This window comes from Chionomys nivalis, chromosome 7 (genome assembly GCF_950005125.1).
Source record: "Chionomys nivalis chromosome 7, mChiNiv1.1, whole genome shotgun sequence".
Classification (NCBI taxonomy): domain Eukaryota; kingdom Metazoa; phylum Chordata; class Mammalia; order Rodentia; family Cricetidae; genus Chionomys; species Chionomys nivalis.
Window position 1 is genome coordinate 48,706,797 of NC_080092.1, and position 143,294 is coordinate 48,850,090.

Sequence of the window (143,294 nt, forward strand, 5' to 3'; positions counted from 1 at the left end):
GTCTGAGGGAAGGGGACTGTGAGCTCAAGGTCAGGCCCATACCAAGACTCATTCTCAAAACAGCAAGTGAAGCAACCAATCATGAAACAAGCGGAAGGTTTGTGGTCAGGGAAGGGAGGTCAATGGTCTGAGGACAAAGGCAAAAAGAAGACGTTCTGGTCAGCCTTGTGGAATTCTGGAACAGGACAATCATTCTCTTAATGAGTCAGTCAGAGCAGCGGCTTCTGACTCATCCCACCTGAGCCCGCGTCCCCAGACTCCTCCCTCACACAAGACTTTCCCAGACCGACTTAGAATTTTCCCTCTTCCTAACTTCACTCTTTCTGCTTCCATTTTTGCATCAAGAATTTTTTCCCCCTGGACTTGCACCTGTCAAGTCCTATACATTCCTTCATAGACTCTCGGGGGGTATGGTTAAAATGCATTACATACATTTATGGAAATGCCATAACGAAACTCATTATGTAACAACAGCAGCAGCAGCAACAGCAACAACAGCAATAATATATGCTAACAAGCCTGCATAAAACCATAATAAAAGAATTCTGTTTTTACTGTCAGCGTGCTGAGTTTGAAGAGATTAAAGGAACAGAAGAGCGAAAATTTGGTGTGGGTGACTCTTTCGTCCCCTCTTCTCTGGGCTCTATATTTAAATTTCTTGCATTCTTAAATAACTATTGTTGTATTTTATTACTTTAGCTTCCTCACAATATTATATGGTGCCCGAATAAGGCTGCCAGTTTACTGATTTATATTCCATCTTCCTCACAACACTGCATGATGCCTGAGCAAGGCTAGCTGTTTAGTAATGTACACGCCGGTCAGCAGCTCAAGGGAGTTAGAACAGCCTGGAGGGAACTGCACTCAGGTGTGTGCATCGGGCATCAGAAGCAGTGAGTAGGGCAGGACATCTTGATCTGAGTTCCAGTGTGATTGCACGAGACACTTCACTCCCTTCTGGATCCTGGTTTCTCAGAGAACAAGTAAAGAGAGCTTCTCGGTCCCATCCATGCCCTGGATTAAAGAGAAAAGAGACCCTCAGAAGGTGTTCACAGCTTAAGAACACCACGTAAAATGTGGGATGACTGAAATCATGGGTGCTTACTACTTAGTCAGTCAAATAGAGTGCATCGACGCCTGTCACTATAGGGGTGGGGACCACAGAAGCCAGACAAGCACACTGATCATACTGTTCAGCTGCACAATGATATCAACTTGACACAAACTGATAACCAGATACTGGCATGTGAACAAGCGAACGCAGGCTTTTCTTATGTTCATCAAATCATTTTTCAAGATGGGTGTAGTGACACATGCCTATCATCCCAGCACTTGAGAAGGAGAAGTGTGTGTTTGGGGCTAGCCTGGGCTATGTGCAGAATGAGATCCTATCTCAAAACAAGCAAACAAAAAGATTTCTTCTTTTCATTCTTTTGGTGTACTTACCTCAAATTTCTGGCATGTTCATATACTTTTTTAATCAGGAGAAACAAATAATGTTTTAGTGTCTAGGGAGTTGGTCTCTTCTTCCAGAGTTTTCTGTTGTCACCTAGCTCCCTCCCAGCCAGATGCTGTGCTTTTTGCTGGGGGACTTCTGGGTGAGGGAGGTAAGGTGTGGCCCACCACCTCATAGAATTCTTTACATACAAACCTTGTGTGTTTGGTTGGATTTTAATATAGTACACTTTCAGTCATTTCCTGGACAATTCCATCTATGAGTAAAGGCAGATACAAACTTCTGTCTTTTATATGTATTTTAATAGAACACTAAATAATGTCACAGTCTTTTAAGAATAAATCTGGAACAACTGCCAAGTCACTTCATATACAGAAAATCAAGTTTAAAATGGTTTTTGAATGATCACATCATCTGTTTCAAAAATTTTAAGTCATGAAAATCCTTAGGCCTTTTACTGACTGTCATTTTATTCTTTTTGTTGTTGTTGTTATATTTATTTATATTCGGTCTCTCTCCTCTTTCTCTCTGACTGTCTTTGTCTCTCTGTTGTGGGAGTTGATTCTCTCCTTTCATCATGTGGGTCTTGGGATTGAACTCAGGTCATTGGGCCTGGAGGTATGATTCTTTACCTGCTGAGCCATCTCAATGGCTCCATTTTTTTCTTTTATCTCTATAAAGTAATTCCTTAGAAAATGCTATATCTGGATATTCAGATATATTTTGTACAGGTGGATTGCTGGTGCATAATTACCAAGTTTGGACCAGCCAAACAGCAAATTCCTGGAAAACAGTATCAACAGCCATTGCTTGGAAGAGCCATAGACTGGGAGTTTGGTCAACCAAAGAGAGAGAAAGAGAGAGAACTGACCTTCTGAAAACCCACAGGTTCAGTCCTGTGTCCTCCAGACCCTTGTCTACTGTCTCCAATTCTTTGTTCTTCCTTTTTTTCAATTGCAATTGGTTCTTTTCTATTCATAAATGAGATAGTCTTTTGAGATACAATCAACTTTTATTTTAAAAGCAGTAGTAGAAACTAGTTCTTCTTCCTATGAGGACTTGAAGTCTTTCTTTCTCTCATTTCTGTTCTTTTTGGTTCCACAAAACTCAAAAGGTACAAAAAGGCCTAGGCTTCCACTGTCACCCAGCATCCAGCTCCTCCCCAGGGACCAGCAGTTAGCTCATTTCTCCATCTACTCCCACCAGATATCTAGACTAAGCTACCATTTCTTCACATGTATCATATGTGACAGATCAGGCCTCTTTATGAACCAAACTACAGTTCCTTAGTTCAATGAAAAACCAAGAAGAATATGTGGGTGAGATCTGAGCTTGACTGTGATGAACGTGGGGAGTGATGAGGAAGAGTGGATTACATTCCATGAGGGCAGTGGGGGCTTATAAGGGGCCTGGTGCATGCTGGGTAACTGAGATGACCCAGAAACAAGCCTTACTGTAACAGAAAGTTCACCACAAGCACTAACAAAACACGGGGGCCATTGTAATCACAATTGTTGGTATCAACTGAGTGAGCAAGGGAGTACTACACACTGTTCTAAGCCTCTAGACATTTTCTTACTTCATCCTTGAATCCTGCTATGTGGTAGCACTTCCTTGTCCTTTTATATAGCAGGAATTGGAGTCTTGGGAAGGCATTCTAAGCTTCCAAGGGCGTGCAGCTTACATGTAGTCAAAAAGTAACCCAGGTCAACTGTGAAGGACAAGAATGTTAAGACAAAGACATGTGGAACATCCTGAATGTGTCCCCTAGGGTTTGGGGGGTACTTTCTAAATGTTAGCTCCACCCTTGGTTTTAGCGAGGGCAAAACACAACACAACTCCTTCACTGCAAAGAACTTGGACTCTGTACTTGTAAATCTTACTGCCATATTGTTTTGAGGTGACTTGAACTACTTTGTGTCAGTCCTCCTGTAGACAAGGCCAGTGGCTGTTGTTCCCTTGGAACCTCCTTGAACAGCATAGACCAATGCTCACTCTTGAATTTCCCCTATTTCTGAAGTCATCAATGAGACTTGAGCATAACACATAGCCCAGGGGCGTAAGCCATGAAAAGCATAAGACCCTGACTCATCTGAGCAGTGTTGAACCCCAGGAGGCTGAGAGGGGGTGTTTATCTTAACTTGTTTTCAGAGAGGGAAGTATGCTACCATGACTAACTGACTTGTATCTAAGGTGCAGGTCAGGGAATATTGGAGAATATTTACCAGTCACAAGTCATGAACCAAAAGGCATAGGGAATATCTGAGGCTTGTCTCTCAAACCCTGAGAAATGAGGCTTTGCATTTTTTCTTTACACTAAAAAGTGCTACATCAGGTGGTTTCTTCCTGTGTAACACAGCATTGCACAACTTTTGAGGGGGAGCTCACAGGTGGAGGAAACAATTTATACGTTATGAGATGATAGAGCCAGTATGAAATGATTTGAAAGTGAAGATCAGTTCAGAACAACACAGAGCGAGAAATAATGCTTAAGGAAGATGTTTGTGGGGAGCAGAAGTGGAATAAAAGAATATCAAAATATCAGCGCGGACACTAATGATGGCTGTTTAATGGAAACTAGCAGCATAGCTCACCAAAGCAGAACTGCCCAGCCAGTGTGTCCCAGCCTCAAAAAAGTTACAGATGCACCATGGAATGTTGATCCACGCGGCCTTAAAGTAGCAGTTGGGATGTGACCTTGGGACTGCCTTTAGCTGTAAGATAACTGGACAAGGGTCCCTTGAGAGTAGCCTGGGCTGTGCTCGAGTTTGGCTGTATTTCCTCTATCCCCACTAGAGGCAAGCACAATAGTGTCTCCGCCCTTGTGTTCAGCGGAACCAGGAAGGACTTCAACAGCCAACTGAAAGTGTGATGGACTCTGCCGTTGTCAAGAGACCCCTGTCATTGTTGGAAAGCTGCTGTTCCAGGATTCCTGGGGCAGGGCACCATGCCCAGAAGACAACCAGCTGAAGACAAGGTGCTGGAAGGAAGAATTGTGATCCCGGGTGATAGCTCATCTTGACAGCTTCAAAGCTTGAGCTTTGACTGCATCAGGCCCTTCTCTCAGTTTGTGACTAATGTGCCCTTTGACCAACTTAACAACCGAGAACTATTTTAGCATGCAGATATTTTAAAAATCATGGCTTCATCAACTTTTGAAGTATATAGTGTGTAAAAGAGTTCAAATTGGTTAATATTCTACTTCCATTATCCCAGAAAATTCAACGTTCTATTTTGTTAGTGAAAGAAGACAAGGAGCCTGGGCCAAGTCTTCAGACATCATTTTAACAGATATTTTAAAAAGATCACCATAGTGCTAATTATTAAGAATGCAGAAACTGCATCACGTAAATCTTCTTCTTTATGCTGTTTTTGAGACAGGGTTTCTCTCTGTAGTCTTGTCTGCTCTGGAACTCACTCTGTAGACCAGGCTGGCCTCGAACTCAGAGATTTACCTGCCTCTGCTTTCCTCCTGGGTGCTGGGGCTACAGGTGTGTGCCACTACTGCCCCAATAAAAAGCTTTTGATTAGAAAAGTGTCATATTTTGAGCACAAAACAAGGTATGGATGTTTGCATGTGCATGTGGTATGTGTGTCTGTGTGTCTGTGTGGGTGTGTGTGTGTGTGTGTGTGAGAGAGAGAGAGAGAGAGAGAGATCTAGCTTCCTTTTCTTTAAAAGTTTTAAAAATATGTTATTTAGAAATTAAGACACATTCCGTATTCAATATTTTCCTTAATATGGTAGACATTACATTTGCTTTATTTTATTAAGAAAAGAAGGTAAAAAGATATAAATAAATAGCCTTTCTAAGTCATCTATATAGATACAGCCAAATCTCTCCCATGCTTCTCTAGGGTATTGTACTCAGATTGTCATTTTTCCTTGATGTGTGATGATAGAGAAAACCATTGGGAAGTGCTCTCAAAACCACCTTTTGCTACTAGGAAATTCTCAACTTTCTTTCTTGCATGCACTACAGTGAGGAGGGGGCAGGGAATGGCATGTTGCTATTTTTAACAAGAGTCAGGAAATTTCCAGAATGTTGGGAAAACTAAGAGAAATTTTTTTTTCCCTGTTTCAATTGTTGTAGGCATGCAACTTAATTTTTGTTGGGCTGGAGAGGAAGGATTAACAGGTGAAAATCAAGCCTTGTAAATTTAAAATAAATGTATTTTATTTATATCATTTAATATGTGAAATATGCAAAAGTGATGCAAGGTTATGAATGGCATGTCTGGTGAGGCCAAAAAGAAGTCGTGAGGACAGCCAGGTACCCTGCTGGCCACTGCCTTTATCCTCCAGCCTGAATCTTCTCAAATTATCCATAGGAGATTTATCCACATACTCAATAAGAAAAATATTTCTAATTATATCCAACCATTCTTAATATGAATGAGAATCATGCAGAGACGCTGGATTGCCAAGAGAGTTTTTGCCAGACAATTCCTTTTGACTTAAGAAAGAAGAGGCAGCTGCATTGTTTCCATAGCTATCCATATAAAAGAGTCCCGCACAAGGCTGACTCGTCCTGCTTTAAAAAGCTCCAAGGTAGGTGGGAGCAGGACACTGGCCACTGCCTGGGCTGCAGCTCCCAGTGTGGTGTTCTTACATCTGCGAATTCTGGTGCCTTCGGCTTCCCATAGCCAGTGGGATTTTATTGCTCAACTTATAAAGTGCCTTCCTTTTTTTCTCATACAGGACCCTCTCGTTTCCCAGCCACATCTTCTCGTTTACCAGTAAGGTAAGGAAGGCTTGGACTAACGGGTCCCTGGAGGTGTGATGGGGAGTCTCTGGTTTCCTGTCACTTAGCATCCTTTGAGAAAGCGCTTGTCTCAGGAAACACTAACAACTGCATCTAAGGAGAGGGACTGGGAAGGGAGGGAGGACTTTCATCCCTGCACTGGTGACTCTGGCACTTGTAGCAAAAGACAAGGGAGCAAAAAGAAATGCTAATATATTTCTTATATATATTTAGTCTCCACAAGAAACACAACAAACAATCAAAAAAAAAAACACTACTAAAATCCCCATTGGTAGAAAAACTCAGATTTATTTTGTAAAAGTCTGTCTTGCTGTTAGAATTCATTCAATAAACATGATTTCTAGTGAGGAAGAAAATACTTAGAACAATGGCTCTCTTAAACTTTTTATAGGCCTGCAGAAAAGTTACTATATGAAACCAGAACATAGTGAGATATTTTAATATGGGAACAAGGCATTCAGTAGCTCTGTTAGTACTGCATGCTGCTTCTCTGGAGAGGGAGACTGAGGGAGTGGATTTAAATGAGTGATGAGCATTTGATCCTGCAGTAAGGCAGCAGGATTTCATCCCCCACCCCACATTGTTCTGCTACCTGTACCTAGAAGTAGCCAAGGACAAGCTGCCAGGTCTCATGTTCTGTACACGGAAACTTAGAGCATGGGGAGCCTTGCCACGTGGAGCACAAGGATAAGGGTGGGTGTGGGTTGCCTCCTTCATGAGTTTGACTTGGTGTAGTGTACAAAAACATCATGCTGGAATAGGTCTACCCAGCATCCAACCAAAAGAGGGGGAGGGCAGGTGGAGTAGGAGGAAACAAAATTAAAATTCTTCCAAAACTACTTTGGAAAAATTTGGCTGAATATCTACAGGAAGAAATAAAGTTGCCTTACTTTACACGGCCAGAAAGATGTGTGACATTAGAGTAAATGACATTTTATATGCAAATAGTAGCCGGGACCCTTTCCAGTTACTTAGTTGTCCTTTTAACATGGTTTTCCCACATTATCACCCTCGGGGCTTCGGAGTGAAAAGATGCTGGGATTATAATCCCTGCCCTAAAGAGGGAATCACTGAGGCTCAAAATGATCAAGAGACTTACCCCTGGTCACACAGTCCTGGGCAACATCACTCTACCTGTAATCTGGTTTCGCAGCTAGGATGCCTGTCTCAAGATGGGAGATGCTGGATGTCAAGCCCTGAGCACGCATCCCTGCAACCTCATGTATTTTTGTTCTTGTGAGGCTTGCTTCAGGAACTGCAGCCTGGTAGCAGTAGAACTCCTTAGTGTAATTTACAGCTGGACCCCGAGACAGACTCTGTGAAGATAGGCAGCTTGGCTCGGCTTAACCACTTGGCTCAGTGTTCAAGAGTGAATGTTGCTCTTGTTGAGGACCCGAGTTCAGTTCCCAGCACCCATATGGTGCCTCACGGCCATCTGTAACTCCAGTGCCAGGAGGGTTCTGTCACTCTCCTGACTTCTGCAGGTACCAGGCATGCACATAGTGCATGTTACAATGACATGCATACATGCATATGTACATACACACATACAGGGAAAATGGTCATACAGCACAAATAATAATAACTTTTAAATCTGCTGGCATACTAGACAGTGCAGACTATGATTTTTTTTAAAATCTCCTTTAGGGTCAGTGAGTTCAGCAGCCATGAGTTCGGACGCGGAGATGGCCGTTTTCGGGGAGGCTGCTCCTTACCTCCGAAAGTCTGAGAAGGAGCGAATCGAGGCCCAGAATAGGCCCTTTGACGCCAAAACATCTGTCTTTGTGGCGGAGCCCAAGGAATCCTTCGTCAAAGGAACGATTCAGAGCAAAGATGCAGGGAAAGTGACCGTGAAAACCGAAGCGGGAGCGGTAAGTAGAGAGGCTGACGTGTTGCACGTGGGACATTGCGTTCCATTTTGAAGGTTTGGTCACTCACTTGACACTGATTGTTCCATTTCCTATTTACCAGACCCTGACGGTGAAGGAAGACCAAGTCTTCCCCATGAACCCTCCCAAGTATGACAAGATCGAGGACATGGCCATGATGACCCACCTGCACGAGCCCGCCGTGCTGTACAACCTCAAAGAGCGTTATGCAGCCTGGATGATCTACGTGAGTGTCCCTCCACGGTGTGTGGGTGGGAGAGTTTACTGCCACCACCATGTGCCCTAAAAGCCTAACACTCACACTGATGTACAATTGTGTCACAAGTATCTTCTAGTCACTTGAAGTCACCAGTAAAATTACTAGTTATTATTGAGAACGTAAGGCACATCCTGAAAGCGACACTTGATATTCTCTCCCAAGAGAAGACTTGGGAGAGCCTTGGCTGTCTGACTTGACCACAGATCTGTTGATCAAACATGCTCAGGCCTTCTTTTCCCTCTCCATTGCCAATGCCTAATCATCTCAAACCAAGGAAAAGATAAACACATTGCAATATTTCAAAATGGAATTCTTAGGGATCAATTTTAATTCATTTTTACTTTCTCCCCACGTAACAGTAATTTGTTTCTGGTCCTTTCATCCTTGAGCTCCTTCCGGTGTCCCCAGGCAGCCTTGAGTCCTCTGTCCTGCTATTTCTATCCCTGCTTTCACATTGACTGTGTTTTTCCTGGTCATTCATTAACTTCTCCATCTCCTGCATTGCCTGTGAATGTCTCAAGGAACACTGTCTTACTTATGTTTTAGTTTGACTGCCTTGCAGGGTCCTGGCACCACATACACACACACACATCCAATAAACATTTTGAATGGCATATATTACATATTCATATTTTTACACAGTTTAGCTGGCACTGGTATTCAGCTAGGTGACTTCCACATAGGTCAGATGCTTATACTCCTGGTTGGTGCCAGTCCTTAACCAGTTGACAGATATCTTTTAAATCCCTGCATTGCAATCATGATGCATTTATTTGCTCTCTGTCACTCTGTAACTCAAAATATTTTACAGTGCTTCCCCATGGTGCTACATCTACATACTGTCCCATTTATTTTTGAAGGGCTTTTATCATGTTGTCTTAAAATGTTCCAAAGTCCCCAATCACCCCTTATTGCTGAATACATTTATGTTCAAATTTATAGTCTTATACATTCAAATTATCTCAATTCTGCAGAGGAAATATATTTCCATCTCTTTCAAACAACAAAAATGTCTCATTTTTTAAAGTCCACACTTTAAATCAAATGGATAGACGTGACTTTGGTGTTCCTGCTGTGTGAAAACCCCAAGTCCCAGGGGAAGCAGTAGGAACTCTGAACTGGTTATCCCCTCAAAGATGTTGCTATGTGCCAGTCTTCAGTTTCTGTGCTGCTTCCAGAAAGAAATGTACCATGGAAAGTACTTCTTTTTCTTAAAACTCCACTGAGTAGAACAGACAAGCAGGGCTCTTGGGTAGTCATTTCCTCTTTGCGTAAACAGACCTACTCTGGCCTCTTCTGCGTCACTGTCAACCCCTACAAGTGGCTGCCGGTGTACAACCCCGAGGTGGTGGCGGCCTACCGAGGCAAAAAGCGCCAGGAGGCCCCACCCCACATCTTCTCCATCTCTGACAACGCCTACCAGTTCATGTTGACAGGTGAGTAACTTGGCTATTTTGTATGTGCCTAATCTTTTCCCGCAGACCCCTAAAGAGAGTCTCAAAGCAATTTTATCAAACCACTTGGGATGATCCCTTCTCACAGAGGCTTGTGTGACATAGCATAGAATGGCTTCTGAGCTCTTTGATGTGTAAAGATCAACAATAGAGGCTACCTACGGCGAGACTTAGGAACACAAAAATACAAGCATGCCTGTGCAGATGTGCACACATGCACACAAAAGACACAGCCCTGCATATAGACTGGTTCTCTATTACCAGAAAGCAAGAAGCAGGAAAACAAACTTTGCTTCTGTGGTTTTTCCTTGGTATCATGAATTGTGACCAACAGTACAAAGGGTACTGCCTTTGTCAGAACCAACCAGTCAGATTTTAAGGAGTATCTGGCGTTACGACCTTCCGTTGTGACTACCTCTCTGGTGACTGGCTCATCTAGGTTGACCTCAAGTACTTGTGGCCCCATTGGAAATGGCCTGGAGAATTCATTAGGCAGTGTAAAACATCCAAACAAATTCTTGCTTCCACTTAAAACTATTCTGAAACCATGATACTGTGAAGGCTTCTGCCTTTGCTCCCTGTTACTCCCCACACATCAAAACATTGCCAATGTCGGAGCCTCATCAATCCTGTGGTCCACCATGAATGAGTCTCTAACTTAATGTGTCACCAAAAGGGGATGAGAAAGCCATGTCTAGTCTAGATATGGATTTAGTGGTAGAATATTATGAAGAAAGCTTTGTGCTTCAGTAAAACGTAGCCTTGTCGCCACCCCTTCGACCAAGGTTTCTCAGCCTTTTTCTTCATTGGAGGATTTTTTCCTCTTTGAATAAAACATTTGGGAAGATGTCAGAGTGGTGGTTGTTGGTGTAAATGGGTGCACCTGTGCTAAGTAGGGAAGCAAAAGAGAGAGAAACTGTAAGATGTTAGGCCAGTGTGCACCAGGCCCTAAGGCAGCTCAACTGAGAAATAGAAATTTCATGCCCTTAGACTATTCTAGCCATTTACAATTGGGTTCGAAACGACGCTAAGTGCCTGCATTTTCTCTTGTAGACCGGGAGAATCAGTCAATCCTGATCACGTAAGTAGGTTTCCATGCTTCTTTTCATGGCTGTGGAAGTTGCTAGATGTGGCAACTCCTCTGATTGTTTTGATTTGACAGTGGAGAATCTGGTGCCGGGAAGACTGTGAACACGAAGCGTGTCATCCAGTACTTTGCAACAATTGCAGTCACTGGGGACAAGAAGAAGGAGGAGGCTCCCACTGGCAAAATGCAGGTGAGTCTGACTGTCCCAGAGTCCAGGCTCTTTTGGGGACACTCTCAGGCTAGAAGTTCCTGAGCCTGAGATGTAAGGACTGATCTTTCCCTTGCAGGGGACCCTGGAAGATCAAATCATCAGTGCCAACCCCCTGCTGGAGGCCTTTGGCAATGCCAAGACCGTGAGGAATGACAACTCTTCCCGCTTTGTGAGTCTCTTGTCCACTATTGATACTGTAAAATATTTTATTTTTAATTTTGACAATAACAGCATATATTTATGGAAAACAATGGGATGTCTTAATATATTTTATACATCATGGGCTAATTAATCCAAGAAATTAACACAGCATTGCCTCCTATATTATATTCATAAATTCTAAACTCAAAGATAAAAATCCTTCTACTTGTAAAATAGAAGATTTTATTCCTGTTGCAGGTAGTCTCTGGCATGGTTTAAAATTAAAACAGTATTGTCCCAAGTGTTTTGAACATTTTCAACCATTTGATGTTATTGTAAACAAAGTAGACATGTTAGTTTTCCTTTCAAGGGTAAATTCATCAGAATCCACTTTGGCACCACGGGGAAACTGGCATCAGCTGACATCGAGACTTGTGAGTGCTTGTCTGTAGCGCCATTCTGTTCTGAGGTCTGCTAACGTTGCTGACAGCCAAACCCGCAGCAGGTCAGCTTTTACAGTTTCCTGCTGGCTATCTGCTTTCTTCCAGATCTGCTAGAGAAGTCCCGGGTCACTTTCCAGCTCAAGGCGGAAAGGAGCTACCATATTTTCTATCAGATCACATCCAACAAGAAGCCAGAGCTGATTGGTAAGGAATGTCCATTCCTTTCTGAAGTCACTATACCACGCCTGCCAGCGCTCAGCCTGATACTCCGTGTTTGAATTTTGCTGAGTTATTTTTTTAAAATTTTCATTAAAAAATAGCTTTATAGGGTTGATTATATAACTCAGAGCTGAGCTCAAGTTCAGTCTCCAGTATCAAAAAAGGAGGAAGCTCTGTAACTTTGTTAAAATTTGTGTTTGCTTATCATAAAAATTCTTAAGGAAGCAAAGGAAAAGTGAAAAACTATCTCCAATTTCTGTGAAATAACCATATGAACACTTAGATAAACATCATCCTATTCACTTTCTATACTTATATCATTATATGTGGATAAATGAATAAAATGAACACAGTTGAAGTATACACACACACACACACACACACACACTGAGTGTGTCATGGTTTTCTTCATATTACTATTGTGCCACAGTATTGTGGAGGGTTGCAGAGTGCTACATACTAGAGATAGGCAAAATTTGCTTAATAATATGCTTTCTCTTTTAAGGCTTTAGTTTGCTTCCATTTCTGATTTTTAAATACTCACCATGAGAAAGACTATACTAGTTTGAGGTAATCTTTAGTCTTTGAAAATTTCACACATGCATACCATTTGTTATATTGTAGCAATGTTTAAAAACTAGTCATTGACAGGGAATACCATGACATCATCTTCAAGGTACTTAGTGCACATCCATCATCCTTCACCCTCTTATTATGAATCTGAAAATCTTCTGCTTTGATGAAGACAGTGGCTGTCCTCATCTTTGCTCTTTTCCATGTACATAGAAATGCTGCTGATTACCACGAACCCATACGATTACCCATTTGTCAGCCAAGGGGAGATCAGTGTGGCCAGCATTGATGACCAGGAAGAATTGATGGCCACAGATGTAAGTAGAACCCAAAACAATGCTTGGGATGACTGTGCAGGGTCAGCGATGTGGTTCACTCTGATAACTATTCAGAGTCTCTAGAAGAAACAGTAAAGAAAGAGTTGAGGGTGCTAAAGAAACACTGGACCTCCGGACCCTGGGGTTAGATGCTGTCCCTCACCAGGCTTTTATGATTCATCATCCCAGAGGTTGCCAAAGTCCTTGCTGATTTCGAGGTGTGACTTCTCAAAATAATAAGAGTCTGAGGTTGACCATGTTTTAGCCTAAGCTTCTTTTTGACTCATGTGGTGACACACACCTATAACCTCACTGCTCCAGGGAGCATCCTGTCCATGCCCTTCCCTCCGGAAGTGCTGGTGTAGTTTCCTCAGTGTAACCAGTTTGTCATGAGCGATGGGAACGTGAGCTCTAAATAGCAGATCATAACCTAACAGTTATCATCTTGATTTTGTTGGCAGAGTGCTATTGACATTTTGGGTTTCACTAATGAAGAAAAGGTCTCCATCTACAAGCTCACGGGAGCCGTGATGCATTATGGGAACATGAAGTTCAAGCAGAAGCAGCGCGAGGAGCAAGCTGAGCCAGACGGCACTGAAGGTACGGCTGCGTCTTCCACCTGATGTCATGCGTTTTCTGAAACTCACACTCTGAATGCGTTACCCTGAGTTTTCCTAGGAAGGCACACTTGCATTTTAGATCTGAGCATTACAGAGCACTTAAATGATACACTTTGTAAAGCAGAAACACTATTTGGGGCAGTGAAGGTCTTGAACTCAGTGAGATTTTTAAAAAGACTATCAAAAATATACTGAGAACACTGTACAACATGCCAGAAGATGATGATGATGATTATTTTAAGAAAACGGACTTCTTTGGGCCCTAATACCATTGTATCCACCCTTTCTTTTAGTTGCTGACAAGGCTGCCTATCTTCAGGGTCTGAACTCTGCTGACCTGCTCAAAGCCCTGTGCTACCCCAGGGTGAAGGTCGGCAATGAGTACGTCACCAAGGGCCAGACTGTAGAGCAGGTAAATGCCTAATTAAAAACCACCACAAGGGATGAGAGTATTGTATATTCCTCATGTAATTTCAAGAGTTCTATCTTCATCTTTCAAGGTGACCAACGCAGTGGGTGCCCTGGCCAAGGCCATGTACGAGAAGATGTTCCTGTGGATGGTCACCCGTATCAACCAGCAGCTGGACACCAAGCAGCCCAGGCAGTACTTCATCGGGGTCTTGGACATTGCTGGCTTTGAGATCTTTGATGTGAGTTGCTTGATTGATGGAGCAGCTTTATAGCAATGAATATATTACTAAGATTTTCTGAGTATCAGGACCCTTTCTTGCCTGCTTGTCGCCTACAATCATTTCCTGTAGCAAACAACAAACATCACATGTAATGAGGACCCTGCAGGATGGAAAGAGCTTGAATGTGGAAGGGGAGCAGCTCTAAGACTCCCAAGATGTAAAAGAAGCTGACATTAAATAGCACAGTGAAACTTAGTAACCCATAATACGCTCTGAGTATACAGTGCAGAAATCACTGAGAGACACTTAGAGAGATAATAAAGGCTGAGAAAGGCTTGATAATTTAGAATCATCATTAATTAAATGAAATTAAAATTTAATGCTTGTTAATGTAATATCACGAAATAAAAATTTCTATTTGATCATGAAATACATTTCCCTGCTCATAGCTTTTTAAAAGTTTATCTCTTTTCTAATTATTATAATAAAACTTGGCTTTAACAGAAAGTATAGAAAAGCAAGGAAAAGGGGTCTAATCTAAGTAGATCTAGTTCATTTGCTATTCAGTAGGGTTTTTAAAGATAAAAAGAAGTGTGCTGTTATATTATATGTGGTCTCTTGTGTCTTGTTTATTGTTTTCGTTTCACACTAGATAACAATTGCTAATCACTTGAAATTCTGACCATAGTGGTGTTCCTGCAATATAGGCTTGGAACCAGCTTTTTTAGGGATTGAGAGTTTGCCCTTAGATGAGGCCTCTGGAAGACATAGGGGGTACCTGGAATAAACCTAGGGAGATTAAGTAGAAACTCAGGAAAACTGTGTAAAGCTAAGAAATTAAAAAAAAATAGAATTAATTCCGACTTAAGACTTTCTATAAAACAGCAATGAACAGTGACTTCCACGTGCCTCAAACCTTCCATGCTTATTTTGCATTGCAAAAGAGACTCTCTTGACCAATGATGATAATACCTTCTAAAAAGTATGGTAAATAAAATGCCTACTTAATTTCAGAGACAAATACGCATATCTATTTATTTAGTTCAACAGCCTGGAGCAGCTGTGCATCAACTTCACCAACGAGAAACTGCAGCAGTTCTTCAACCACCACATGTTCGTGCTGGAGCAGGAGGAGTACAAGAAGGAAGGCATCGAGTGGACATTCATCGACTTCGGGATGGACCTGGCCGCCTGCATCGAGCTCATCGAGAAGGTAAACCCCCTTCGTCTGCTCTGAGCCCCCTTCCCATGTATCCTGCTGCTCGTGTATACATACTCAGATGCCCTTGCCTCACCTTCACTCCAGCCGATGGGCATCTTCTCCATCCTGGAAGAGGAGTGCATGTTCCCCAAGGCGACAGACACCTCCTTCAAGAACAAGCTGTATGAACAGCATCTTGGAAAGTCTGCCAACTTCCAGAAGCCTAAGGTGGTTAAAGGCAAGGCTGAAGCCCACTTCTCCCTGATTCACTATGCGGGCACCGTGGACTACAACATCACCGGCTGGCTGGACAAAAACAAGGACCCCCTGAATGAGACTGTGGTTGGGCTGTACCAGAAGTCTTCAGTGAAAACTCTGGCCTACCTCTTCTCTGGAACTCAAACTGCTGAAGCAGGTGAGGCCTCCAAGTCTTAACTTTCTGTTAATATTACAACCAAGCTATTAGTTTGAGGCTGGTGAGAGCACCCCAGCAGAAGGTGGCACGCCAAACCCCTCATTCCTTGAGGCTATATGGAGCTTATATATTTGGGGTCACCTCCCTACTGACAGAGACCTTATCACAATGGCAAGAAAAGAACTATCAGGCTCTCAACCAAGGAAAAGCTTCGGTTTCTGTAATTCTTTCCTCCTTCTCCCACTGTACTAAATGTGAAGCATCTGGGGATATTACAGAAAATATAGTGACCAAATCCTACCTTTCAATGCTAGCTTCTACTGAAGATTTTTAAGTCACTGTGTGCCAAGTATCAATATCAGAAAGTTCACCTCTTCATGGCTAGGTGACTACTGTTCACATTATCTCCAAACAGCGAATTACAGAAAGTGGGTGTGAACTTAGTCGATAAAACAAGATTTTAAGGGGGTCCATATGGTGGGAGGATGTTCCTGGGGTGAGAGGGTTCCCCTTGGGCATGGAATACACAGAAATCAGCAGGATGGAGCCCCCTGACTCAAGAGTGTATTTGAATGATGCTATCCTTTTCCTTCCTTAGAGGCCAGCAGCGGTGGGGCCGCCAAGAAAGGTGCTAAGAAGAAGGGGTCTTCTTTCCAGACCGTGTCTGCTCTGTTCAGAGTAAGAGCAAACTCTAGCACCTCCAATTACCTTAGGAGTTTGGCTTTAGAAGTACAAGATCACATTTTTCAGGAGACTCTAGAAAAGCGCTGATGTTTATGGCTTCCGTTAATATGAAATGGGAGAGATCAGTCAGACATTATCTTATCTCACCTTTCTGAGCCATCACAGAATGAGGGGGACCTCTTATGAACTCTAGTGGAACTTAGTGATTCATCATTCATAACCTAATTGGGTGACAAGTACCAAGGCCAAGTACAGAAAGAGAAAGAATATATTAGTAAGACTAAGGAAACCGTTCTTTGTGGTGTTGTACTCCTGTAATCCTGGACTTGGGAGGCAGAACCAGGAGGACTGAAAATTCGAAAACAGTCTGGGGTACACTGACTGTTATAATAACACTGACTGAATATAATAACAACAGCAAGGCCAAAACTAAACCGAACTAAACCAACATCAAAACAAGTAAGATTAATGCAACCTAGCAACCAACCGAGCTAATGCATTGTTGCTACTGATCTAATCAGTGGTCAATATTTTAAAGTTATTACCTTATCCATGGAGCTCTACAAAATGTCCAAGGTCCAAATATGGTGCAGGATTGTATTTCCTTAATGAAGAATCATCGAGTTTAGTAAAAGATACAGGTACCATTTAATAGGTAGATAGATGTTTGAGGGGTCGAAGGACAGGGAGGAAAGCAGGACAATGCTGGTTTAAAGTGAAAAGAAGTACACCCCAAGTGTTTTGACACACATCCCTCCTGCCAACAAGAATGCATCAGGATAGACTGAGGACCAACATCTCAACAGAAGCAATAGGGTCTTCTTTGGATGAAAGCTGGTCCTCTTGTGCCAATGGCAGGCAGCTTAGATGGTGACGTATTTGTCTTGTAGGTGTGGAGATCTGAGTTCAGATTCCCAAAAGCCACATAAAAAGAAGCAGTATGGTGGTGTGCGCTGACAATCCTACCAATATGAGAGGTAGAGGTGGAAGGATCCTTAGAAGATGCTGGGTCAGAGAACTCTGGCCAATGTGGCCAAGTTCTAATCCAATGAGAGACCCTGTCTCACTTACTAGGAAGAAGACACCTATGGGCTGACACCCAGTCTTAGCTCCACAAGAGTGGTATACATGCATGCATACACACATGTAATACACACATACACCTATTCAATAACAGAAAGAAAGAACACCGGTGATGCAGTCAATCAACCCAAGCCATGGGTTGATTTTATAGACATCACCAACTGCTCATCCTTCTGCTGATACTCTGACAATGGTTTTCTGGTCTTACAGGAAAATCTGAACAAGCTGATGACCAACCTTAGGAGCACCCACCCCCACTTCGTGAGGTGCATCATCCCCAATGAAACCAAGACTCCCGGTAAGAAACTCCCAAGTGAAAGCGCAAAGCATGGCTGCCACATCTTTGTTATGTTCTGCTGTGAAATAAACATGCATTTCCAGGGGCCATGGAGCACGAACTGGTCCTGCACCAGCTGAGGTGCAACGGTGTGCTGGAAGGCATCCGCATCTGCCGGAAGGGCTTCCCCAGCAGGATCCTCTATGCAGACTTCAAGCAGAGGTCAGGCGCTCCAAATTATGATGTGTCTTTGATGCTTAGTATAAACAAGTTTTGACGTAAGCAGAGCAATTTAATGAAAAGTATACCTCTAGTGTTTTTATTTTGCCACAAAAGAACTAAAGATACTGAGTCTTACAATACTTTGAAAAGATACTATTTGCTAGGTGGTAGTGGTGCACGCCTTTACTCCCAGCACTCAGGAGGTAGAGGCAGGTGGATCTCTGTGAGTTAATGAGTTAGAGGCCACTCTGGTCTACAGAGCAAGTTCCAGGATAAGCTCCAAAGTTACACAATAAAACCCTGTCTCAAAAACAAGAACAACAAAGAAAAAAAAAAGAAGAAAAAGATACTCTTTGAACTGGGCAGTAGTGGTTCATGCCTTTAATCCTAGCAATTGGAGGCAGAGGCAGGAAAATCTCCGAGTTTCAGGCCATTTTGTTCTACAGGGTTAGCTCCAGAACAGCCAGGGCTACGCAGAGAAACTCTACCTCGAAAAAATAAAATTAAAAAAAGAAGAAAAGAACACTATATGTTAAGCTCTGTGCAAAACACTCACTAGTTTTTTTCAGGCTCATAGATACACACTCCAGATTCAGGAGTTAGCAGAGCTGCCCTTTCACTGCTCTGACCCATTTAACCCTCACCACCACTCAGTCCAGATAAGAACTACTAGGACCGCATTTTCTGACTAAATGAGTAGGGTTCAAAGAGATCAAATTAATGTTTAAAGTCAAAACTAATAAGTCACCGGGTTGGGATGTTGCACGTAGAGCTAGCTTCAAATAGGTTACCGTCTTGATTTGTTTGATTTCAGTTCTCTCTCACAGATGAACTTCCCAGGATTCCCTAGAATAATAGGGGGCATGTCATGGTGACAGCTCTTAGTTAAATCTCTTTTCTCCTCCCTGATATGCTGATCTTGAGAATCAAGAAAAAGTTCTGAATGGCAGCTGCAGGGCACTGGTCTCTGAGTCTAGAGCTGGTTGATAAAGAATAGCAGTGCTCAAGATGAAGGGCATCCAAGGTTTGTTATTAGACTTATAGGATCATTTCTCAAACCCAAAACCTCATCTACTATATTCCTTATTATTTTTATTATTAAAATATAATCACATCACGTCCCCTTTCCCTTTCCTTCCTCCAACTCCTCCCATGTTTCCCCTCCCCTTTTTCTTCTCAAATTCATAGATTTTTTTCTTTAATTAATAGTGTTACTATATTCATTAATTAAAATAATCAGATTTCTTGGACTTATGATCTTCCATTGAAACACATTTACCAAACAAAAATAACACATTATATTACATAGGCTGTATACTCTTAAATGTGAACAAAATGACATAGTCCTTGAGGACAGAGTCTGATTTTTTTTTTTTTTTTAAAAAGCTAGGAACTGGATGGGTATGGTGGTACACACCTTTAATCCCAGCACCCAGGAGGCAGAAGTGGGTGTATTTCTGTGCCTTTGAAGCCAGTCTAGTCTACACAGTGAGTTCCAGGACAGCCATGGCTATATGTAGAGAGACTGGCTAAAATGAGAGAGAGAGACAGAGACAGAGACACAGAGAGAAGAACATTGGAACTATAAAGGAAGGCACAATGGATTAAAAATATATAATCAATAGGTTGAAAAAACAAGCAGATAATGTCTTTCAGTGAACAAAACAACAATTAGAAAAAGCTTTGAATTTTAAATAAATCATTTAGAATTTGGTTAATGTTTGTAAAACAGATCTTCACAAACTACACTTACTTTAACAGATACAAGGTGTTAAATGCAAGCGCCATCCCCGAGGGACAATTCATCGATAGCAAGAAGGCTTCTGAGAAACTCCTTGGCTCCATCGACATTGACCACACTCAGTATAAGTTTGGTCACACCAAGGTAATCCTCCCTAAATCCAGCCTCATGTCTTCCTGTCCCTTTGAACTCGGTGTGAAGTTTCTGATCTGCAACATTGCTTGCACACAGGTCTTCTTCAAAGCTGGTCTTCTGGGGCTCCTAGAGGAGATGAGAGACGACAAGTTGGCTCAGCTGATTACTCGCACCCAGGCCATGTGCAGAGGTTTCTTGGCAAGAGTGGAGTACCAGAAGATGGTGGAGAGAAGGTATAAAAATGTGTGGCTTATTCACCTCTTGTGTCTTCAAAAATACACTCAAGGTAGCTGACAGTTAGGACTTAGCTGTGGTAAGAAGACCAAAGTAAGAAGGAATAAATGAAACTTCTATGAGAAAGGGGCAGAGAACTTAAAGTCTGTCAGCACTGAACATCTCCTGAGTGCCTGGGTGTGGGTGAGGAGTTGAGGAGTATCAAGCGTAGATATTTTTTGATCAAACAGGAGAAAATATACCAATGAGTAGGTAGAGATGAATTTTTGCCCTTTTTTCTAGCTATGACATGGTTTTATTAAATATCATTAAATGGGAAGCCTTAAAATGTATAGTAGTATCAAAAATGGTTTTACATAATATCTAAAACTATTTCTTCAGTTGAATCATTTCTATTATTGAAATATCATAATTTAAAATAGGATATTTGTGAAGAACTTTTCACAGAAAGTTACTACAGTGTCATTAAAGGTGTTGACTTCCTGCTAGTCTGACTGATGGAGGGCAAGAACTAAAAGATGACAGAGTTTGATGTCTCAGGAGCAGTGATGAAGAACATTTCACATAGCCACGTATACACCCACACATATGAACAAATCTGTATACACACATAAACGAGTTACATGAGACAACCTTTATCACTTGCAGTTAGGCTTAATTTTTCTGACCACACTGCGATGTTGTACTTGGGGAGCTAACTACCTATATATGAAGGCTAATAATTTCTAAGTGGTCTAGATTAAGGTACCTTCATAGCATAGAATGCAAAATTGACACAACATTAAAATGTAAAACTAGAGACTGTCAAAGAAATCTGATTTTTAAAGTCACCTCTGTCAAGGACTATGGTATTTTGCCATTTTCACTGCCCTTTGCTATCTGAATGAGAGTATTTGAAGCACTGATGAATAGCAATGCCTCCCAAAGGGACCTTGATTTGTGACATTGGTATCTGTTGTGTCTTATTAAAAATGTGAAATTTCATGTCCATGTTAAATACTCTAAGTCTGAATTTCTGGAAGTGGAATTCAAGAGTCAGTTTTGTTTTTGTTTTGATAATCTCTTTGAGTGATTGTTAACCATGTCCAAGTTTGAGATGCAATGATGTAGAGAAACAGATGGTTACAAGTTCTTGACCATCACCATGAAATATAATTTTTCTCATCTTCAAGGTTGAATGCAAGTGAGGAGTGGGGTAGGATGGAGGGAGAAAGAACCTCCAACCCTCGCTCCTGAGATTTACTCTTGCTTTATAGTCTACAGAGCATCTAATTAGTAAACACTGCATTTCAGGGAGTCCATCTTCTGCATCCAATACAACATCCGCGCCTTCATGAATGTCAAGCACTGGCCCTGGATGAAGCTCTTCTTCAAGATCAAACCCCTGCTGAAGAGCGCAGAGACTGAAAAGGAGATGGCCAACATGAAGGAGGAGTTCCAGAAAACCAAAGACGAGCTCTCCAAGTCGGAGGCAAAGAGGAAGGAACTAGAAGAAAAGATGGTGTCACTGTTGAAAGAAAAAAATGACCTGCAACTCCAAGTACAGGCTGTAAGTTGGGGCTCTATCCTCGGGTATCCCTAATCAAGATGAAGTGCTGATGCTCTGACCACGATAAGGGAGATGTATAATTGGCAGGGAATCACTCATTGTAGAGAGATGGCTATCAGAGATGGCTAGAGACTCCAAATGGCCACATTTCTCTCGCTGCCCAATAAATACACCCAAACCAGTGCAATGACAATGAGGTAGAACTGTCTGTCTTCTTCCAGCCTACACCATTTTATCAATCTACAGGAATTGTGGCTTCTTTTCAGTTTGAAGAGAATTCTCAAAGATGATTAATACAAACCAAACCCAAAAAATAAAGGGAAGACAACATGGAGAGAGATTTTTTTTTTTCTTTAAAGCTTCCTTGAAGAACATCTTGACATCCCTTGGCCTCACATTACCGTATAGACAGCTGAAGGGTGATAGTGTTCTACAGCAGACTGTACTGAATTACTGCTTGCTACTGATCTCATGCCTGTTAATTCTTCCCTCTCCACGGGCAGAGGCCTATTAAGCCACACCCACAATTTTACCTTAGCTTCTAATCTGTTGTGCCTTTCTCCCCACCTTTATTCCACCAATTTATTAACTGTTCACTCATGAATCAGCTATTGTCAAGTTGTGGCAGTGCAATAACTCCCCCAGGCTTACAGAAGGCTCTTCTTTCTGCTTCCTTCAAATCTGTACCCAACTCCTTCCCATTCTCCATAGGGAGTTACTCAGATCCTGTCCACACAGCTGAGTTCATGACATGGAGCACATCACAGTCTTTTAGGCACTCAAAGGATGATGGCAGAGGACCATTAGCATGCACACACACACACACACACACACACACACACGTTTCTCATTTTCTGCCCTCCCAATTCTCCTTAATTCAAAAGAAAACAGGTTGCAAGAAATTTCATTTTAAGACTTTATGCCTCGGTTTGGATTCGGGGCATCTTAAATAGAACCATTCTCTAGTACCACATAGAAAAATATATCTGCATCTGCAATATCTTGCACTTTCCCTGCACAAATGTTTCCCTCCCCCACCTGCCTCCTTGCGTTTACGCCATAAACTGATTTCTACACATTCCACACCCACCCATCTCTCAAGGGACAACTTGAAAACTAATTTCATGAAAGCATCATGGAGCCAATGTGTTAGATGTCTAATATTATGAATTATGTTTTAGATTAGTGACAGCCTATGAGAAATGGGTGTTCTCGTCTATTATAAAGCATAAAGCATAGTGTCACAAGGAAAAGAAAACAACATAGTTTGTTTTTCCCACATATGCAAAATGCATTGCACACAGTAGGTGGTGTATGAGACAAAAATCCTTGAAAACTTAAATAAATGAACATAAGAAACCCAATAGACCAACTCAAGGAAGTTAAAGTCTTATCATAAAAATATATTTGATTCTTTCTTTCTAATGTTGATTGTATCGCCAATTCCAGGAAGCTGAAGGTTTGGCTGATGCAGAGGAAAGATGCGACCAGCTGATCAAAACCAAAATCCAGCTGGAGGCCAAAATCAAAGAGGTGACAGAGAGAGCTGAGGATGAGGAGGAGATCAATGCCGAGCTGACGGCCAAGAAGAGGAAGCTGGAGGACGAGTGCTCAGAGCTGAAGAAAGACATCGACGACCTTGAGCTGACCCTGGCCAAGGTGGAGAAGGAGAAGCACGCCACAGAGAACAAGGTGTGAGACAGATTCCTGGAAAGTTATGACTCTTAAATTATGAAGTAAAACATAGAACAAATATGTTCAAATATAACATGTAATGCAAAGCGCGTTTGCTTCCTAAGGTGAAAAACCTCACGGAGGAGATGGCGGGTCTGGACGAAACCATCGCTAAGCTGACCAAGGAGAAGAAGGCCCTCCAAGAGGCCCACCAGCAGACCCTGGATGACCTGCAGGCAGAGGAGGACAAAGTCAACACCCTGACCAAAGCCAAAATCAAGCTTGAACAGCAAGTGGATGATGTAAGTTGTGTATTAATAAGAATAATTTCCTTCTAAAGGAACTATACATTCCTTTTGACACGGCACTATATTCACTTAGCTTGAGGGGTCCTTGGAGCAAGAAAAGAAACTTCGCATGGACCTGGAAAGAGCCAAGAGGAAACTTGAGGGTGACTTGAAGCTGGCCCAAGAATCCATCATGGACATTGAAAACGAGAAACAGCAGCTTGATGAAAGGCTCAAAAAGTAGGCATGAAAAAACTGCTTAACGCTTTGCTTCCAGTGTTGGCAATGAACAGAATTTCTAACTTGTGTTTCTTCTTTAAGGAAAGAGTTTGAGATGAGCAATCTGCAAAGCAAGATTGAAGATGAGCAGGCAGTTGGCATTCAACTGCAGAAGAAGATCAAGGAGCTGCAGGTAAGTCAATGGCTTCCATCAGTCTAACTCATCAGGAAAAACATGACTGACTCAAGAAGCTGAGTCTGTACTTCCTGCCACCCCCAGGCCCGCATCGAGGAGCTGGAGGAGGAAATCGAGGCAGAGAGGGCCTCCAGGGCCAAAGCAGAGAAGCAGCGCTCTGACCTCTCCCGGGAACTGGAGGAGATCAGCGAGAGGCTGGAAGAAGCTGGCGGAGCCACTTCTGCCCAGATCGAGATGAACAAGAAGAGAGAGGCTGAGTTCCAGAAGATGCGCAGGGACCTGGAGGAGGCCACCCTGCAGCATGAAGCCACAGCGGCCACCCTGAGGAAGAAGCACGCGGACAGCGTGGCAGAGCTTGGGGAGCAGATCGACAACCTGCAGCGGGTCAAGCAGAAGCTGGAGAAGGAGAAGAGCGAGATGAAGATGGAGATCGATGACCTCGCTAGTAATGTAGAGACAGTGTCTAAGGCCAAGGTACATGGTTGGAAAATTGATACTCATGATTCTAATCCACATGGACACATCAGTTTGCCCAGGGCACTTCATATACATTAAGTCACTCATTATTTGCAGTAATACAGAAATGCGAGAAAAGGCAAGCACATCACACCATCCCACTGTTAGCAGGTGACTTGAGCACAGGTCATCTGTGTTCTTCAGGTTTCCAGCTGCATAGGACAGGTTGCTCATATTTTTTATTATATGACAATATTCTAGTACATATAAAAGCGGTGAAGTATTTTTAATATCCTCTTACAGAACAGACCATATAATTCTTACAGAATCATAAAATCAGAATTTAATCTTCAAACTTTTCTATTGCTATTGCACATAGCTTTATAATTTTACTTTAAGGGAAAGACATCGTCTAGATTACATAATTCATAGGATAATTTGATTTATTTGTTCAAGCCAATGTTTTCCCCTTTGTAGAAGAATTAGATACAACGATGGTTATTCTCCCTGAGTCTCATCATTCTTTCTTTCATTCCCTCTTTCAGGGAAACCTAGAGAAGATGTGCCGCACCCTGGAGGACCAGGTGAGTGAGCTCAAATCAAAGGAGGAGGAACAGCAGCGGCTGATCAATGACCTGACGAGCCAGAGGGGACGCTTGCAGACCGAATCTGGTAATTCTCTGTCTTCGACGGTGTCTGAGCATAGAGATGAGGGAGTTAAGAATAAATGACTTGGTGATATGAGCAGCTGAGAACGTGGCTGATTCACCAGAAGGCTCAGTCTCCGCCTGCATCCAAGGTCACGACTAGTTCAAGCTCTGATCCACAAAGGTCACGAGGATTTAGCTACAGAGCAGTTGCTGGGATCAGCAGTCACTCCAGCGGAAAGCAGGGCTTCTGTCTCAGCCTGTGTTGTTTGTTGTTGCCATTCCTATTTTGCAGTTCAGGGGATCAAACCCAGGGCCTGACACAGGCTAAGCAAATAGCCTGTCATGAAGTCATGTCCCCAGCCCTAGTTATCCTTTCATTTATTTCAGCATGAACGCAGTCTCTGAATGGGGCAATGCACATACATGTCCATCTCTCAATCACCTCTGGAAGTCCTCAGTGGACAATGCCTCACCAGCCTGGAGTACCGAGTTCAATTTCCAGATCCCAGATAAAGATAGGAGAAGAGAACTGATTCCACAAAATTGTCCTCTGAGTTTTCATATGTCTATTCTAGCAATCACACACACACACACACACACACACACACACACACACACACACACACATGCATATATGCCTGCATGTGCAAGTCTCTATAAGTAGATTTTGGATACTTGTTTGGACAGCCAGTACCAAATTTTGCATAACACTATATAAGAAAGATAACATGATGGAGCAGGAAAATGAATTTAAACTGTATTTATTCATCTGGATCACTAAGAACGTTTTATTAGATCACCCAAAGATTTTGCACAGAGCCTGAAAAGGTCAGCAGATAATTTAATCATCCGAACTCTCAATCTGGGGTGCTGAGTGTTAAATTTACTTCTCAAATGGGCTTCGGAACGTGTTCCTCCCTTAGAGAACATCAGTGCTGGTTCTTCTGTTTCCCAGGTGAATTTTCGCGGCAGCTTGATGAGAAGGAAGCGCTGGTGTCTCAGTTATCAAGAGGGAAGCAAGCCTTTACCCAACAGATTGAGGAGTTAAAGAGGCAGCTTGAGGAGGAAGTAAAGGTGATTATTGATCTAAAGCTGGTGATCGAAAGCATTTTGTTCTTAAGTATTGACCCTAAAAGGAACCAGTTCCATCAGCTCTGAGGAGAGGGAATACTTAAATATCTAGTACAATGAAGGTGTGACCATCTCCATAGGCCAAGAACGCGCTGGCCCACGCCCTGCAGTCCTCCCGCCACGACTGTGACCTGCTGCGGGAACAGTATGAGGAGGAGCAGGAATCTAAGGCTGAGCTGCAGAGGGCACTGTCCAAGGCCAACAGCGAGGTGGCCCAGTGGAGGACCAAATATGAGACGGACGCCATCCAGCGCACGGAGGAGCTGGAGGAGGCCAAGTATGTGCCTGTTTGGGAGAGAATGGTACAAAAAACTTTACACATCCATGCTGCAACATTGCAGACCAGCTTCTGTTTGCCGGACTGTCACAGTAATCCCTGAATAGAATGAGCACATCCCTGCTCCACTGACTTAAAATCCAGCGGAGGTAACAAATAATTACTAACCACAGAGCTTGCTGTTCTTTGTCGAGTGCCCCGGGTTCATTGATGCTACTTTACCAACTGGTTCCTCTGTAAGCCACAGTCTTTGTAGGTCTCCCACTAGTTCACTCTGGGTTCTTAGCAAGACCGTCCCTAGATACCTAGTGTTCTTGCCGAAGGAGTACCATGTTTTATGTCTCTTCATGGCCCTTACATCCTAAAGCTGTTACTAAGAAACTTCAGACTTGACTGCTGTTGATTGCTCTCACTTGTTTGTAAGCTTCCCAAAGCTGGTGACATTTGTCCACTGCTGTATAGTCATGTCTGGTTCTTAAGAGATCCCCAGTGACTTTTATCGAATTATTAATCTTTAATTAATATACTACATTAATACAATTAATATACAATATAGTTATACATTATACATTAATTGTATAAGATAATTATTAATATTTCATTTTTGATATTCTTCAATATGGTGATAGTTCATATTTTTAAATATGGTTTCTTCTTTCTAAAATTTATGTAATCTTCAAGGAAGAAGCTGGCTCAACGTCTGCAGGCGGCTGAGGAGCACGTGGAAGCCGTGAACGCCAAGTGTGCTTCCCTGGAGAAGACGAAGCAGAGGCTGCAGAATGAGGTGGAGGACCTCATGCTGGACGTGGAGAGGACCAACGCGGCCTGCGCTGCCCTGGACAAGAAGCAGAGGAACTTCGACAAGGTGACTCCCGAAGCATCCTCTCTCTGCCCTGCGTACCTTTCCCTCTCCATGGCAGCAGCTCACTGCTCTTGGTTTTCCAGATCCTGGCAGAGTGGAAGCAGAAATACGAGGAAACACATGCCGAGCTGGAGGCATCCCAGAAGGAGGCCCGTTCCCTTGGCACGGAGCTCTTCAAGATGAAGAATGCCTACGAGGAGTCTCTGGATCAGCTAGAAACCCTGAAGCGAGAGAATAAGAACTTACAGCGTGAGGCCCTTTCTCTCCCAACAGTACCCATGACTCGGAGGGGTCGCTCCTCTATGTCATGCTTTGACCACATCCTTACATGTCTCCCTCCCATTAACAGAGGAGATTTCTGATCTCACGGAGCAGATCGCAGAAGGAGGAAAGCGTATCCATGAACTGGAGAAAATAAAGAAACAAGTAGAGCAAGAGAAATGCGAACTTCAGGCTGCTCTAGAAGAAGCAGAGGTACAGGCTGCATGCTTGGTTAATCAACATTTTCAGGGAGAATTGAGTTCACCCACAGGGCGAGTAAATAGATGTGGGAAACACGGTTATCTGTGTGTGGCAAAACTCCAGCTTGCTTCTTTGTTGTTTGCTGATGTCGCCTCTCTCTGTCCTTAAGGCATCTCTGGAGCACGAAGAGGGAAAGATTCTGCGCATCCAGCTGGAGCTGAACCAAGTCAAGTCTGAGATCGACAGGAAGATTGCCGAGAAGGACGAGGAGATCGACCAGCTGAAGAGAAACCACATTAGAGTCGTGGAGTCCATGCAGAGCACGCTGGATGCGGAGATCAGGAGCAGGAACGACGCCATCAGGATCAAGAAGAAGATGGAGGGAGACCTCAATGAGATGGAAATCCAGCTGAACCACTCCAACCGCATGGCTGCCGAGGCCCTGAGAAACTACAGGAACACACAAGGCATCCTCAAGGTTGGTGGCACCAAGAGATGGTGCCAGACGAGGGGGTGACTTGGCCTGAGGACACAGTGTCTCATTGATTGTTTATTGCACAGGACACTCAGCTGCACCTGGATGATGCTCTCCGGGGCCAGGAGGACCTGAAGGAGCAGCTGGCCATGGTTGAGCGCAGAGCCAACCTGCTACAGGCTGAGATCGAGGAGCTGCGGGCCACGCTGGAGCAGACAGAGAGGAGCAGGAAGATTGCAGAGCAGGAGCTGCTGGATGCCAGTGAGCGCGTGCAGCTCCTCCACACCCAGGTGGGGTTTTGTACAAAGACTTCCCAGCAGTAAATGCTTAGGCTTAAGCATCTCGGAATGTAAAAGCCTGGACTTTTCATAAGGCTACCAGATTTTAACTTCTGCCAAACTTCACTGTTATTGAGAAGTTTTGCACTGTTTTATGTTACCAATCGTTATTGATTCTCTCTCTAGAACATTTTAAGGGTGCCCACACTCTACTATATCAGCATATCTATTCATGCTTACTAGCCACATTGACATTTTTATTGGGAAGGAATGGCATGTTACAAACATCTGTTGTAATGTTACTATGCACAAGGATGATAAATGACAACTATAAAATCATAAAGCTGTCTCATCCGCCTCCAATGCACGCAAAGATGCTGACTATTCTGCAGCCTTTTTATCTCTTTCTATGGACAACTGTGGTCTAGAACAGAATTCTTTAATGTTGAAGGGCATTTCTTTTACTTACAAATTTTTATCTTATAGTTTTCAAGAAGTAACTACCACTAAGTGTTTTGATAACATCAGAAAGTGTAACTCTTCTTTTTAACCAGAACACCAGCCTCATCAACACCAAGAAGAAGCTCGAGACAGACATTTCCCAAATGCAAGGAGAGATGGAGGACATCGTCCAGGAAGCCCGCAACGCAGAAGAGAAGGCCAAGAAAGCCATCACTGACGTGAGTAGAGTCACATTTATGCAGACTGAGCAGCGAGACTTCCTGATGCCGATAGCTTATCTTGATATTCTTATCAGGCTGCCATGATGGCAGAGGAGCTGAAGAAGGAGCAGGACACCAGCGCCCACCTGGAGCGGATGAAGAAGAACATGGAGCAGACGGTGAAGGACCTGCAGCTACGTCTAGACGAGGCTGAGCAGCTGGCGCTGAAGGGCGGCAAGAAGCAGATCCAGAAACTGGAGGCCAGGGTGGGTCCTTGTGTTCGTCCTTTCCCACGTGTTTCCAATGCCTCGTTGGAACAAAATTCTTCAGAGCCTTTCCTTTTGTAGGTGCGTGAACTGGAGGGCGAGGTTGAGAGTGAGCAGAAGCGGAATGTGGAGGCAGTCAAAGGTCTGCGCAAACACGAGAGGAGAGTTAAGGAGCTCACTTACCAGGTAGGCAGTGGTCCTTAGCAACTACTGCCCCTCCAGATGTGTGAGATACTCACAGTGGTAGCATGTGCTTTGGAAGTAATGCCCTGTGGTTCTTACAATCTTGCAGACAGAAGAAGACAGAAAAAATATTCTCAGGCTTCAGGATTTGGTGGATAAACTCCAGGCAAAAGTGAAATCTTACAAGAGACAAGCGGAGGAGGCTGTGAGTATCTTTAGGGGAAGGAAGAGCGAAGTCCTCGGATTGAGAAAAGTTACCAAATAATTTATTTGCTGCCTCATTTAGTATATACATCATTTTCTACATACAGACTCTGTACTTCAGGGCTGTGTACATCTTTGTACTTTTTGCTTATTGCTTCTAGTAATAATAGCTTGATTTTAAGGGAAAACCTCAGCGTCCAAAGGAAACCTGCAAAAAATTTAAAAGCAGAAATAATACAGGTTGTTCTCTGAAGTCGTGGTGGGACAAAACAATACAGAGATAAGAAATATACCAGAACTCCCCAGACTTCCAACCACTAACAAGCAAACTGAAAAATAATTCTTGGAGGCTGGAGAGATGGCTTAGCAGTTAAGAAGCCTGGTTGCTCTTCCAGGGACCTGTGCTCAGTTCCCAGCACCCATAACCATCTGGAACTCTAGTTCCAGGGGACTTGACACCCTCTTCTGGCCTCTGTAGGCCCCAGGCAAACAAGTAGTTCACAGATTTTTATGCAGGAAAAATATCTGCACACATAAAAAAATAAAAGTAAAAAATAACTCAGGATGAAATATACATTAGAAAAGCATGATTTCCAGATAATTATTTATTATAAATAAAATTACAAGTAAGGTGCAACTTTTAAAAATATTTATATTGGAATACTAAAATTACTTAGAGGACTAATCCATTGCTTTCTGAGTTTTTAGCATTAATCAAAAATAAAAATAAACAAATAAATTCATATCCAATCTAGAAGTTAATACTAACAACACAAATGGAAGCAAAAAGTTCTGATAAAATAAAGGTAGGAATTAACTGATTTGAGTGTGCTATTTCCTAATTTGGCATTTTAATAGTACCTAATAGCTTTGGAGAATTAATAAAACAAATACACTTATAGCTAGCTTAATGAAGAAAATTAGAGGAAATGCAAGTAGAACATCAGTAATAAGAAGGGAAACACACCTTGTCCATAGAGGAGTGCTTTTAGTGTAGTGTCTTTAGTTTTAGTGAGTGGAGATCAGAAAGAAACTGGCCATTTTTTTTTCTGAAGAACATGTGTTACCCTGCTACTGTTGAAAAGGACCCAGGTCCGGATAGGTCTTTCAAAATTTCAAGGGACAGATAATCCTCAGCTATGTGAACTGTTCAAGAGCAATGAGAAAAAGAGGCGAAGCTTTCCAATTCACATTACAAAGCTCGCATAACCCTCATACCAAAGCCCGTCCAAGGGAGGACGGGGGAAGAAATGAAGGCAGCCTTACTCCTGACTGACATCCCAGCATGGGTGCGTTACCCAATACTAAAACCCACTCAGCACTAAAAGCCGTACTTAACTGAAGGAATTGTCCATCAGTGGATAAATAGGCTTACGTCCTACAATGTAACCATCGGGAATCTGGCCAGACAATCGTGATATCAAAATCAGGAGGAAAACAACCACTTTGTGCCAAAATGATTGCAGTAAACGTCAATGGACATTTCAGTGTTTTAAATGACTATTAAATCATCCTTGATGTGATAAGGAATAACTAATTTCAGTTAACAGTTATCACCTAACAGCTAGCATTAATCAGCTGGCCTTTTCATGTTCTTGACTTCTCTGATCTCCCTTTCCCCTCTCCTTTATGACATATGTCAATTCAGATATTTTGGTCGTCAGGGCTGGAGAGGTGCTTCAGTCACTAAGCACTAGTTGCTCTCCCAGAGGATCTGAGTTTGGTTCCCAGCACCCATGTCAGACAGTTAACAACAAACAACCTGTAACTCCAGCTCCTGGAGATCCAAGCCCTTTTCTGGTCATCAAGAGTGTCTACATACACACACGAAAACAGACAGACAGACAAACACATACGCAAATAAGATCCTTACAAAAAGATATTTTGGTTGCAAAATGGAAATGAGATGATTTTGGGACACCAATCTTGAATGATAAAATTACTTTCAATGGTAAGCAAGATCTCGATCTTGGAGAGGGTACGATGTCAACTCCTGTTTCTGCCAGTCTACAGGGCTTAGAAAGATTACAGCATGGGTTTATTATGATTCTGTTTCTATTCTCAGGAGGAGCAGTCCAACACAAATCTGTCCAAATTCCGCAAGATCCAGCATGAACTGGAGGAAGCCGAGGAGCGGGCTGACATAGCAGAGTCTCAGGTCAACAAGCTGCGGGTGAAGAGCCGTGAAGTTCACACGAAAATCATAAGTGAAGAGTGAGCGAGTCTCAGTGCTGTGGGATGACTGAAGAGAGGCACAAAATGTGAAGCCTTTGGTCATGTCCACAGAGGATTCTGTTCCATCCTATTGAAAGGAAATAAAGAACACATTTGTTCTTTTGCAAACAGCATCCTTAGACTGGCCCTGTCTTTTGTCAGAGTCAGAGTTTGAAAACTCCCAGGCTGCTTAATAGTCACAGCCAACCTGCTACTAAAAAATATGCATGCATTCACATGTGTCTTTGGTTTAGCGAGGCATTTTAAGTTGATAAAGGTGTCACTTATCAAGAAAGCCTGTCCCAGTGAATAGAACTCTAGAAGTCATTCCTATTTCTTCTTAGTTGTCCCTGGTATCTTGGTATTGTCATATCCCAGGTAGTCTCTACATCTTTTAACACAAACCCAGTTTTCCAAATCTAGGAAAATAATGGTGCTAAGGCTATTTCTACAGAGATAATTCACATTAACCATGTCACTGATTCTCTTTGTTTAATAACTGCATAAAGAAAAAAACACCAACTATTCTCCAATATCTCATGAAAACTCTTTTCAACATTAATATTAATACTATGAATATATAATTAATACTACAGTATATGTATGGGTCTTCTGTATGATGATATCAGTTGGAAATAACTCTTTCTTATGGAAGCTGTAGGTGCCTATTAAATCTGGGCACATAGAAAACTTTGTTCTTTAAGTTATAATTTGGTATCGATAAGCTATGTGCCTATTTTTCGCATTCTTTATAGCCTCCTCTGGAATCATACGAAGAGCCTAATCAGTGGTTAAGAGACCAGAACAAAAGTCTCAAAGCAGTTTACTCAAATGCATATAAAAACAGACGCGATAGCTATCTAGATTATTGAGACATTTTCCTAGAAGATTAAAGTTTTAGAACTGGAGGCAGCTTTGATGCACGGCCAAAAACACAGCCTTCCTAGACAGCATCTGGTAAAAGCTAAATGCTAACTTCCCATCTGAGCCGAAAGCAGAAGTGTCTTGGCTTAAGTGGCAATTTCAATCAGGCACGTGGAGGTAGCTTAGCAGGGAAACCAGTTTGCACTGGTCTTAGGAAGAGCATAGGATTGCTCTCCTGGCTGTATTGGCCTATCTTTCATCCTCCCCACCCTCCACTTTACCCATCATTGTTTAAGTATCTTATAACAACAACAAACAAAACAAGGCCCTGCCTTCTCCTCCCTGGAAAAAATTTTCAGAGTAGATCCAAAGTCCATTTAAAATTCCTATCAAATCCTATTTGGAGGATTATGACAATATTCGCTCTGAGAACTGTTAGTCGCATTTCACAGGTACCCAATAAAGAGACAGATATATAAGAAGCAAAGTGATGTACCTGATGGAACAAAGCAGCTAATAGTTGGCCGGGAAAGTTCCTGGTGGATGGTTGCGCTGCCCTTCAAACCTCTTCTTGGTGCCTTCAATGAGTCCACTCTAGACAGAGGAGTGTCACCAGCGGGTGCGCTGAGCTCACATCAACTGCCCAAGTCTAAACTGCTGTAGGACCTGTGGGACTCTCGTCTTTTCTTTGAACTTGGTTGCTTTGTTTGAAAAATGAGAAATGCGGATCTCACAGTCCCTTGCAGTAATAAAATCATATGATCACCACAACCTGCATCTCTAGGTATCTACTTTCACGTGGCAGCTTGTTTTACCTCATCAGTGGAATAGAGCTGGGTGCCAAACAAGACCCTGGGGGCTTGGTATCAGTCACGCAATGTTAGCTATGAGAGAGATGCAAGGATACTCAGACAACAAAGCAAACAAGCGTTACAAAAGGGAACAATGTTCAGGTGTTGTTTGTAAAGATGCACCAAGGTGGCTGCTGGGGAAGGCAAACTCGTTGGCATATGTCGTCAAACATTTCTGGTTTTTAATATTTCCTCACATACATCCACTTCATAGAGGAAGCAGGGTTTCACAGGCAACTTGATTTCTCTTTTCTTAATGAGAGAATGGGTGTGTGGCTACGCGGCAGACTGGGGATCGGTCTCTCTCGAGTGGGAAGGGGATGATTGACAATGAGTCAGAGGTAGCTGACCGCAGGGAAACAAAAGCAGCTGTCTCTTTGGCTGTTCTTCATCAACCAGATTTTGAAATTAAGCTTTGAAGCATCCTTCAAAAAGGACAATGGATTGTAAAACAAATAAACAAACAAACAAAAAAATCCTGTCTTCTTCAAAGGAAGCAGCAGTGTTTCAGCGACACTCGGTAAGCTGCAGAAAGTTTCCTCTGTGGTATAGTATTGCAATTGTGCGGGCAGCTGAGAGCCTTCCCACAGGGCACTCAGTGAAACACAAGAGCTCCAGGCAACAAAGTCCAGGGATTCCAGAACTCAGCAGTCTTTAAAACAACACCTTACATTATTCCAAGGACGGATCATTTTCCTATCACCAACGACTCAAATTATTTATAGGAGATTGGTTCATATACTTAACCCAATGTGAGAGGAAATCTTTCTAATTATATCCAAACATCTTTAATATGAAGGGAATTAGGCTTGGAGACCTTCATTGCCAAAAACACGTTTTGCCAAATATGTTTTAAGAAAGAGGAGGAGGTTACGTGTTTTCCATATTTGATCCTATAAAAGTACCCTTGGTATGAGAATGACTTGTCTTTCCTCATAAAGCCTCAAGGTAAGAGTGTGTGAGGACAGGGCTCTGTGTGGACGGGAAGGGATGCCTGGCTGCTAGCGTGCATGCCACACATCCTGGCTCCCGCTGCCCCTGGCAGGCCTTCCAGAGAAGCACCAACTTACTCCGTAGCAATTGTAATTAGATGTTGTGGTCTTCCCAGTCATTTCCTGGGTTCCTCACATAAGAACTGTGCTCTGATTGGGAGTCACTAGCATTTACTCAGAAGGCATTTATTCATTTATTTATTTTTTTATTTACAGTCCTGACCTACTGTCGAGGTTGCATCACTCAAGGTAAGGCAATTTTATTTTTTTCTTTTAATTCCTTTTGGAACGCAAGGAATCTTCTTTAGCATTTGGAAAGTGTCTCTTGGGGTTGAAGAATGAAAAGCATTTCAATGTCATGGCTGACCATGCTTTCTACTGAAAATCTCTGAGGGGGTTTAGGAAACGAGGTCTCATTAATCCAGACCCTTTGCAGTGTCTGAGTGGCTTCCTCAGAGTCTTGGGAGTTTTGTGCATGAGGTTTTTCTCTGTCCAGTTCTGTAGTTTGTCTTGTAAGTGATGACAGCATGCGGTGCACCACAGTCTACTCATTTCAAAGGAGAAGTGTAAGCATCCTACGTTCCAGCTTTTAGCACTCATTAAATAAGAACTGTGAGATGGTGTTTAGATGGATAGGTAGGACATCTCAACCCTTGCCTCACCAAAGCATAAGTCTGCGTAATGCCTCATGACCTGTCAAGTAAAATGGAAGTGATGAGAAAAAGGCTTCAGCGAGACAAAGCACTTTAATTTTGCTATACCAGTTATTGAGGCTTAAGTGGAGAAATGGAGAAGAGTTTAGCCCAAGGAGCTTTCCCAGGAAAGGTGTGTTTTGAACTTAGAATACAGATTCTATATGAAGACTGTTGGCAGGGTCCATGAATGGCAAGAAGGAGGTTTGAAAGTAAAAAGTTGGGAGAAACATCTAAAGGAATATTAATAAAAGAGCGAGAAAGCATAGTCAAAATTCTGATACTGGGATAGGATTAAAGGCCTGCAAGGAAATGTGGGTTTTGACATAAACGATGTCAAAGCAGGCTCTTCACATCTCTACTTTCTCTTCTAGTGTGTAATGTTTGTCATGGCTGAGTCTGTAAGGGAAATAAAAACCAAGACTCTCCACATACAAGGGAGTTCCTAAAACTTTAGCCACAGATCCCGATTTTGCCAAGGCAGCCAGCTCGGAGCCCTTCTCAGCATCCAGCATGTGTTCGCAGAGGTGTGAAGGGTGCCAGAAAGAGGAGGACTCCCTGCTGCAAGGTGCTGAAATTCCAGAGGGGAAGAAAGAAAGTACAAGCAAGCAGCCAGAGAACATTTTAGCATCTTCTTTACTTGGTGTTTTGTAGGTGCCAATGGTAGGCAGCTTCTAAAGGTTAATATACATAACAAAGTAGACGCAGGAAACAGCCCTGCCATCTCTCACAGTAGGCGAGCAGCAACCAACCACCTCTAACTGCGTGATTAAGTACTTGTCAGCACTGGCAAGGACCAGGGAGCCTGACATTTCAACCACGTGGTAGCCAGGGAGGTGGTTAGATCTGGAGCAATGCATTCACCCAACTGTCAGGGAATAAAAAAAAAAAAAAAAAAAAAAAAAATGCATGTGATTCTAATAGCCCGGTTTTTAAATTTATACCATTTGTCCCTCTTCCAGGAAGGTTCTCTCACTGGGCTGCCCACCAATAGCCCGCAGCCATGAGTTCGGACGCCGAGATGGCCGTTTTCGGGGAGGCTGCTCCTTACCTCCGAAAGTCTGAAAAGGAGCGAATCGAGGCTCAGAACAAGCCTTTCGATGCCAAGTCATCCGTGTTCGTGGTGGACCCTAAGGAGTCTTTTGTGAAAGCAACGGTGCAGAGCAGGGAAGGGGGCAAGGTGACAGCTAAGACCGAAGCAGGAGCTGTGAGTAAAACATCTGGAGCTGGGGACACCACACGCTGGGCTAGTTTGATTGACACTTAGTTCCTAACCTAACATCTCTTATTTATGGACAGACTGTAACAGTAAAAGATGATCAAGTCTTCCCCATGAACCCTCCCAAGTACGACAAGATCGAGGACATGGCCATGATGACCCACCTGCACGAGCCCGCCGTGCTGTACAACCTCAAAGAGCGTTATGCAGCCTGGATGATCTACGTGAGTTCTCTCACGGCCTTTCGCTCCAGAGAGTAATTAGTATGGTTTTCAAGAAAAACAGTAGCTAATGAATGTCCCATCCAGTAATTATGTCCCTCTTTCTGATGCAGACCTACTCGGGCCTGTTCTGCGTCACTGTCAACCCCTACAAGTGGCTGCCGGTGTACAACGCAGAGGTGGTGGCGGCCTACCGAGGCAAAAAGCGCCAGGAGGCACCGCCCCACATCTTCTCCATCTCTGACAACGCCTACCAGTTCATGCTGACAGGTGAGTGGTTCACGTGGCTTTCATATCCATTTGTGATTTGAAATGCTATAGTCCAACGATATTAGAGCCCGAAGGACCTTTGGAAAGAATCAGTTGTTCGTGATTGTTCATGACATTCTCATTGCTCAAGGAAGGGGTTCTCGAAAGCAGAGAAGGGTAGACACTGTCAGCCAAGAGCTAAGCTCAGCTCAGTTGCTTCTCCCTCTCCCTCCATGACCCCAGCAGATCTTGCATCTTCCTCAGGCCACTCGGGGTCTTACAGTCTCCTTACTTGGGAACGTCTGCTTTATTTTGTGTTCAATTAATGAGAAAAAGATACCTGAGGAAAACGTTGCTTGAGGAGAAGTGCAAACCAAGTCACCCATTCCCTCATGGCCTCAGTTTCTTGCTGCTTGTACTGGACACTTTTGAAAGAACTGTCATTTTTTTTTTTAATTTTTTTTTATGGTTTATTTAACTTTATTTTATGTGCATTGGTGTGAAGGTGTCAGATCCCCTGGAACTGGATTTTCAGACAGTTGTGAGCTGCCATGTGGGTGCTGGGAATTGAACCCGGGTCCTTGAGAAGAGCAGTTAGTGCTCTTAACCGCTGAGCCATCTCTCCAGCCCAAGAACTGTCATTTTTAAAGTCATTTGAGTGTGTTCTTGTTGGTGGCTTCTTCTTAGTAAAGATGGTGTTTGGAGTACCTAGAAGTTTTACAACTAGAGGTATTCACCCCACAAAGGATTTCCCTTTGAGAATCACTTTGAGATGTCTACATGATCATTCCTTAACAATTTGAGAAAGGCCAATCAGAGGGTTGCAGTCTGAGCCCACAGGACAAGAAATTTTTTCTTTGTGAGGTTAATTCACCCATTTAGAAATGAAATCTTAACCTTGGCTGATTAGCACCATTCTAACTTGTAAAACCAGGACACAACATACATTTCTAGAAGTGGCTGTTTATCAGTGGGAAGTGTGCTGCTGAAATCTACAGACGGGGGTGGAGGCATGAGTCTGACTTTGGAGCTTGTTATCTTTTATATGAAGCCAATAGGGAGCTCTTCCTGCCGTGATGTAGCTATGACAGCCTCTTATGGGTTTCTTTCTTGACTTCAAAGACCAGAGAGTCAATCCCAATAATACAATCCCAATAATACAATACAGAAAAAAAAAAGCTTCCATGAAAAATGTGACACTTTGAGACTCACGAAAAATTTATGTGACTCATGTATGGCTGACTACATACTGTTTTTCTTCTAGATCGGGAGAATCAGTCTATTTTGATCACGTATGTATTTCTATTCTGAAACTTTCTGGTTTTTTTTTTCCTCACTGGGAAAATAAGAAAATCTAAAGAGAAAATTAGTGAATACTAAAGGAAATGACACAATCAGTGAGGAACTAGCACTGTTTCAGAGTCACCCTAGAAAGCAGATTGAGTCCAGATGTAAAACAGCAGCGTTGCAATTTATCTTGCTGGCTGGTATAACCTTGTGTCATGTGGCAATCCCAGATGTAGGGAATGCCAGATTTCCTCTTGGAGCTTGGCCAGAGCTCAGTCCAGTTCAGAGAGCAGCATACAGCCTAAAGAAGGTACAGCTTTTGGGGGTGAGCCCCAGCCATGTTATTTGAGGCGCCCCCCCTAGGGAACTTCCAACACCTGTGAGATCTAACTGGAGCCCGATCTCCAGTCTCAGGCAGCCAAGGAAAACACACATTACTGGGGCTTCTTATTCATCCCTCAGTTTGCTGCATGGCTGTTGAGGGGCTGCTGGGTGGACTCTTCAAGAACAGGTCTCAGCACCTCGCAAAGAACCTGGAACATTTTAAGTGAATGAACAAATAAATGAATAATAAATGAATTTCCCTTTTTGTCAGTGTAAGCTAAGGGAAGCAATATGAGTTATTTGTAGGAAGAAAAGACCTAACCTGGAGGACTATGACAGAGATGAAAAGTCAGACACATGAGGGAGCAAATACTGTCGGCAGGCATAGTTTCATCGGCCACAAAGCTTAATTTTCCATGTATTGGTCTTTATTAAACAGTGGAGAATCCGGGGCCGGGAAGACTGTGAACACGAAGCGTGTCATCCAGTACTTTGCAACAATTGCAGTCACTGGGGAGAAGAAGAAGGAGGAAGCGACTTCTGGCAAAATGCAGGTGGGTCTGACTGTCACAGTCAGAGTCCAGGCTCTTTTGTCTGTCTCAGGCAAGAAAGCCCTAAGATGTGAGAACTGATCTTTCCCTTGCAGGGGACCCTGGAAGATCAAATCATTAGCGCCAACCCCCTGCTGGAGGCCTTTGGCAATGCCAAGACCGTGAGGAACGACAACTCTTCCCGCTTTGTGAGTCTCTTAGTCTTCTCTGACTTCAGAAGAAACCGTATCGGAAGCACTGCGTCCAGTCCTCTTTAGTGCATCAGTCTTTGATGCTAACATCCTCTCTTTCCCTTCCAAGGGTAAATTCATCAGGATCCACTTCGGCACCACAGGGAAACTGGCTTCTGCTGATATTGAAACATGTGAGTAACTGGACCTTCTAACCAGAATCCAAGAATAACAAATGAGGAATTGGAGGGACACTCTGCAGCTCCTGCTTAGCAAGGAGCCCAGAAAACACCTCCGCTGCCAAATAGGCTTGCAGTGAGTGCCAGCCTTGGGCAAAGCCCGCAGTGTGCCTTTACCCACCCAGGCATGAGCTAACGAATGAGTCTGTAGGAACTGTCAGGCCTTCTTGGACTCGTTTGAAATACCCTGGCTCAGAACACTTTCAAAATACTCAAAGAACAAAGTAACCCAGGGGTGTTTGAGTTGCCCATGGGTTGAATGTATGTGACTCTTCCATTCCTGAGCCTCACTGACTATTTTCCTTAGTAGCTCCTATAGTAGAATGCCAGTATTAAATCATATTCCAAATGTCAAGGTTCTTCTCTATGAGAAGTGAGCATTCCTTTAGGCAAGTACATTTTACCTTCATTCTAGAGGGGTTGAAAGAAAACTCAGTGTTTATAGAGATGTAACATGAGGGACCTCATGACCACCTAGCTATAATCTCCAGGGGTCCTAAGACTTAGCTGATGGCCTCAGGTTCTACAACCACCCTAAGACACTTGATAACCCCCTTCTTATCTGTGTTGATTCTCCATGACAGATCTTCTGGAGAAGTCTAGAGTCACTTTCCAGCTAAAAGCTGAAAGGAGCTACCATATCTTCTATCAGATCATGTCTAACAAGAAGCCAGATCTAATTGGTAAGAACCTTAAATTCATAAACAGAAGTTAGTGTTTTTATTAACATTTTCTAATACTAAACATGTACCCTGAATCCTGCGTACCCAGAAATGCTCCTGATCACCACCAACCCATACGACTACGCCTTTGTCAGTCAGGGGGAGATCACAGTGCCCAGCATTGATGACCAAGAAGAGTTGATGGCCACAGATGTAAGTCACATATCATGTATGAACATAGCAGCAATAGCCTAGTTAGGATAAACTACAAATTCTGCCAAGTAAGTAGTGTCTTCTGCCCTTACATTTGTCCTCTCTTGGCTCCTCTTAGAGTGCCATTGACATTCTGGGCTTCACTTCTGATGAAAGAGTCTCCATCTATAAGCTCACAGGGGCCGTGATGCATTATGGGAACATGAAGTTCAAGCAGAAGCAACGAGAGGAGCAAGCTGAGCCAGATGGCACCGAAGGTACCAAAACCAAACTAAACTCTCTCTATGGGTTTACAGAGGAAATATAGTCCAAACTCATGTCTCCCTTGTAACTGAGCTTCTAGTGGGCACACACAAATTTATCCCCACATAGAGTGTACAAAGTAATCTACTCAACACTCGGACATTGTGTATTATGGGGCCCAGAGAAGGTAATGTTGGGACCCTGAATTATATTTCTGCAGTTGCTGACAAGGCTGCCTATCTCCAGAACCTGAACTCTGCTGACCTGCTCAAAGCCCTGTGCTACCCCAGGGTGAAGGTCGGCAATGAGTACGTCACCAAGGGCCAGACTGTGCAGCAGGTGAATGCACGCCCTCTGTGAAGCACACCCCCCCAAGACCCCCTTGATCATTAATGATGCCAACGAGAACTACTCTGTCTCTAAAGGTGTACAACTCAGTGGGTGCCCTGGCCAAAGCCGTCTATGAGAAGATGTTCCTGTGGATGGTCACCCGCATCAACCAGCAGCTGGACACCAAGCAGCCCAGGCAGTACTTCATCGGGGTCTTGGACATTGCTGGCTTTGAGATCTTTGATGTGAGTTGGCAGAAACCTTGTAACAGCAGAAAAGTTTGCAAGTCTTCTCCTGTAGTCACCAAGGGAATGCCTAGGACAAATGACCACATTATAAACTGATTCATGCAAGAGGACTTGAAATCTGGGGAAGGGTGTGAACTTTGGAGTCAAACTCCAGCTGAGTCATTGCCTCACTGTGTGGTAGCAGGACTAGCGTGTGCCTGGTCATTGCACAGTCTCACTGAGGACCTATCTGTGTAACACCCTCCTGTGGAGCTTTCTGTCAGAAGACAGGTGTACTTAAAGCCCCGAGTATAATCCCCAATTTACAATCAGTGATCAATAAATGATAGAGATGATTGATCAACAATAGCATCAAACTGGCACCAGGAAAGGCGATGGCAAATGAACACAGGCTTTGAGATTCCTGTCTGCTTATTTAGGGAGACAAAATATGTCTTGACACTAGGGTAACTTCTGCAATGACAAGGTAGGGTGAATGGAAGCGACAGAATAAACTCAGATATTTCTGCCTAAGAAAGAGTGCTCTGCAATCCAGTCAGTCAAAGTAACTGGCTCTCTAGCCTACCATTGTATTTGTAACTGGTCTCCTTCTGAAATCATATTTGAGAACTTTTTTCTATGAGTGTATTGATAAGATGATGAAATTTGAGTAAGGGGTGTTTGCTACAAATGGGACAAAAATCCCATCCTCCTCAGAGAGCAGTTAGCCTGCCCAGCTGAGGAGAGCCTGGAGAGGCTTGCATTAGAAACCAACAGCTCCTTTGCTTCTCCACTTGCTTAGTTCAACAGCCTGGAGCAGCTGTGCATCAACTTCACCAACGAGAAACTGCAGCAGTTCTTCAACCACCACATGTTCGTGCTGGAGCAGGAGGAGTACAAGAAGGAAGGCATCGAGTGGGAGTTCATCGACTTCGGGATGGACCTGGCCGCCTGCATCGAGCTCATTGAGAAGGTTCGTGCGCTCTTTCCAGATCACAGCTGTGTGGTGTGGAAACGAAAAACAGTAAAATCTTGGTGTGTGTGGTGGCCAGAGATTACTACTTATGAATGAAATGAGGGAAGTATGCTGGTAAAAAATGAGACAAAACGTTTTCTTTTAAAAAATGTCCATTCTCTGACAACTTTACAGACACATATTGCTCCCCTCCCCAACATGCACACCAGCTCTGGACTCCTCCTCAACAAGTCAATCTCCTACTTTTTTTTTTTTTTTTTGGATCCATTGAGCATGGGGGGGAGGAGATGGCCACCAAATCATGGGCAACTTACCACTGGCGTCACCACAGAAGAGAGCCCCTCCTTCTCCAGTTGCAGCTCCTCAGGGCAGGGCAGGGCCTAGGGAGACCTCCCATTCCTAGGTGAAAGATGAGCAGCCCTCATCCCATGCAGGTAGCCACAGCTGCTGAGCTCATGAGGACAGTGGCCAGCTCTGTCAGTTCCAGAAGACAGTGCTCCACAACACCCATCCCCCAGCTTCAGGCTCCCCCATTCTTTCTGTCCCCTCTTTTGAGACAGACTATGTTCTACAGGGTCCACAGTTTTATGCCTACCCAGAGCTTACAATCAAAGCCTTAACACTGAAAGATATCCTTAAGTATAAAAGTTTAGTACGTATTAAAGTATTTTTATTTACTTCTCTGGCATCCTTAGATTCACTATTATTGACCTCTGAAATGCAAATTTCTGATGCTGTCCACTGAGGTTTCCAAACTCTAGCTATGCCAGACTCACCTCAAGCCCTTAAAACAGTGTCCCCTGCTCTCACCCCCATGAGTACTTTACAGCAGATGCTGAATGAGTTGTGGTGTCTTCACTCTTAGCAAGTAACTCTAGTGCACCTAGTTACAAAGCCACACTTTGAAAAGTTCTGCTCCAAGACTTTTGGGGTAAAGGCATAAAGTCCAGAGAAGTATAGCCATTATTTGTCATAGCTAAGAGCCTCATTAAGTCAGTGACCTCCGCCAAACAAATGAGTTTTCATTAGCTCTGTGGAACTAAAGACTGAATTCAGCCATTCAAGTCGCCTGTCACTTTTGTGAGGAGATTTCATGTGGCATTTATTTCTGTATTTATTCTTCTAGCCAATGGGCATCTTCTCCATCCTGGAAGAGGAGTGCATGTTCCCCAAGGCAACAGACACCTCCTTCAAGAACAAGCTGTATGAACAGCATCTTGGAAAGTCCAACAACTTCCAGAAGCCCAAGCCTGCCAAAGGCAAGGTGGAAGCCCACTTCTCGCTGGTGCACTATGCGGGCACCGTGGACTACAACATCGCCGGCTGGCTGGACAAGAACAAGGACCCCCTGAATGAGACTGTGGTGGGGCTCTACCAGAAGTCTTCAATGAAAACTCTGGCTTACCTCTTCTCTGGGGCAGCAGCAGCAGCTGAAGCAGGTAGTCATCAGCCAACTATCTTTATTTAATGTGGAAATTCTAAGCAGAGAAGCCCGGCTTCTGACTGATCAATTGTGCTCCTTGCCCCCTCAGAGTCCGGTGGTGGCGGTGGAAAGAAAGGGGCCAAGAAGAAGGGTTCTTCTTTCCAGACCGTGTCAGCCCTCTTCAGGGTAAAAACTTCATTTTCTCTCTGAATGGCTTAGGCTGTTAGATTTTACGCTGCTGTAGACGGAAGGGTGGGGGAGTAGATACTGTTTCATAATGTGGCTGACGTAGGCGGGGTGGGGAGGCATTGAGTGCACACTTCCCAGGGAGTGAGTAGGGTGACACAGCCTTGTGGTGGCTTGTAAAAGTAAAGTGAGAAATTTGGAGGCAAATTGGATTAGGAGCAAAACCAGACCAAAAATCTCTGTACATCTTCCATGCAGGATGTAACACTGTTCCATGTATGGATCTAGCACCTTTGTATGTTTACAGTGCCATGATAAAAATATACAATATGCCAGGAAATTCACCAACACTGAGCAGCCAGTTCAACAGCTAATAGGGAAACAGGCTCCTGGTGTACAAACATGGTGTATGAAATGTATCCCAGGAGAGCATGTCAAAGAACTTAGAGACCCCAGACATGACTCTGGAAAATTCAAACCTGGATACTATTCAGTAGAACTGGACCAAAGTGGTGGCCCATGGTCATTATGTCTGTAAATATGAGCATCTGAAACAGCACATAGTAAATAAGATATATTCTATGACTCCACAGGAGAATCTGAACAAGCTGATGACCAACCTGAGGAGCACCCACCCCCACTTTGTGCGGTGCATCATCCCTAATGAAACTAAGACTCCTGGTAAGATACTTCCGGTACCTACCCAGACAAGTCCCAGTGTGTTTGCTTTAGAGACTAGACCATGAAATACATGTGGCTTTTTCCAGGGGCCATGGAGCACGAACTGGTCCTGCACCAGCTGAGGTGTAATGGTGTGCTGGAAGGCATCCGCATCTGCCGGAAGGGCTTCCCCAGCAGGATCCTCTATGCAGACTTCAAGCAGAGGTTGGGTATTTTTTCACTGTGAATTGTTTAAAGGTTTTTTTTCTATTGCTTTTTTCTTTTAACAAATAGGAAAGTAACACATTCAAGTGACTTAGGGACACACTGTGATGTCCTTTGACTATACAAAGAATAGATTAAGGGCAATATGGTTTCTTTATTTTTCTGTTAGAATACCCAACAGCAACAGTGTTTCTAAGGTAGGGAGTTTTCTTGGGTGTCAACAACTATATCATTTATTTGGTTGGTTTAAACAGATACAAGGTGTTAAATGCAAGCGCCATCCCTGAGGGACAATTCATCGATAGCAAGAAGGCTTCTGAGAAGCTCCTTGGCTCCATCGACATTGACCACACTCAGTATAAGTTTGGTCACACCAAGGTAATCCTCCCTAAATCCAGCCTCATGTCTTCCTGTCCCTTTGAACTCGGTGTGAAGTTTCTGATCTGCAACATTGCTTGCATACAGGTCTTCTTCAAAGCTGGTCTTCTGGGGCTCCTAGAGGAGATGAGAGATGAGAAGTTGGCCCAGCTGATTACCCGCACCCAGGCCATGTGCAGAGGGTACTTGGCAAGAGTGGAGTACCAGAAGATGGTGGAGAGAAGGTGTGTATACAGAAAACATATGAAGGTCATTGTTTTAGTCCCTTTCGTTCTGATTCCCATTAGAATTCAACTTTGAACGTTTCTGTTCCCATCACAGGGAGTCCATCTTCTGCATCCAGTACAACGTCCGCGCCTTCATGAATGTGAAGCACTGGCCCTGGATGAAGCTGTATTTCAAGATCAAACCTCTCCTGAAGAGTGCGGAGACAGAGAAGGAGATGGCCAACATGAAGGAAGAATTTGAAAAAGCTAAAGAAAACCTTGCCAAGGCAGAGGCCAAAAGGAAAGAACTGGAAGAGAAGATGGTAGCTCTGATGCAAGAGAAAAATGACCTGCAGCTCCAAGTTCAGGCTGTGAGTCTTTCGAAGCCCGCCCTGATGCTAAAATCTCTGCGCAGTGATGAGCAAGACAACGCCCAGAATTCCACACAATCAAGTGACTGGTGGCTGGTCTTTTAAATCGACAACTCCTTAAAGTGTTCTAGAACATTCCACACACAACATTACTGCAAATCAGTGCAGTAGGATACTCAGTTGCTCAGAAGGAAAAACAAAACAGTTTTCCTTTCTTTTAAGTGATTTTTCTAGCAGACTGAGGATGGGAAGTAAGGGGATATTTGCTTTCCCACAATTCTACCTATTGACAAATGTCAAAAGAATATTAATAGTGAATAGGGAGAAGAGCTTGCAATAATAATGTATCAACCCCAAACTAATAGTCCAAATTTTAAACCTACACTTCTAAATACTTCCTACACAATTTTCTTTTAGAAATTTTAGACTACCAGAAAGAATTAGAGTTTGCAAGGCTTTCTATAGATAGTGTTCATTTCTATGCACACTATGAGATATTGTGTTGATAGTCTCCCTCTGATGACCCAATAAATATCCAGAGACTTGAAGAATAACATGTGACCAGGGGCTACCTTCTAATCTATTTCTATCTCCTCCAAGCTACTGTCATAATCAAACACAGAAACATGAAAAGGTCGCTTTTTAGTTTTCTGAATTCAGAAGAAAAACAATCAGTCCCACTGGGTCTATGTATTCTGAATACATAACAGAAATGAATCACAAGCATCAAGGTTGTATCTCTCCTGTGGTTTGTATAGATAAATGAGGAGTCGTTCATCCACCATCAAGAATAGAGATTATTGGAGAGGGTGCCTAAGCTTCTTCCCACTGTACTATGCTAAATATATGTAATATATGTTTATATATATATATATGTATGTATGTATGTATTTATATTAGCAGCATTCCATCTACTAACCACTTAGTAACCGTTGCATGAATTTCAGAACCTAGAGATACATCCATTCAGATACAGAGTTTATATTCCAAATCCTATCTTTTCTTATGAAAAACAAGGTTAATACTTCTCCAAGTACCACCTGTCCCAATGACCCATTCTTCTTGGTTATTCTAGCCATTTTATTTTATTTTAGTTTATTTTTGGCTTTTTGAGACAGGGTTTCTCTGTGTAACAGCACTGGCTGTCCTAGAACTAGCTTTTGTAGACCAGGCTGGCCTCTAATTCACAAAGATCCACCGGTCTCTATCTGCTGAGTTCTGGGGTTGAAGGCGTGTCTTCCATCCATTTTAAAAAATACAAGCTCCATTGTCATTGGAGGACACTCTTTCCTTCTAAGTCATTTTTTGATGTCCACTGTCCTCCTAAAAAGATCTTGATTCTCAGTTCTTTATTTTAATGTGCATTAAACAAAGCACACCAATTTGAAATTTTATGTTTATGCATTAAACATATGTTATAGCAAAACAATGGTATCAGAATTTCACCAGGGCCAGGAACTATGTCTTACATTTCTTTGTTAATATTCAAGTTCATAGTCAGTGCTCAGTGCTAGAAAATTAATTAAAAGAAAGCTGATGCCTTTCTTGCTTGCTTTCAAAATATTAATAAAATCTAAAAGGTCCAGGGAACTTAAACCTAAAAATGTCTATTATCTTCCCCTCAGGAAGCAGACAGCTTGGCTGATGCAGAGGAAAGATGCGACCAGCTGATCAAAACCAAAATCCAGCTGGAGGCCAAAATCAAAGAGGTGACAGAGAGAGCCGAGGATGAGGAGGAGATCAACGCCGAGCTGACGGCTAAGAAGAGGAAGCTGGAGGACGAGTGCTCAGAGCTGAAGAAAGACATCGACGACCTTGAGCTGACCCTGGCCAAGGTGGAGAAGGAGAAGCACGCCACAGAGAACAAGGTGTGAGACAGATTCCTGGAAAGTTATGACTCTTAAATTATGAAGTAAAATATAGAACAAATATGTTCAAATATAACATGTAATGCAAAGCACGTTTGCTTCCTAAGGTGAAAAACCTCACGGAGGAGATGGCGGGTCTGGACGAAACCATCGCCAAGCTGACCAAGGAGAAGAAGGCCCTCCAAGAGGCCCACCAGCAGACCCTGGATGACCTGCAGGCAGAGGAGGACAAAGTCAACACCCTGACCAAAGCCAAAATCAAGCTTGAACAGCAAGTGGATGATGTGAGTCTAATACCATACACACGTGTTAAAAGTTTTTAAATTAAGCAAGCATGAGCTTGTCTCCTCATGATGTATGAGCATTAACAAAGTTTATCCCCACACGAGAACTTCAGAACATAATGGTTGGTATGGAGGCCAAAATGCACACACAGGATAATCAATAAAGACAAGTGACTGGGAATAGCAGATGCTATTAGTGAGAAGAACCAAAGGCACTGAGGATTTGTTCATCAAGACATTGATGAACACCACACTCTTTAGCTGAGCTAGGAATCCTTGTGGCATCAAGAACACAAAGGAGAAGGTCCATGTTTAGGCAGAAAGCACAGCAAAGTGTCCACAGGCCTCATGCTCAGAGGGGTATGGATACTCTGTATCCATACTGCATACAGGTATGGATGATAAGCTGGTTGTACATGTTGACCTGATATTTAACAGGGAACCTATTGGAAATGTGTGAATACAGAGCACAGTAGCCAAGGTGATGGTGTGGAAACATCCCCTGGCTGCCCGTCATGTGTGGGAAATTCTGCTCACAATGGATTCAGTGGGAGATATAGGAACCATGATGTGTTACTAGTAGTCACGGCACACATTAGTATATCTCACCTTTTAAACACTGACTCTTAAGTCTAAGCACACAGAACAACGACAGTACTGATGAGGAAGATTTTCCTAAATCCCCAAACTGCCAGAGACCATCTGATAGGCTAGGAATTAATGTCACCAAGTTTAACCTGGGGCAAACATTGCTCCGTTCTAGGAACCACATTCACGAATTGTTAACTTTTAGCTTGAAGGCTCTCTGGAACAAGAAAAGAAAATCCGGATGGACCTTGAAAGGGCAAAGAGGAAGCTAGAGGGAGACCTCAAATTGGCCCAAGAATCCACAATGGATGTAGAAAACGACAAGCAGCAGCTTGATGAAAAACTTAAAAAGTAAGCAAGAAAGATAAATGTCCCAGGGGGAAATGACTATTATGGCTCTGTGGCTGACACAAGGGCTTTCCCTGTAGGAAAGAGTTTGAGATGAGCAATCTGCAGAGCAAGATTGAAGATGAGCAGGCCCTTGGCATGCAGCTGCAGAAGAAGATCAAGGAGCTGCAGGTAAGTCAATGGCTTTCATCAGTCTAACTCATCAGGAAAAACATGACTGACCCAAGAAGCTGAGTCTGTACTTCCTGCCACCCCCAGGCCCGCATCGAGGAGCTGGAGGAGGAAATCGAGGCAGAGAGGGCCTCCAGGGCCAAAGCAGAGAAGCAGCGCTCTGACCTCTCCCGGGAACTGGAGGAGATCAGCGAGAGGCTGGAAGAAGCTGGCGGAGCCACTTCTGCCCAGATCGAGATGAACAAGAAGAGAGAGGCTGAGTTCCAGAAGATGCGCAGGGACCTGGAGGAGGCCACCCTGCAGCATGAAGCCACAGCGGCCACCCTGAGGAAGAAGCACGCGGACAGCGTGGCAGAGCTTGGAGAGCAGATCGACAACCTGCAGCGGGTCAAGCAGAAGCTGGAGAAGGAGAAGAGCGAGATGAAGATGGAGATCGACGACCTCGCTAGTAACATGGAGGTTATTTCCAAATCCAAGGTACGAACCTGCTATAAACGTCCATTCTGTAGGATAGGTGTGACCTGACAGAATGAGGTAATCACAAGTTGGGACTAGGAAACTGGGAAATAAGCCTGGTATGCTCACCCTAAATGAAAATACCTGTACCCAAATAATAAAGCAAAATCAGAGCTTTTTCAGAAAAAAAAAAAACTATCCAGTTATACATTCTGAGGTTTTGAAATGCTTTATGTCAGTCATTTTTCATTTTTACTTTAGGTTCAAACAAAAATTGCTTCTCACAATCATGCAATGAGCTTAATCAGGCATCATTATCTTACACCACAGCTAAGAATGTAGAGCAGGCACTGGGTTCACAGAACAATGTAGCAGCAGTGTGTTCAGGTCATTGTCTTGTTATCCTTCCCATGGTACCTGAGGCTCATTATTACTTCACTGCATGCCAGTTTATTCTCAAATCAACAGCGATGCCTGAATCACTCAAGCTTTCCTTTGGTGTGAGGACTTGCCTGAGTGCCTCCCCCAACTCTCTGAATGCAGGGCAACCTTGAAAAGATGTGCCGCACACTGGAAGACCAAGTCAGTGAGCTGAAGACCAAGGAAGAGGAACAGCAGCGGCTGATCAACGAGCTGACGGCCCAGAGAGGACGCCTGCAGACCGAGTCAGGTAGGCTCTTTCCCTGGAACCACAAACTTACCTTGCATTTTCAATTTGCTGAACAGTATACTGAATTATTTGAGGTCCTATATTACGTTCCTTGGAGGCATCTTTTTATTAATCAGTAGAGTAAGCTTGCTCTTTTACAGAAGAAAGGTAGTTCAGTAGATAGGTGGGTATATAGGTAGACTGGTTAGTACGGTTGCTTTTGCTTCTGGCGGTAATCAAAAAGTTATCAAATATGAGTTGGGCATTTTGGCATGTGCTCATAGTTGTGTCCCCAGGGAGTTGAAGTAGAAAGATGCTCAGTTTAAGGCCAGTCTGGCATACACTGTGAGCTCCAGGCTAGACTAGGCTACATATCAAAACCTGATCTCAAAATAAAAAGAACAGACTTAATCAAATGCAAAGTGTATCCCCACAGTAACTCCTCGCTTTTCAAAATTTCTGTCACAAGCTGACTGTTACTAATTTTTCTCATTCACCTGCATAGTGTTAGTCCCAATCTGAAAATGACACATCATGGAAATGATGGGGTATTTTGTCCAAGTATGAATTTCTGGGGATGAACATAGTTTAGTGGGGAAGCCAATCAGGAGCAGAAGAGAACCAGCCAGATCAAGAAATCTCTGCATGCATACCGCTTACCGATTTGACCAACTTCCTACTGGAATTTTATCTTCCTCTATAAGGGCTAACAGGTTGGAAGTTGTTTCATGGGTCACATGGGCTGTCAAAGTAACAGGCAGCCACAGGGTCAGGGAACCACTCTTGCGACATCATTCTAACACTGTGTCTCTCGTGAGACTCAAAGACTATTATTGTTATTAAGGGGGCAGGATGTTCGGTGTAAAACAAAAGCGAGTCTCAGGTTAGGATGCTCCCTGGAATTTTCCCTCTTCAGCGCACATTTTCATTCTTACCAGTGGAATGACCTTAAAGAGTGAATGCTTCTTAATAAACTTCAAGACAGGAAAGACTTGCAAGTGACTAATTTTCACAGTGGGCACTGACAGGCTTCCCTCCCTACTCAGTTTGAAAGTTGTTTGTTGTTCAGAACCAACTTGTTTGGGGACAGAACGACGCTTGCTTGTTTGTAACTTGAACATACTTCTCAGAGTTTCTTCTGCGCATCCGTTCTGCTTACAAGGTCAACTATTTGACGATTCCCATTCCTCAGACCCACCCTCCCTCCCTATGCACTTAATTGTTTCAGGTGACTTTCCAACACCATGTCTCCTTAGCCAGAAAGCATCTGGGGGCCGTGAATGTTCACTGTGCAAATTTTTCCTACATGTGCCTTCACCTCTTTCAACTGTGATCAGATCTTAAACATCTCCTAAAGCCTTCTTGATTGATTGTCATAAACTGAGAGTTTGGCTCAAAGTTCCCCATATTCTCATTTGACATAGATTCACTCATCAGTAGTGACGTGGATGTCGGGGCTTTCAGAAAACCTACACCTGTCACCTGGTTTGAGACTCCACGCCCTTTCTCCACTCCAGTTTTTATTTTAGAGCTCTAATGTCTAGAGCCAGGCTGAGTTTTCTGGACCTTGGTCTTTCCAGGCGAATATTCACGCCAGCTAGATGAAAAGGACTCACTAGTGTCCCAGCTCTCCAGGGGCAAACAGGCGTTCACACAACAGATTGAGGAGCTGAAGAGGCAGCTGGAAGAGGAGATAAAGGTGAGCCAGATGGATCCTCGTTGTCATGGCTATCATTGTTCTTGTAGTTCTTTGGTTGTTTGTGTTTTTACATGTGCTTTTACAGTGTGTGTGTGCGTGCACGTGTTTTCCTTCTTGCTGATGGCCTTTAAGAGCTTAGAGAATAAACACTAGTTTGAACACAAAAGAATAAAATCACTGACCTCTTACTTTTCAGGCCAAGAGTGCCCTGGCTCACGCTCTTCAGTCTTCCCGCCACGACTGTGACCTGCTGCGGGAACAATATGAAGAGGAGCAGGAGGCCAAGGCTGAGCTGCAGAGGGCCATGTCCAAGGCCAACAGCGAGGTGGCCCAGTGGAGGACAAAATACGAGACAGACGCCATCCAGCGCACGGAGGAGCTGGAGGAGGCCAAGTACGTGCTTGACTTGGCTAACATGGCAGCATTTACCTATGAACAACAATCCAAACAAGAAATACAAGCTCTTAGGGAGTCCAGGGAAAGAATGGCAGAAGGAGAAAAGGTGCAAGGCAAGAGGAAGCTGAACAGTAATTTTTCAAAGGGGGAACTTTTGACCTCATTCTGTCTACACTGGTGCAGATAGAATTATTATAATAACATATCCAGGTAATTATATACCCTAGTGTGCTTCTCCTTTCTCTCTCAACTACTAATGGAATAATTCACCTAGAGGTATGGGTGCAAAGAGAAAAATAATCCAGATTGATTGTAGCTCTTTCTCTCTACATGCAAGAATACGATATAGGAAGAAGTAGAAATCTGTGGTTAAGACCAAATGTGGGGCACAGAGATGCTGCAATAAGGGAGAAAGCGTACTGTTTTATAAAGGAATAAGCAGTCAATGCAATTTAAACATTCAAGGCTGAATTTCTGTGAGAAAGAACCTAGGTAGGAAAGAATCTAACTCAACAGTCAGTTTAAGATGCCATCACATGTCCATTCTCTGAATAGTGTACAGTCTATATACTGATGAAATTAATGTAATGGTGACTTTGAAATAAACTCTCACAGCTACAATTATATTGATTTTTGGAAAAGATTTTTAATTGATGGATCAGCAAGAAGCTGACCAAAAAAGAAGAGATACAATTATGTAGACCAAATCAAGGGTGTTACATTTGAATTGAACATAGCCAACAGTCGAGTACTTAACATGTGTGCTGGCCTAGGAGAACACAAAGACTAGCAAGATGCAGGCTCTACCCTCTGAGCATTAAAACTCAGTGGAGACACAGACATAGCCGACAGCAATCCCAGGTAGATTCTAAGTTCTCCAAATGAAGGAAGATGTGTGAAGTCTTGGCTCAGGCTCCACAAAGTGTAACGCTGATGAAATTTGGTCGTACTTAGCAGCTGGTGGCAGGAGAGCAGCAGTGAGTGCCCATGGACTCCGCTGGTCAGGGCAAGCTTCACCGACTGAGGACGTCTGGCCGTGAAAACACTCACTTGCTGCTGTTTTGAACCACTCCCATCTATTACCCATCTTCACTTCCCAGGAAGAAACTGGCTCAGCGTCTGCAGGATGCTGAGGAGCACGTGGAAGCCGTGAACGCCAAGTGTGCTTCCCTAGAGAAGACGAAGCAGAGGCTGCAGAACGAGGTGGAGGACCTCATGATTGATGTGGAGAGGACCAATGCAGCCTGTGCTGCCCTGGACAAGAAGCAGCGAAACTTTGACAAGGTCTGCTTCCCAATCCTTCTACAGTCTTTAATGTGATCAGCCTTCCAAGACACTTGAGTGCCGTCTTCAGCTCAGTTTGTCCTTGTCCATTGGCAGAGATTGTGCGAGAAAATACCCGTGAGCTTTGCTAGCTCTTTTCTTTCATAATTATTTTTCAATCCAGGATCACTTGGATCAAACTAAGTTTCTAGAACGCATGCCTTCTACCTTCTACCCCATCAAACTTTATCTGCTGCGTGTTTTCTCATCCCTTGCTTTTCAGATTCTGGCAGAATGGAAACAGAAGTATGAGGAAACCCACGCTGAGCTTGAAGCCTCTCAAAAGGAGTCCCGCTCTCTCAGCACAGAGCTGTTCAAAGTGAAGAATGCTTATGAGGAATCCTTAGACCATCTCGAAACCTTGAAACGGGAAAATAAGAATTTGCAGCGTGAGTGCATATCTCGTTTTCTTTAACAAGAGGCTTGAAGGAATGCTTCCAGTCTCTATATATTTCTATATGCTTTTTTCCCTGACAGAGGAGATTTCGGATCTCACTGAACAGATTGCAGAAGGAGGGAAACGCATCCATGAACTGGAAAAAATAAAGAAGCAAATTGAGCAGGAAAAATCTGAACTTCAGGCCGCTTTAGAGGAAGCAGAGGTAGACATTCTATTGTGCATTTTACAACAATTATAAGAGGGGTTAGACTCTATGGTTGCAAGAACTTGTGAATCAAGAAATGAAAGATTATTCTTTATTCTCTCCGCTGAGGATGAAGATAAAGAATGAACATGAATATAAGCACCATGAGTACACACAAAGACCTATGGTATAAACAGACAACAAACAAAGATGAATAAGTGAAGGGTTCTCCCTTAAGGGGAATCATCTGGCTAGGGAGATAGGAGTCTAAAAAAACAACGACCACATACATCAAAGGTTTCCATAGCAACGAAGCAAAGATGTGTAAGATGTATATAGGATTATGATAGTAGCACACAGACAGGAACTAGTGAGGAAGCTTAGTTTAACTTTCCTGAGACACTGCACACTTCCATTCTCCTGCTGATGTCGCCTCTCTCTGTCCTTAAGGCATCTCTGGAGCACGAAGAGGGAAAGATCCTACGCATCCAGCTGGAGCTGAACCAAGTCAAGTCTGAGATCGACAGGAAGATTGCCGAGAAGGATGAGGAGATCGACCAGCTGAAGAGAAACCACATTAGAGTCGTGGAGTCCATGCAGAGCACTCTGGACGCGGAGATCAGGAGCAGGAATGATGCCATCAGGATCAAGAAGAAGATGGAGGGAGACCTCAATGAGATGGAAATCCAGCTGAACCACTCCAACCGCATGGCTGCTGAGGCACTGAGAAACTACAGGAACACACAAGGCATCCTTAAGGTTGGTGGCACCAAGAGATGGTGACAGACGAGGGGATGACTTGGCCTGAGGACACGGTGTCTCATTGATTGTTTATTGCACAGGACACCCAGTTGCACCTGGATGATGCTCTCCGGGGCCAGGAGGACCTGAAGGAGCAGCTGGCCATGGTTGAGCGCAGAGCCAACCTGCTACAGGCTGAGATCGAGGAACTGCGGGCCACGCTGGAGCAGACAGAGAGGAGCAGGAAGATTGCAGAACAGGAGCTGCTGGATGCCAGTGAGCGCGTGCAGCTCCTCCACACCCAGGTGGGTATACAAGTGTGAAGGGGGAATTCTTGCTCATATCTTAGCACTATTCAGAAATTTATTTAAAAATGTTTTATGAAAAACTAGGTTTAACATGTTTAACTGGAAAAGAGTAACATTTTCATATATCTTATCTATGATTTTCTTGACCGTCTTTTAAAAATATGTTGTTAACTCAGTTAATTTACAAAACCTCTGAGGGATGCTATTCAAAAATTAGTTTCTAAGTTCATTTGGACATCAGGTATTCTAACTTTATCCTTCCATATTTAACATTTCTGCGTTTGGTATTTTAACCAGAACACCAGTCTCATCAACACCAAGAAGAAGCTAGAGACAGACATTTCCCAAATCCAGGGCGAGATGGAGGACATCGTCCAGGAAGCCCGCAACGCAGAAGAGAAGGCCAAGAAAGCCATCACTGACGTGAGCAGAGGGCAAGACAGAGGTGACGAACCTGAATCCTTCTGGCCTTGTCAGCCCTTATCCAACTCCGTTTTATCACCCATCAGGCTGCCATGATGGCGGAGGAGCTGAAGAAGGAGCAGGACACCAGCGCCCACCTGGAGCGGATGAAGAAGAACATGGAGCAGACGGTGAAGGACCTACAGCACCGTCTAGATGAGGCCGAGCAGCTGGCGCTGAAGGGTGGCAAGAAGCAGATCCAGAAACTGGAGGCCAGGGTGAGTTTCCTCGTCAACATGTATTCTTCTCTTTCTACTCCAAAATGTGACTTTCAATATCTAAGACTGGTAGACATTGTAGGGCATCCTGAGGTCAAGGGTGGATAAGCCCCTTGCCTGACAGTTTAGGTTGGGGCACTCTGACTAAGACATCAGTAACTGCAAATAAAACAGTGGGCTACTTGAATAAGTAGACACCCATTAACCATTTAGATAATAGAAAACATTTTTTTAAAATCTGCCTTTGGGCCGGGCGATGGTGGCGCACGCCTTTAATCCCAGCACTCGGGAGGCAGAGACAGGCGGATCTCTGTGAGTTCGAGACCAGCCTGGTCTACAGAGCTAGTTCCAGGACAGGCTCCAAAGCCATAGAGAAACCCTGTCTTGAAAAACCAAAAAAAAGCTTTTATTATAAACACATCTAAAAATATTTAAATCTACTTTTATGTGCAGGTCCGTGAACTTGAGGGAGAAGTTGAAAACGAACAGAAACGCAATGTTGAAGCAATCAAGGGTCTGCGCAAACACGAGAGAAGAGTGAAGGAGCTCACTTACCAGGTAAGGGAAGGCTGGGCCTCGCTGGGTTCCTGCCCCTGTCTTCAAGACATTAAAAACTGCAGGTACAGGAAAATGAGGTGATGCTCTCAAGAACCTTAACACTTTAACATCTTTCAGACTGAGGAAGACCGCAAGAATGTTCTCAGGCTCCAGGATCTTGTGGACAAACTGCAATCAAAGGTGAAAGCCTACAAGAGACAAGCCGAGGAAGCGGTGAGTTCTGAACCCCTGACAGACACCAGTAGGCCAAAGTAGTTAAAGGATTGAAATGGAAAGATGAGAAAAACAAGAAAGGATCCAAGGGAAATGACCTAGCAAGCTTCTAAGGAAGTGATGCCACTTTATAAGCCAGAGAAAAAACGTCCTAGGGAGAATGAGGAGGGGGGTGTGGCTCAGCAGTAAAACATGGACTTGGTACCTCCGAGGCCCTGAGTCCAGTTGTAAACATCAAACTCAACCAACCAAAGTGTAGTCCCCATAGTATTCTAGAAAAGAGGAGGAGCAATGTAAAGAGTCTGGTTCAAGAAACAGAAAGATTGAGGAAGAGAACGGGGCACCTGGGTCTACAGAACCAGGCAGAAGGCAGGTCACAAGGTCTTCCAGGCCTTAGTAAGAATTCTGCATCTTAAAATAAATACAACCAGACCATGGAAACAAGGCGGGGGTGGGGTGTTCCCATCCAGACTTAAGGTGGTCGGCTTTATATTTTTAAAAGAGTGTCCTTGCTACAGTGTAGAGAAAAGATGGGTGGGAAAGCCAAGTCAGTATAGGAAGACATGATGGGAAGGGTTTCAGGTGGGTCAGTGACTTGCATTATGGCAAGAATAAAACAAAGAGAAGTGATGAGATTCAGAGCTGGTTCTGGAGACAGAGTAGGATTTGCCAGCAGGCTTCTCCTGGACATGTAGGGGGGCAAAGCAGGAATAACAGGTTCATCAAGTTGTGATGTGGGTGGCCAGGTGGGTGGTGGGAGCATTACTGAAATGGGAACCTAAGGGGACCAGATGATCCAGGTGAGAACGAAACAGGAATTCTACATCAGTTACATTAAATGCAAGATGTTGCTGTACATGCAGTGAAGAGATGCAGTGAGCAGCAAACGTCTCATAGTAACGGAGGCCACAGGTCTCAGTGCTGTTTCAGCCAGTAGGTGACAGCAGCTCTGCTCATGGCGTTTACCCTTCTCGGACTCATCCGAAGGAGTCAAGGGTCCCTTGCTTCTCTGTGGCTCTATGAAGCCACACATTGCACATGAGGCCCTCTGTCCACTGGTGGCTTTTGTTTACCCTCTGACCTCTTAGCTCTGAGAGGAAGAGAAAGGCGGGAGAGAGGGACAGCAAAGGAAGATGAAGGAACAGATATGCCCATGTGTGCACCTAGCACACATACTCCCCTCTTAGCAAACCACTTAGCTTCTCCCTCCCTCCAGCTCCTACTTTCTTCTAGGAGAGGGAGATGCAGGGGTTTTTCCGAGATCCCTATTTAAAGTGATTCTAAGCTCCATAAATGTTCTACATTTGAATGTCACATTTTGCGAGGGTTCTTAATGAGATGCTTAAAAAGAGAATGGGTACTGGAGACTAAATTAAAACTGGCCTTTCCAAATTCATTGCTGTATCTACAAGCATAATCAGAGACCACTCAGACGAATTTTAGAGAATAATAAACATGTTTAATTTCTAAACTTTATTAAGTGGGGGATAATTTAAAACCCAAGTGGCAGTAATTTATATTCAGTTTGGTGTCATAGAGATTGCTTGTTTGGCTCTGGTCCATCCTCAGAAGCCTTAACAACAATGACAACAAAGCCTGGAAGCCTGGCATAGTTATGGTAGCTTCAGCTTTTCCAGAAGTTCAAAGACAGCGTTACCTGTGTTTATCAGTGAGTTTGAGAAGCATAAGGGGAGTTGATAGAAGAAAAAAAACAAACAAACATTTCTTTAGTCTTCTTTGAAAATTGGTTTTAAGCAAAAATAAACCCAAGACACACTGACACAAGAGACTAGAAATGCAAACCTTTTCCTTCCCTCATAAATGCGCTCTCATTCACAGGAGGAACAATCCAACGTCAACCTGGCCAAGTTCCGCAAGCTCCAGCATGAGCTGGAGGAGGCTGAGGAGCGGGCTGACATTGCCGAGTCCCAGGTCAACAAGCTGCGGGTGAAGAGCCGAGAAGTTCACACCAAAGTCATAAGTGAAGAGTAATGCCTCCAAATGCAGGAAAGTGACCAAAGAGATGAGCAAAATGTGAAGATCTTTGTCACTCTATTTTGTACTGATGATTTTGGGAGATAAAAAATTTATCTGCCAAGAGCTCGTGAGTCTCTTTGTTCTCTGTCTGCATGTCAGTTGGTCTTTTCTGTACATGAAGAAGACAAAAAGAGAAACATTTGCTTACATTTATGTGAAAGTGCACAGTCACTGAGGTTAAACACGACAGAGGGCAACCAGGAAAAGCCCTGTACATACTGCACATGCCTGTGGGAAGGGGGTGGAGCTTAGAGGTATGCCATGGCACGCACAGGAGCCCTGCTTGGCCCATCTGCTGGCTTCAAAAGATGGAGTAAAATGGTAATTACACACATACAATCAGAAAAAATTAAAAATGTCTTTAATTACTGTCAAAAATATTTAAAATGAAAATCCTTCACAATAATGGCATGGGTTAGTAAAGTAGGGTTAGGATTTCTGGAAGTAACATATTCTCCACTTTATGGTCATCTTTATGTAGGGATGTGAGGCCTTTGTATCTACAGGTGTTCAGACACTTGTTTATTGCACCTGCTCCCAGCATGACACTAAAGAATAGCAAGGAGGAATTAAGAATGAATAGTTCTCATTTTCTTCCATCCTTTGGAAACTTAGGTATATTAGACCTTCTCTAGTCTTTGATAGCACTGAGTCAATTAGCATATACATGCTGTATTTTTAACAGCTACATATATACTGCATGTCACTTTTCTGCTCTCACCAATACACACACACACACATACACTCACACACACACTTCTTTAATGGGAAACATATCTGACATTAGTTTCTCCAGCTATGGTCTGGCATTATAAAAAGCCAATGATAGCATAGTTGAAAAGAGTTGTATAATTTGAAGGTATCAATCTTCGACTCTAAATATTTTAATTGCCATAAATTTGTTCTTTAAAATACACCTTGAATGAATGTTCTAGAAGTTGGTTCTAAACTTTCTGAACACCAGCACCACACAATACATCTAATATGCTGTACAGATGTGGGAAATCTGGTCAGCACATAGCACTTCACTGACCATTAACAGCTCATTATGTGACGTGCACATAGTGACTTAGAAATCCTAGCTTTTTTTATTTATTTATTTACTTATTTATTAAAGATAAAACAAAAACAAACAAATCAGAATAGGACTAAACAAAGTAACAGGGGTAAAAAAGAGCCAAAGGAAAAAGCATGAGAAACACATACAGAGGCAGACACACATAGGATCCCATAAAACACAAAATCGCAAATCATAATATATACACAAAGGACATGTAAGGTTAAAAAAAAAATGTCCTCACAAAACCTCCAAAAAAAAAAAAAAAAAAAGAAATCCTAGCTGTTGAGGCCCAAAGCACCTCTGACATGTACTGTTTTGCAACAAACAAAATCACAATAAATAATTGAAATTTTGGTCGAAGGTCTCAAATGCCTAAATATTGCAGAAAAAAGAGATACTTTCCATAGCACAATAACAATTGCTATCGTCGTTACTGTAACCACTACAACTCTACCTGTGCTGAGATCAGCACAGGCCTTCTATTTAGGCCAGTTTTAGCAGATAGCACATGTCTTCATTAGAAACATACCTAAGGTCTTTTGAGAACAATATATAACCAGTTAAAAAGAAACAGAGGGCATAAAGCTCTCGCTTATGAGATGACTATGTTCTCAAGAGTTGATGTGCAGCTTGTGTGACAATACACATATTGATTAGGTTGTGGTAATCGATGGGGACATGCATATATATGATACACTTTACATATAAAAATCATCACGTTGTAAACTTTCTATGTCAATAACTGTACCAATAAAATATCTTAAAATAATAAAGATGAAAATGAGTGTCAGGAAGTGGGAATTACCCTACGTTTCTACTGCCATGTTCTTCATTCATATGAGGAAGTCTCTCCGAAGTAGAGCCACCTCCTCTTCTTGACACTAACCTCACCCTTCCAACCTTCCTGGGAATTTTGTGCACTGGACTATCTTTCTTTCCCATTTTCCCCCAGATCTCCTTGAATTTCCTGAATTCTTTGTTCTTCTTCTCCTTCAACTGCGGTCTATTGTCTCAGCTTTCCCTTCTACATACCTATGAACAATACAGCGCGTTTATCTTCCTCTTTTCCCCTACTCCTTGACTCCTGCTTTCCTAGCTTTCACTCCCTCTGCTCTCTTTCAATGGTGTCTTTATTATCTTAATGATTTCTTATTCTGAACCAAACACTTTGTCATTAACTAACCTGACGTTTCCCACCAAGATAGACCAGGCTGGCTTCGAACTCACAAAGATCCACCGATCTCTGCCTCCCGAGTGCTGGGATTAAAGACGTGTGCCACCACTGCCCGGCTCCTCTGATTTCTAAGACTCTAGTCTTCCCTGGTTATCTTTGTATCTCTGGACATCCCTTTTCTCTCCTTTGTCAGTTTATCTTCCTTTGCCAAATCTCCAGATGCTCCTGGAAACTCAGTGTGATGGACTCAAATCACCTTTTAGGCCCTTCCATTTTTTAAAAATAATCATAAATATGACATAATTTAATGGGTTGATATGGGGTGACTGACTAATAAATATGGAAGTGAACGCTGCTACAGTCTCACTATATGACATGCACTCTTCTTCATACTTTATCAAAGTATGATACAATAACCCAGTGAAACGGTAATATTTTTTCTTTTTTACAAGCGAAGAATTTGAGCCATTTGAACCAGGCCCTGTTTCTAGGGTCCACATTCACTCTCTTGCCATTCAGAAGAATGGACATAATAAGACTAAATTGGAAAAAATATATAAGATGTGTTTTGGCTAATATTCCCCTTCCCCTGTAGGTTGCTCTCAAACCTGTAGGAGTAGAATTTAGCCCTATCTTTTCAGTAGGAGTATCAGCTAATGCTGTTAGTTTCACATGGTAAAATTTATCCTTTAAGTAGCGATTATAAATGTATGCTCCAAGAAAGCTTCTTTCTGTCTTTATAGTTTAAAGCAATTTGCGGCATTAGCCCCATATATAGTGATACACTATAACACCATACACAGCCAAATTCTTTCATTGTGTTGTAGTGGGCATCACATTCTCTGTCTCAGGATGGAATTGATCCTGCAAACCCCCCTCCATTTTCACTTTCATTTTCTCTCTATATAATTTCATATATTCTCTTGACTTCTAGCACCATCCATACTGTATGAACTCTGAATTTATATCTCAAGGCTAATTCTTTTATCCTCTGAGATCCAGGTTCAATCTCTGCTAATAGTCACTCCAAACCTAAAATAGGCAAAATGAATTCATGCCTTTCCTCTGATTTCTTCAAAACACAATTGTATCTAATATCATATCCCATCACAGTAGATGACAACCGTTGCCTATGCTCAAAATCTGGGGTCAACTTTGACACCTTTGTATTTTTCTTTTCAGTTTTTCCTGTACCAAATAAATCAAGTTCTATACTAGTCAATTTTCTATTACCGTGACAAAATACCATGGCCAGAATCAACTTAAAGGAGAAAGTTTATTTCGACTTATGATTCCAGAAAGTTGAGTCCGTAATAGTGGGGACCACACGACAGCAGGCAGCTGGAGTAGGAAACTGACCAATCACATTTAATTAGTGCATCAGGGAACAGAGTGTGTTGGAAGTGGAGCTAGATCATAAACTCGCAAAGCCCATCTCTAGTGCTGTTCTTCCTCAACAAGTCTGCTCACCCTCAAAGTTCCATAGCCTCTCAAATAGTGCCACACCCTGGAGACCACATCTTCAAATACACGGGTCTGGGTGGGAACATTTCTTATTCTGTTTCTGAATTTTCTCCAATTGCAACATATAGTTAAGAAAATTGTTTTTTTTTCTTTCATATTGTCTTCATTTTAACATTCTTAACCAATTGGTTACCATTTATCCAGTAAAAATTTTAGAATCCCAACATACCCACAAAAAACTGGTACATAAAAGCTAAAATAATCCTGGCTCCATTCCCCTTTCAATGCATCCGGTCTTTTCACAGACATTTCTCATGGGTTTCCTGCCACTGGGGATAGAGTGCACTCTTCTTCCAATTCTGTGGGGGAAGTCCAGTGGCCAACAGTTGTGGCAGTGGCAACATATTGCTTTTTTGTTGTTGTTGTTGTTGTTGTTTGTTTGTTTGTTTTTGTGGGGTTTTTTTGGTTTTTGTTTTGTTTTGTTTTGTTTGTATTAAAGGTATCCTAGTGCCCTACCCAAACTTCAAAGAGAAAAATAAATCCTAAACATTGCTGTGGCTTTTAACCTCCAAGGCCTTCTCCTGGAACAAAACAACAAAGAGAACCTTGTGTCTCACTAGCAAAAACCAGGTGAGGACTTTAGGGGCTGTCAGCTGTAAATCATCTGCTGACTTATTGTCATTACAGTTCATCAATACGAGGGAAATTAGATTCTCAAACACTAATTGTCAACGTTTGCCTGAATAGTCCGGACAACAGATGATTCCTCGAGTCTGAAATGTCAGACAACGAGGAAGGAAATAAGATTAAGCCTTTTAGATACCACACCCCCAGATCAGCAGGGCCCTAAAGAATGAAACAGACCAGAGTCGTCACAGAAAGTTGAAGCATTCCATTCTTTCCCTTCTGAGACTTGTTTTCCTCAGCTCTGTGCCTCGGAGTTAATTATAACACCTAGCAGGTGCTTCTCCTGCTTCACATGGTGGAAGAAGAAAGGTGGAAAGAAGCGAGGAAGGGAAGGGCTGAGCGAGCAGAACTACTACACGGGTTGGAGCCAGATGATGCTATGCCACCAGGATAGGATTTTCCCGTTTCTATCCAGCAACACAAGAATGCAAGTCCTGACGGATTTCTGTCTTTCAGACTCATGCATTTTTCATAGTTTTGTGTGTCATGGTTTTAGTTTATTTATTGCTTCCTGGTTTTGGAAATGTCAACTTCTGGGATGTGCAAGAGGACATTCTAGTAATGTATCAAGTTGAGTGACAGGGAAGGGTGAGGAAGGGGATCAGGGAAGGTTCATCAAATAGGAGCGTGTGTGAAGAAGAATTATGAAAGCCTATTATCTTGCAACTCAGATTTAAAAAAAAAAACATAATATGATCGCAGAGCCCACCTAACATGGCAGAATGGGGAAGGGGGCAGCAAACTGAAAGCTAAGGCAAGTTACCAAGTGTTAGAAGAAGTATGTTGATTGACATTAATGACTGACGTAAGAACGAATCTATAACTCTTCCCAGCAGTGATGGTGGTGATAGTGGGATTTCAGAGTAATTTAAAAGAAAACAAATACCAGTTGGATATTCTGGATTTTAAGATATTTTATTGATGTGCTGTTATGGCTGGAGACTACAGAAACTAGGCTATGAATATCTCCGGTTCAGGTTTCAAATCTGTTACGAAACTTAAAACTAAAACAGGAAATAACCTATTTACTAGATGTTTCCTAAGCACCTGAAGTCCTTTACAGCCGCTTTAACTCCTTTGAGAGTCAGGAGTCCCAGTGCAACTGTAACCTGAACCCCTAGTGGAAGAACGTGTGTCTCAGCGCCCCCTAGTGACACCGTCCTGAGCGTTTGCTACAGAAGCATGAGCAGGAATGGGCCTGTATTCCAATTCACACATAATGATATAATTTAACACAATAATATACAATATGTAATTAACTTTTATGACCATGTAAGGTTAAAACAGTGTTAACTTTCTCCAAGATTTGTTTGCAAAAGATAAATTACAAAGTTCAGAAACTTGTATTTCCTTGTTTGTGAGGATAATGGGAGAAAAATTGCCAGCAAAAAGTGTTTATTGGGCTGTTGAATAGTGCATCCAAAATATACTCTACTTTGGATTAAGGCGGTCCTTCCTACATGTATGTAGTCTTAAAGAACCACGGGAGTCCAAGGGAGCTCATTCTTTGCTTAGACACCCCTCAGACAAGCAAGCCCAGAGGACTATACTCCACCATCCTCCAGCATTTCACCCTGTCCGTGCTCCATGGTGTTCTCTGGTGTCTACCATTGTGGTCCCGGTTGGTTGCCATTACTGTGCCATTGCCGTGTTTCCGAGTTCTCCAGACCGTAACTGTTTCAAGGTCTGGTGCTTAGGCACATAGTCAGTCTCTTTAGCTACTAATGTACTCTCTGCCTTGGTCTCACTCAAATTTTCTTCTTTCATCTTCCATCTCCAAATAGACTTAATAAAGAGTTATTATATCTATAACAGTGATGAAAATTTCCAAAAGAGGTGGAAAAATGATCTGTGAAAATCTCAGAAGGTCTGAACAATTTTCTTGGTGGCATAGAGCCTAAAACTTAGGGTAAACCACTCATTTGTGTGGGTCGCTGCCATAAAGGTTAAAAAAGAAAAAAAAATCACCTGATCACCTATTTTATAGCATTGCATGCATAGGTAATTTAAAAGTATAAAAGATTTAGCCTGCTGGCATGCGAAAGACAAGTTCTGCATAATAGGATTATAAAATGACCAACTCCTCAATTAGCAATTTAAGTCCAGAGACAGCAGTTGAAAATACCTCACCAGATCACAGGGACAGCCGGAGTGAGTAGGTTTCCTGTCATATTCGGCAACAGCTGTGCCTGTATCAAGTTAGCCAAATCCAATTTCTGCCTTTCAAGGGCACTTGTGGGGGCCACGCACCTTCTCTGTCCACAGGGAGAGTTTGATAAATAGCACACCTTTCCTCCCACCTTAAGTAAAAGTATGTCGTACCCACCTCACAGAAGCTACAGCTAGCCCGGAGCGTTTGCCCATGCCCTAGAAACTTGTGTTTGTAGCTCCTTCCGTGATGAGTAGAAATATGCATGAGGTATTACCCAGCAGTCTGTCCTCCCTGAGTGGGAGACATCCAGAAAGGGAGTAGAGGTTTTTTCCATTCTAACCCCGCCTTGCCTAGCTCACTGTCTGTCCCATCAACACTGCCTAACCCAAGACTTCACTTCTCCTTCCTGTTTAGACTTTCAGACTTCAAAAGAATCTATCACCCGTCTTTCTAAAACCTGGGCCTTGCCTAGGAATTTTCTTTTAATATCCGTCACTCAGTGCTTCCAGCCACTGTATCAGATCTAAAGCTCAATCCAGACTCCTTCATGGCTCTAAGCACCAACGGATCAATTAGCCTGACTCTCCTCACGTCAGGCTCATCCTGTCAAAACAGCTTTATAGGCATGAGAGTACATGGGCACCTGGCTTTGAATTCTGTGATGAATGATAGAACATCCAAGCCAGAGCAACAGCGTCTGAAGCCCCGGATCCCCATCCCCTATCAAATGCCTATAAAGAACCCTAGATCATCCTCTGTCAAATTATTTATAGGTGACAAGAAATATTTCTAATTATATCCATTCACAGCCACAGTCAGTGAATATTATGCAAAGAGATTGCCAAAAATGATTTTGCCAAGTAGGTCCCAGCTAGGACAGCTGAGGTGGCTGCTGTGTTTGCAGAACGGTCTCTATAAAAGTGGAGCTGGGGTGCCTGTGTCCCGTCCTTCCTCAAACCCTTAAAGGTATGTATTCGTGGCAGAACGTATGGCTAGCTGTGCACTCCTGATGTCAGGGAATTTTCACTTAAGGGACATCTCTATGCCTACTCAAGCTTGACTGTCAACATCCCCGAGAAAGACATTGCATATAGTGTAGTTCTAGTATTTTGTGATTAAATAAAAAAGAGAAGAACATGCCCAGCATCTCTGTGTTTTTTCTTTCAACAGTATTTGCTGCCTCAAGCCTGTCTCCTTCTTCATCTGGTAACACAAAAGGTAAGAGAAATTTCTTATTACCCCCCAAAGAACAAAAGGCTCTGTCTAGTATCACATTTTAATGAGTGACTATTTTATTTTCTTGTTTATTATTGGGTATAGAAACAACTGATCTTTTAAAAACAGCTTCTCATAAAAGTTTGACTTTTCAAGCCTTTACTCAAACAGAATTTTATACAAGTTCTCTTTTACATTTTTCTGGGACTTCAATAAGAAGGCAACCCTCATTCATATTTAATGTGAACTGCTATACAATTTAACCAATAAAAGAGGCTACAAGGTAAAATAAAAAAGTATTGTTTCAGAAGTCAAAATTTCTGGATGCCAATCCAGGATTTCACTGCTTCCAGCTCCCTGGGTCAAGCCAGCTAGCTTTTACAACATGGCTTCAAACACATGTGTTGCAAGGGAATTAACACCAGACCTGGATTTAGATAACTGGGTTCCTAGCTCGCCACTGCCACTTACCACCTCTGTGATCCTGGATGACCCTTTACCTTGCTGAACCTTAGTTTCCTCATCAGTAAATCAGAAGGGCAGACTCAAGTCAGTTGCTAAGGACCCTCTGGCTCTTGCTGTCTAGAACCTAAGCCAGTGGCTGCCAAGGACTCTTCCACCAAATCAAAGTACTTGGTGGGCCCCCTCCACACACATATGCAAGAGCCGATAGACGTATGGTTAAAATCATGTGTAAAACATATAGAAGAAAGAAAACCTACTATGTATTAGATAATTGACTTAAGTGAGTTTATATTTAACATAGTAAGTAATAACAATGTAGAAAAAAAGGTAGAGACTATATTGCTTCCAAGGAAATAAATGTTACTTGTTGACACTGGAGGCAGTTTCTACTGTGTGGACAGATCCCAACACCACACACTGAGTCAGAGGCTCCTTGAAGGCTTCTGATGTAGAGGTGACCAAAGACTGCTGAGACATGAGTAGGGGGATGATGTCCTTTCTGTGTTCCAGAATCTACTGCCAAACAGCAACCATTAGGGCACAGTGTGTAGCTGATTCAAAAATTCATCATGTAAAAACATAGGAACGATGTTGTAGAATAGTGTTTGAAGAGGAAAAGCTAACTAACGTCCATGGTTTCAGTATCTGTCCCCTGAAAAGGTATCTCAGCTTCCATGTCTCACCATAAGCCTTTACCGATTCTAAGTTACTGTATGTGGGAAATTTCATATCTGACTCCAGACTGAGAAGAAGTTCACTGTGTATAGCAAAAGACCAAGACTCTTTCTGGAAAGTCTACAAAACATTGAGGTTGGTGTCATCATTGACCCTAGCAACCAACATGCCGTTCTCTGTACCACCCCCTCCTCTACTCCACAGAGGTTTTCTCTCTGGTTAGAGAGAGAATTTTGTTTTATTTTAACCAGGAATTGTCTGTTGATTTTTCTTTAAAAAAAAAAGAAAAAGTCTGTTGGTTTTGGCTTGAAGCTGCATCCTGGTTATCCGTCTCAAGAGAGAAATAAGAAACGTGATGTTTTCAAAAGGAGAAGACAGGAGAAAGAGAGAGATGCCTGAAGCCTATAAAGGTCAAGCAGAAACAGGTCGGATGCTGAAATCGTGCAGACTCAGGGCAGCGCAGAGAATATGCGGCCACTGGGAGGCTTGTTAGCATCTGGGGGCCTGTTTTTCTCAGCTAATCCTTTGAAGTTGTTTTTGCTTGGGTAACTATGACAACTTGTGCAGAGATTAAAAATGGAGAGAAGGGACTTGATGTTGACCTGGAACAAGATGATTTTTGTTATTTACTGCTTGCCTTGGGCTAATATTTTATTAATATCCATCATGCTTATTTTTTCTTTCCTTACTTAATAGTTGTCAGTTCACTGGGAGTTTGTGTGTATTAAATAGTCAACCTGAATTTAGATGTTTCTTCTTTCATACAAAAAATAGTTTTTATACTAGGTTTTAATGGTTTGTGATAAAGGAAAATGGTTAATTTTTTTTTTTTTGAGACAGAATCTCTTTGTTATGTAGCTCTGTCTGTCCTGGAAGTATGTAGACCAGGCTGGTGTCAAAGAGGTCTGCCTGCCTCTGCCTCCTAAGTGCTGTGGTTAAAGTATCACCATACTCAGCAATATTTTGATTTTTAAAAATATATTCATTAAGATGATAAGGTTAGAAAAATTGTTTTCCATTTCTTTCTATCACCCCAATGTAAAACAAACAAACAAATGGATCAGATGGGTAGGGAAAGGAAATGAGGTAAAAACAAATAAACAAAAAAGGCACAGAAGTAAAGATTCTGCATACACGTGTGTAGTAGGAGGCTGCTTGTTGGTTCCTGGCTGCCCATACTAGAAATAACCACACAGAAACTGTATTAATTAAATCACTGCTTGGCCAATCACTTAAGCATATTGCTAGCTAGCTCCTACATCTAGAATTAACCCATTCCCATTATTTTATATTTTACCATGAGACTTGTGGCCTACTGGCAAGGTTCCAGCTGGCAGCTTGCATCTTTCCCCTCCGGTGGCTACATGGCATTTCTCTGATTCTGTCTTCTTTCTCCCAGCATTCAGTTTAGTACCCCCTCCCCCCACCTAGCTCTACTCTGTCCTATCACAGGCCAGGGCATTTTCTTTATTCATTAACTAATAAAAGCAACACATATACAGAAAAACCTTCCACACTACACTTACGGTCTGACAAATGTGGTTGGATGGGTAACCATCCCTCCACACCTCTCCACTGTGGTTTACAATAGAGAAAAAAGAGCAAACACTTCAGATGTCACTAAAATTAAACTGCCAACACAGAGCTAATAGGTATTCTTGTTTTCTCTTAGCTCCCTGGCACAGTCCACAGGAGGAAGAAGAGAGTTTGCAAACAGAGCCTGTGAAGGTGAAACCCACAGGCCAGGGTTGTCATTCACGTCCACCTCTTTCCCTAGGCACACCTGGCCCTGAGCTGCCACCAATAGCCCGCAGCCATGAGTTCCGACGCCGAGATGGCCGTTTTCGGGGAGGCTGCTCCTTACCTCCGAAAGTCTGAAAAGGAGCGAATCGAGGCCCAGAACAAGCCTTTCGATGCCAAATCATCCGTGTTCGTGGTGGACCCTAAGGAGTCCTATGTGAAGGCAACAGTGCAGAGCAGGGAAGGGGGCAAGGTGACAGCCAAGACAGAAGGAGGAGCTGTGAGTAAAACCAAGAGGGTGGAAGAGAGGGAAGCAGGAACGATCTTTTTCTTCTACTTAGGGGGTATTAACTGGACCCTTCCATTCTTAACAGACTGTCACAGTCAAGGAAGACCAAGTCTTCTCCATGAACCCTCCCAAGTACGACAAGATCGAGGACATGGCCATGATGACCCACCTGCACGAACCCGCTGTGCTGTACAACCTCAAAGAGCGTTATGCAGCCTGGATGATCTACGTGAGTGTCCCTGTCATAGTTAATCAAAACCATATACTTTTTCTTGTTGAAATGCCTCATTATGTCAGTGATCCAAATTTGGGTGTCTTTGAAAACACACATGCAGAGAGCTCTCTCGTTAACTTTACTCATTGGCTATCTGGAACGTTGATACTGCATCAGATAGCTGGAGAGCCGAGGGAAGCAACCAATGAATGAAACTTCATGAGGATCAGCACTTCTTTAATTCCTCTCCCCTTGCTCACACAGCATTATTTCCAAGTTGGAGCGATGAGGTGATTTCTAATTGAGCAACTTTGTCTTTGTCCACAGACCTACTCTGGTCTCTTCTGCGTCACCGTCAACCCCTACAAGTGGCTGCCGGTGTACAACCCCGAGGTGGTGGCGGCCTACCGAGGCAAAAAGCGCCAGGAGGCCCCGCCCCACATCTTCTCCATCTCTGACAACGCCTACCAGTTCATGCTGACGGGTGAGTAGAACTATAATCACAACACCTACAAGCGCTAGAAAACACGTGCCTGAGCCATAGCAGAGGCAACGCATGGCCAGCAGCTTGAGGAGGAAATGTTTTGCATACATGTGATGATAGCAATGAACAAAGCAGAAAAGATGATTTAGAACTCGATGCACCAATTACAAAAGCATAGGGAAATTTGCTTATACCTCTGTGCTAGAAATCTAAATTTGTTGTTGCTAATTCCAGTTCAAAGTTAATCAAAACTGGGTATCGACCCCACGTCTTAATTACACCTATTGTTTCACCTCACTTAAAAAGGAAGCTTTGAAATTTCACAAGCACTATAGGGAACATGCCACGATTCTGAACTATGAACCAGGTGAATGAAGGGGCCATGAAACTGTGAAGCCAACTGCTTCGTGAATGATTCTCATCGGTAAGAGAGTGAACTGGGTCATTTCATAATCCACAGTTCTTCACATTAGTGATAACAGCAGTGTGATAATTAACACACGTCTCACACCTAGTTCTTAAGACTTGTGAAGAGAAGAGCACAGATTTAGTAGCGTCAATGCTTTCGCTTATGTGACATGTCCGTGGTTTCCCTTCACAGATCGTGAGAACCAGTCCATCCTGATTACGTACGTAAACAACATGCCTTTCTGTTTGCTGAATTTTGATTGCTCGGGCTGTGCCTCCTGCCTTATATTCTGGTTTCTCGTTTGGTCCTCACAGTGGAGAATCCGGGGCCGGGAAGACTGTGAACACGAAGCGTGTCATCCAGTACTTTGCAACAATTGCAGTCACTGGGGAGAAGAAGAAGGAGGAGGCGACTTCTGGCAAAATGCAGGTGGGCATGAACCTCTGAGGGAGGGTGGGGGAAGACAGGCTTTTCACAGTGTGGCTGTGGTGTGTCAAAACTGCAGTAACCAGAGGCCCACGGTGCTGGAGTTTAGAAAATAAACCTAGGAAGGGCTTTGCGAGGAGGGGATGAACAAGATGATATGTTAGCAAGTTAGAGGCCTGAAGCAATTTCTCTGAAGCAAAAGGGGGCCTGAGAGGCACCAAATGGAATCAAGTCATGTCACAGGCATGTCCCCCTCACCTTTGTGGGTTCCCTCCCTTTTTCTAAAGCCTTTCCTAGTGATAGGATGTGACCAAGGGAAGGCAGAGAACAGATAGGAAATTTTGTCTTAGTATATACAACTCAGATAATTCAAGCTTTATCTACCTCTTTCATTTGTCTTAAGGGGACCCTGGAAGATCAAATCATCAGTGCCAACCCCCTGCTGGAGGCCTTTGGCAACGCCAAGACTGTGAGGAACGACAACTCTTCCCGCTTTGTGAGTCTCTTGGTCACCCTGTTCATGTGAGAATCACCCCCACACATCTACATACACTGTGCTAATGTATTTTCCACGTATTTGGTCCATAGTTAATGGAATAATGTCTAGCTTTAATCAATCCTCCTTTGCCTTCTTAAGGGTAAATTCATCAGGATCCATTTCGGTGCCACAGGCAAACTGGCTTCTGCAGATATTGAAACTTGTGAGTTAATAAGCACTGGCAACTGAGAATCTTTCCTTTGGGGGCACTCATATTGAAAAAACCTTGCCCTTGATTCTTCTGTGTGAATTTCAAAGCTTAATTTTCTACTTTTGGCTTTTATTCGTGTAAAAATGTGCCCACTATGCCTTTCCAGATCTGCTGGAGAAGTCCCGAGTCACCTTCCAGCTCAAGGCTGAGAGGAGCTACCATATCTTCTACCAAATCATGTCCAATAAGAAGCCAGAGCTCATTGGTAAGGAGCATCTTGGTTTGTTCCTATCTAGAAAGCCGCCATCCTGTCTATGCTGTCCCTCTGAAGCGTGGTGATGACCAGAGTAACTCTTCACTCTCTTCCCCACACGTCCAGAAATGCTCCTGATCACCACCAACCCATACGACTTCACTTATGTCAGCCAAGGTGAAATCACAGTGCCCAGCATCGACGACCAGGAGGAACTGATGGCCACAGATGTAAGTGACAGGGAAGAGGCGCGAGCTAGCAAGGCCCTTGTCAGTACACAGTGCTCTCTTCCCATCAGCGTGAAAAGGGCCAGCAGCGAGTGGGCCAGACAGTGTTATCATTCAGGCTTTCTTACACTTGGAAAAGAAATCACAGAATATTTAAATGCCATCCTACACATGTATTTACATTTCAAATAGCTGCAATATATGTTAGGTACCTGAATGAGTAGAGAAAGGTCAGTAAAGTTCATGCCCAGGCATTTCAAGGCCAGCCAAGCCGTGACCTGTTATCAGAGAAACGTGTGGAGAAACTGGGAGCCATTGCCATTCTCATGATTCTTTCCACGGGACTGTCAACCGAGGTGGAAGGATAGGCTGGGGCCGCGCACTAAGTTAGGACAACATAGGAAAAGAAGAAATGTCCTGGGAGACTAGACAAGAAAGTGTGTGGCTAACTCACATGCTGTCCTTAGCGCCCGCATTACTCAAATGATGTTTCTATTGGCTAAGAGGGGAAGAGCTCAACTTCTAAGCCATCCAAGTGTTCGTCAGATATAAGGCAAAGTGGAACTGGGAAGCAGGGAGCCAGACCCCTAGTGTCCTGAGCGAGCTGACTACTGTGATAATTGTTACTAATTCAATTCTTTCGACAGACTGCTGTGGACATCCTGGGATTCAGCGCAGATGAAAAGGTGGCTATTTACAAGCTCACAGGTGCCGTGATGCACTATGGGAACATGAAGTTCAAGCAAAAGCAAAGGGAAGAGCAAGCTGAGCCAGATGGCACGGAAGGTAACAACCCTATTGTCACCATTGACAGGAGCCTTTTCAGAGGTGGGGACCTGGTTGTATTGTCTTTCTAATGAAAGGCAGAAGTTTTAGGGAGAGGAAATAACACATTGATAGGTTGGTAGTTTACATAATTGAGCAAATATATAGGAGCTTTATTATTTCTGTTCATTGAACTGTTCTGTTTTTCCTGTGGTGTGTGTGTGTGTGTCTGTGTGTGTCTGTGTGTGTGTGGTGTTTGTTATGGTGCTGATACTGAGCCCAGGGTGGCCATGGAAGAATGGCCATGCTTTTCAGACATAAACAAATGGGCAGAATTCACAACCTTCACCCCTTACTGTTTGTGTAAATCCGTTGTCACCAACATCATCATTTGCAATGTAGTTGTGCAAGTCTCCGTCAGTTCCACTGTTCTTGGTTCTTTCCTGCAGTGGCTGACAAGGCCGCCTATCTGACAAGTCTGAACTCTGCTGACCTGCTCAAAGCCCTGTGCTACCCCAGGGTCAAGGTCGGCAATGAGTACGTCACCAAGGGCCAAACGGTGCAGCAGGTGAGTACGATCTAAGCCCCTGATTCACCTGAACCACTGGGACTCAAATGGTCATCCCTGTATCCAGCTCAAACAACTCAACCGACCAACACTTTCCCTGAAGGTATACAACTCTGTGGGTGCCCTGGCCAAAGCCATCTATGAGAAGATGTTCCTGTGGATGGTCACCCGCATCAACCAGCAGCTGGACACCAAGCAGCCCAGGCAGTACTTCATTGGGGTCTTGGACATTGCTGGCTTTGAGATCTTTGATGTGAGTAATGAACCGGTTAGCAAACACACATTGGCAGTCACTTGACTGATCTTGCTGGAGCACTGGAAACACTCTTTACAAAATACAATCTACAAAACACACAAATTCCTGCTGAAGTGGGTCGGTGGAGGGATCTGAACACAAGGAAACGAGTGCGAATGGAAAAGAGAGAACACTACATTTGCAGGATTAGAATCTCAAAGAAGGACCATGAACACTTGTTCAAAACTGATTTTGGCTTCAAGCCCAGCACCACAGAAACACTTGTTTAGGTTACACTCAATGACTATTTCAAAGATCTCCTATTTAACGGAATTTTGCCCAATATGCAAGATTTCATATTGTTCCTTAGAAAAACATTTTGAGGATTTAACTCGATTTAGAATTATAACATCCTTTAAGAGATTATCTGAAGGCCTACCTCTTCAATATAATAACCCTAAATGTCTCAAAATTTGAAGAAAATGTATTAACTGCCTTATAGATACAAATAGGGAATTTGTGACCAATTTCCTACATTAATCTCTTCCCATAGTTCAACACCTTGGAGCAGCTGTGCATCAACTTCACCAACGAGAAACTGCAGCAGTTTTTCAACCACCACATGTTCGTGCTGGAGCAGGAGGAGTACAAGAAGGAAGGCATCGATTGGGAGTTCATCGACTTTGGGATGGACCTGGCTGCCTGCATTGAGCTCATTGAGAAGGTTTGTGTGACTTTTCCAACTTTAAAACAGGAACAACAAATTGTCTCTCTTACTATGTTTACTAACAATCCCAATTCTCGTAGAGTAATTAGTGATATCTCATGATATGCCTGTGTGTAATAGGTGTTCTCAGAATGTCATAGGTGATCTGTTACTAACAACTCTAACACATGCACATACAAAACACAGATTCACATCCTCTCTCTCTCTGGTTTTTCAAGACAGTATTTGCCTGTGTAGCCCTGGCTGTCCTAGAACTTGCTCTGTAGACCAGGCTGGCTTCAAGCTCACAGAGATCTGCCTGCCCTGCCTCCTGAGCGCTGGATTAAAGGTGTACTGCAGCACTGCTCGACCAGTTCACATTTTCAACTGTTATAATCTCACACTTCCTGAGTTTTTAATGGCATAGGGTATCACCATGTGACCCTTGCTGACCTTGGAACTCACCATGTAAAATTAGGCCAGCCTTAAACTCACAGAGATTCTCCTCCTCCATCTGTTTTCTGAGTGCTAGGATTAAAGGTACATACCATAGGCTTCTTTCTTTCTTTCTCAGTTTTATTTTTATGTGATTTAATTGGTATAGAAGAAAGGAATGAAAATACAGTTAGTCCTTTGAATAGTCAATTAATCTTGGTGTGGCTATGATGTATCCTCCCATGTATACTATATAACAAGGCAGTGCATAGATGGTTAAGATTGGAGAGTAATGTTGTATTTATCAATTCATTCCTTACTTGTGATTACTACAAAGTGAATTCACTAGACTTCTGTTTGACCTTACCCTGGGAATGAGCTCTGATTTTCCCATTAAGTAATTAAGGGAATTAGTAATTAAGGGAATCAATCCAATTAGGTGAGAGCAACAGATATATCATATTTATCTAGAACTCATTAAGCAACTTCATTGTCCAAAACTGTTGGGTTCTTGGGACTGGAGAGATGACTCAGTGGTTAAGAGCACCTGTTACTTTATCATGAAGTCTAGAGCTTTGATTCTGTATCAAGTGGTCCACAGATACCTGTAACTCCAGCATCAAGATCCTACATCTTTTTATGGTCTCCATAGGCCTCCAAGCATATACATCTCTCTCTCTCTCTCTCTCTCTCTCTCTCTCTCTCTCTCTCTCTCTCTCACACACACACACACACACACACACACACACACACACACACTGGGATTTTGTCATGGTACCAAGAAAGAAGTTATGTGTAACTTGTGAAAATAAAGTAGAAATAAGATGCAACTGCCAGCTAAGAAAATTTCAAATATTCAGATCAAAACTCATAAAATTTTGAAAAAAAAAACCCTAGGCTACACAAGTTAAGAATATATCTTAATTTGGTGATGTACTAGCTCCACTGTTTACCAAAACTACAAAACTATACAGTCCCAAGAAAAACTATTTCCTTCACTAGTATTTTAACTTCTGGATTATCAAAATGATTTTTGAGAATGAATTTGTGATTCATATCATCATCAATGCTGAATTTGCTTTCAGTCTTTCATATCAAATTTGTCTCAGAAAAATCAAACTGCTTCATGAGCAAAATCAACATATTATCAATGCTTAAGTTCATAGAGATGGGAGGTGAAGCTGGGAGTAGAAAGAGAAGATGCACTTTCTTCTTGGTGAAGCTGCATCTTTGGTCATCAGAACATAGTCTATCCTTTTCACATCTTTCCCACATCTAGATTTGTGGTGAAGGATGTTACACCTTGAGAAAGAAGTATTCAGAACACATATGAGTATATATAGTCACAGGATAAAAACTGAGCCTTGAGAGGGTACTTTTAGAATTTAATTTTACTCATTGAACACATTTGCCAGATGGTACAGATGAACTTTTAAACTAAGTCTTTCAGCAACATATATCTTATGCATTCTTCAGATGACGACTGTCATATTTTTGTTAGGAGAGGGGAGTAATAAATAGGATCTCATCTGGTTAATACATAATTCCAAATTCTTTTTTTGGAATGCCAAACACACAAACTACTGGGACACTCTTTTCTAAAGGATTCATTACTATCTTCTCTCTTTTTAATACTTAGCCAATGGGCATCTTCTCCATCCTGGAAGAGGAGTGCATGTTCCCCAAGGCAACAGACACCTCCTTCAAGAACAAGCTATATGAACAACATCTTGGAAAGTCCAACAACTTCCAGAAGCCCAAGCCTGCCAAAGGCAAGGCTGAAGCCCACTTCTCGCTGGTGCACTATGCGGGCACTGTAGACTACAACATTATTGGCTGGCTGGACAAGAACAAGGACCCCCTGAATGAGACCGTGGTGGGGCTCTACCAGAAATCTGGCTTGAAGACTCTGGCTTTCCTATTTTCTGGAGGACAAGCTGCAGAAGCAGGTAATTTTTTATAGTATCAACTCGTTCTAAGAATTACAACACAGAAATACACCATCTGTCAGAGACAATATAAGTCAGTGATTCTCACTCTGTGAAAGAATCAAATGAACACTTCACAGGGGTCACCTAAGATCATCACAGAACACAAATATTTACATTACAATTCATGACAGTAGCAAAATTACACTTCTGAAGTAGTGGTGAAAATAATTTTATGGTTGGGAGTCACTAAAACATGAGGAACTGTGTTAAGAGGCGGCAGCATTAGGAAGGTTGAGAATCACTGAAACAAATGTTGCAAAATCTACTCTGAAAGTTCAAGCCAATGTGAATGAAATGAAAGAAAGTGTATTAACAACTGTGGTACAGAGGCATCAGGAACTGTCGGTCCACAGCCTTGCTTATCAGTGAGAAAGTGGATTTAAAAGGCTCAGTGATTTGCTGCTGATTGTACCAGTCACTCTTCCACATCAAAACTACTGCTTCCATCAAGGGTCCAGCTAAATTGGAGCTAAGGAAACCCTTCATCAGGACCACAGCACTAGGTGAACAGAATGAGGTTGTATTTCCTCCCTTAAGTATCTGAAGTCCAGATGTACAAGTGTCAACATGGGGACTGAAGAAAATAGAAATTACAAGTCCCTGCTGATGAGCCAAGCTCAACTACCTAGAAGCAAGCGCGCAACTCTGCCTGTTCTAGGGGATGTGTGCACAGATAAGATCTTATTCCGCTGTCTTCTGGGCATATCCTGCAGGAAGCGAAGCAGACAGTGCCGATCTGGATGGAGTCAGGGAGTCTCATCACTGACCCATATCTTCCAAGTTGTGCACAACTTTGTTTTTCCCTGGGTCTCTATAACCATGCCAGTGACTACTGTCTCTTCATCTAGAATTAAGGTAGATGAATTCGGGAAGGCAGACAGGGAATGAGTGCCACAGACTCCAGAGGAAACATGGCCATCCTGTTGCTGGTGCACACAAGAGGACTCAAAGGCTGCAGTGAGCAATCTCCATTTTTCCTTTCTGTTTTTCAGACGGTGGTGGCGGTGGAAAGAAAGGTGGCAAGAAGAAGGGTTCATCTTTCCAGACGGTGTCCGCTCTTTTCAGGGTACAGTATAATCTTACACTTAGAAGATAATTAAACTGTAGTTAATGAGAGATTTTAAAGGATGCTTACGGTAAAAGTCGGGGGAAAGTAGTATTATATTTTTTCAATCTGAAAAATACTTCAGGAAATTTGTAACGGAGCGAAGACATGAGATATTTCCCCATGTTTCAAATATAAGAGATTTGGTGGTAAAGAGATTTTACATAAAATCAAGCCCTCATTAAAAAGTGCCCACTGTGTTCGAGACATCTACTCCATATGATCAAAGTCTCAATACAAAAGTTTTCTGATTGGCAGGGTTTGAGAAAAACAATATGAAATGGACTATTTTTGTATGACCAGGAATGTTCTAGAAATGCACCTTTCAGACATAGGCTTCTTCTTGGTCATCATGATTGGTTTGAGATAGCTCATTAGAATGTGATAGAAAAAAAATACAGCTACAAGTTATTCTAAATGTCTCCGTACGGTTTTATAGGAGAATTTAAATAAGCTGATGACCAACTTGAGGAGCACCCACCCCCACTTTGTCCGCTGTCTCATTCCCAATGAAACTAAGACTCCTGGTAAGACACTTCTCATGCGCAGAGCATCCTCAGTGTGGCTTCTCTTTAGATGGCTGTAGAGCTGTATTCCCCTTTGCAGGGGCCATGGAGCACGAACTGGTCCTGCACCAGCTGAGGTGCAACGGTGTGCTGGAAGGCATCCGCATCTGCCGGAAGGGCTTCCCCAGCAGGATCCTCTACGCAGACTTCAAGCAGAGGTTTGTTTCACATCTTCCGATGTTTTATGTAGAGCAGTGTTAAATTTTAAATGTCATTTGTTTTGCCATTTTTTGACTGACCCATCTTTTCAAGAGTAGCTACTACTGTTCTATCTTTTATTTCTTGGTGAAGAAAAGTAATGTTTTAAATTTGCTTTCCATTTCACCAGATACAAAGTTCTGAATGCAAGTGCTATCCCAGAAGGTCAATTCATAGACAGCAAGAAGGCTTCTGAGAAGCTTCTAGGCTCTATTGACATCGACCACACCCAGTACAAATTTGGCCACACCAAGGTACCACCAGTCCAAATTGATGACAGATATTTAGTACTTTCAGAGTTTCTGCTTGGGTGGCCATAACAAGTCTCACTGTTCTCTGCCAAGGTTTTCTTTAAAGCTGGCCTGTTGGGAACTCTAGAGGAGATGCGAGATGATAAGTTGGCTCAGCTCATCACGCGCACTCAAGCCATGTGCAGAGGGTATTTGATGAGGGTGGAGTTCAAAAAGATGATGGAGAGGAGGTGAGGAACAAAGCTTGTTTGCCTTTCCCGCCGCCTTCACCACTGAACTCAGTGCAACTCTGATGGTCACTTGACACATTCATGCCCATTTGGACCTCTTTTTCTCCTTTCGCAGAGAGTCCATCTTCTGCATCCAGTACAACGTCCGCGCCTTCATGAATGTGAAGCACTGGCCCTGGATGAAGCTGTATTTCAAGATCAAACCTCTCCTAAAGAGCGCAGAGACCGAGAAGGAGATGGCCAACATGAAGGAAGATTTTGAGAAGGCCAAAGAGGATCTGGCTAAGTCAGAGGCCAAAAGGAAGGAACTGGAAGAAAAGATGGTAGCTCTGATGCAAGAAAAAAATGACCTGCAGCTCCAGGTTCAAGCTGTGAGTACCAGATGTGGCACACAGATCTTTCATATTGCCTAATCAGGATGTAGCTGAGGAAGAGCAATTCCAGGCTTCAGAGTAAACTATTTCTATCCAGGAATCTGCTGTGATTTCCTGCCTTTCAAAAACACTAAGATTCAGACCCAAAGAAACAACAGCTGCAATGCCACACCCATGATGCTTATGTTCATATGTGCATCCTATGTACAAACATCCATGATGCTGATGTTCATATATGCATCCTACACATGCACATCCATGATGTTCATATGTGCATCCTATGTACAAACATCCATGATGCTTATGCTCATTTGTGCATCCTACACATACACATCCATGATGCTGATGTTCATATGTGCATCCTACACACAAATATCCATGATGCTTATGTCCATATGTGCATTCTACAAACAAACATCCATGATGCTTATGTTCATTTGTACATCCTTCACATACACATCCATGATGCTGATGTTCATATGTGTTTTCTATACATGCACATCCATGATGTTTGTTTATATGTGCATCCTACACACACACACGACGTTTATGTTCATATTTGTATCCTACACACACATACATGATGCTTAAGTTATAGGTGCTTCCTACACATGCACATCCATGATGTTTATGTTTATGTGTGCATCCTACATACACACATGATACTTATGTTCATATGTGTATCCTATACACACATTCATGATGCTTGTGTTCATTTGTATTTCTTTCACAGTCTGGTCACTAGTGAATAAAGTCAAGAAAATATCTTTAGGCATTTTCCTTTCTATATGGAGCATCTCTTATGCTAGAATATTCTCTTTCATAAGTATTGTTGAATACTAACTAGATAATGCATTGTTTTTATCAGAGCAAAAAAAAAAAGGGTAATTTAAGCCCTTAGTTGAATGTGGAAAAAAACTGAACCCGAGAATTAGTAAATTGCTTTTCCAAAAGGACTGAGGGCTAGTAGATTATATATTTTTGCAACAAAACCACTTTTTCCTGATTTTACCTTCTACACATGGATACTTATGGAATGTGTTACTCTGTTTGATCAGCAGATAAAGATATTTGCATTTTGTCTATTTAATTTTTTTTAAAGTTGGCAAATGAATGGCCTATCCACTGAGCAGCTGGTAGTCATCCATGAGTGTGTATTTGCAGATAGAGCCCATACAAATGGAAAGTCACTATTCCTCCCCTCAGGAAGCAGATGGCTTGGCTGATGCAGAGGAAAGATGCGACCAGCTGATCAAAACCAAAATCCAGCTGGAGGCCAAGATCAAGGAGCTAACTGAGAGAGCCGAGGATGAGGAGGAGATCAACGCCGAACTGACGGCCAAGAAGAGGAAACTGGAGGACGAGTGCTCAGAGCTGAAGAAAGACATCGATGACCTTGAGCTGACCCTGGCCAAGGTGGAGAAGGAGAAGCACGCCACAGAGAACAAGGTGCAGTTATTATTCACTTTAAAGCATTCACAAGTATTCATTTAGTACTGAACCTTAAATCTTAAAATTCCAGAACATAAAAGATAAAGTTACAACCATAACATGGTTTTGTGTTCACCTTTATCTCCCATTGTATTCAGTCATGCAGCCTGCATAGGCTTCTGGCTGCTCTTCTCCCTGTCAGGCTAATGTTGTCCTAAGAAGTTACACTCTCATGTACTTTATCAAGATGACACATTTTCATCAGCTTTCCTACCATCTCTTCAAATCTAAAGGTGAAAAACCTCACGGAGGAGATGGCAGGCCTGGACGAAAATATCGCCAAGCTGACCAAGGAGAAGAAGGCCCTCCAAGAGGCCCACCAGCAGACCCTGGATGACCTGCAGGCAGAGGAGGACAAAGTCAACACCCTGACCAAAGCCAAAACCAAGCTTGAACAGCAAGTGGATGATGTGAGTATGGAAGATAAGCTTTCTCCTAAAAAGGGATGAAAGAAACGGTGGGGAGACGAAGCCATCAGTGATCTCCAGGAGCCTTTGAAATTCAGACTTGGAGTCTTCATGCTGTTTGTTTTCTTTTGAGATTTTTCTTGAGCATATGACTAACGTCATATGGGTCAATGCTTGAGAACCTAATCAAAATCCTTTACCATTTAGCTTGAAGGATCACTGGAGCAGGAAAAGAAGCTTCGGATGGACCTAGAAAGGGCAAAGAGGAAGCTAGAGGGGGACCTCAAATTGGCCCAAGAATCCACAATGGACATAGAAAATGATAAACAGCAACTTGATGAGAAACTCAAAAAGTAAGTTTGATAGAATTCAGGGCTGATTTCTCACTGTGTCAGCACAGATGCAACATGTATTTAAATGTTTCTCAATTATTGCTTAATGACACATGGGGTAAAAAAAAAACAATGACAACTTTGGTTTTTCATTTAATTAACATGGCACTTTGCGGACTTGCAAAATAAGTACTTCTCTCTCTTTTAAAGCCAGCAGTATGAAAAATTTCAATTATACAGAGATAGGGCTGTGGGTAAAACTGACCATAAGCTAATGTGTTGCTGTTAAATTAGGAAAGAGTTTGAGATGAGCAATCTGCAGAGCAAGATTGAAGATGAGCAGGCCCTTGGCATGCAGCTGCAGAAGAAGATCAAGGAACTGCAGGTAAGTCAATGGCTTCCATCAGTTTAACTCATCAGGAAAAACATGACTGACTCAAGAATCTGAATCTGTACTTCCTGCCACCCCCAGGCCCGCATCGAGGAGCTGGAGGAGGAAATCGAGGCAGAGAGGGCCTCCAGGGCCAAAGCAGAGAAGCAGCGCTCTGACCTCTCCCGGGAACTGGAGGAGATCAGCGAGAGGCTGGAAGAAGCTGGCGGAGCCACTTCTGCCCAGATCGAGATGAACAAGAAGAGAGAGGCTGAGTTCCAGAAGATGCGCAGGGACCTGGAGGAGGCCACTCTGCAGCATGAAGCTACAGCAGCTGCTCTTCGGAAGAAGCATGCGGACAGTGTGGCTGAGCTTGGGGAGCAGATCGACAATCTGCAGCGGGTCAAGCAGAAGCTGGAGAAGGAGAAGAGCGAGCTGAAGATGGAGATTGATGACCTCGCTAGTAACATGGAGACTGTCTCCAAAGCTAAGGTCTTTCCTAACTTCTTGATTTATCTGAAATACTTGAAAGTGACTATATACTGTATGTGACTCTAGCCAGCCACATTGCATGCAATCTGAGATTTTTCTGATTGACATCGCTGTATTGAATGGATTTCCTCAAGTGTACACAACTTATTTTTCAAAATCACCTTAAACTTTGTTGCTATGGCCACAACAGTAATAATGCAATGACAAGGAAAAGTCCCCTCCTCATGATGTGGGCCATAAATAATGTCCATGTTTCCCCAAAGAGAGGAGCCCAGTTTTGATGCTCACATATTCACTTAGTCAGTAACCTAAGTTCCTCCGCTGCTTCCCCAACACTGAGTGAGGCTTTGACAGCAGCATAAATAAGATTCTGTGCCTGTCATAAACAGTTACAGATCTCTAAATCTCAGCCTTCTGAGTAGACATGTGTCACCTTGCCCTGCTTCCCGCCACAGGGGAACCTTGAGAAGATGTGCCGCACCCTGGAGGATCAGCTGAGTGAAGTGAAGACGAAGGAGGAGGAGCAGCAGCGCTTGATCAATGAGCTGTCGACCCAGAAGGCGCGCTTACACACAGAGTCAGGTCAGTCCGTGAGCGCTGCTGCCTTTGGAATAGCAAGCAGGGAAGGTCGGGCCCCTTTGGGAAGCAAGACACGTGCCTTGTACAATGTGTGCACCTTTATGGCTTCTTACTCCTTCACCTTTAGGATCTAAGATGGTTACAAAACCATGAGTCAAAGCTCTAACCAAAGGGGCAAAATGTATCTCTTGGGCTTAGAAGAGTTTTGTTCCCTCAACCCTAAAATACCAAAGGGAGCAGTGCACTAACACTCTGGAGATATTGTTCGCACTGTGTGAAATAAGGAGGGTCCAAGGCTATCCCGCCTCACTCATGGCTGAGACAAAAGAATTCAATTGTTCATGTTTTCTCTCTCAGGTGAGTATTCCCGACAGCTGGATGAAAAAGATGCTATGGTTTCCCAGCTCTCCAGAGGCAAACAAGCATTTACACAACAAATTGAGGAACTAAAGAGGCAGCTAGAGGAGGAGACAAAGGTGAGAGCCCTGAGTTGATGCTTTCATTCGTGGGACTGGGCAACCTGACACACTACTAACTCCACAAAGAGGCTATCAGCAACCAGAATACAAACCTACACCACACAATTTGGGTTTTTTTTAGGCCAAGAACGCGCTGGCCCATGCCCTGCAGTCAGCCCGCCATGACTGTGACCTGCTGCGGGAACAGTATGAGGAAGAGCAGGAGGCCAAGGCTGAGCTGCAGAGGGCCATGTCCAAGGCCAACAGCGAGGTGGCCCAGTGGAGGACAAAATATGAGACGGACGCCATCCAGCGCACGGAGGAGCTGGAGGAAGCCAAGTATGGGTTTCAATGAGTTAGACAGAAAGAAACCAAAGCAAAGGAAAAGTGAAGGGAAAATGGAAAGAATATTCATGCAGCAAAGAACCATGAAATAATTTCACAATTTCCATATCTGTATAATTAAGAGGACCATCTGCATAATGTCTAGGCTCCCATTCAATCACAACATTATTGAGCAAATGTATCCTCTATGGAGCTGTCAGGGTTAATTCAGCTTTAGAGCCCTCCCCCTTCCTCCTTCTCTCTGGTTTTGTAGATACGTTTGATAACTCTTGAGATGGAAAAGAACTCACCTGGGAAATCAGAGTTCTGAAAGGGATAAAATGGACTCGAAGAAGTAATCCTGGGAAAACCTGTGGGCACACAGAAATAAAAGATCTTAGGGGGAAACACTTTCCTAATCAGCAGCTAGGCAGAATTTATTGTGGTAATCGATTCTTCTCTTGGCCACTCACACTGACCACCTCCTCAGGAAGAAGCTGGCTCAGCGTCTCCAGGATGCTGAGGAGCACGTGGAAGCCGTGAATTCCAAGTGTGCTTCTCTTGAAAAGACGAAGCAGCGGCTCCAGAATGAAGTGGAAGACCTCATGATTGACGTGGAGCGTTCCAATGCTGCCTGCGCTGCCCTTGATAAGAAGCAAAGGAACTTCGACAAGGTGGTCCACGTGATCCGTGAAGTGTACCCCCTGGGGGAAAGGGTGTTATGGCTGGGTTCAGAGTTTAACTAATGTTGTGCATGTAGGTCCTAGCCGAATGGAAACAGAAGTATGAGGAAACTCAGGCTGAGCTCGAAGCCTCCCAGAAGGAGTCCCGTTCTCTCAGCACTGAGCTGTTCAAGGTGAAGAACGCTTACGAGGAGTCTCTGGATCAACTTGAGACTCTGAAGAGAGAAAACAAGAATCTGCAACGTGAGTCCCAACCTTCTAGATCCTCCTTAGCTCTGGCTGGACCCTCCCATATTGCTCACCTTCCCGATCCTCCTTAGCCCTGGCTGGACCCTCTTGTGTTGCTCACCTTCCCAATCTTACTTAGCCCTGGCTGGACCCTCCCATGTCGCCACCATTCCCACCTCTTCCTCTCGTCTGTTTTTCCACAGAGGAGATTTCTGACCTCACTGAGCAGATCGCAGAGGGAGGGAAGCATATCCATGAGCTGGAGAAAATAAAGAAGCAGATTGATCAGGAAAAGAGTGAACTACAGGCTTCTCTAGAGGAAGCAGAGGTACGCACCTTGTTTGCTCAGCTGTCCATTATAAACAGACTAAAAAGAGAATGACAGATGAGTCTACCATTTTGTGGGCTTTCAGGGGACAATGCTCGTCATCAAGGAAAAATCTGGCATATATACATCACAAGTGCAGAATTGGTGCTCTAAATGGAGATGTGTGAAAGTCTGGGGAGGGGGGCTCAATGGCTCTCTGAGAAGTCACCATAGCGAGGTCACCAAAATGTCACTTTTATTAAAGGCATCTCTTGAACATGAAGAGGGCAAAATTCTACGCATCCAGCTTGAGTTGAATCAGGTGAAATCTGAGATTGACCGCAAAATTGCTGAAAAAGATGAAGAAATAGATCAGCTGAAGAGAAACCACCTCAGAGTCGTGGAGTCCATGCAGAGCACACTGGACGCAGAAATCAGGAGCAGGAACGATGCCCTGAGGATTAAGAAGAAGATGGAGGGAGACCTGAATGAGATGGAAATCCAGCTGAACCATGCCAACCGCCAGGCTGCGGAGGCAATCAGGAACCTCCGGAACACACAAGGAATGCTGAAGGTACCTTGGGGGTGAACCCACATTGTGGTGGCAGGCCAGGTGTTACTGTAGAGCTAAAGTCTTAAAATTTTAGGAAATTTACAGATCATAAATCATCAAAGCAATGTGGTAGCAAGATAAAAATTTGTATGTTGGGAAGACGCTAAATTCTGTCTGAAAGGTACAAGAGAGAATTTGCTTTGTCATCTGAGACAAAATGAGTGGTAAAAGTGTAGAGACAGACTGATGACAATTTAGCCTTCCAAGTACAAGGACTGTAGGCATGACCCACCAGCTCTGGCTCCTGGACTTCCTTCTTAAATATGTAAAATAATGTAATCAGGTTAACTGATTTTTTTTTTTTTTTGGTTTTTCGAGGCAGAGTTTCTCTGTGGTTTTGGAGCCTGTCCTGGAACTAGCTCTTGTAGACCAGGCTGGTCTCGAACTCACAGAGATCCGCCTGCCTCTGCCTCCCAAGTGCTGGGATTAAAGGCGTGCGCCACCACTGCCCGGCAGGTTAACTGATTTTTAAGGATACTTTTCTGATACAAAATTTCATAGATTTATCCATGATTGTTTTATGATTTGGGATCTGAACTAAAACATCATGTCATTAATGGTATTTGTAGATGTTCCTATTGAATCAGGCTCTGAGTTAGTAAGATTCAGGTGTGAGCGTGATATTAAATCCGAATCTACTTTAACTGGAACACAAGTCAGAGCTTCTCTTATTTTTGTGCAGGACACCCAGCTGCACCTGGATGATGCTCTCAGAGGCCAGGATGACCTTAAAGAGCAGCTGGCTATGGTTGAGCGCAGAGCCAACCTAATGCAGGCTGAGATCGAGGAGCTGCGGGCATCCCTGGAGCAAACAGAGAGGAGCAGGAGAGTGGCCGAGCAGGAGCTTCTGGATGCCAGTGAGCGGGTGCAGCTGCTGCACACTCAGGTGGGTTTCGGACCAGGCTTATCAAATGCCTTCCCTAAAGCTAAAGGCAGTCTGCAGGGATGTTCATGAGATGTATAAGTAATGTTAGCCATTGTAGCACAGATAATAAAAACCCAGAGACAGATATTGGGGTTCAAGCTGAAACATCAGAGAAGTAAAAAGATCAACCAATAGAGAGCACTTACTTCTACAAAATCTTCAGACTGAAAAAAGATTGAGTTCCTGTCTCATCTCACCTTATATCCCTCTCTAGTGCTGGGATTAAAGGTATGCACCACCACAGCCTGGCCTCTGTGGCTAACTAGTATGGCTGTTGGGATTAAAGGTGTGTGCCACCACTGCCTGGCCTGTATCACTGACTAGTATGGCTGAGTTTTCTCTCTGATCTTCAGGTAAGCTTTATTTATTAAATCATAAACAAAATATCACTATAGGCAAGGATACCTTCCGAGGGTTTAGGGAAATGCACAGAACGATCTAAGTATGTACTGAGACATAGACAGTTCACAAGTCCACTCAAAGGCTGGTGGACTTGTGGACTTGGAAAGATCTGGAGCTTAGAGCTTATATAAAGAAGCACAGAAGACCACCCATGAGTAACGCATACAACACTGGTGGCCGTCTTATCTTTTGAAACTCTACACAGCAAACAAACAGTAAAAAAATATAAAATTAATAACTCATCACTATATTTATTATCACGTGTGTACCTAAAATTAACCTCTCAGGATCTATAAAGAGTTCTTGGGTTCAAATTCCTGGAGCCATATTAGTGCTAGCTACCACTTGTGTTCTACAGTGCATTTGTTAAGTAAATGTTGGCTTTTTTTGCAAAAAAGTATACAAAAAAACATTCAAAAGGGTAAGCAAAAGTGTTATTAACGGTTGTCTCTGGTTACTGAGCATGTATTACTTTTGCCTTTTGCTAATTTGCATGCCCTCTACTTTTTAAATCATAAACCTATGTAACAGACTATTTTGAACACTGTAATTACCTAAAATCAGCAATGATGAAAAAGTTCAAATCAATATTATAATTTTTAAAATCAAATTAATTAATATGTAACACTTTTCTTACTAATTATGACTATCTAGAATTAGCTCTTTCAAAAACTGTTAACTTTCCAAAAGCATGAGTATTCATGATTGGCCCACCTTTTGTACCAATGAGAATGGTATTTATGAACTTATGATATAGATAGAGTCAACCAATATGGATGAGCAGCTAAAACTGCTAAGTTATTTTCATCAGCTGTGTGCTACACAGCAGTTTGGAGCTGGAAGATTTTACTCTGTGTTTTTATAAGTATCCATGGATAACAAGGAAATCCCTTTGGCACAAGAGATTAAATTTTACATGGAATCATTTATGTTTTAGGACCAGGGATATAGGTAGAAAAAACCACAAACTTGGAAATGACTTCTAATTTTGTTTTTATTCTGAACATTTCTAATTATCAGCAATTTAGGTATTATTAACTAGTTATAAATGTTATTAAATGTAGATTTTCTTTTTTTTAAAATTGCAACAGAACACCAGCCTTATCAACACCAAGAAGAAGCTGGAGACAGACATTTCCCAAATCCAGGGCGAGATGGAGGACATCGTCCAGGAAGCCCGCAACGCAGAAGAGAAGGCCAAGAAAGCCATCACTGATGTGAGCAGAGGGCAAGATGGAGGTGTCAAACCTGAATCCCACTGGGCCTTGACAGCCCTTACCCAACTCTGTTTTATCACCCACCAGGCCGCCATGATGGCAGAGGAGCTGAAGAAGGAGCAGGACACCAGCGCCCACCTGGAGCGGATGAAGAAGAACATGGAACAGACGGTGAAGGACCTGCAGCACCGTCTAGACGAGGCTGAGCAGCTGGCACTGAAGGGTGGCAAGAAGCAGATCCAGAAACTGGAGGCCAGGGTGGGTGCTGGCCTGTTCTTTCCACTCCCACCCTGTGTGTGCGAACAGCTGCAGGCAAACTGTTAACCATGCTTTCCTTTCCACTGGCAAATTGTTACCCATGCTCTTCTCTTCCAGGTGAGAGAGCTGGAAAATGAGGTGGAAAACGAGCAGAAGCGCAATGTTGAAGCCGTCAAGGGTCTTCGCAAGCACGAGAGAAGAGTGAAGGAGCTCACTTACCAGGTGACTGGCCTTCCATTCTCAGCCAGGCCCCCTGTGTCTGGGAAAATAAAGATGGAAGGATAGTGTCAGCTGACAACACTCTGTTTGCTGGGTCTTTCAGACTGAGGAGGACCGCAAGAATGTGCTCAGGCTGCAGGACTTGGTGGACAAGCTACAGACTAAAGTGAAGGCCTACAAGAGACAAGCTGAGGAAGCGGTGAGTATCTCCACAGAAAAGGAGTCCTCCAAAACCATGTCCCGTTCTGTGAAGGACCAAGTCCCTCTCATTCAAGGGACTTTCTTCTAAGGCAATGAACAGGCCAGCAGCCCCAAATTAAGTGGGAAAATGAATATTTATTTGGAAAACCAAGATTTTGCTACAAATTATCAGAGCTTTAGACATTCTAGTTCATTTCTCTGAGACTGCATCAAGTAACGCTTCAAAGGAGTTAACACAGAAATGCTTCGCCACTGCCCTATTCTTACTACCTAGAACATTCCAAAACCCCAGCATTCATAGGGACTATGCAAAAGAGGGCCTGAATTATTCTAAGCCTTCCCTAACATTAGGATTAAATCCAGTTCTGAACTTTAAAAAGCATTCATCTTTCTCATTGCGTAAGTGCTTTGCTCTTCCTTGGGGCTCTCTGTACCCAATATCACTGCTGTGCCCTCGCTTTAAAGTTTGGTTTGCAGAAACAAGACTGAATAACATCCCCGCTTCTGTGGCCTCTGTATAGTCAGTCACCCAAGCATCCCCAGCTTGGAAAGGAGTCAAGTGAAAGAGACTAAGGAACGGGGTTGTAAGCATTCATGTTCATGTAGTCAAATCCATGGGAGGTTCTGCCCGAAATAAGAATGCCACCAAATGACAGGACCTTTTACTTTCCCATTCAGGAAGCAAATCCTGTAGCTTCTTTTAGCAACAAGGGAAATTAGCGATCAGGAAATGTCAACTCTTGTTCTTTCCGATGTATTCCCATTCACAGGAGGAACAATCCAATGTCAACCTGGCCAAGTTCCGCAAGATCCAACATGAGCTGGAGGAGGCTGAGGAGCGGGCCGACATTGCTGAGTCCCAGGTCAACAAGCTGCGGGTGAAGAGCCGAGAGGTCCACACCAAAGTCATAAGTGAAGAGTAATGCATTCTTCTGTTGAAAGGTGACAGAAGAAATCACAAAATGTGACGTTCTTTGTCACTATCCTGTATATCAACTAAATAAAATCTGCAGATAATTTTGCAATCAAAAGGTTCATTTGTCTTTTAATGATAAACTCCAGGATGTTTTGGAGACCAACTTATTTCTTAGACATTTGTTGGGTACCTACTATGTGCAGAGACAGGAATACCACTCAACCAACTTTACTGACCATTGAGTACGTGTCTGGTACAAATTGGTCACCAAGGAAATGAGTTATCCCTGTCTTTGAGGAACTCATCTGAGAGGGTGGGGGACAAATACTTCAGACAGATGTGCAAGGGTATACATACACAGACAGAGGACTAAAGATAACGTATGGCAAGGATATAAGGTGATATCCAGGAGTTCACAGACACATCTCAGAGGAGAGTGTGAGCTCCTTCCTCAGAGATGAGCAGCCTCTTATCAGGTAGTAGGGGAAAGGTAGATTATGACCACTGTAAGAGAAAAACAAGTATGAGATCCACAGTATTTTAGCATAGACATCATGGGCAAAGGGCAGCAGGTGAGGCCAGACACAGAAAGGAGGGACTGACAGGGAACGGTATGGTCCCTCACACAGCACTGAAAAGTGAGGGCATGCATCAAATGGCTCTGATTTCACAAGGAAGACAGTTGGTCAGCTCTGGTCATGGTGCAGGGGGAGGAATGAGCAGGCTAGAAAAGATGGAGCCTGTGAAGGCTATTCAGAAGGCGAGCCCTAACTCGAAGCAACCCGGGTGGAACGAACGAGAAAGCAGAGTGAATGCAGGTTCTCACGTTGAAGTAGATGAGGCGGGGAAGTGCGAGAGAAGTCAGTTTCACAACGTTCAGAACATCAGGTTACGTTGTGGTGCCCCGCTTTATTTCATCTCAGGAGAAACTCTTCGCCTTAGAACCCTTCCCCTTCCAAGAAGAATGGATAGAACACTCAGTTGAATTCTCATGTTGACCTTTGGACAGAACTTGACTTTTCTTAATAGCTTACACATTTTAAGGAGGAAGGGAAAAGAGAATTCATTTCATACTCTCAAAAAAAAGAGCATTTTATCATAGCCATTAAGTGATTTTTTTCTTTAATAGTTTCTTGAAACCTCAAATTTTTGATTTTATTGGGTGGATGTTGAAAGAATAAGGTAGGAAAAGGCCAATTTCTCTTTTTTTCCAGTGGCAGATATCCCTTTCTAATGAGGAGACCACTTTGAGAAATCGTCTTCCCTTGCCTGGGAAACCTAATTAGCAATGAGGAGCTTGCTTCAGCAGACGAGCATTTTGAAAGCCTAGGAAATAATTATGAAGAACATCTCACCTCAGCCATGATGAAGACTAATGAAATGTCTTACGTAGAGTAGGCATTTATTATCAAATTTTAATTAAGCTCTGTAGAGTTAACCTATTGACCCCCAAGCCCTAGGCAACAGTCATATTATTCTGTCTCCTGACTCCGTAAGTGATTGCTTAAGCAGAGTTAAGAGTGGGTTCTGTTATATGTAGGTCGATTTTTCTGCCTCTCCTTAAAGCAGCAAGCTTAGAGATCACATTTGTTCTGGTTAACATTTTTCCTCAACTTTCTCACAGACTGGGTGGGTTTCAGCCTCCTTTCTGTGTCTCCTAGAATAAAGCCACACCATATGACTTCAGACTGCTCGCAGGATACTCTACCCTTTCTTTCATCGCTCTGGGGTATTATGAAATAGCTACACCTTCCTGAACCAAGACAGTGCCAACGCAAAGCACAGGCTGTATTGAAATCTCAGTGTATACAAATGTTCTCATTGCAATTAACACTTCATCTGAAGTGACCGGCTAACCAGCTAAGAAGATCTTGGGGGGGCTGGAGACATGCTCCGAGCCTCCACTGCTCTTGCAGAGGACCTGAGTTCAGTTTCTGGCAATCAGGTCGGGCAGCTCCCAATGGCCTACAACTCCAGGAGAATCTGGCACCTATACCTTGGTTTTTGTACTTCTTATCTCCTTGATTTGCTTCATTTCTGTCCTGCTCCAAGATTAATTCTTGATCTATCCCCTGCTAAGTAGAAGCTCTACAACGACAGACAATGCATTTGTTTTACTATTGAGTAATAAGTCAGGCGTTGCTCGGCACATGAATTTAAGAAATGTTTGTGGAATGAATGAGAAAGCTTACTAAGAACTTTCTCTGTTCTGTGTGCAGTGCTATAGTATATATGTAGCACCTAAAAATGAGCCTAAAAGTGGAGAATATTTTAACTCTCTCTCATACACTTAGTAAGGAAAACTTTCCCTTCTGAAGAGATGGACTTATTTGTTTCTTCACCTGCTTTTCCCAGTAAGTACAACTAACACCCCCAGATATTCTGCTTCACACTAACAAAGATTCTAGCAGACGGAGCAAAGTTGGAGCTTAAAGGTCCTTAGCTCTGGGATCTGCATGGTGGTAAGGCCTGGCTTTTCTGCCTCTCATCTCATGCCTAGCCTTGCTGTTAAAGGAACAGACAACCAATGGGACCTTGAAAAGGGGGGTAGAGGTAGCAAAGAGGGGAATAAACCCCAACAGAAGTCATTTTCTCTAGGACAAAGAAATGGGCGGCCTAGCAAAACAAAAGATGTTTTTAGCCAAGAACTGTTCTGTGCAAATTAAATGAAGCAAAAGCATGACCTCATTCACTCCCACAAAAATTCAAGGAAAAATAACCTGTGTTTCATTTTTATGGAATTGGAAAAAGGTGATTCTATACCAGTGGAGTGCTGTCAATGTGGCCAGCTGGCAAGATGAGGGTCATCACCGCCGGTTAGTAACAGGTCACGTAAAAAAGCTTGGCCCCAGGGCTGTGTGGGTCACAGACAGGAAGATCACTGGGGCTTCCTGACCCCCATCCTACCTCCAGATTCAATTAAATATTCTGTTTCTACAGAATAAGGCAGAGATTGACAAAGCAGGACATCAGACATTTCCCTCTGGCCTCCCTCTGGCCTCCAAAATGTGTGAATATCCCCACCCCCACAACTACTCCTACAAACTCCCTAAAAGACAATACATATATTATTCTTACTTCCTCTTTCTTACCTACAAAAACTATAATAGACTACCCACGTAATGTATTATTAAGCCTGTAATCATAAATGGATATCATAAATGCATGCAACATAAATAAATGTAATGCACTTGGCAATATAGCACAAAAGAGGCTTACAGGAGCAAAGCTGTGTCAAGTAAGAAAATGAATGCAGATAGTAAAATAATAATTCTAACAATGTATTTCTGAGTTTGTAACATTAAGCAATATATTAATATAAAAATAAAATGACAAAATGGGGGAAAAGGAATAAAGCAGTATGAGAAATATTCTTAAACATTATTATAAGAACTGAACTAATAAAAATCTAAAGCCAATAAGTTAAGGCACATATCATAAACCATAAAGCAATCATCAACATAAAACTGTAAGAATAAAAAAGTCATTAAATAAGTTAAAATATTATATTACAAACTATAGATGTAGCTCAATGACAGAGTATTTTCCTCCATGTACAGGATTGTTGATCAAGGTTTCTGTCCTGCTTGGTCCCACAGCCATCCATCCCAAAGAAATACACAGAGGTCAACATTAATTATAAACTGATTGGCCTATTAGCTCGGGCTTCTCATTAACTCTTATAACTTATATTAGCCCATAATTCTTATCTGTGTAAGCCACGTGGCTTGGTAACTTTTTTGTCGAGGCAATCACATCTTGCTTGCTCTGTGTCTGGCTTCCTCTCTGTCTGGATGACAACTGTGGATTGAAACTTCCCTCTTCCCAGAATTTTTGTCACCCTGCCTATACTTCCTGCCCAGCTACTGATCAATCAGTGTTAAAATACAAGTGACAGGGTACAGACCATTGTCCCACAGCACTACCCGCCCTCTTTTTAAGCACGAACACTGAACCGAATCTCCTTTGTTTAGCTTTTCTACTGACCATTATCCATAATGTGTTGTAACCAACATTCTAAACCAAGGCAAACATCCATAATCCATTTTTTGGTAATGTGGGCATAGTTTTTCAGGCTACTTCCTGTTGGTTGGGGGTGCTGATAATCTTATGGGGACCTAAAGAAAATTTAGAATTATGATAAAGTCCTGACTGGAGTATCCTGTGAGGCTTGATCATCTCAGGCAGCAGTCTTTGTACTGTTATGGATGTAAAACTCAGACATCTGAGCCATTCGGAGATTTCTCAGGGGGTCTTCCTTGGTCAAACCTGATTTTTCTTAACTCAGAATGAATACACAGTCCCTCATTTCCCGTGGAATTAAAAGCAAAACCTCTTCTCCAAAGTAACATATCTTTTGACTTAAAATTTAAAATCAAAGTATTTTCAATATATATATAGCTTTTCTACTGGATATATATACTGGATTAATCCAGCAGTATTTGTAATCAAGTGTCTTTTAGCAACTTTTGCTCCTTCCTCAGGCATCAAATAATTTAAAGACCACACAATAACATATGTTGTGATGAGGAGCGACGGGGCTGCATCCTACCACCTGGCTGCCCGCATGGCTAGCTTTACCCGAAATAATTACACGGAAACTGTGTTCTTTTAAACACTGCTTGGCCCATTAGCTGTAGCCTCTTACTGGCTAGCTCTCACATCTAGATTAAACCATTTCTAATAATCTGTGTACCACCACAAGGTGGTAGCTTACAGGTAAGATCTTAACCTGCATCTGTGTCAGGTGGGAGAATCATGGTGACTGCCTGACTCGGCTTCTTTCTGCCAGCATTCTGTTCTGTCTATTCCACCCACCTAATGGCTGGCCTATCAAATGGGCCAAGACAGTTTCTTTATTAACCAATGACCTTCCTCCATTAAACATGTAGTATCCAGACTGTTCGCGTATTTTTCATCTTTATGTGGCTTTATTTTAACCTCTATTTTTTTATTTTTATTTTTAATTTTTGGCTTTTTGAGATAGGGTTTCTCTGTGTATCTTTGACTGTCCTGGAACTCACTCTGTAGACCAGGTTGTCCTTGAGCACAGAGAGATCCACCTGCCTCTGCCTCCCAAGTGTTGGGATTAAGGGTATGTGCCACCACACCCAACTACTCTCTTTTTTTTCTTTTTTATTTTAAGGACTTTACCCTTTTTTTTCCCTCCCAAGCCTACATATATATTTAAACACACAATAAGCTTTTTAGAGTTTTTCTTTGTCTTTGAATCTGTCTTTACTGTATATCTCTCTTTTTCTGACCATATGAGTCTTTAATTTGCTGTGAAATATGGCTAGAATTAAAGCTATGGCTTTGACAGCTGGATCCAGCCCATTCCTTAGCTTTTTTCTGAGAGCCTAGCCTTATGACAGAGGTACTGGCCAGAGGCATGTTTATTGCCACAACTCTATGGTCCCTGCCACCACCAAAAGTATTCAGTCAGCTTTTCATCAACACCATTTAAGTGTTTCATGGCAGGACCTCTTAAAAGAGCTGCAAAGTTTTGCAGCTAAAGCTGAATCAGGAAGCCTCTCTTAAATGAGAACGCTTTCCTCTAGTTAGCAGAGCCCACCCAAGAAGGTGCTGCTCAACTCTATTCTTTTCTATCAAGAATAATTTCCCAAGTTCTCTCAGGTTTTTAAGTGGATTCGGTCAGCCCCACATTGGCATGCCATTCTGTTGAACAAGGTCCCATAGCCATTCATCCCAAAGAAATACACAGAGGACTACATTAATTATAAATGGTTAGCCTATAAGCTCAGGCTTCTCATTAACTCTTATAACTTATATTAGCCCATAATTCTTGTCTGTGTTAGCTACATGGTTTGATACCTTTTTCGTCGAGGCAGTCACATCTTGCTTGCTCTGTGTCTGGCTTCCTCTCTGTCTGGGTGATGACTGTGGACTGAAACTTCCCTCTTCCCAGAATTCTCATTGCCCTGCCTCTACTTCCTGCCTGGTCACCCTGCCCATACTTTCTGTCTGGCTACTGGCCAATCAGCATTTATTTAAAATACAAGTGACAGGGTACAGACCATTGTCCCACAACATAGGATCCTTGTTTAGTCTACATTATCACACAAAAAAATTATATTAGAAGACATTGCAAGAGAAAGCAAAAGAAAAAAATAGAAACAAAAATGTTATGAATCACTCAAGAAAAAAAGCATTTAAATAACACATTAAATGTGAATGGATTAAACAATCAATTAAGAGATAGAGGTTGTCTGGCTGGATTTAAAAAACATGATCCAAATAAAGGTAACTTGTGCCAAAACACAAATAGGCTGAACATAAAAGAATGGTGAAATAGAAATATAATAAACAGCAACCACAAGATAAATACAAATAGTTCTGTGGATAGATGATAAGATGGCCTTTAAAATTATCTACTATAAGAAATATAGATGACATTTTGTAATAATTACATGATAAATTTTACATTATACATCAAGGTACATACATATTGGCAGAAAAAGACACTAAAATTAAAAAAAAATTAAATGCAACAAAATAGAGAGCTCATAAATACACCCAATACCAATAGAGTCAAATGATACTTTACTAAAGTTTTGATTCAACTCACTCTAGAAAGAAAAATCTTTACAAAAAGTAATGCTGAATCAATTCCCATATATGTATATGGGAAATAAAAATAATGAACTATTTCAAGACAGATAATAGGTTTAGCACAAACTAAAAAAAATCAAACCACCTAGAAGAAACACAGATGCACATCTCTGTGCTGACAGCAAAAGCTCCAAAATAACATACTACACACAAATATAAAATACAAAAATATGATTAATTAAAGCTATCGCTGGGAGGGATCTCAGTGGTGGAGTACTTCCCCAGTGTGTGCAAGGCCCTGCATTTGATCCCTGTCACATTAAAAGAAAATTTAAAGCTCACTGAATGGATCATCCAGACATTGTTGGGAAAACAAAAATGGCAGGCCACAGGCTGGGAGAAAATATATGTTATACATGTATTCAACAGATGACTTGCAGATAAAGAATCCATAGAAAACAATGAAAAGAACACAATCCAACAAAATTTGGCAAATGAGACAATTCATGAAGAAGACATTGTAAGGTCTAATAACTATATTAAAAGACACTCAGTATCATTGGTGCAGGAAAACAAAATCCTTAGGAGACTCCATCACAAACGTGAGGGAATGACTAATTTACAAAGACTAACCCTGGCAGATGCTGGACTGGCTTCTGAGCTTCCACAGCCTGCAGATACTGCTTGCTAGGAGGGTGGAAAAATTTATTTTTTAAAAAAGAAAGTTTGCTTATTCCTCACAAAAACAGTCCTTGCTCTTTTATCTAGAAATCCCACTTCTTGTTATTTAAGCAAAAGAAACGAAAGCTATATCTACAGAAAGGTAATAGAAATATTCATCAGCAAAGGGATATAGGAACAAGCTGATCATGGTAGTACATGCACATAGTCCCAGCTACTGTCTACATGTCTACAAGTTTTGAGTTCAGGTCTATCCTGGGCAATACATAAGACTGTATAGCAGCTAAAACAAAACAATCGAACAACAAGCAACGTTTGACGGAAAAGATGACAAGATATTGTACATCCTCACAATGGAATATTACTCACCACCACCACCACCCCCCAAAAAAACTAATGACGGAGCTAAGAAACATATCTGTGTCAAGGAGGTTTGAAAAGCAGGTTGTTTCCTTTGGTGGAAGACAGGCTAATGTCCATTTCCGTCCCAGATCACGTACAGATGTCTCAACGGTAATAATCCCTCTACTTTTACTCTCTGGATAAAGAAAAACAGAGGAACTCTTGGGGCCGAGGGAATCTTAGGAATTGCAAGCTGATGTCTGGTAGTGCCTCTCAGAGCATCAGGATCATTAGAGACGGTAACTTGACGCTTACCCTGGGCTTAATTGTAAGTGGATACTGGCAAGAATAGCAAGGACAAGGATGTGTGCCAGACCTTGGAAGAGTTTCTGACTTAAAAGAGCTGCCACACAGGACCCATGTAGGAGTTATTTGTGTGCTGGAGAAGGGCTAGATATACAACAATTATTCCACAACAAGACACATCTCGGGATGTAGTTTTCCCATAGAGACCCAGTAGAGCTCCTTTATGGTTCATGACCATCGACAGGGCTTTTAGCTTTCAGTACTGTAGCTCAGAGAACCAGTGGAAAATGTGCCGCGGCGGTCCAAATCTCAGATTAAAATGAGTGTCAAGTTCCAACCACTGACCACATCATCAGCACCATCACTTAACAGGTGGTCACCTAATTAAACGTGCAAAGTCACTGAAGAGATATTTGTCTCCCAAAGTTTGCTGTTTAGAAGAAACACACGGCCAGAACCATGATGTCCTTTCTCAGGAGAAAATGAGAAGTAAATTTATGTAACTTCAGATTTCAAAGACGCAACCAATTACTCCGGAAGTCTTATTCTGCCTTTGTTTCCAGCAGATGAAACTTCACCCCTCTACACGCCACCATTTGATACATTATTATTTTTTTTTTTTTTTGTCAACCTGATTGGTCAAATACCCTTGTGTTCTAGAATCCATTCCATCTTGCATCTCTTGAGGTTGATATGTTTTAATTTCCCACTCATTAGTTTCTCCCGTTCAGAGAACCGTCTTTTCTATCCTATACCTCTGCTTCCTATTTACATGACTCTCCCTTTCTTCTTGATTTGTTTCTGAATATGAGTGCACATATACTCCATTTGATAAGCATTGCCAATAGTTTCCCCAACAGGCTTCCATTTATCTTCCAATTTGTTGATGAATCCTTTTTTTACTAAATGAGAAGTTTTGTTTTTTTTTGAGAGTGTCAGTTTCATAAATAGAAGGTACTTTTGCCCTATTTTAAAGACCTTGCTGAGCTGGGTATACAGTACAGTGGTCATAGCTTGCCTACCATGTGAACAGATCTAGCTTGATCCTTAGCCCTGAAGGAACAGGGATCTCTTTCCTCTCAAGGCATGAGCTATACACCCTCTTATCTGCTCTGACCACTTTTCTCTTTGTTTTTAGGTCTAAGAGTTCAAACCTTTTACAGCTGACTTTTAGAAACAGTAACAAGCAAGGAAGAAGCTGTTTTCCTTTCGCTGGTAAATCTCAACCCTGCTTACTAAGTTGTCCCTTCTTTCCCCTCAGTGACACAAACGGCCACTCTTGTCACATACTAACTTAACATACATACAAGAAGCCTAATCATGCTCTAATGATCAACCTGCCTTCAGTAATTTCATACTGTTTAAAGCCCACATTTAAAAAAAAATCTATTTTGACACGGTAAAATCTTATTCCTGGAAGCTTGCATTCTTTGGGGGAAGCTCATTATTGCAATTTTCCATCCAGAAAATTCTCTACTTTTTGTCTGCTACTTCCAGGTCTGTTTTCTTCCCATGGGAAATATTTCTTTTGACTCAAGGAAATTCCACTTATTTCTACTTATCTTCAAGCAGAAGCAATTCAAATGGTTTCTACAAACCTAGAATTATTTTTATTCCTCCAGCAGAGAGGTTAGTCACGTCTACAACTGAACATTGTGTCTCTCTCTTCTTCCCCAGAAATCTGATGGTTTAGTTCAGGTCCTCAACTCTTTGCCTGAAATAGCGCCGCTCTTAAGTCGGTCCTCCTTCTCTGTTTCGTTGCTCTGATCCTTCTTCCGTGCTCCTTGCACGGCTGTGACTAAAACAAACCTTAAGTCAGTTCCTTATTTAAAGCACAGCAGCAATACTCCATCATCAACCACAGGATACATCCCCTCCTTTACATAGCTTTAAATACACTATTTAGTAAGTACATTCAACGCTGCCAAGTACTATTTCAAAATAAATTGATATTGAAATGGGGTGAAAAGCAAAAACAGTTCCTTCTTTAAAAGATAAACAGGCTCAGGTTTACAGAGGTTTGGTGGCCTGAATAAATTAAAGGAAATGATACCTGTTCAGTTACACTGGTTTTTAACCACTTAACAAATCATGAAAACATACAAGCCAACTTGATTCCTAAAATTGACCCACTACTAGGATCTCATAATGAATTTCTAACTCACAACTTGGCTATCTCATTTATTTATTGTTGAGATTCTCTAAGTCAGGCTGGCCTCAAACTCTGTCTCCCAAGTGCTGGGATTAAAAGAGAGTGCCATCATGCCTAGCAGTTTTTATTTTTATCAGTATACTAATTATTCAAGGTTGGGCATTTTATTATGATCCAACCAACCATACTAGCTAGTTGGATCCCTGAAAGTTAGATGCAGGATAAAGTAACTCAGAAAGGTTAAAAATATGGATAGGAGAAAAACTAATTTATATATGTGCTACCAAAGTATAAAGGCAAAGAAAGAACTATTAACATCAGAGCAAACAGAATTAAAAGCCAAACAATGCAAAACAAGTACAATCCATACTTGAGTTTTAAAAGATTCACTCTACCAGGCAGAGGTAACAAGCAGAAATTTCTACAAGGTTAACATACCTTTGAGATAAACAAACCAATCTAATACATTTGTCAATAACATACAGAGGATTTTAAACTTTATGCCCACTAGAAAGTAACACACCAACTACCCCCAGATGAAGACATGTATAATTTCGGAAACACAAGTAACAATTTTAAAAGTAAATGTGGGCTGGGTGGTGGTGGTGCAGGCCTTTAATCTCAGCACTCGGGAGGCAGAGGCAGGCAGAGCTCTGTGAGTTCGAGGCCAGCCTGGCCTACAAGAGCTAGTTCCAGGACTGGCTCCAAAGCTACAGAGAAACGCTGCCTCAAAAAACCAAAATAATGATAATAATAATAATAATAATAATAATAATAATAATAATAATAATAATAAAAAGGAAATGCAGGGGCTCGGGAGGTGGCTGAGGTATTAGAGGATTAGAGTTCAGATTCCCAGAGCTCATGTCAGGCAGCTGACTCTACCACCTGTAACAGCAGCTTTGGGAGCACCAATGCCCTCTACTGAACCCCATAGACACCCTCACACACTTGTGCAGACACTCACACACATACAATAAATCTTTCAAAGCGTAAATACAAAGCTTCATAGCACTAATAAGGGAAATTACATGCTCTCCACATATCTAATATACATAATTTCACTGCGAATGATGCTGACCCCATGAAAGGATGTGGAAATTAGTTCTTGAAAGAATAAAAATAATCTCAAATATTATAACAGTTGGTCTTCTGCCCTACTTCCGAAGTCCAACTACCTAGAAACTTGTATTAGTTAGCATTTAATTTCTCTCTACAAAGATAGTTTAAATTTAAATGAATATAATTAGATCGTAACCCTTAGTACTTCATTTTTTTGTAGATGGAAATTAAACTTAATTAAAGCTAATTAGATTTTAATTATTTTTGTTAATTTAATTAGGTTTTTTTCCTTCTCAGTGGATAATCATGAAAAAAATTGAAGCATCATCTAAAGCTCTCACAAAATATTATTCATATGTGCACAGTGTGTGTGTGGGGGGGGAGAATACGTGTGCTGTTTATTTACCTAAACACTTCTTGAAAGACCCGTGCTTCTGAGGACTGGGTGCTGGGCAAGCACAAGGCTAGTGTTTGCTGTGAATTTAGTGTTTCTGGAATTTAAAAATATATACAGGTATTCACTTAAGAAGCAGATCACTAGGTCTGGGGAGTTGGCTCAGTGTTTAGAGTACTGATGGCTGTAGTGGAGAATCCTGTTCCATTCCCACGTGGTGGCTCAGAACCACCTGAAACTCCAGCTCCAGGGCGCCGGGCACACACACGGCTCACAGACATACATGCAAGCCAATCAAACACATACAACAAAATAAATAAAATTTAAAATTAAAGAAGCATATCATTTCCGTTTTGAAATAAGAAAACATACATCAAACACTTAGCAGGTACCAAAGCACATCAGCTGAGTGAGCATGGACATTTCAGCAAACGGCACCAACCGTTAGGTATCACTGATGAAATACACTAAGCTATAAGCCCAAGCAGAAGTTAACTAGAAAGAAGATTCAGTTGCAAATGAAAGAACTGTAAGTACAAAGCAGCTAGAAGAAAAAAAGAAGAAAGACCTTTATGACTTTGCATTATATAAATTTGAAAAATCTGACTCCAAAAATATAAAAGAAAATATTGACAAGTTGAGCTTCATTGTGAAACTGTCATTATTAACTTAGAAATTAAAACATTTCCTTAGGAAGGGACTATCCATTAATCATCTGTCAGATAAATGACTCATAGATAAAGCACATATAAAGAACTAGCAACAATAAGATGACAGATGGGCTAACTAAGTAGCGACCGCAAATACATAGTAAAATAGGAAATGGACACTTGATAAAAACATTCAAATCATTGACCATTAGGAAAATGCAGATTCGAGCCACAGTGAGAGTCACTTTACACCCAGTAGGTTGGATGCCACCAAAGGAAGCACAGCACAAGGACAAGTGACAGGGAATGAAATCAGAACCCTTGTTCACTGCTGGTGGAAACGACAAATGTACAGCCACCATGGGAAAGAATTTGGCAGGTTCCTGAAATGTTAAACATACAGAGATTCAGCTCCCAGGTAGCTACCCAAGAGACATGGAAACAAATGGCCACCTAGCAACTTGGAGTATATTCACAGTGCTGGGAAGAATCCACAGAGGGCAAGGTGTGGCTTTTCTATACAGGGGCCCACTACCCAGCAACGAAGAGAGATGCACCAGGAGCAGGGACGGAAGAGCCAGACACAAACAGCTCCATTGCAGGATCTCATTTATGTGATATTCCAGAAAAGATAAAACTGTACAAAGAGCTAAGTGTTGAAGATCTCAAATTAACATTAAGAGCTTCTAAAGGACAGTCATTTAAGAATGTTACAGAAAGGGGATACGATTGTTTAACTCTGCCAAATTCTATGCATTCTTAAAACAGATCACATTCAATGCATGCGAAAGTTCACTAGGGATATTAAGGGGTGGATCTCAACTAATTCTGAGCATCACACAAATTATTATTTGTCACATAATAAATGCAAACAAATTAAATCAAAATTGAAGTTCCAGCAAAAAAATTCCTAACAGCCAAAAATTCATCTGCAGTTGAATGAGTAAATAATTATATTTATCATATAATACTGTAAGGCAATAAAAGCAAAATATAATTACATTTAACTTTATGGAAAAATCTTACAATAATTTTTTGAAGCAAAATAATAAAGAGGAGCTGGAGAGATGGCTCAGCAGCTAAAATCACTTCTTGCCTTTCCAGGACCTGGGTTCAGTTCCTAGAACTCACACTGGCAGGTTTACCCCTGTCTGCTACTCTGGCTCCAGGGGATGAGCACCTTCTGTCTCAACAGGCATTGCACTCCCATGGTGCACAATCACACAGACACACACTGATACATATAAATAAAAATGACTTTTAAAAAAGAATAAAGATGGCAGTATTCCTATACTGTGTTTTATGTAAATAGAATCATTAAATATGGAACCTTTGAGTCTAGTCTGTTCACTTACTGTAGAATCTTGAGGTTCGTCTACATTGCAGCACCTGCCACTACTGCATCTCTTTCTACAGAACTAGCATCCCATCAAATACACATACCAGAGTTTGCTAGGTGATGGGGATTTGATCATTCCACTGTGGGCCATGATGAATAGTGTTTTTGTGATCTTCAAGCGTAAACCATTGTATAAACTTATATTCAAGGAAAGATGAAATGGCTCAGAATTTAAGAGCATGCAATTCTCTTGAAGAGAACCTGAGTTTGGTTCCCAGAACCAACACTGGGTGACTCATAACTGTCTATAACTTCAGGCCCAGGACAGTCAACATTCTCTTCTGACCTCCTTGAGTACCCTGTACTCACATGCACATATAGATATAGACACAGACACAGATACACACACACACACACACACACACTCTCTCAATTTAAAATAGTAAGTATTTAAAAACATGCATCTAATTTTCTTGGGTGAATACCTAGAAGTTGAATTATTTCATTCATCTTGTTATTAAAATTGTTATCAAACATAAAATATACAACAAATATTATACTGGATAAGATCAAATACACAATAAATGAATATCCATGCATCAAGACATATTATTTCACATGAAAGTTTACAACTATTATTATGTCAGTTAAAAATAAAACTTGTAATATAAAATATTTTATGAAGACAAGAGCAAGGTAAATATACTCTTATACATCCTCTTACATGTCACAAGTTTGAGTAGATAATATAGTAATAGCATATTACTACAACAATATATGTTAATAATACTCAACATTGCCGGGCGGTGGTGGCGCACGCCTTTAATCCCAGCACTCGGGAGGCAGAGGCAGGCGGATCTCTGTGAGTTCGAGACCAGCCTGGTCTACAAGAGCTAGTTCCAGGACAGGCTCCAAAACCACAGAGAAACCCTGTCTCGAAAAACCAAAAAAAAAAAAAAAAAAAAAAAAAGTAATAATACTCAACATTTTTCTTAATGTCACAAAAAATACAATAAGATAAGGGGGAAATAATGCATAAATTAAGAGAGGAATAAAGCAAAATTGTGATTATATTTGCACAGGATGCACTGAATATCCAAAAGAATAATTTTTATAAAATTTATAACTGATTAAGAGCAAAACTAGGTACATGCCCATAATCCCAGCCAGCACTCAGGAGGTGGAGGGAGCAGGATTAGGAGTTCAAGGCTAGCCTTGGCTACAATCAAGTCTGGGGACAGCCTTTGTATACAAGAGATCCTGTCACAAAACCAACCAACCAAAGAAGCCATAAGGGAATTCATCAAGGGGCGTAAAAGATACGAAAGCACAACAGAAGAAATTCATGACTTTCTGGAACAGTTAAGCTCAGGACTATCAAGGCTAAGCTCTCTGAAATTCTTTTGATTCTTCTAGTTTCTTTGGCCGGCCAGTGCTCTAAGCAGGAAACAGGGCACTGGGAAAAGAAAAGGTGCTACATTACCAGTGGCCATGCCAGAGAAGCAGCAGGTGGCAATGACATTCCAGGTGTCAGCCCACCAGGAGGAAATTCTCTGATGGGCTAATCTTGTTTAGACAAGGCCATGGAACTGCACACAAGGAATGTCTTTTGCTTCTGCTGTGCCCTTACATGATTGCCAGAGCTCTCTTTCTCTGGTGTGAGTGGAAGTGGGGAGAGCTCCACTGCCTGTAATATAATGTGTTATCTCTTGGAAACATCCCGTTCTACTGGGCATTTTTACCTTTGGATTGTCAAGAAGATGACCCCTCCCTAAGTTGTACTGTATAAAGCAATAATAATAATAATAGCTTATACAAAGTTTTGATGAATAAAAATAAATACAAGTATGTTTCACAGTCCGGGTCTGTGAATTTCACCTAAGGAGCTGCATAGATTGTAACTCAAGTTAATAATCAAGAAAAAATTGTGTCCTAGTAGCCCAGCTAGTTTAAATTCTTTTAACCTTAATGTTGGGAGATGTGTTTACAGATTCTAGAGTTCATCATAGCTGAAACAAAGCTTTGAAAATAACAAAGTTAGACTAAGATGTTTTTGTTAAATAGTTTTAAGGTAAAAAAATTATAAAAAAAATACAAGAAGACTGGTGTAGGGTTTCCTTCTGTTTGTGTGTTGCTTTCATTGGTTAATGAATAAAGAAACTGCCTTGGCTTAGTTGATAGGGCAGAACTTAGGTAGGCAGGGAAGACAGAACTGAATGCTGGGAGAAAGAATGGCAGAGAAAGGGAGAGACACCATGGAGCTGCCAGAATCAGACATGCCGAATCCTTCCTGGTAAGCCACTGCCACGTGGTGATACATAGATTAATAGAAATGGCCTAAATCAAGGTGTAAGAGTTAGTTAATAAGATGTTAGAGCTAATAGGCCATGCAGTGATTTAATAAACACAGTTTCTGTGTGGTTATTTGGGGGCTAAGCTAGCTGGGCGGCCAGGATGAACAAGCGGCCCTCTCCCTTGCAACAAAGGCAATCTGAAGTTTTAGAAACACATAGAGTTGAACACAGAATCTGGTAAGGTCAGAGAACAAGAACAAAGCAGCCCAATTATCATCGGCTGATGCGGCGCGCAACTCTGCCAGCAGAGAAGGCGACCACAACAGGATTCTTCTTGGAACGTACTTTATTGGAGCGCAGAAGACTGAAGATAAGATGGAGGCGAAAAGACCCCGAGCCTGACCGCGCGGAGAATATATACAGTGCCTGGTCCGCCTATGATGTGTCATTGCTTGATTGGCTCGGCCCACACTGATGCAATTGCGTGAGCAAGACGTGTGAGCAATTGATAGGTGGATTCAAACCACTCTTGGGCCGGTAGCGAGCGTGCGCAGAAGTTGTTTTCTACTAGGGACACTAGCAAATGGCAGCAACGGGCTTAGTGCCAGACCCTGTGAACATGACAGCTGACAGCGCCGAGGTGCACAAAGCGCCTGGCGCGCAGAGCGCCGTGGCACGCTACATCGGAACATGACAGCTGACAGCGCCGTGGTGCGCAGAGCGCCTTGGCGGGCTACAGGCTGATGTAACTTTCTTGCTAGGATTGGTTGATGACCAAAGGTGATGATTAATTCCTTATACGTATTTCTGCCCTCGATATCCTGATATAAAAACTATTGACGACTGGGTATGACCTTAAAGATTTAAAGTATAGCTGACTGATTGTTTTTCATATATAAATGTTTAGGTTTGTGGTTCCTTTATTTATTTATTTATTTATTTATTTATTTATTTATTTATTTATTTATTATGTATACAATATTCTGTCTGTGTGTGCTTGCAGACCAGAAGAGGGCAGCAGACCTCATTACAGATGGTTGTGAGCCACCATGTGGTTGCCGGGAATTGAACTCATGACCTTTGGAAGAGCAGGCAATGCTCTTAACCACTGAGCCATCTCTCCAGCCCGCTTTGTGGTTCCTTATAAGACTCCTTATAAGATTACTTTTCAAGATAAGTAAAAAAGTAATTGGCCTTTTCTCTGTAACTGCAACATGCAGCCTGCCAGTAAATGACCTGACAAGAACACCTTGTTTTCCCACACGGCTCATCTATAACAAGTTGCTTGGGTATGAATTTATGTGGGTTCTTGTGATAATTTGTTTTTCACCTGTGGTATGCAAAATGTTTAACCATGTAAGGGATATGGAAAGCAGGCTGGTTTTTACTGGTGATTTTTTTAAAAAAATTTATTGTAATCATTCACTTGAAAAATAGACTGTAACTACATTGCAATTCCTATGTTGCCTGAAAAACTTTTTTGTGGATATATTAGCTGTAGAAAAAAAGTATACAGTAGGAAGAAGAGAGAAAAAACATAGAAAGAACACGTAAGTATACAGTAGGAAGAACATAGAAAGAACACGTAAGTATACAGTAGGAAGAACATAGAAAGAACACGTAAGTATACAGTAGGAAGAACAAAGAAAGAACACGTAAGTATACAGCAAGAAGAAGAGAGAAAGAACATAGAAAGAACACGTAAGTATACAGTAGGAAGAACAAAGAAAGAACACGTAAGTATACAGCAGGAAGAAGAGAGAAAGAACATAGAAAGAACACGCGAGAACAAAGAACAAAGAAGGGAGCCATCGAAAGAGTGAGTGTGTGAGTGTTTCTTCTCCTAAAGCCCCCTCAGATAGAAAAGCCTAGTTTACGGATGACTCCGTGAATTCCTTCAAAGCCCTGTGCTGCTGCTGGAAGTTGGCCCCCTAGACAGTGGTACTATATGAAGTCTGCCCTTTTTTATAATAAGCCATTCTGGAAGTCCCACACAACAACTTCTGTTGGCATCTTGTTACCTCAGACAGTGTCACCTACCTGCCCTGTGTGTAAAGGATTCTGAAACACATACTTTAGTTGGGCAAGCTTCTCCCACAGACAAAACGCTAGTTCCAAGGATGTAAACATGTCTGATACATGTTAGTAATCAACAAGTAAAAAGTGTTCTAGGAAAAAATATAACTGCTCAGCAACAACAACAAAAGTCAGCAAAAAATAGCTAAAACCTGGAAAAGACCTAGAGGAGAGATGTAAACACTTGGAGTCAACAGAAAATGCATTACACTCGGGGAAGGACCAGCTCACTACTTTATCAATTCTTGCCCAGGGAACCTACTAAATCAGCTTAATCCAAATTGAAATTCAACAGGATTTTTCAGGTCTAAAAACTGATTCTAAAGCTCATATGTAGAGCCTAAAAGCCACCAAAATGACATTGAAATAAAGAAGAAAAATTGTCCGAATAGACATGAAAGACTGTGCTATTTGCCTAGGAATATGGGAGAAAGTATGGAATCGCACACACAGACACAGACACAGACACACACACACACACACACACACACATGTTCAGGCTTCAAAATTAAGATTTTCTTAATATCATTAGTTTGAAAACATAAAATAATATACGTATGACCCTGTGTCCCTGAGTTTTAGGAATTCTTTTACAATATATACAGAAGAGCAAAGACATAAAGGAAATCTTCTCATGACTTTGCCTGAAAATTTAGATGTTGTAGAAGATCTGCATTCTAGAAGTTGGAGATGCGACAGCAAGGTTAAGACCATTATTAGACCACAAGAAATTGTCCACACCTTGAAAATTCAAATTGCATCTCAAGCATATGGAATCCTACTCAGATTTTATAGAAAGTAACATCAAAATAATCTAGCAATCAGGGGATGGACAATGCTGTAATGAAGGGAGGTGGGCCATGAACTGCCTATCAGAAACACAATGGGCTCATTAGTATAACATCCTTTCATATATTATGAAATGTTTGCATATTGTTTATGTAGTAGTGAGAGAAATGAACCAAGATCACAAAAAAGTAAGCTGACAAATATATAAGCTATGATGTTACCTAAAGTTCATTTTAAAAATGTATAGTGTCAGTTTTCTATGAGCCTATTTTCTTAGGCCAATTTTATTTTTTCCCCAGGAAATACATAAGAAAATGTACCCCTAAAAAGTCTGAGCTATTACAAACCAAACTAGAATTGAAAGAAGAAAACTATCGAAAGGGAAATTTAGCCTAGTCTATAAGATGCTGATTTTACATCATTAAAATACACGAGGCTATGGAATTACATACACTTAGCAAAGCTCTTGGAACTTTAGCTGCTCTGCAGCCTGTGGTTAGGTGGATATGTGCATAAATAGTGAATAAACAAAGGTAGTGAATTCTACTGTGAAGTTTAAAAAATCGTAATTATCACCTAAAGGATAAGCTAGACCGTATATAAATCATATCTCAATACAAATGGCTTCAAAAAGAAAGATTTTAATTTTAAAAGCATAGCTCTAAAATCCTTTCTTTAAAGAATAAGGATGTGAATTATACTGATCGCATGAAAATCAGCGACATTAATTAATGTTAAGGCAGGCTGTAAAAGAGAACTATACATAGAGCAAGACCCCATGTACATCCCCCATCTTATCTCTGCAGCCTGGAGTCTTGATGTATTTTCTTTTTCCTTTCCTATATTTCCCCCTACGACGAACACACTGACTTCTAATAATAATCCCCTTGCAGGCTGGCTGGGTGGGCATTGGCCCAATGATGGAGACTCAGCATAAAGGCTCTTCTCAATTTGGCTCTGCTGCCCTCATCTGCCTCCAAGGATGAGCCCTGGCGCTAACCCAAGGGAATGCAGTGTGGGGGCTCTTGGGGAAACAAATAAGGAAAGTGTGTTGCTGGGCATCTGATCATTTGGCAGCACAGAACAGGCGTGCATGACAGTTTGCCAGATTGAATATAGCTCTTAAGAACTAACTTCTGAGGAGTCCCACCAGGCACTGTCAAAGATCCCCTTCCCAGGACACTAGGAAGCATTCTCAGAGGGCAGAGTGGTCCTTGTCAAATTATTTATAGGAGATTGGTTCACATACTCTGAATGATATGAATACTTCTAATTATATCCGAACATGCCAAATGTCACTACAAACTACGCCGAGGGTTCCTGTTGCCAAATGCTTTGTCCTGACAGAGGGGAGGTAGCTGCAGCATCAGCACTTCACTTCCTATATAAGCGAGGCTGCCCCTCACGCCCTATCTCCGCCAAGAACCCAGAGGTAAGTGATGGGAGACTGGGGACACTAAGGACCCCGGGGCAAACAGCGAGGACCCTGGGGCTGTTTGAGCACGAACCAATTCCTCCTAAACTTGAAGTTTTAGGGCAGAGGAGCTCCTTATTCTGTACTAGACGGCCAGAATCTCTGAGCATCGCTAACAGGAAACTTTATGTTTTACAGTGTGGGATAGTTGTGATTTTGCATTTTCATCCAAAACCTTTGAGGTAAGACTTGAATTTCTTCATTTCTTGATGACAGAGGGGATTTGACCTAAGGGAATTGTGAATAGTTCTTAATTATGTACCGTTTCCATGTTCTTAGAGCAGAATGTATTTTGCGGTAACTGGTTACACGTGTTGGAAATCATTTCTCCATGAAGTCCTATTCTCAGAGACCACTTAGCCTCACTGAAGCCCAAAGTTAAAGGGGCATTTGGAACAGGCTGAGTTTTGACAGTGAGTTAGCAGCTGTAACTGCCCAGTGGCAATAAACACTTGTGTGCCAAGGCCTCAACTGCAAAGCATCCAACATGCATGCACTTTATAGACAGCGTCTTAACACTCCAGGGAGCCTTACTTCAAACTGGAAACAAACATCTCACTGAAACCATATTTGACTTATTTTTAAGGATTCACTTAAATTTTTGTGAGAAAAAAATACACTGTTTTTCTTTTCTTTAAGCGGCAGGTATTCCAGCCTCGGCGTGCTAAATGCCATGCGCAGTTTAGGAGCCATTCTGTTGCGTCCTAAAGAAGAGTTACTACCTGATAGTAAAGCAAAAAGTCCACCAGTTTAAAGGCCTCTGCAGCAGAGGCTCTCTGGTCGATCCTAAGTCAATAGCTGTTGTGCATGCAACAAATCTTAATGGCAGAAGGAAAAGAACCCCATGGCATTTTCATGGGAAGAAAAGTCTCCATACAGAAGCACTCATGTCTCTGTGATTAAATCAGTTAAACTGAAAGCTGAAATCTCTCGTGTCAAAAGAGATTTGGGGGACAGGTCAGTGCTAAGTCTCCTGCTCCCAAGCTGAAGGATGAAAACCCAGGAATTGGGTAGGAAGCTCTAACAGTCCATCGAGAGATCTAACAGCAAACGCCAACAAAAGGAAAACTATGATTTGGTTTTGAGCAATAGTGATCATCTAAAAGATCAGAAAGTGTCTCTGATAGCTGTGAAAATACCGTCTTCCATTTGCACAAAGTAAGGCTTCCTTCCTAACTAGGTGGCTGTCCTGGCTTGCAGCAGATGCAGACATTTTGCAGGAGACAAGGGGATTAAGCAAGACAGTTGCTGTAAAACAATCCCTCAACAGCTTGAACCACAGAGATCGTTATAGTACAGAGGGGGAAGCAGGGGGAAAGGTTTCTGTGGCAATTGAAGATGTAGGTACCTACTCCTGGGAGTCAAGATTCTGGAAAGGCCACCTGCCAAGTCCTAAAACTGGGTCCTCACACTGTATTCTCACTCCTAACTAGCCCTTCACACCATGTTAGAGTGTGGGACAAGATGCCAAACTGAAGAGAGGGTCTCAGCCTGTGCTGAAGATGGCACTTCCAATCCTCACCCATCCCTTTGACCTCTGCTTTCTATTTCTCCCTCCCCCTTGTTCCTCAAGGCAGATACCTCGGCTGAATTAATAGCAGCCATGAGTGGGGGTTCGGATGCCGAGATGGCTATTTTTGGCGAAGCTGCTCCATACCTTCGAAAATCGGAGAAGGAGCGGATTGAGGCCCAGAACAAGCCTTTTGATGCAAAAACATCTGTCTTTGTGGCGGAGCCCAAGGAATCCTACGTGAAAAGCACCATACAAAGCAAGGAAGGAGGGAAAGTGACCGTCAAGACGGAAAGTGGAGCAGTAAGTGAGAATGCTCTGACCTCATTTTTCTGGCTCAATCCGGAGTCGAGGTCCCCCTTGCTAGGGCTGCCTGAGCCTACAGCCACCCTGGGATCCTCCTCCTGGTGTGTGGTCCTAAGATCTGGGAGCTAAAGGAATTCAGCCTACAGGATCTCCCCCTTCCCAGGCTCCCTCAGGAATCAGCCCATTACAGCCGCCACCATCTCCCTTCAGTCCCCTACTTCCTGGTCTAAATCTCCAAGTTTGAAAAAAATAAAACCACCCCCTTCTGTCACAAAAATTCTTGAGTTACCTACTTAGTTCCATAAAATATTGATACATTTAAAGAAGTTTCTTGTAATGAGTGGGATGAAAAAAATTAAAAATGCTTGGCCTGGTGAAATGAGTGTAAAAGGGAAGGAAAAAATGTTGTTTATAACGTGGGTAGCGCTGCAGTCACCAGGGGTCTTGGCGCCTCTCTACCATGTACTGATTTCATTTCCTCTGGCTATATAACCCGGGAAGTAATGGTAGCTGGATCATGGAGGGATGGGTGGATTCAATCAACCCAGGCTGCACGAGGGTATGAAAAGGAAGCATGCTAAACCTTCTGAATTTGTACAATGAAAATACGCTCACAAAAAATATCAGATCCTACATTATCACAAGAAACTGTCTTTCTTGGCATCAGACCTGAAAACTAATACGTTCATGGCTTTAAAAGGCACCGAATAATTATGTAATGGAAAGTATATTCCATTGTAGTCTTATAACCAAATCAAACAACAGACATAAACCCTATCTCAAACTGGTCTGCTTTCTTGCCAGACTCTCACCGTCAAGGAGGATCAAGTCTTCCCGATGAATCCACCCAAATATGACAAGATCGAGGACATGGCTATGATGACCCACCTCCATGAGCCCGGAGTGCTGTACAACCTCAAAGAGCGTTATGCGGCCTGGATGATCTACGTGAGAGCCCTTGTTAGATCATTTATTTCTCTTTAAAACAAAGCCAGAGGCACTATATTGAATTTTCTCATTTCTTTCCCAGACCTACTCTGGTCTCTTCTGCGTCACCGTCAACCCCTACAAGTGGCTGCCGGTGTACAACCCCGAGGTGGTGGCAGCCTACCGAGGCAAAAAGCGCCAGGAGGCCCCGCCCCACATCTTCTCCATCTCTGACAACGCCTACCAGTTCATGCTGACGGGTGAGTGAGGCATCTGTTTATAGGAATTGTGCACACACAATTGGGACGGACAAACAGAACTCACCCCAGTCTTATTATAAGACACCGCTGCCCCATGGGACTTGCCATTTCCAAAGAACAACACAGCCATGACATTGACTCTTTCTGGCAGTCACCTTCACTTTAGGATGGGAACAGTGACACTCCGGAATTCACTGACCTGCCCAAGCCAACAGGGCTAACAAACACGAGCTCAGAGGAAGCCAAGAGCAGGTCTCTGAAAACAGATTAGTTAGCTCTCATATTTTTTGTTGTTGTTGTTGTTTTTCTGGTTTGGATACAAAAGTACAAATAGATCTGGGGGTGGGGGTGGGAAATTACCTCCTCAAGCAGTCCAAGGAAAGAGTTCTCAGCCATATCCAGAGAACTCTGAATTCTTCTATGCATGTTGCCAACCTTGGGGACTGAGAGAGGGAATTGGAGGGGGGATGTGGATACAGATTGACCTATAGAATTTCTCCCACCTGTGTTGAAACATTCTCTATCAGAGTCCGTGAGTCCCACCTTACCAAACTTACTCATGATGAGCCCCAGAACAGCACTGAAAACTTTTGTCTTCCCTCGCCAAATGTGCTGCTTCTGGGTATAGCCTTAACTCACCCCATTTCCTGTTCTTCTGTGGAGTTTTTGGTGGCCGGGGGACATTTTTTTTTTTTACTGTTACTTTTGCCGCATTTGTTTGTAAATTGCCTTTTAAAATGGGAAAGAGGAGAACGTGACACAGCAGGGACCCCTGTGGCAAACTGAAACTTTCCCCAGGATTCCGTGCCCAGAAGCAGTATTCTGGTGGTCCACAGAAACTAGCCACCTCCCGCAAAGTTACCCAGGACAGGCTCCCGTCAGAGGCGGTTCTCAGTGCTGCGATGTATGCCAACCTTCCCCCAATGACTCTCCAGGCTTTGGAGCCATCTTAAATCTAAAGTCACCCAGGCTTCCAAACATGCTTTTCATACAAAACGATGCAGAAGCAAGGCACTGGCCTGCTTAATGTTATTTGAACATCACCTGAAAGACCAGGACATTGTTTTCTTGTCTGTTCTCCCACTAGGTGCATCTGATTGTCCATGATTTTATTCATACTAGGGGAAAACACCTTTTATTAATCAAATTCCATACCTATTCTCTTGAATAGAAGCCTAAGATATTTTAAAGTCTAAGTTTGTATATACATTTAAATAACATCTAGACGTGTACTGATTTTCTCTGGAAATACTTTTAAACTTAGAATTCTCAAAAATCTACACTCTATCAATACAGAATTGCAAAATTAATGGACTAGAAAAGTGATACAAATACATTATTAATATATAGATAAATATTTATAATATTAAAAGGAAAATAAAAATAAATAAAAGCAAACATGTATCACTTCAGACCATTTCTTATTTGGCAACGCCAGAAATCAAATGAGTGACATCAAAGGCTGGACAGAGAACAAGAAGTTGAGCAAATGTCTCCCGGAAGCCAAAAGGCCTGGTTATCTGCAGCCTTAGCTAGGTCTGCAATTCATATTTAAAAAGCCATTTCCTTCTCTCTGAGTCTCAGCCTTCATGTCTAGTAAGCAGAAGACTTCACCTAAGCAGCGTCTGATATTCCTAATGACCTCACAGTCCCGTGACTCATATTCCTCACAACAAAAATCACCCGGTGTCTGAGGTTTCTTTAGAATAATCCAGTGAGGTTGGAATAACATAGAGAGGATATGAAACTGGCCGAATACTAATGACTATTCCTCTATAAGATGGGCCACCCCAGGGTCTCATTATCATAGTCTCTGCTCTCAAGTGTGCTTACATTGTCTAATAACATCATTTAAAAACAGTAATAAGTGCAGCCCCCACACACATTTAGATGGCTATGATTAAAAAAAAGAAAATAGGAGGTATGAGAAAGGAGGTGGAGAAATGAGGAGGCCGCCCCTGGGGTGTAAAATGGCACAATTACTACAGAACACAGTGACGTGGTTCTCAAGCAACTGGACTATAATTGGGGTCTGATCCATGGTTCCCACTTCTAGTAAGATAGCCAGAAGAACTGAAGCAGGCACTCGGAGAGCACTTTGTAAGCCATAGTTATGGTAACATCGTTTACAACAGCAAAAATATGCAAGGTACCCACACACCCGCCAGCAGAGGGGCAGTTAAGCCAAGGGTGGGATATTCATACAATGGAATATTACTATTCTTTTAAAAAGAGTCAGTTCCAACAGTGCCACAACACAGACAAACCCTGAGGATGTGTTAAGTGAAAAAGCCACTAAGACAAACCCTGTGTGATTCTGCTTGGATGAGGTCTTGAGAGTAGTCACATTTGTCAACAGAGAGCTGAGGAGGGGTTGCCAGCTCCTGAGGAATGGGACAAACCGGGGACCCACTATGCAGTGGCTACAGAGTGCGGGTTCTACAAGATGAAAAGAGGTCTGGAAGTGGAAGGGACTGATGGCTGCAGAGGGAATGTAATACCACACAACTACATACCTAAGATGGTGTGAATCTAACCGGCTTCACACCTCCATGACGAGAGTGCTTGCCTCACAGGTTTAGGTCTAACTGAGAGATCCTGCCTCAGCGGATGAAGTGCAGGGCAATCGAGGAAGGTTCCTCACACCAGTGTAGGGACCCTGTGTGTATACACACACACACACACACACACAGGTGCACATGCACTTACATGCGTACACACGCGTGTCCACACACAGACACATGCAAAAATTAAAAGGTGGTAGATTTCATGTTATATTATTTTACCAAAAAAATAATAATGTGGGAAAAAAGAAATAGATGATTCCTTGCCTCTCATTTTCATGAATTTTACTCTCCTACACCCAAAGTTGAAGTCACAGGAGCCATCTTTGAAGGGATCAAGTCTGGGTTCACCTGACTTCATTGCTTTATGTTGAATACGCATAGCTTTTCTCTTTGTTTTGTTTTACTGGTGGTCTTTATTCCCTCCACAGATCGCGAGAATCAGTCCATCCTGATCACGTACGTGACTTCCTTCTTCTTTCTGGTAGGCAGTGTCTGTCTCAACCATTGCAGGTTTGTGCCACAGTTCTGATCTCCATTCCCTTGTGTTTGACAGTGGAGAATCCGGGGCCGGGAAGACTGTGAACACGAAGCGTGTCATCCAGTACTTTGCCACCATTGCAGTCACTGGGGAGAAGAAGAAAGAGGAGCCTGGCAAAATGCAGGTGGGTTTGGTAGCTAGAATGAGGATCTAGACTCTGCTGGGGTACCTAGAAGTCTGGATCCCCAGATACAAAGATTGATCTTTCCCTTGCAGGGGACTCTGGAGGACCAGATCATCAGTGCCAACCCCCTGCTGGAGGCCTTTGGGAATGCCAAGACCGTGAGGAATGACAACTCCTCTCGCTTTGTGAGTCTCTTGGTCACAAAGACCCTTTCTGTCTTTACTTGCTATAGTCATCATATCAAAATATTTCAGGTGCTTATCTCTGTGTGCTTCAATGTTCAGTACTAAAAACATCATTATCTTTTCCAGGGCAAATTTATTAGAATCCACTTTGGTACCACCGGGAAACTGGCATCAGCAGATATTGAAACATGTGAGTAACAGACCTGCTGAAAAATCTAACTGGGGAAGCAAGCCAGTTTGGTTGCAGGGGTATTCTGCAACACTTTCTATGCAAAGAGTCTACCACCAGAGTTGTCTGTGAGCTATTGTCAAACTCCCTCACAGTTCACTCTCCGTACCCTGTATCTCAATCTCAGGCTGGTGGTACCCTCTCATCTTTCAGAGAACTTCCAAACCTCAAGATCAACTCTAATTTCTACCCCCACGGTTACCTATGGATGGGCTATGGTTTGGTAAATCTATCTCTCCAAGGTAGACTCACCACAGATGCTGTGAGGTGATCCGGGGACACTAGAGGTCAGCTAACACACAGAGATCATGGATTCCCATTTAAAACTTGTCCCAGGGACGTGGACTTCAGTGGCTGTGCCTACATGGAAAGGTGCATGCCAGCTGTCATGTACGTTTCGGTTCTAATATGCAACCACAGAATGAGAATCGTGACAAAACCTCACTGGAGCCAAATGTAGCATCTTCAATTTTGGAGACTAAAGTTTACAGTATGTTGAAAGAATAGATTGTTTTTCTAGTTCAATCTCTTTCTTTCTAGATCTTCTGGAGAAGTCTAGAGTCACTTTCCAGCTAAAAGCTGAAAGGAGCTACCATATTTTCTATCAGATCACGTCCAATAAGAAGCCAGAACTAATTGGTGAGAACTTAAATTTGTGGATAAAAGTTAAAGTTTATATTACCAATTTCTCGTGTTAAAACATATACCCTTCATTCTGTGTACCCAGAAATGCTCCTGATCACCACCAACCCATATGACTATGCCTTTGTCAGTCAGGGGGAGATCACAGTGCCCAGCATTGATGACCAAGAAGAGTTGATGGCCACAGATGTAAGCCACAACATATACAAACATTTTTTAGAGCTGATTATGTATGGGAATGGCAGCAGCAAACTCTACATAGGTGTGTTCGTCTCAGTGTATATTATAAATTCTCATAAATAATGTCTTCCACCCTAACCTCTGCCCTTTCATCTTTCCTGGTAGAGTGCTATTGACATCCTGGGTTTCTCATCTGAAGAGAAAGTGTCCATCTATAAACTCACAGGGGCCGTGATGCATTATGGGAACATGAAGTTCAAGCAAAAGCAGCGTGAGGAGCAAGCTGAGCCAGATGGCACTGAAGGTACCCAAAGACCCTCTAACTGGGTTTGAATAGCAGAATTTTTGAACTGAAACACTTGGACGTCAACCCTAAACTCACGTCTCCTTGTGACTGCATTTCCGAAGACGAGTGCCCATTTGTTTATACACACGCCTTCCTCACCCACCTCCTTTCTCATTCTCCATCACCTCATCATCACCGCTGATTCAAAAAAGCTATCCCAAACCCCAACAGCCACATAGAAGCTCAACTGAGGGCCGGGGAACTGGAGACAGAATGAGGTGGAATAATATCCCTGCTTTGTCTTGGCAAAGGGAAGTAGGCATACACAGCAGATTTACATATTGTTTTAGCATTAGCCAGGAAAGCCTAGGAGTTAGGAGTAGAGGATCTTTGCATAGGGTGAGAGGTGAAGGGTGCTCCTAGGCACATCTGTATGTGCTGTCTACATGTAAATCCCTCCAGGCCAGCAAGCAAGAAAGATACAAAGGAAACGGACAAAGAAAAATCATGTGCTCCACATATGAAAAGGCATTCAGTACAGAGGAACCACCATCCAGTTATTCCCCTGCCCCCAAACCTTCCCCAACCCACCTAGCCTGTATTCTTCTCCCTCTCCTTCTTTCTTTCTCCCTCGGTTTTCTCCCAACTTTTCCTTTGAGACCAACACATAGCATTACACATATTTTTAGAGAGGATCACCCAGTTTAATTAACCCCCACTATTTCAGATAAAGAAGTAAGTACCTTTGGTCTAGTCAGGTTAAATGAAGAGAGGTAAAAGCTGCCTAAGAGTGCATGTACTTGGCCTCTTTCCCCTCCCTAACAGTGAGTGTCATGGTATTTTTATCTCACTCTTCCGGCAATACCTGAAGTCTTACAGGGAGGGACCATGTCACGGAAAGTCACAATAAACACTGTTTACATGTTTATGGTTAATGAAAGTGTTCTCAAATCCTACTTGCAACAAGTCACTCTGATCCACCATTCAGTGGCAACCAGGCGCTTTAATATACATAACAAAGAATCTTATTTGACTTTATCTGAAATTATTTAAGGTTTTGTTTTTTTTGAAAATCTAAGTAGCAGAGTAATTGAATAGGAGAAAGACAAAGGGATGAGGATAAATTTTTTTTTTTTGAGACAGGGTTTCTCTGTAGCTTTGGAGCCTGTCCTGGAACTCCCTTTGTAGACCAGGCTGGCCTCGAACTCACAGAGATTCGCCTGCCTCTGCCTCCCAAGTGCTGGGATTAAAGGCGTGCGCCACCACCGCCCGGCCTTAAATGTTAAACATTTCTTGGTTTTTGTCACCACAGTGGCTGACAAGGCTGCCTATCTCCAGAACCTGAACTCTGCTGACCTGCTCAAAGCCCTGTGCTACCCCAGGGTGAAGGTCGGCAATGAGTACGTCACCAAGGGCCAGACGGTACAGCAGGTGAATGCACGCCCTCTGTGAAGCACACGCCAAGGCCTACATAGCATGACTTAATAGCACTAACAATTATCACTGTATCTATAAAGGTGTACAATGCAGTGGGTGCCCTGGCCAAAGCCGTCTATGAGAAGATGTTCCTGTGGATGGTCACCCGCATCAACCAGCAGCTGGACACCAAGCAGCCCAGGCAGTACTTCATCGGGGTCTTGGACATCGCTGGCTTTGAGATCTTTGATGTGAGTTATCTTCACATTAATAAAAACTGAGGGACACAATTTGGAATTTTGATGCACTAAGTGATAATCGTTTGTATTATTCATATTGCTTGCTTCAACACTGAGCCTAGTATAAGAGTTTGCCCCAAAATATTTAAGAGATAATAGAAAACAATAACAATAATAGCTAAATTTATTGAAAAGTCAGTATATTTTTGATACTATTCTAGGGACTTCAAAATGTTGCTTCATTAAACCTTCAATAAAGAGAAGTTAATCTTAGCATTATTATTACAAAAGAAATTGTATAAAAAATAAAAATCAAACATGCTGAAGATTCTACGGGCATGTAACACAAAGCTAAGATAGGATCTGTCTGCGGCAATTGGTACCTATGCAAGGCATCTTACACTGATTCCTGGGAACGGAAGGGAAAAAGCCCAGAGGCAGGAGCCCAGCCATAGGTGCTGGCCTCCTGTCTCTCAGGTTTACCTCATACAAACTACTTCATGTCCAGGCTTCAGCTTTATGCTGGGTAAAGAGAGAGTAAATGGTTGCAAAGACTCTCAGATCTTCAACTGCTATTCCGCACCAGATCTCTGCTTTCATAGATCAGACAAGGGGGTTACCAGATGTCAACAGAAAAGAAACCAAACCATCCATTCCATTTTACACATCAACTAAATGTCTTAACATAAGTTTTCTTTAATAACATGACAGCCAAAGATAAGAGTGTTAACCACTCCTAGAAATAGAGAATAGAGCGTTCCACCTCTGCTAGCAAGCTTTTCTAATAAATCACTTTCCCATTCTCTTTTGCATCAGAATCATAAAGCACAGGACCATGCTTGTACTTTGTTATACATTCTTGTCTTTGAATTTTCACAGGTGAAAAGAAAGTAGATTCTGTTAGAACTGTAGTATATTAAGCAGACAGACAGACAGATGATAAATAAAATGTGGAAGGTTGGTTCTTCAGGCATGCTGATGCGCACCTGCAATCTCAGTACTTGGGAGATAGAAACAGACAGACAGATCTCTGTGAGTTCCAGGTCAGCCAGGTTTATAGAGTGAGCTGAAGGACAGCCAGAGTTACGTAGTGAGACTCAGTCTCTAAAAAGAAGGGAAGATAAAAGGGAGGCAGGAAAGAAGGGAAGAAGAGAGGGAGGAGAAGGAAGAGTGGAAGGAAGAAAGAATTGAAGGAAAGAAGGAAGGAAGGAAAGAAGAAAGGAAGAGGAAAGGAAGGGTGGAAGTAAGGGAAGAAAGAAGGAAGGAAAGAAGGAAGAAAGGAAGGAAGGAAGGAAGGAAGGAAGGAAGGAAGGAAGGAAGGAAGGAAGGAAAATTGTAGTGTAATTGATATCTGAGAACCTAAAGAATGTCCAGCCTTCATGAGAAAGGTATTTATCCCTGGGAATGTTGAACCAACAGCTATTAGCATAAATACTTAAGTTTAACCTCATCATTCTGTTCAGATTATTTTCCATAAGGAATATTTCCATTAACAGATTTTGCTCCCATAAATAAGCACTTAACCTGGGAAATCTCTACTTCTCTGTGTAGTTCAACAGCCTGGAGCAGCTGTGCATCAACTTCACCAACGAGAAACTGCAGCAGTTCTTCAACCACCACATGTTCGTGCTGGAGCAGGAGGAGTACAAGAAGGAAGGCATCGAGTGGGAGTTCATCGACTTCGGGATGGACCTGGCCGCCTGCATCGAGCTCATCGAGAAGGTTCGTATAGCTTCAATGGAAGGGTCTGTCTGTGAGGATGACTCTCAGATGTCCTGCAAAGCATTACTGTCTCCTGAGATCCAAACAAGCTAGGAGAGCACTATTTAGAAATCACTTCCTCTTCACAACTTCTACATGAAGAAGGGGCTAGCTTCATTTAGCTCCTCCCCCATTGTGTCCTAATCCTGAGTCATATCCAGCGTAAAGGCAGCTGTGAACACTCCATGTGTGACCATCGGCTTCACTAGAACCTCTCTCGCTAACTCTCATCTGCCTCCACCATAGTCCAGGAAGTCATTCACAGTAATAAATGCTTTCCTAAATAAAAACTGATGCAGAGACAATACAGTCAGCACACCAGAAATCAAGAGGTCAAATTGCTTGTACTCCTTAATAATCTATATTTAAGGAGACTAAACATCTAAAATATCTTAAGTAGTGTTTGGGTTATTTATACTGTTTTTCCTTACTGTACATGGAGTCAAATATTATTCTCAGACAGAAGTGTGTGTGTGTGTTTGTTTGTGTGTGTGTGTGCACATGTGGATACCAGAAAAGGATGCTAGGTATCTTTTTCTATCACATTCTGCTGCATTCTCTTGAGACCAGGCCTCTACTAGGCTGATGACATTCTACTTGCCCTACAGCAATGGGGCTACAGGTAGGCACATGGCCACGCCTAGCTTTTATGGAGGCTCTTACACAACAAGCACTCTTACCCACTGAGCTAGTTTCCCAGTTCCAGTATAACCTTTTTGAAACAAAATAAAACGTTGATAACAAATTTATTCATTTAACAGGGGGGAAGTATGATAATAAAAAGCATTTAACAAATTACCGACAAATTCCTTGGGATTTGTATCCAGCTATTCTTTTAACTGATAATGCTACAGATTGAATGGGAGATGAGATAGTGGGAAAGTCATTCTAGGAACGACAAAGGGACTGTTTGAGCACAAAGCCTGACTTACTCTGCATTTATAAATAATTGGGGGTGCTTATAAATCAAATGGCAGCCACCATGTCTGCATCCATTGAGAAGAGTGAGTTTGACATAGGTCTCCTTTTCTGAATTCAGCCACTGGGTATCTTCTCCATCCTGGAAGAGGAGTGCATGTTCCCCAAGGCGACAGATACCTCCTTCAAGAACAAGCTGTACGACCAGCACCTAGGAAAGTCCAACAACTTCCAGAAGCCCAAGCCAGCCAAAGGCAAGGCTGAAGCCCACTTCTCCCTTGTTCACTATGCGGGTACCGTGGACTACAACATCACTGGTTGGTTGGACAAGAACAAGGACCCTTTGAATGACACCGTGGTGGGGTTGTACCAGAAGTCAGCCATGAAAACTCTGGCCAGCCTCTTTTCCACCTATGCCAGCGCTGAAGCAGGTACTTTCTATGTCCTTCATCTAATCAAACTATTCCCCAAGAATGTTCCTACACTGCTCTGGCCTCTGGGAGTCTACTCTATTGATGGGTTTTCTTTTCATCTCAGATGGCGGTGCGAAAAAAGGGGCTAAGAAGAAAGGTTCTTCTTTCCAAACCGTGTCAGCCCTTTTCAGGGTAAAGTATAAATTTAAACTGGAAAAATATATTCAGTTTCTGTGGATTGTAAATATAGGATTTAGAATAAATCAGGAGGGAATGATATAGTGATAGGAATCACTTTAGATATTCACTCTCATCAGGATAGATCTAAAGCCATACTTGGGTAAGGATGGGTGCTTTATTCTTTATTCCTTATTATGATTATCTGAAGCATTCGAGAATGTCCACATGTACTTAGAACTTCTTGGGTACAACACAAACACACACACACACACACACACACACACACACACACATTAAATGCTAATAATGAGGATGCTTTTAAAGGAAGGACTTCTGACCCTCAATGTTATCCTGTGATGGCTGCATTTCTATCTCACTGACAGTATCATTTGAGGATGTTCTTGAGTTTCCCTTTGTTTTCTTTGGGATAAGATCTTCCCACGTAGTCCAGGCTGACCTTGAACTTGTGAACTTGTTACCTCAGACTCTTGAGTACAGGATTCCGGGCATGTGCCACCTTGCCAGGGTTCAAATTTCCTTTGAAAAATGAACAAGAGATACATTCTTTAGAAGATTCTCTCACCAAAACACCTTTCACCCTAAGATGGATTGGACATCTTTAGAAAAGATGAAAGCCACCTGAAACCAAGTCTAGTGACCTGAATGGATGGTTAACTACAAAAGAATAAGACTTCTATTTACAAAATAGTGTAGCTTTTCCATTACGTCCATGCACATTTCCATAATGCAATTATAACTCTTCTGCAGCAAGGCTCTTCTTGAGAGGAACATGTAAGATGTTTACTCCAAGGCCTGCTTGGAAGGATTTTCATGCCTCATTGCTTTTAACTAAAATGCAGGTGTGACCTACTGAGGAAATGTGTTCCAATTCCTTTCCCATCTCACTCTGATCTGCATTATCCAGCGAGACAGATGGCTGCTTTGTCAACTTGTCTGGAAAGGTCTTTTCGGGCTTAGCTATCCAGGTTGTTTTGATTTCCTAGTGACTGTGATGCAAAAAAAACATAAGTGAGAGCCATGTGTGTTCTCTATGGATAAGTAAAACGTTCTCTGTCATAATCAATTACTTAATTTTCAGAATAACCCCTCCCCCGTGTACTTTAGATGGAAAATGTTTTCAGGCACCCAAGATCCACCCACACAAAATTATATCGCCTTCCATTTCTACACTCTCCAAACAACAAAACAAGAAATGAGAAGACGCTGTGAATGATTTTAAAAAATAAAGGAAGGAAGGAACAGCACAGGTTGGCATGACTGCTAACCCAGGTTTTCACTGAGAATTGCTAGCTATGGTGAACATCACGAGTGCTGGAAAACAAAAGAGGCCACAGAGATCATCTTCACCTTTTTCAGACGAGGCCCAGGGAGACATGGAAGGGCACAGCATCAGCTGACTCCCTAGGGAGCCTGTAGTCTTTGTTTTCTGGTGCTGGCTGAGAATTCTGTCTGTGTATGGAGGTGACTGGCTTTGCTGTCTGGACCTAGGTGTTACAATGGATACCTTGGTAATCCGCATTTATTTCCAATACTTTGACTTTCTGACTGTTTAGCAGCTTAAATACTGAAGCCTTCCAAATACACAGGAACTAAAGCCTCATACACCAATGTCCAGTAGCCAAGAGTGTGCTGGGTAATTTTACCTCCCCCGCCATGAGAAAAAAAGAAACTCATAACACAGCTTTCTCAAGACCCTTCTGTCTCACTTTCTAGGAAAACTTAAACAAGCTGATGACCAACCTGAGAAGCACACACCCTCACTTTGTGCGGTGCATCATCCCCAATGAAACTAAAACCCCCGGTAAGACACGGAACACTGATAACAAACGAGGCTCCATCTGAAAACCCAGCATCCAGGACTTAACTCCTTTCTCTGTTTGCAGGGGCCATGGAGCACGAACTGGTCCTGCACCAGCTGAGGTGTAACGGTGTGCTGGAAGGCATCCGCATCTGCAGGAAGGGCTTCCCCAGCAGGATCCTGTATGGGGACTTCAAACAGAGGTCAGTCCCCTTGGCTGGAAGATGCTGAATGCTATGAGCATTTATCATCCGAGTTGCTGTGTTTTGCTCATTATAGTTCGTGTCTCCTAATTAGCATCGTTATACAAATGAGAAGTCAAATAATTCAGTCCTGTGATAGAGGATAGAATAATAGGCTGGGTCACAACCTGATCTTCGAGAACCATTAGATCTCTACTCCCATTTTTGTTCTGGGATTTAAACAGATATATTTTTTTCTGGTGGTCACTGGGCAAGCGATAGCCCCTTTCTGACCATTCCTTCTGTGTTTGATGAAACAGATACAAAGTTTTAAACGCAAGTGCCATTCCAGAGGGACAGTTCATTGACAGCAAGAAGGCCTCGGAGAAGCTCCTGGGCTCTATTGATATCGACCACACCCAGTATAAATTTGGACATACCAAGGTATGGCCGCGACTCCTGTACTCCTTGACCCACGTCCCCGCAGCCCTTCCTGTGCCTGCTAAAGTGCAGGGATGGCTCGTGACTTTCTGCTTCTCCAGGTTTTCTTCAAAGCTGGCCTCCTGGGTCTCCTGGAAGAAATGAGAGACGAAAAGCTGGCCCAGATAATAACAAGAACGCAAGCGGTCTGTAGGGGATACCTAATGAGAGTCGAGTATCAGAAGATGCTGCTAAGGAGGTAACAGCTAGGAGCAGCAGTGGGATCACAGGGGTCCCTGGGGACTCTCCATCAGCCTTCCCCGTGCACTGAGCCTTTCATTCTTCAATTAGCATGAGCTTTCACCCCTATAACATGTCAACTTTAGTGTCGCCCTTCAGGCTCCGCTTCCCAGAACTTCTCTCCTGCCCCACTCCCCATCCAGCTCACATAAAAAAACAGTCTGCAGCAACCAGTTTTCATCACCCTCATCTCTGTTCCCAGCTCCCCGTGGGATCCCACGCCAAATCCAAGCTGCTTGGCTTGGCTGTCAGGATCATCTATTCTATTATATCTTTCATGATAGAGTATCATAGCAAAGATATTCTATCATATCTTTCATGTCTAACCACACACCCTTTCCCAGTCATGATAGACAACTTGCTCACCTCCTATTCTCTTGTCTATGCAGACCTTGTCCATCATTTATATCTACCTAGTCACAAGTTCGTTTCTTCTTTCCCAAATTAACTTCAAACAATTTATTTACACCATATTTTTGCACCTTGCTCTAGCTACTAGCCATGCCCACATTTTGCTCATTTGTTCAGCTGTATTTTTTGGTTAGCATTACATCTTTATCATAGCTTGTGCCATGGCATCTGCCTTCTCAGAGTCAGAATTCCTAGAAGCGGAGCTAATAGAAATAAAACCTGCATGCTAAGCTAATCAACTTAAAGATGCCTACATGTTCCTGTAAGCCAGTCAAACCTTGCTGACCCATTGCTACCATTTGAAATCCTGTACCAATATTACTACTTCAAACTTTTTATTTAAATGGAACAATTTTGGAGCTTAATCCTTGCTAAAAATTGCCTTCCGATGTTAACGAACTTACTGAACTGACAGGACTAGGTCACTCTAAGAATTTAGAAAAGCCAGTATGTTATCTGGAGACACTAAGAAGGGAAGTGTGACTAATTGAAAGGTGATGGAAAGAGGGGAGATTTGAAGGAAAGAGTGGCTGAACTTGGAGGAGGCAAAACACATGGCTCCTCGGCTGGCAGCTGGTAGCTGTGTGGCAGAAGCAGGACAGCACAATCCAATTACAATGGCCATGCCCTCCTAGTCACTACTCTCATATGTGGGAGTTCTCTCTGCAGCAGGGGTCTCTCAGACAGTACAGTCTGTGCCCTCCAGACTCACGCTGTCTTTGGCAGCTCACTAGGGGCCTGAGCACACCCGATTGCTCCTTATGAACTACACTCATATTAGCAAAGTAGCTGACACTGAAGACTACAGACTAACTCTGATTGTGAGAATGAACATGTGTTGGTACAGGAAAAGCCTGTTGTCCACAAGAAATGTCAATCACATTGCTGCCAATGGAACAATTACACCACCTTCTTCCACATTCCAGAGAGTCCATCTTCTGCATCCAGTACAACGTCCGCGCCTTCATGAATGTCAAGCACTGGCCCTGGATGAAGCTCTTCTTCAAGATCAAACCCCTGCTGAAGAGCGCGGAGACCGAGAAGGAGATGGCCAACATGAAGGAGGAGTTCGAGAAAACCAAAGAGGAGCTCGCCAAGTCGGAGGCAAAGAGGAAGGAGCTGGAGGAAAAGATGGTCACTCTCCTCAAAGAGAAAAATGACCTGCAACTCCAGGTTCAGTCGGTGAGTGGTCTGAGGTGAACCCGTCACATGATCATGCTCTTGGGCCCTGCCTGGCCTTCCCGAGACTATCACTTACAACATGGGACTTTACTTGAGGAAAAAAATCTTTTTTTGGGGGGGGGGGGGCGTAATGGTGGCTTTATTTTGTTAGTACCTTGCTTATTTTTCAATATTGTATTGAGAAGGAAAGCTACAATTACTTCCACATTACACAGGGGAAAGGGAAGATTCAGTAACATCACAAAATTGAACAACTTTTAAGCAAGCAGTTTAAAGCTGCATCCCTAAATCTTACTCAAATATTTTACCTCTTTGGCTTTAGCTGCCTTGTCCCAGCCTTAAAGACATAATTCTGAGCTGAGCCTACCTGTACAGGTCTTTAATGACAGCTACTCCAGAGGCCAAGTTGGGAGGATCCCAAGTCAGGCCTGTCTAGGCTATAAATAAGTTCAAAGTCAGCCTCAGCAACCGAGTAAGAGTTTGTCTCAATAAAACGTTAAAAAGGATTAGAGACACAGTTCACTGATACAACATTTTTGCCATCTGCTCAAAATTCTGGGTTTAGTCCTTAGCACAACACAAGAAAGCAAAGCAAACGAACAAAACAACAATAAAATCTGCCAGGATAGAAATAAGAAATCCAAGTGCTGGCTGGGGGATGGTGGGGCATGCTTTAATCCCAGCCCTGGGGAGGCAAAGTCAAGAGAATCTCTGTGAACTACAGAGAATCCCTGTCTTAAAAAAACAAAACAAAACAAAAAACCCCAAGTGCTCAAGACCATCTTATAAGTTAAGATAATCAGCACTCGAGAGGCAGAGGCAGGCGCATCTCTGTGAGCTTAAGACCAGTAGGCCTACATAGTGAGTTCCAGGACAGCCAGGGTTCTATATAGAGACCCTGTCTTAAAAAGCAAATAAAGAAGAAGTCAAGATAATAAGTCATCCCTCCTTTCCTAACCCTCGAGATTTAACTCAACAAATATACATACTTGCATCTCCCCGAGTTGAACTACCAGGAAGGCAGTGTAGGGCATCCTCCCCAACTCTTGCATTAGTATGGAGTCTCTTTATGCCACTGGTGATGAGTCCAGGAAGAAGTTGTAGCCATGGTGGGGAGTGAGTTTAGCAACAGCACTTCAGCCAGACATAACCTCCCATTTCCTTGATCAACAAGCCCAACGGTGTTAGGAAGACATTGCAAGAAGGATGGTTTTCCAGATGCTTAGGACCAGATCCTCTCTGTCCCTTTTCCTGGTGGACCAGTAAGACTACATATGCACTGAGCCTATCACTATAAAAGAGAAAAGCAAGAACTGGAGACATCTTCAGCCTCAGTGGCTGGAAACAGTGAGATGGAACAACCACTGCAGGAGGTAGAGAAAGGCCCAGGGCAGAGTAATCTCGGAAATTCCTGGCTGAATTTTTGAGTTCTTTAATCAGTTACTTGTAGAATTTTATGGGGTGATACTGTTTCTCAGAATTACTTGTTCTTATAGATTCTGAAATTTATTTTGAGGCTAATAGGTCATCCTTTAAATAGAAATGGAAGCTACAAGCCATTATAGTATTGTTATGGACCATCATAAATGTTTGAATGAATTGAAAAGGCTGAATGAATTAAAATGTATTTAATTTACTTTTTACTTATATTGGTTTTTAATTCTATTTGACAAATAATACTTTGATAAAAGTGATTGACACCAAAATTAACCAATGCCACTAAATCAACATCTTTGACTATAACAACTAAAGAGCTCTCAGAAATGATTTATCATAACCTCCTTCTTTATATATGAAAAACTAGGAGGAAAAGCAACTTTCCCAAGACAACACTTGAGGATGTTTGGAGACTAGAATCCAGACTTACTTCCCTGTCTGCAAACCTGTCTTTTCTTTTAGACACAGTTCTACAGCCATACCTTCTCCGGCCCAACCACTGCGTACACTCCTTTGCTTCTAAACACCCAGTTTCACTTTTTAAATAGTTGCACACTTCTAAGTCAGATAAAATAGTCAGTTAAAGGTGTTTTTATATTTGTGCTGAGAAACTCAACAGAATTCTGATGAATACTAAATACTTTGTGCAAAAAAAATTTTCAAAATAAGAAACAGCCGTCTAAGTGTCTTGAATCCACAGGAAGCAGACAGCTTGGCCGATGCCGAGGAAAGGTGTGAACAACTGATCAAAAACAAAATCCAACTGGAGGCCAAAATCAAAGAGGTGACAGAGAGAGCCGAGGATGAGGAGGAGATCAACGCCGAACTGACGGCCAAGAAGAGGAAACTGGAGGACGAGTGCTCAGAGCTGAAGAAAGACATCGACGACCTTGAGCTGACCCTGGCCAAGGTGGAGAAGGAGAAGCACGCCACAGAGAACAAGGTGTGAGCACTAGTGGTTGCACCACATGGAGGTTCTACCGAGCAATTGGGCTGCCTTTTTGTTGAGACTACCTCTTTCTAACTCCCTAAGGTGAAAAACCTCACGGAGGAGATGGCAGGCCTGGACGAAAATATCGCCAAGCTGACCAAGGAGAAGAAGGCCCTCCAAGAGGCCCACCAGCAGACCCTGGATGACCTGCAGGCAGAGGAGGACAAAGTCAACACCCTGACCAAAGCCAAAACCAAGCTTGAACAGCAAGTGGATGATGTAAGCACGTTTTGAATGGCCTTTTGAAATATCTCTGTAAATGCATTACAGTTTTAGCGGAGTTCTCTTTCCCATCAGCTTGAAGGATCACTGGAGCAGGAAAAGAAGCTTCGGATGGACCTAGAAAGAGCAAAGAGGAAGCTGGAGGGGGACCTCAAGCTGGCTCAAGAATCCACAATGGACATAGAAAATGACAAACAGCAACTGGATGAGAAGCTTAAAAAGTAGGGGCTCCGGAAGGAATTCTATGTGATGCCATCTTTCAAATAATTCACATATTAATATGTCTGCTATTCTGTCTAAAGGAAGGAGTTTGAAATCAGCAATCTGATGAGCAAAATCGAAGATGAGCAAGCCGTAGAAACCCAGCTGCAGAAGAAGATCAAGGAGCTGCAGGTGAAGTGTCTCGCTTTTTTTTTTTTTTTTTTAGGTGTTTTGTGACAGGGCCATGCTATGTAATCCAGTCCAGGTTAATCTCAAACTAACAATCCTTCTATCTCGACATCCTGAGTTCTGGGACAAAAGGCCTGGACAACCCTGCCAAGTTCCTCATGTTTCTGGTTTTTTTTTTTTTTTTTTTAAACATACCCCCAAACACTAAAACTGACATGAATTTGAGATGGGTTAGTGTACTTGTTTGATTTCCAGGCCCGCATTGAGGAGCTAGAGGAGGAAATCGAGGCAGAGAGGGCCTCCAGGGCCAAAGCAGAGAAGCAGCGCTCTGACCTCTCCCGGGAACTGGAGGAGATCAGCGAGAGGCTGGAAGAAGCTGGCGGAGCCACTTCTGCCCAGATCGAGATGAACAAGAAGAGAGAGGCTGAGTTCCAGAAGCTTCGCAGGGACCTGGAGGAGGCCACCCTGCAGCATGAAGCCACATCAGCCGCACTTCGGAAGAAGCACGCGGACAGCATGGCAGAGCTTGGGGAGCAGATCGACAATCTGCAGCGGGTCAAGCAGAAGCTGGAGAAGGAGAAGAGCGAGCTGAAGATGGAGATCGACGATCTCAGCAGTAATGCAGAGACAGTCGCCAAAGCCAAGGTACTAAACGCCGTCTCTAGAGGAGGGCAATGAGCCAGAAAAACAGCACCCATTGTTCTTGGCATCGAATGTGGTTCTCAGGCATTTTCTGTCCTAATATATTCCTGAAGTTTCGTTTTCTGAAAGTACTGACTAATACCCCCACTGAGATGACTTTGAAATCCACTTCAGCGAATGTCAACATCCACTATATGGGTGGTTTCCAGTAATAAATGTAACAGATATGTTGAATTCTGGCGTATGCCAAAGCACCAATGTCGTAACTTTCTACTCACAGCTCACATATTTTTAAAAATATATTTCATTCTTTTAATATTAAAACATCTTAATACTTTAGAAATCAGGGTTTATCTTTTCTTTCCCTGCCTATATTCAGTTTCGATTCTTCCTTGTCACGTGATCCACAGGGCAACCTTGAGAAGATGTGCCGTACCCTGGAGGACCAGGTGAGTGAGCTGAAGAGCAAGGAGGAGGAACAGCAGCGGCTGATCAATGAGCTGACCGCCCAGAGAGGGCGTCTGCAAACGGAAGCAGGTAGGGACACCTCCTCTGGCTCCGCACAACCTGCACTGCACGAATGGGATTCTTCCTATCCAGCAAAACCCTCACTTTCAGAGGGAAATCAGCAAACTATCAGATTTTTTCAAGGCAGGCCACAAAGGTGTGGGGAAGCAAAACTAAGTAGACAGGTTTGCTCTGCGCCTGTGGCAATCCTGCCTGCAAATTTGCACTTTGACTTTAATTTTTTGTTATTTTCCATTTCTATAACAGTATTTAAAATAAATAAAAATTGCATACACCTGCACACCGCTTATTGCTATACCCTGTGTTCTCCCCTTTTACTGTTGTTAGGTGAGTATTCCCGACAGTTAGATGAGAAAGATGCCTTAGTCTCTCAGCTGTCAAGAAGCAAGCAGGCGTTTACCCAGCAGATTGAGGAGCTGAAGCGTCAGCTTGAGGAAGAAACCAAGGTGAGTTTTACCATAGATCTTGACGAACCAAACCTGAGAATGTCCAGTTCTATTCTACTTGAGGTACGTACGTATTACAGAATATATGAATTGAAATCACTGGACCGTCCCTTCTGCAGGCCAAGAACGCGTTGGCCCACGCCCTGCAGTCATCCCGCCACGACTGTGACCTGCTGCGGGAACAGTATGAGGAGGAGCAGGAAGGCAAAGCTGAGCTGCAGAGGGCCATGTCCAAGGCCAACAGCGAGGTGGCCCAGTGGAGGACCAAATATGAGACGGATGCTATCCAGCGCACGGAGGAGCTGGAGGAGGCCAAGTATGTGCCACGAATTTAAGAGAACAAATTACGGTCTCCGGTACTGCTTAACTCAGCAACTCCCATGAGAAGCGATGGTGATCTTGCTGATGATGATGTGAAAATATCAGAAGCTAGCATTTATCGAGTGCAGTTTCTTCTAATCACGTGTATTTCAATTCAGGAGCTGGATCAAAAGCCAGTTTTGCCTCTCCTAGTTGTCTCCGTTCCTGTGTCAAGTGCTTCACATTCAGCCACTCACAGCATAGTATAGCATAGCATAGCACAGCACAGCACAGCATAGCACAGCATAGCACAGCACAGCACAGCACACACAGCATAGCACAGCACAGCACAGCACACACAGCATAGCACAGCACAGCACACACAGCATAGCACAGCAGTGTTAGGTCGCTGTCACTGTTTTTCTAAATAGATTTATTAATAGAGGAACAGCCGGTACTGCAACCAGATGTTCTAATTCCAGTGGTCATCTTCTTAAGCTCTGAGTGGACAGACATTCCTCTTAAAATGCACAATCAAGTTCCCTAAACTGTACAAAGTGTCGAGGATTGGTCTAAATAAGATATGGTTTTAGTCTTGGTAGACAGAGGGTACCTTCGATTGCATCTTCTTGGGTGTCAAGTTTAAAGGGGTTTTTGGCACACCACTGGGAATAAAGAGAGAATATAGAACACTCAAATGAAAGTGAAAGTCGCCTTTGCTTCTGCTGCATGAATTGTCCAAATTATCTTTCAACTGTGTTCTCCAGTTAAACTTTCCAAATATACATGGTTTAAACAAATTAGCTATTTTCTGGGGGCACGGGTCATAAAAGGAATCAGAAAGTCTGAGAAAACAACATGTTTGGTATACTTTTCCCCAATAAGAGTATTTAGTTAGCTTCAATTTCCTTTTGACTTAAGACGGGCTGTATAAACCAATCCACAATATTGTACTAGGTAATTGTTTTCACAGTCATCCCAATCAGAATTCCTATAAATTCCAAGTCACTGAGTGTATTAAGGCACCTAGCACTGACAGCAGCCTCTGGGAATCCAGTAACATCCCAAGATTCCAAATTTGGACTTCACCGAGTCCAAAGAGCTGCCACCTTGGCACTCTTCGGTTTGTTACTATAGAGTACAAGCCTGGTGACTACTGCTTTGAAAAGCACACTTGTTTTGCCAGTATAGGACAGGACAGCGAGAAAGAGTCACAGCCATTATCATTTTGTTCCTGGCTCTGGCCAGGTCTTGACAGTCTGGCTAACTTCTCAGGAAGAAGCTGGCTCAGCGCCTGCAGGCGGCTGAGGAGCACGTGGAAGCCGTGAACGCCAAGTGTGCTTCCCTGGAGAAGACGAAGCAGCGACTGCAGAATGAGGTGGAGGACCTCATGCTGGATGTGGAGAGGACCAACGCGGCCTGCGCTGCCCTGGACAAGAAGCAGAGGAACTTTGACAAGGTGGTCTAACCTCCTTAAAGTGTACAAAAACTTTATTTGGTCTTCCTTCTCCCTGTGCCAGCTGATAATCTGTGGTTTTTTTAGGTCCTAGCCGAATGGAGACAGAAATATGAGGAAACTCAGGCTGAGCTGGAGTCCTCCCAGAAGGAGTCCCGTTCTCTCAGCACCGAGCTGTTCAAGGTGAAGAACGCCTATGAGGAGTCTCTGGATCACCTTGAGACTCTGAAGAGAGAAAACAAGAATCTGCAACGTGAGTCCCAACCTTCCCCATCCTCCTTAGGCCAGGCTGGACCCTCCCATATTGCCCACCTTCCCGATCCTCCTTAGCCCAGGCTGGACCCTCTCATGTTGCCACCATTTCTACCTTTTCCTCTCATCTGTTCTTCCACAGAGGAGATTTCTGACCTCACTGAACAGATTGCAGAGGGAGGGAAGCATATCCATGAGCTGGAGAAAATAAAGAAACAAGTGGAACAAGAGAAATGTGAGATCCAGGCTGCCTTAGAGGAAGCGGAGGTACAAGTTACTATGTTCTTGGGGGGTGGGGATCAAAGGCAAACACTAGCAAAAGTATCAAGCTGAGTAATGGCACCATGAGCTGAGTACATTACTGTAGAGCAGAGACAATTAAAGTATGGGATCTTTGTGCACAGGACAGTTAAGTGGTTAGCAATGCCAAGACTGGGGCTGGAGCGATGTCTCAGCTGGTAACAGCTCTTACTGCTCTCCCAGAGGACCTGAGTACAGTTGCCAGGACCCACATCTGTGACTCACAACCACTGGTAACTTCAGCTCCAGAGAATCAGACACCATCTCCTGGCCTTTCAGAGCTCCTGCACACACATGACACACATTCACACAAACATGTATGCACATAAATCAAATAAAAATAAATTTGAGAAAAATGCAAATGTTCTACCCCATCAATTCAGTTTCTTAGAATTTACCACAAGAAACTAATCTCTTTGTTTTGTAAGAGAGGGTTTCTCTGTGTAACAGCCCTAGTTATCCTAGAACTCATTCTGTAGACCAGGCTGGGCTTGGACTCACAGAGACCCACATGCCTCTGCCTCCCAAGTGTTGAGATTAAAGGTGTGCACCACAACCACCTGGCAAGAAACTAGTCTTAAAAGAGATAAAACTTGGCTGGGTGGTGGTGGCACATGCCTTTAACCCCAGCACTCAGGAGGCACAGGCAGGAGGATTTCTGTAAATTCGAGGTTAGCCTGGTCGACAGAGCAAGTTCCAGGACACTACACAGAGAAACTCTATAACTCTATCAAAACAGAAAGAAAAGAAAAGGGCAAAACTTTGAGACAAAGATGCTCAGTGGGCTATAGGACTTTCCACCAAACATTATACCCTCTGTTCAAATCTCCACAACCTACACCTACAGGGTAGAAGGAGAGGAGCAACTCTCACAGATTTATCCCTGACCTTTGAGTTTTCTCTCTCTCTTAATTACTTATCAAATAAATAAGTGGGAAAAAAGGCAAAAAGTATGATTAATATGGGGAAAGATTTTTGATAGACAAAAATATTTGAGTTTAATATATATGCAAGACATATTTGCATATACAACTTCGATTAGATAGAAAATAGATAGAAATAGGTGAATCAGAAAGACCATAAATGAGGTCAAGGCCAGCCTGAACCACACAGCAAGAGAGCCTGTCTAAAAAAATAAGTATAAAAAAATGTACCACATGAAAATAGTTGCCTCTTTGTGAGGGACAATAGGAAACTGTTTTTATGCATTGTCCCCACATTGTACTACAAGTATGTACTATATAATAAGGAAAAAAAGAATTTTGAAACCGATAGTTTCTATGCCAGATTAGTATTGCACACATGAAGACTGTAGTTTACAAAACATTATGTATACTACATGTAAAATTAATCAGATAATTCTATTAGTACCATCATGAATCTTTAGATAGTACACAGTATCTTTCTTACAGAGCAGGCCAATATAAACCATAACCAGATAAACAAAAAATTATTCGCCTCATAGGTTCTTAGGACAATTACTTCAACTTTAAAGTTCAACACGCAATAGGAGCGTGCCTCACAAACTCATAGTACACACCAAGGAGTTCTCTTCCGCTCAGTGCTGACTGATCTCTCTGTCCTCAAGGCATCTCTGGAGCATGAAGAGGGAAAGATCCTGCGCATCCAGCTGGAGCTGAACCAAGTCAAGTCTGAGATCGACAGGAAGATTGCCGAGAAGGATGAGGAGATCGACCAGCTGAAGAGAAACCACATTAGAGTCGTAGAGACCATGCAGAGCACGCTGGATGCGGAGATCAGGAGCAGGAATGATGCTCTGAGAGTCAAGAAGAAGATGGAGGGAGATCTGAATGAGATGGAAATCCAGCTGAACCACGCCAACCGCTTGGCTGCTGAGAGCTTGAGGAACTACAGGAACACCCAAGGCATGCTGAAGGTAGACATCCATTGGCCTCTCAGATGAGTCAAAGAACACACCTGTCTGCCGTTCTCACAATTAAGCCATCTTTTTAAACTATTTTCCTACTGCTGTGATAAAAACACCCTGGCAAAAAGTAGCTTAAAGGAGTGTTTATTCCAGCTCGCAGGTCATCTGTCCAGTCCACCACGGCAGGGAAGTCAAGGCAGGGGGAAGGTGAAGCAGCTGATCACACTGCACCCACCATCAGAAACAGAGAGACATGGACTCAAACTAGCACTTGGCTGGCTTTCCCCATTTTATACAGGCCAAGATCCCCGGCTCACAGAATGGTCCTGCCCACAGTTACAGTCAGGCTTCTTATATCAATTAAGATAGTCATGATAATCGACAGTCCCCCTGTGGCATGCCCATTGTCCTCTCCCAGCTCATTCTAGAGTCTGTCAAGTTAACACTGGCTCTCATAGCCACTCCCCCACTTGCCAAATTATACAGTCGAATGCACCAAGGAAGCCAAATGACAGTGTTTAAAACATAACAGTTTCCAGAAAGTATATGTAGAAGAACAAACAGAAGCCAAAAGATGAAGAAATGTCAAGAGAGAAAATACCCAGGCTTTCCACAAAATAGGCCTGAGGATGAACCTTAGTTTTGTCATTCTCTGAGTTCAGGAAAGTTATTTCACCTCTGGGGCCTGTTACTTCCACATAATAAGAGTAAGGTTCCCACTACAAGGATGGCAGTAAGGATCCAGTGAGACGGCAGCTATCATGCGTGATGTGGAGCTTGTAGAAAATGTTCTATAAATGATAAAGAATAGTGGCATGCATGTGACAGACAACAAGATAAAGGCAGAGACAGAGCAAGAATCTTGATGATTTGCTCACACATTAAACAAAGGCCACCATCATGCTTAAGATCACACAAATGACAGGCAAGTGACCTCCTGTTCCTAGCACCAGTACACTGCTGTAGCTCATTTCCTAGGTCTCCATCTCCTCTTCAGAACAAAGTATTTTTTGTTTAACTTACAGGACACCCAGCTGCACCTCGATGATGCTCTCCGGGGCCAGGAGGACCTGAAGGAGCAGCTGGCAATTGTGGAGCGCAGGGCCAACCTGCTGCAGGCTGAGATGGAGGAGGTGCGGGCCACGCTGGAGCAGACAGAGAGGGGCAGGAAGATTGCAGAGCAGGAGCTGCTGGATACCAGTGAGCGCGTGCAGCTCCTCCACACGCAGGTGAGCCAAAGGCTGGGGCACCGCTAAGTCAGGAGTCTAGAGAGCGAGTACATACGTAAAACCAAGGATGGGCCCACATCTAAACCACCGCAGTTACGACAGGGTGACAGGTGACTTTGTTGAGCGTTCCTATTTCTTTTCCAGATTTTCCACCAAAAAGTGTTTGTAAATTTAGAAATAAGGTTAGGCTTTGGGGGTTATTTGAAACCAGGAAGAATAATGTTGAGTAAACATGCCTTTGACTCCAAACTGAAACACATTTCATGAAACACTTGTCGGTGGCACGGTGAAGTTCAGCTGCTCTGTGCTTACTGCTCCCAGGCCTCACAGAGCACCTAGCCTCCCTTCCTGCTCATCATTAAATGTAGTGGCAGCCCTGGTAGGATCTCTGGGATACTAAAATATCCACACTTCAGTATTTCCAAACAGTCCCCATTGAGAATACTGGGCTGGAATTTTAAGAAGATGTTTTCATAATATTAATTCAGAATCCCCCCAAAGGACAAATTCTCCCTTGTCCCCCCCCAACACACATACACACACACACACATACACACACACACACATACACACACACATACACAATTCTTTTGAGAGACTTCCAGTGCCATGCACTCACATACACACACATTAAAAAAACAAACAAACTTTTAAACATAGAATACTATAAATAAAATAAATGAAAGAACAAGTAACAGATGACAACTCCTATGGGCATTCACTGTTCTTGTCTTGAGACAGGGTCTTCCCGTATAACACAGGCTAGCCCTAAATTCATGACTCACGTGCCTTAGCCTCCAGACTGCTGGGATTTCAAGCATGTGCTGTCATACTCTGTCAATACAGGCACTCCTAAAACTTCAGAGGCCCTCCTTTATAAGGCAGATAGGCAGGAAAGGACTGAGTACCAGAAAGGAGGTTTCAATTATGCAAATGATTACAAGTTTGCATCAAACAGAATACTTCCCAGTAGTAAATGTTGGCATTGGTTTCCCTGAGTTAGATAAAAATAGAACATTTATAAATCCCAAGTGGGAAGCCTGAAAATCTTATACATTTCCATTTTTCCCCCACAGAACACAAGCCTCATCAACACCAAGAAGAAGCTGGAAAACGATGTTTCACAGCTCCAGAGTGAAGTGGAGGAAGTGATCCAAGAGTCACGCAACGCAGAAGAGAAGGCCAAGAAAGCCATCACTGACGTGAGGGCCTTATGCGTATTCTCCTCACACCTGTGCTGCCTGCCACCCACTGGGCTCACTATTTTCTTGATTTATTGGCTTTTCAGGCAGCCATGATGGCGGAGGAGCTGAAGAAGGAGCAGGACACCAGCGCCCACCTGGAGCGGATGAAGAAGAACCTGGAGCAGACGGTGAAGGATCTGCAGCACCGTCTAGATGAGGCTGAGCAGCTGGCGCTGAAGGGCGGCAAGAAGCAGATCCAGAAACTGGAGGCCAGGGTGGGTGCCTTTAACCCTAATGGGAAGGGCGGGGGGACACAGCCTTCTTGTTGTGGGGTCAGGAAGACCCTGGCCATACCTGCAGTACTCCCTAGGGAATTAACATTCCCCAGCACTGACTGGAGGGGCGGAGCTACATCTTTCTCTTGGTTACAGGTCCGTGAACTTGAAGGAGAGGTTGAGAATGAACAGAAACGTAACGCCGAGGCTGTGAAGGGGCTACGGAAACACGAGAGAAGAGTAAAGGAACTCACCTACCAGGTGAGAGCAATGCTTCCAGAATGCGCAGATATCGTGCCTGAGGAGAAAGGAAAACCCTGGAGACTGATTGGGTGTCACTTGCAGACGTGCATGTTAACTCCATGCATGTAAGGATAAAGAGAGAGTTGCTAATCATAGGCATATGTCAAGCTAGGGTGGTGAGGGAGGCCTTTACCAAACAACACTGAAGGGGGCATGCAGGTCAGTGGTAGACTATGTATGGTTCATACAGGCTTGATCTGCAGTAAGGGGAAGGAAGCTGGGAGGGAGGAGAGGAGAGGAAGAAAGGAGGAAGAGAAGAAAGGAAGGGAGGAAAGCAGCATAAGAGAGAAAAGAATATAGGCATTAAAGCAAAGCAAACTAGATGTCAGTCCTAGTGTGGCCTCACCCAGAATAGCTGGGGGAGGATTGGTCAAGGTGCATAGACTTCTATAGTACAGAGGCTGGCACACGTTTACCAAGTGTAACTATAACACAGGCTGGTCAAGCTTACCCACAAGCACCCTTTCAGTATATCCGCAACTTATTTTGGCACTGGTGGTAGACTAGTTCTTGGAACTGAAAGCACTTTTTTTTTTTTTTAATCAAACTTTCAGACGGAGGAGGACCGCAAGAATGTGCTCAGGCTGCAGGACTTGGTGGATAAGTTACAGGCGAAGGTGAAATCCTACAAGAGACAAGCTGAGGAGGCCGTAAGTGTCTTTGAGGTTTCATAGAACAAAGCAAACTTCTGTTCAGGGAGAAAATGTGTTAAAAAATAAAAAAAAAAAAAAGCAAGAGCAAAAACCCCTTTAGTGAGGAAGGAGGGCACACTGTAAGAATCTGCCATTCATGTGTTTTCTGGGGGCTGCGATCTTACAAATATAAATGCACACACTCCCATGCTAATTGTAGGCTAAGCCTCAAGAGGAGATGTTGTTGTTAGGCAGAAAGGCTGGGGAAAGGGAAAGTTCCAAATACCCAACCTTAACTGATAGCAATACACACAACAGAATCACTGACACCAGGGTGAACAATTCCTGTCTCCCAACATACCAAAATCAAATGTTCCCAAAAGTGAAATATGGATCCTCACCCCTACACACACACACACACACACACACACACCAACTGGCTTGTTGACTGACTCACTGTATAGGTAAGGCTTTCCTCCCTATATCCATCCCAGCAACTGGGAGAACGTGATGGAAGATCTAGCAGCAATGTGAGGCCCTGGGTTCGGCAGTATCAGACAGCAAAGAAACGATGCCGGAAGATTCCCCAGCTGCACTTTCCCTGTAGTGCTCGCCCCATTCTTCCAGATATATGTGAGAGGAAGGAAGAAAGGGCAGAAATATTAACAGCCACACAATAGAGGCAACTTTTATCTTAGTCCCATGCTTTCCTTTCTTGTGTATTAGTCTTAAATGCTAGGAGAGAACAATGTCTAGTGGGATTTCCTTACTGTGCTCTTTGAGGGTACCTGAGTCCCTTCTTCCTTCCCACCCAAGAGATACATCAGAAAAAGGGAAGCAAGGGGCTGGAGAGATGCTCAATTGTTAAGAGCACTGGCTGCTCTCTCCGATAACCCAGGTTCAATTCCCAGCATTCACATCGTGGCTCATAAACATCAGTAATTGCATTCCCATGTCTTTTTCCAGTCTCCCTTGGCACTGCATGAATGTCTCACAGACATACATGCAGGCCAAACACCTAAACACATAAAGTAAAATTAAAATAAATCTTTTCGAAAAGCAGGGAGGTGGTAAGCAGATTTGACAAAAGGCTGGTCTCTTCCACCTGAAAAACAATTTCTCCTTTCCTTGCTTCAAGTCAAAATTGACACGAGAGGTACAAATCGGGTTGAGGTTAGATAGAGGTCAGACACGACCCACAGCGCATGACAAGGGAATACAATTGAAGATGGCCTGGTAACGGGTACAGCGAGACCTCCAGCATCTAACTGCCCGAACTCTTGTCTGTGCTCAGGAGGAACAATCCAACACCAACCTGGCCAAGTTCCGCAAGCTCCAGCATGAGCTGGAGGAGGCTGAGGAGCGGGCTGACATTGCCGAGTCCCAGGTCAACAAGCTGCGGGTGAAGAGCCGAGAAGTTCACACCAAAGTCATAAGTGAAGAGTAGGCGTCCTTTCCCGAGGCTGCCGAGTGGCTGACGAACATGCGCAGAATGTGCTGCTTCCGGTCACCGGCTTCACTGCGTTTACTTTTCACCTACTGCTGACTAAATAAAAACTACAGCATGTTTATAAACTAAACCAGGCTATCTTTTTATTTGCAGAACTATTTGCTGGCCAAGCCAGTTCTCACCTACCTGTTGTTTTCTGTTATCATGGATGGTTGTGTGGGGCTGTCTTGGTTCACTTCCGGTTGCCACGATAAAACACTGACCAAAAACAACTTGGGGAAGAAAGGGTTTGTTTGGCTTATAGGTCACAGTCCATCAGTGAGTGAAGCCAGGGAAGGAAGTCAAGACAGGAATGTAAGGACTAAAGCAGAGACCATAGAGGAACCCTGCTTACTGGCTTGCTCCCCAACTTTCTTAAACAACCCAGAACCACCCACAGACATGCCTTCAAGCCAATCGGATGGAGGCAGTTCCCCAACTGAGGGTTCCTCTTCCCCCACTCTGGTTTGTTTCAAGTTGACCAACATTAATGGGCAGGAGAAGCTCTCTGCCAACCAGAAGTCTGTTTTGTTTTTGTTTTGTTTTGTTTTTTCGAAACAGGGTTTCTGTACTGAAACTAGCCCTTGTAGCCTTTAATCCCAGCATTTGGGAGGCAGAGGCAGGCGGATCTCTGTGAGTTCGAGGCCAGAAGCCTCTTCTTCAACCTTGAACGCTCCCTCCCACACAGTATCTATCGGTCATGTAGGGCCTTTTGTTTGAGACACGGTGGGTCTCCCTATGCTGCCCAGGCTGAATTTAAACTTAAAATTCCTTTGCCTAAACCTCCCTACTGCTGGGACTACAGGAGTGCAGGACTTGTTTTAATAAATATCTCTGGATTGCTACAAAGGATTAAGGAAATCTGTCTCTGAGGGAGCCTCTCTGAGGGAGCCTTTCCAGAAAGATTCATTCATTTTCTCACTGTCTAGATACCAGGCATCTACCCTGTGCCAAACACTGCCATAAATTCTGTGGGTGTCTCCGAGAACAAACAGTCCTCAGGGAATTTACACTCTACAGGGAAAGAAAGGTAATCAATACATAAGTAGCTGTGAAATGTATCAGGTCAGTACAAGCGGAAAATCTAGACTTTAAGGGAAATTGTGATAGTTTAACGGTGGAAGGCAACCTTAACAGGTTGGAGCCAAGTGGTACCACGAAGTCACACCATGCAACCAGAGCTCAAGGCGGAAGTTTATTGGGGGGAGGTTCAGAGGCAGCCTCTGAGCGAGAGAAAGAGAGACAGAGAGAAGAAGAAGAAGAAGAAGAAGAAGAAGAAGAAGAAGAAGAAGAAGAAGAAGAAGAAGAAGAAGAAGAAGAAGAAGAAGAAGAAGAAGAAGAAGAAGAAGAAGAAGGGTTTACATTTCATAAAGGAATAAAGGAACATAGTACATACACATAGGGGCAGTGCTCTATGTAGCGGCTGAGGTAGCTACAAAGTCACATCTTGGCAGCTGCTGCTGCTGTGTCCTGCTAGGTCCCTGAGAGTAGGCCAGTGTAAATGCTGAAATGCTAACATTCCCCCCTTTTGTTTATTATAAAAAAGATGAGGAAATAAGAAGGGGTAGCTGGTGAGGTGGGAATGGAGGTGTTGTGTTCTCTAGACTGCTTCCTGCCTTCTTGGGGATGTCAGCATCTTTAGGGGACCTGAGAAAGCTGGGATGCTAGCCAAGTCCAGAGATAGCTGGCTATTTCACTGCTGTCCAGGCTATGTGGGACCGTCCAGAGCTAGGAAAGCACAGGCCTTGTTGAAATAGTCTGTGAGGTTGGACCACTGGGGGCAACCACTTGGGAGCTGTCCAGAGGCAGATTTTGAGGGGACCTGGCAGGGTGCTGGTAGAGCAGAAGATAAAGTTAAGAAGTTTAGGGGCAATTTTTCCTTAGGTTCTGATAATTGAGGGAGGTTACGTCCAAGAAAGGGGAATATTAGGTGACGAGGGAGAATGAATGGCAACAAGGCATGTGAGCTGT

General features: G+C 42.8%; 4 protein-coding genes across 4 annotated transcripts; all 4 read left to right on the plus strand.

Annotated features, from left to right (window-relative positions):
• The first annotated feature begins 6,139 nt into the window (after window positions 1-6,139).
• Window positions 6,140-32,212, plus strand: LOC130876998 (myosin-2). The gene is made up of 39 exons (XM_057773921.1): window positions 6,140-6,198; window positions 7,867-8,090; window positions 8,191-8,334; window positions 9,647-9,803; window positions 10,875-10,902; window positions 10,984-11,098; window positions 11,196-11,288; window positions 11,631-11,694; window positions 11,809-11,907; window positions 12,709-12,812; window positions 13,274-13,412; window positions 13,726-13,844; window positions 13,933-14,082; window positions 15,107-15,277; window positions 15,371-15,680; window positions 16,279-16,358; window positions 17,658-17,745; window positions 17,829-17,946; window positions 19,708-19,831; window positions 19,919-20,055; window positions 21,350-21,605; window positions 23,055-23,297; window positions 23,405-23,581; window positions 23,661-23,806; window positions 23,888-23,978; window positions 24,066-24,455; window positions 24,983-25,109; window positions 26,043-26,161; window positions 26,299-26,495; window positions 27,177-27,360; window positions 27,441-27,606; window positions 27,707-27,831; window positions 27,989-28,297; window positions 28,381-28,584; window positions 29,127-29,252; window positions 29,330-29,500; window positions 29,582-29,686; window positions 29,793-29,888; window positions 31,953-32,212. The coding sequence occupies exons 2-39, from the start codon at window positions 7,887-7,889 to the stop codon at window positions 32,103-32,105; spliced, it is 5,829 nt and encodes a 1,942-aa protein (XP_057629904.1). The 5' UTR covers window positions 6,140-6,198; window positions 7,867-7,886; the 3' UTR covers window positions 32,106-32,212.
• A 2,523-nt stretch (window positions 32,213-34,735) lies between these two features.
• Myh1 (myosin heavy chain 1) lies at window positions 34,736-58,826 on the plus strand. The gene is made up of 40 exons (XM_057773918.1): window positions 34,736-34,764; window positions 35,025-35,057; window positions 36,463-36,707; window positions 36,800-36,943; window positions 37,054-37,210; window positions 38,454-38,481; window positions 39,240-39,354; window positions 39,447-39,539; window positions 39,652-39,715; window positions 40,345-40,443; window positions 40,532-40,635; window positions 40,754-40,892; window positions 41,099-41,217; window positions 41,304-41,453; window positions 42,238-42,408; window positions 43,538-43,850; window positions 43,944-44,020; window positions 44,614-44,701; window positions 44,788-44,905; window positions 45,160-45,283; window positions 45,371-45,507; window positions 45,605-45,860; window positions 47,486-47,728; window positions 47,836-48,012; window positions 48,806-48,951; window positions 49,029-49,119; window positions 49,207-49,596; window positions 50,119-50,245; window positions 51,805-51,923; window positions 52,120-52,316; window positions 53,420-53,603; window positions 53,866-54,031; window positions 54,120-54,244; window positions 54,677-54,985; window positions 55,069-55,272; window positions 55,573-55,698; window positions 55,785-55,955; window positions 56,409-56,513; window positions 56,631-56,726; window positions 58,566-58,826. Exons 3-40 carry the CDS (start codon window positions 36,504-36,506, stop codon window positions 58,716-58,718), a joined length of 5,829 nt encoding a protein of 1,942 aa, XP_057629901.1. The 5' UTR covers window positions 34,736-34,764; window positions 35,025-35,057; window positions 36,463-36,503; the 3' UTR covers window positions 58,719-58,826.
• Window positions 58,827-66,446: 7,620 nt separating this feature from the next.
• Myh4 (myosin heavy chain 4) lies at window positions 66,447-90,342 on the plus strand. The gene is made up of 39 exons (XM_057773919.1): window positions 66,447-66,518; window positions 69,433-69,675; window positions 69,770-69,913; window positions 70,226-70,382; window positions 70,984-71,011; window positions 71,106-71,220; window positions 71,621-71,713; window positions 71,855-71,918; window positions 72,073-72,171; window positions 72,286-72,389; window positions 73,034-73,172; window positions 73,601-73,719; window positions 73,823-73,972; window positions 74,508-74,678; window positions 76,735-77,044; window positions 78,079-78,152; window positions 78,631-78,718; window positions 78,798-78,915; window positions 79,086-79,209; window positions 79,300-79,436; window positions 79,552-79,807; window positions 81,017-81,259; window positions 81,535-81,711; window positions 81,916-82,061; window positions 82,335-82,425; window positions 82,513-82,902; window positions 83,358-83,484; window positions 83,839-83,957; window positions 84,082-84,278; window positions 84,754-84,937; window positions 85,024-85,189; window positions 85,378-85,502; window positions 85,747-86,055; window positions 86,777-86,980; window positions 88,513-88,638; window positions 88,726-88,896; window positions 89,014-89,118; window positions 89,219-89,314; window positions 90,087-90,342. Exons 2-39 carry the CDS (start codon window positions 69,472-69,474, stop codon window positions 90,237-90,239), a joined length of 5,823 nt encoding a protein of 1,940 aa, XP_057629902.1. The 5' UTR covers window positions 66,447-66,518; window positions 69,433-69,471; the 3' UTR covers window positions 90,240-90,342.
• A 21,625-nt stretch (window positions 90,343-111,967) lies between these two features.
• On the plus strand, window positions 111,968-141,281 carry LOC130876997 (myosin-8). Its single transcript, XM_057773920.1, has 38 exons — window positions 111,968-112,177; window positions 112,985-113,128; window positions 113,211-113,367; window positions 116,363-116,390; window positions 116,488-116,596; window positions 116,689-116,781; window positions 116,908-116,971; window positions 117,551-117,649; window positions 117,738-117,841; window positions 117,998-118,136; window positions 119,431-119,549; window positions 119,636-119,785; window positions 121,325-121,495; window positions 122,574-122,883; window positions 122,990-123,057; window positions 124,780-124,867; window positions 124,950-125,067; window positions 125,367-125,490; window positions 125,589-125,725; window positions 127,104-127,359; window positions 129,497-129,739; window positions 129,830-130,006; window positions 130,085-130,230; window positions 130,312-130,402; window positions 130,655-131,044; window positions 131,452-131,578; window positions 131,897-132,015; window positions 132,135-132,331; window positions 133,591-133,774; window positions 133,859-134,024; window positions 134,166-134,290; window positions 135,912-136,220; window positions 137,237-137,440; window positions 138,517-138,642; window positions 138,729-138,899; window positions 139,056-139,160; window positions 139,757-139,852; window positions 141,129-141,281. Exons 1-38 carry the CDS (start codon window positions 111,968-111,970, stop codon window positions 141,279-141,281), a joined length of 5,817 nt encoding a protein of 1,938 aa, XP_057629903.1.
• Window positions 141,282-143,294: the final 2,013 nt, after the last annotated feature.

What these genes read in the sequence shown, in the direction of transcription:
- Myh4 (XM_057773919.1), top strand. Translation starts at nt 69,472, where the DNA reads ATGAGTTCCGACGCCGAGATGGCCGTTTTCGGGGAGGCTGCTCCTTAC. An exon ending in AGAAGATCAAGGAACTGCAG is followed by an intron (nt 82,426 to 82,512) that starts GTAAGTCAATGG and finishes TGCCACCCCCAG; the next exon opens with GCCCGCATCGAGGAGCTGGA. An exon ending in ACACACAAGGAATGCTGAAG is followed by an intron (nt 86,056 to 86,776) that starts GTACCTTGGGGG and finishes ATTTTTGTGCAG; the next exon opens with GACACCCAGCTGCACCTGGA.
- LOC130876997 (XM_057773920.1), top strand. Translation starts at nt 111,968, where the DNA reads ATGAGTGGGGGTTCGGATGCCGAGATGGCTATTTTTGGCGAAGCTGCT. An exon ending in CTGGATGAGAAGCTTAAAAA is followed by an intron (nt 130,231 to 130,311) that starts GTAGGGGCTCCG and finishes TTCTGTCTAAAG; the next exon opens with GAAGGAGTTTGAAATCAGCA. An exon ending in TGCAGCTCCTCCACACGCAG is followed by an intron (nt 137,441 to 138,516) that starts GTGAGCCAAAGG and finishes TTTCCCCCACAG; the next exon opens with AACACAAGCCTCATCAACAC.
- Myh1 (XM_057773918.1), top strand. Translation starts at nt 36,504, where the DNA reads ATGAGTTCGGACGCCGAGATGGCCGTTTTCGGGGAGGCTGCTCCTTAC. An exon ending in CTTGATGAAAAACTTAAAAA is followed by an intron (nt 48,952 to 49,028) that starts GTAAGCAAGAAA and finishes CTTTCCCTGTAG; the next exon opens with GAAAGAGTTTGAGATGAGCA. An exon ending in CCGCTTTAGAGGAAGCAGAG is followed by an intron (nt 54,245 to 54,676) that starts GTAGACATTCTA and finishes TCTGTCCTTAAG; the next exon opens with GCATCTCTGGAGCACGAAGA.
- LOC130876998 (XM_057773921.1), top strand. Translation starts at nt 7,887, where the DNA reads ATGAGTTCGGACGCGGAGATGGCCGTTTTCGGGGAGGCTGCTCCTTAC. An exon ending in ATCAGCTGACATCGAGACTT is followed by an intron (nt 11,695 to 11,808) that starts GTGAGTGCTTGT and finishes GCTTTCTTCCAG; the next exon opens with ATCTGCTAGAGAAGTCCCGG. An exon ending in ACGCTTGCAGACCGAATCTG is followed by an intron (nt 25,110 to 26,042) that starts GTAATTCTCTGT and finishes TCTGTTTCCCAG; the next exon opens with GTGAATTTTCGCGGCAGCTT.